The sequence below is a fragment of the Alosa pseudoharengus genome, unplaced genomic scaffold (assembly GCF_046254945.1).
Source record: "Alosa pseudoharengus isolate Yale_2024_CS ecotype anadromous, Long Island Sound unplaced genomic scaffold, YU_APseudo_1.1 YU_APseudo_1.1_scf_2, whole genome shotgun sequence".
Lineage (NCBI taxonomy): Eukaryota > Metazoa > Chordata > Actinopteri > Clupeiformes > Clupeidae > Alosa > Alosa pseudoharengus.
The window spans coordinates 21,559,735-21,703,913 of NW_027468663.1; the positions used below are offsets into that span (position 1 = coordinate 21,559,735).

Genomic DNA, 144,179 nt, shown 5'->3' on the forward strand with positions numbered 1-144,179 from the left:
AGTGTGTGGTTGGGCGCCCCTCCTCCGTCACCGTGACGACCAAGGACAAGGATGGGGAGTTGTGCCAGATGGGCAGCGCGTGCCTGGCGGCGGAGTTGGCGTCTCCGGACGGGGGGCTAGCTGACAGTGGCGAGGTGCTGGACCACAAGAACGGCACCTACGAGTTCCTGTACACGGCGCCGCGTGAAGGCCGCTACACGCTCTCGCTGCGCCTCTACGACCAGCACATCAAGGGCAGCCCCTTCACCATCCGGGCAACCAAGTCCACCGACCTCCTGCTCAACGCCAACGCGGTGGACGGCACTAAGAAGCGCCTGAAGTCGCCGGGCAGCGGGCATGTGAAGCAGCGTGCCATCAAACGGCCTGCCAGCATGTACAGCACGGGCAAGAGGAAAGAGAACCCCATCGAGGATGACCTCATGTTCCGCATCGGTGAGGCTAGCTTTCCCTGTCATGGTTACTTTTGCATTATGGTTTTCACTATAGTGTGTGGAGTCATTATTGTTGCCTGTATTTTGTGTGTGTGTGTGTGTGTGTGTGTGTGTGTGTGTGTGTGTGTGTGTGTGTGAGGCCAGCTTGTGTGTGCGTATGAGGCCAGTGTGTGTGTGCACACGTCCTATTTTGTCCTTGTTTGTTTTTGGGGCTTCAAACGCTTTTAGCATTGACTGAAAGAAGGGATTCAGTCAGTCACCACTGCATAATTGGAAAAGGCAGGAGAATTGTCTTAAGTTAATCATCTTAAGGATTTGGTTTAGAGAAATGCCACTTCTCAAGAATTTGTCAGGTTTCTTAAAGAGATTCAATACAGTCCTTCCCAATAATGATATATATATTTTTCAACAACCCCCTTGTGAGTCACAGATGTTAAGAACTCACTCTGTTAGTGTCAGTGAAATATTTCTCTGTGATTTGGAATTTATATGTGTGTTTTCCAGGTACAAAGGGAAGAAATAAAGGTGAATTTACCAACCTGCAGGGAGTTGCAGCATCCTCACTGGGCAAAGTCTTAATTGCAGACAGCAACAATCAGTGTGTTCAGGTACAAATATATAGTAATATTTGACAAATGTGACCTTAAATGTGAAGCCCTCGGAGATTGTGCGATTATAGTAATTGAATAGAGTAGGCCTTTGCCAATGGGCATTCACAGCTGATGCACCGTGACTCGGCACAAATAGTCTGATTTTCCAGCCCTCAGTAGGTTACCATGGGAACCAAATTTTACAGCAGGAATTCAATTTCCATGCAGAGGGCTGAGTAGATTAGGCTCAATTTGTGTCCTTGGTATGCTGTAACTATATTGTAAATGTCTTGTACTCCATAAGAGGCTATGTGATAATGCTTGTGGTTTTCTATCAGATATTTTCAAATGATGGACTGTTTAAAAGCCGTTTTGGAGTGCGAGGACGGTCACCAGGGCAACTACAGCGACCCACAGGTGTTGCAGTTCACCCAAATGGTGACATCATCATTGCTGACTATGACAACAAGTGGGTCAGCATCTTTTCAAGTGAGGGGAAATTCAAGGTAGGTTTGTCAAGCTCATTATACGTCCAAATAAAATACAGTGGGTTAACTCTTCCAACATGAAAAAACAGAGAAATGCCAACATCTTAAATACTTATCAAAGCCCTCATTTATGGGGTGTTCATGTCATTACGGTATACAAACCGTAGTAAATGTTGTGTGTCATAGTCAACGACAACCTAAGCAACAGTAATCCCCACATACCATAAAATATACTGCTCAATTATCCCCTGGTGTTTAGTGAGCCTTTGTATTGGTTTATAATGAAACATCAATGGTAGAAGTTATGTCATCTGCCTTAATTCTTCATCTGTTTCTTCAGGCAAAAATTGGCTCTGGGAAGCTGATGGGACCTAAGGGTGTGTCCGTAGACCGCAACGGCCACATCATCGTCGTGGACAACAAGGCCTGCTGTGTTTTCATCTTCCAGACCAACGGCAAACTGGTCACCAAGTTTGGAAGCCGTGGCAATGGAGACAAACAGTTTGCAGGTACAGTATAGTCTGAATACATGTTTGGCTGTCTCTTTCTGGTCAAGAATCCAATGACTTATGGAAAAGCATCTCATTTGAACTGAATACTGAAGCCCATTCTCTCCTCTAGGCCCACATTTTGCTGCAGTGAATCAGAACAATGAAATAATTGTGACTGACTTCCACAACCATTCTGTGAAGGTAAGCTATAGAAATACCAGCACACTTTACTCAGACCCACAATCATGCCGGTGTAACAGGGTGTCCCGAATTTCATCATTCCTTATATTTGCAGGTATTTAATCCAGAGGGAGAGTTTCTACTGAAGTTTGGGTCCAATGGTGAAGGAAATGGACAGTTTAATGCCCCTACAGGGGTGGCAGTAGACATCAATGGCAATATCATAGTGGCAGACTGGGGCAACAGCCGGATACAGGTGAGGGTCACTCATCTCAAATGAATTGATTTAGATGGCGAATGCACATGCGTAGCCACATTGGAGCCAGCGGGACCGTTGCCTTCGAGCATAGGAGAATGTAGTGGATATATATATGCCTGTAATATTCATATTTTGATAGACATTATTCACAATCCACTCGGTGCCCATTTTTTTTTTATCCGATTTCCTCTGTCTGGTACTAACGGGTCTCTCTGATGCAGGTGTTTGATGGCAGTGGCTCCTTCCTGTCCTACATCAACACATCGGCGGACCCTCTGTATGGCCCTCAGGGTCTGGCCCTCACCTCTGATGGCCATGTTGTGGTGGCGGACTCTGGGAACCATTGTTTCAAAGTGTACCGCTACCTGCAGTGACTCATGCCTTTCAGCCCTCCATCTCCCACCCACCACCACCACCTTTCCTGTCTATTTGCACTCTGCCAGTAGGACGCCTACGCCGATCCCTCTGCACTCATCCTCCCCCATTTCACCAGGACCCCTGAGGTACCATCTCAGTAGTGTAGGAAGTGCCCTGAGAGAGGTGCCTGGCCTGATGCAGACTGAATGGAAACGTGTGAATGAATTAGACCCTCAAAATATCTGCTACATGCACTAGTGTGGACTCTACAAGGAAAGAGCAGAGCGTTCAACACAGTCTGTCTCCATCTACTGAGCTTTGTAGGCACACTACTGTATGACATTCCCTAGTTATTTTTTGGAGAGAAAATCACTAATAACATCACTTGCTAAGTCTTTAGCCATTCTTGTGTTACAGACCTCCTTCCTTCGATCACCAATGATATCTTCAATCATTTCATTTCTTTACCCCAGACAACAAGGGTGATTGGAAAATTATTTCTCAATTTTGATGCTGCACAAAAGTGATAATAGATGAAAAATGACAAATAGATCATTCAGTAGTGCACACCTAAAATAGGCAGTGAATTTTCTTTTACAATGAGTTACTTCATATTATGTTAACTTGGAGGCTTCCATCTACAAAAATCACATGTAGTTCAGTTATTGTTGAATACTAGTAATGTTGAATTGACAGTGATAGTCACAAGTTAAATATTTTATGTAAGTAAATGTAAATATATTGTCTTTGGTGGCAGAAGAAATATCTGGAAAGTTCTGGAAACCAAAACAGAAGATCTAATGTGGGCCATTTGCAATCCTGTTTTTGTCCATTTCATTATGTTTCACTGCATGCCATTTGTATGGGTGGAGTCTTTCACCATCAAGTTTCTTTTTTTCCAATGCCTGGTTAAGACTGGAAGACACTGGCCCCACCTCAGATAGATAATTTCAGGGGAAGTACAGCATGTTTAAGATGCAAGTGTTGTATTTTGTGGAGAGACTGAACTAGCCACACACCGGTCACATAGGTTGGAGACGTTTGGTGGGTCTCTGTTGTTAAAATGTACAGTAGTGTGCACTTTGATTTAGTTCACATGAAAAAGGGATTGCTATAAGTTTAATATTTCTGTTGCAGGAGAAGGTTGATGTGTGACTGAGCATGTGTGATTGAGTGGTTGTGCACATAACACCATTTGAAATGCAACTGCACTATGCAGCCAGCAAGTGAAGCACTTAATGTAGCTCTTTGTAAGATGCAATGAGCACAAGCTTTCTTTGAGGGGAGCAAGGTTTTTGTGAAGAAGCTGTATAATATGTATAATGTTTGTGATAGAATTTGATTTAAACAAGCAATAGTGGTTTCTTTCATTACTTTATGTGACATAAACAATGAGCTATGACAAGTGTCATGGCTGACAGATTAAAACTGTATTCATTTATTCTTCTGTGGGACTGAAAAAAGGGACACGCTATCACTTCTACTTTTTAAACTGGTATCAGACATGCACTCACCAGCCACTTTATTAGGGTACACCTGTTAAACTGTCCATTAGCACAAATTGTCACGCAATGTATCTCCAGGGTTTACAGAGAATGGTTAGAAGGTCAGAGGAGAACAGCCAGACTGGTTCAAGCTAATACAAAGCCAACAGTAACTCGAATAACCACTTGTTACTACCAAGGTATGCAGAAGAGTATCTCTGAATGCACAACACAAAGAACCTTAAAACAGATGGGCTACAGCATCAGGACCACGTGCCACACCTGACACCTGCTCAGAACATGAAACTGAGGTTACAGCTTGTGCAGGCTCACCAAAATTGGATAATTGAAGATTTTAAAAATGTTGCCTGGTCTCATGAGTCTTGATTTCTGCTGCAACATTCGGATGGTAGGGTCAGAATTTGGCGTAAACTACATGAACACATGGATCCATCCTGCCTGGTATCAATGGTTCAGGCTGGTGGGGGTAGTGTAATGGTGTGGGGGATAGTGTCTTGGCACATTTTGGGCCCTTTACCAGTTGAGCATAGTTTAAATGCCATGGCCTACCTGAGTATTGTTGCCAACCATGTCCATCCCTTTATGACCACCGTGTATCTTCTGATGGATACTTCCAGCAGGATAATGCCCCATGTCAAAGCTCAAGTCATCTCACACTGTTCTTAATGAGCTCTCTAGAGTCGGGTGACTTCCACAGCACCGTTGAGATGTGGTGGAACGGGATTCTCATCAGCCGACAAACGTGCAATGTCAATATGGACCACAATCTCTGAGGAATGTTTCTAGCACCTTGCTGAATTTATGCTACCAATAATGAAGGCAGTTCTAAAGGCAAACGACCTGGTACTGGCAAGGTGTACATAATAAAGTGGTTAGTGAGTGTATTAAGATCATTTAACAGGGTGCAACTGTAGGAAAACATTTTATGTACATTCAGTCTGATTAATTAGGATAAATGAATGTTTCCTATCACAGGAAGTAATGTGAAAACATAGTGTGACAACATTTTGAATGCATACATTGCATGTGTATATTGGTTTTCTGCACAGTAGGATTTTATTTTCTTGTTAAATTATTTATCTCATATGTACATACAGTACAGTGACTATGATGCCAAATGAAAAAGTGCCCACAGAGATGTTGATTATTGCTTTCCCAGTGTTCAGGTCTCAAGTGTGTGTGTTTCATGGAGCTTTTTTTTATTAAGTCCGTGTGATTTGATGCTATTTGTATTTTATCCTATGTGTTTTATTTTTAAGACTTTTTCAAACAACTGTTTGTCACCTATGGTAGAATCGACTTGAACGTTGCACACCTATCCTCACACATGCTTTAAAACACAGCCTTAAAATAATAGGCCTATACATTTTTCACACATTCCAACTTGAGAGTAGTTCTTACTGACACACACGGCACCACTGGAAACACCAGTTGTGTTAAAGGTCCTCGCAGGTCACTCGTAGGCTGTAGGTCATAGTCCCTTCTGGCCATATTGTGCTTGCAGTGTATGTTCACAACTACCTTACAGTCTGACCCATAATTGCTTTGTCTCCTCAGCAATCTGCACACAAATAAATAATGCAGTCTTTAAAGGTTTGTCTTGCTTTATTTGCGGTTTGTTACTTGTTTTGATTGTTTGATTGATTTATTTGTAGTATTACTCCTATCACATTGTAACCCTTTCTCAATTACTCACACAGCTGAGATCACTCATTAGTAGAGTTATATCTTATCCATATACTCATAACATAACATTGGTCCTTTTTACAGTACCTCACTGTAGTAGAATAATGTCATTATTTAGAGATATGGGACAGTGCAGCCTGGTTGCCATCAAGTGTGTTATCCAGGCATGGAGGACCCCAGACATGAAGAGCCTCGGTTAGCCTTCTGATGTGAGCGAGAAGTCCCTCTGGGGTGAGAGCGGAGGGGCACTCAGGACACGTCACGTGTTGCAACAGCTCTGCCCACGGACATCTACTCTATTGCAAAGTAAAGCCAGAGAACACTATAGCACTTTTAGGCCTACTATAAAATATAATACTGAAATTTAATGCTGATGTACTGATAAACTGATAATATGATAGTGGCTGGTTGTCTTGGAATTGTTTCTAAAGGCTTGCTGAATGTATTCTGTAAAGGGAATGACTAGGCAGAATCTCAACTTGCTCCAATTTACAGTAAAGTTGGGTAAGAAGGTTGTCTTGATTGGAGTGGAACGCCAGCTCCAACAGAGAGGGCTGAAGCTGAGCCAGGCTTGGCTATCTAATGGTAAAATCACAGTTTGTTTCTAATAAAGTCACAGACATAGTTGTTTGACTTCTCTTGGCTCTGCTACCCTCTCTGGTTTAACCATAATCTACAATTTGCAATAATGTCTGTGTAAAAGCAGCTGTCTCTCGTACAATATAAACTGTGGCATGTTCCATCTTCTTCCTTTGTTGCCATACTTAATATATTGGGGATACGTAAATTGGTTGTATGGCCATGGGCGTCGGAGGCATTCTGAAAGTGGGTGGGACATTTCAGCGGGGGGTATGGGGGTCGTCCCCCAGAATTTTGTTTTTGGACTAGATGCAATTTCCTGAATTCTGCTACATTTTAACAGGTTATTTAGATACTTCTATATAACAAAATAAAGCTATTAATTCAATGAACCAGCTTTATTAACCTCATGGTATAGTTAACCATGCAGTTGCAATATCTGTTAAATTAAGTTATTTAATGCTTAGTATGGCAATACATTTGGGCCAGCACCATTCAACCATCTAAACCAGGGGTAGGCAACTTGTGGACCGAGGGACACATGCAGCCCTATAGTTCCTCTCTAGTGGCTGCCTGGCTTTCTATAAAAATGGAAGTTATAAAATATTCCTAGCAATTTCATATAGTTGTTAAGCTTCAAGCTGTCCCAACACATTAACAGTGAGTGAGTATTATACTGTACAATACAGCAGAGTATGTCATGCCTGAGGCTAATAAAGATAGAGATGTTTAAACTGATTTCTTTTAAATGGTTCTGACATCTTTGCGGCCCCATACAGTTTTATATTTCTGGTCAAAAATATATAGCCCTTTTAAGAGAAAAGGTTGCTGACCCCTGATCTAAACCATATATTTTTTTGAAAGCATATAGCTCAAGATGTAATATAGCCTAACATGTGTTTAGACATGTCCCATCCTTCAACCCTTTTGTTGCCCTGCCATGCATAAAACAAATGGGTAGCCTATGGGAAAATTCGAGTGTATGACTGATGAGTTTTGACCTGTGTAGGCTAAGGGAAAACTGATTCGACCCTCCAAACCATAGGCCTATATTTTTTGAGAACTTTTGACAAGATTTGGGAAAGATTCTTAAAAGACTGTAGTCTTTTAACTAATTAACGCTTCTGAACGGAAATATCCCGGGATTTTGTCGACATTTTTGTTGAAATCTGGTCACCTTCGATTGGAGGCCAAGTGTCAGCTGTTGGCTCTCGCACCATTTTATTTTGTCGTAATGTAGGCCTACCCCCACTCATTCTCTATTTTTAAGGAAAACAATTCATCGATAGAATGATTTTGCAGTTTGATGTTTACACCTGAGCGTCGACTCGAGAATAGTTGAACCAGACTGTTCTATATAGCCTACAGTCTATGAGTTGAACAGTTGCTAGTGCATAATCACTGGCAGCGATAGTACTGGACAGAGGAGGGCGCCAGAGATCAACAAACGCATGGAATGGCACATGTAGTTCTACACTTCGGAAAACTTGCTGGCACACCGCGGGAAAATTCGAGTATTTCAAGCTGACCTAAGGGAAGCAGTACGAGCCAAATCTTGAAGTTGAACGTTAAAATGGCAAGTAGCCCAGTCAATCTTAACATTACTTCATTATTATGGTTTGATTCTAAAGCGTGTCTATTTTCTGCAATAGACAGTCATTATTCATAATCGGCAAATGTGTCATTTGGAGTGGTGGAGACGAATTGCTATGACATTCTGAACACAGCTAACGTTAGCTTCTAACGTTATCGATGTTCGCTAGGAATACGCTGAGGGTTGCTGTAACTGAGGCTGCACATAGCTAACTAACGTTAGCTGCCAAAACGACTTGCTGTGCTGTCGTTAAAAAAGGCAGCTAGCCTAACGTTAGTTAACGTGGCCAATAAACTTAACGCTTGTCAAACAAGACGTGTCGTTACTCAAGTTAAAGTTAGAAAAATATGACATCAGATAGATATGTTACGTTTGTAATAAGAATGTGTAATGGTTTTGTATTCTTTGTTTTGTGCAGAGAACATTACACTAACGAAATACATTTAAAAAATGGCCGTTGTTTTCTGTATGATCAGTTCCCGTAGTGTAGTGGTTATCACGTTCGCCTAACACGCGAAAGGTCCTCGGTTCGAAACCGGGCGGGAACAAAATGTGTTTTCTTGCTGATCTGCTGCTTAGTTCAGGATTCTAGTTCTAACGTGTAGGTAAGGAAATGTGAAAAGAAGACACAATCGGAGATGAGAAATAACATCAAGGTAGGAATAGGAACGTGTACGTTTGGCGTTGTGTTGGAGGAATTTGAATGACAAATTAAGACAATCGACCTGTACAATCTTGTTAAGAGAGTAGGCCTACGTTATCAAACGGGAATTCCATTTACCTAGATTCTAATGACTCTTCTTTACGGTAACGACTGTATTTTTAGTCATTTGTTTTGTTTGTTTGTTTTAGTCAATGACACTGGAAAATCGAACAATTGCACCCCTTAGTGGAGAGAGTTGGTATAGGTCTGCCATGAATATGTTGCCTGTTACTTCTGTTTTTGTGAGTGTTGATCTTTATTCTTCAGTCAAAGAAAAAGGGCCTAAGTCTGGAGGAGAAGCGCAGTCGCATGATGGAGATCTTCTTTGAGACTGTGAGTTCTTGGCCTTTGCATGACTTAATTGGTGATTTATTGCATTGTCTTGTCTTGTTGTGTTGTGTAGTGGGTATAGTAGTATGTGCTGGGATGGGCGATAATGATTTAAAACTATATCACAATATATCGTGGTGTTTTTGGCGATAACAATATAAATCTCAATATACAAACCACAGGTTTACTCTCAGGCACAAGGCATGTCACCTTACAGTGTTGAGGGTTGTGCAAACACAAAACGTAGCCTTAAACCTGATCCTGACCATCATCAGCAATGAACTCCTCTTCCTCGTCTACAGTTTGAAACCTACATTCCAACCCTACTGTACCCCAGCTTCCCTACTTAGAGTTCTGGCAACGTTGCTAAATTTTTATTTTTAATGGTTAATACATTTATGTTGCACAGGAACATTTTACAGCAGAAAGGAAGGTCCTTGAACTGAGAACAGGCGGTTATAATCCCTCTTTCTCCTAACTAGTTACACTTCTTTAGCCATCCCTCTTATTACTTAAACCCACGTGTAAGCAGAAGTAGTTATAGCAGTATGAACTTAGGCAATTAAGTCACTTTAGTAGGCCTACTTAAGTACTCACTCTCACTTTAGTAAGTTGAGCTGAAAGAAAAGCTATTAATTAGACATTTTCAGCATGTGGGGTCACTGAGGTAAAGTAGCCAGCAGGTCTGCTGCTAGAAGTGCTCTGTTTTGGGGATACATTCCAACATGAAAAGACCATGCTGTGGCCTATTAAGCAGTCCACTAAACAGATTATGCAAAGATACAACACCTTCTTAAGAAAAAGATGTACAACACAGATCCTCATTTTTAAAGAATTAAATGTCGTAGGCTGGGACTGACATTTGTCACCACTGGATATTTTTTATTTCTGACTGAAAGATCATTACTGTCACTGATCTCTTTCCTACCCATTAATTTCCCTTCCCCTTCTCCATCCATTTGAGAGAGAGGGAGGGAGGGAGAGAGAGAGGGGGAGAGAGAGCGATTGATGCACCTTCCCCTTCTCCATCCGTTGGAGAGAGAGATACAGTATACAGTATATATACCATTGGCACTAGTGGAATTATCTTTGCATCTGCGCTTTGGTTAGTTGACAAAAATTGTCATCTTGTAATTTATGATGTGATCCTGCATATAAGGCAACACTCATTAACCTGAGAGTCAGGTTAAACACTCATGTCATGTGAGTCCCTTTTTCATTTTCGGAATCGTATTATGGAATTACTTACTATTTTACTTACCCTATTTTACTTGTTTTTTCTACCGGTGTGGCGTGTTCCTTTGTGTGTATGTTTGAGTGCTAGTATATTTATGTTATTGTTCAGCTATTGAAATTTGTCTGTTGCAGTACACCCTATGGACGGATATGTACTGTACGACATTTTGCATGCTTGCAAAGACTATGGCAGTGAGTCAGCTTCTCAAATTTTGTAAACTTTGAACCTTTACATCACAAAATATTGGCAGATCAGTGTTTCCCACAGAATTGGATTCAATCTGTGGCGGTAGCTGACTTTGACAACAGGGGGGGGGTTGTTTTGGTAGTGTATAGGTCTAATTAAGTGCCCGTCACTTTAAAATGTATGAGGAACCCTTGCAATTTTAACACAGTTAAAAGGCTGCTGATATGGATGCAATTCATAATGTTTTCTAAGTGGTTAGTTAAAATAAAGGTTCGTACTTCTCCTTAAGCCCTGCATGAGTGACCTAGTCGAAATTGACAAGCAGCAGTAACTAAGCATGCTAAGCTCGACATCCAAACAGTATTCTAACATTAGCTTTGCCTTTGAGAAACGGCCTGATTGCATAACTTAGTTTAGTCTGGCTTTGAGAACGGCTTGATTGCATAACTTAGTGCATTGATGAGACTAAACTATGTTGTGATAAGACCTTGGCAGAGTTAACTTGAACGCAACAGTTTTGAACAAATTTGCGCAACATGGTCACGATGCTAAGCGGATTTAATATTTGGCTGCTAAGTTTTGATTGACCGTTGGCAGCCATTTTGATGAGTGAGTAAAGGAAATGAGGAAATGTGAGCAATTTAGGCCAAGTGTGAACAAATCATACGCCCCCTATGGATGGAATTGTCGCATGTCCAGAGGTTGTCGTGGTGATCCTACACATCAAAGTTTAGGAGGGGTACTCTGACAACCCATATGACCACCACAGCACCACTCAAATGTATTTTTTTTTACATTTTGTAAATAAGCAAGAATTTAGAATATCACCCCTCATTGAGCAACCGAGGGGAGAGCATGTAAGTCTTCTGGTTTACAAGGAGAATTTAGAATATCACCCCTCATTGAGCGACCAAGGGGAGAGCATGTAAGTCTTCTGGTTTACAAGGAGTTGCTGGAGTAGAGTATGAAGAGAGGCTGATGTGTGCTTTATTTTCTTTGGAAATGGCATCACCATGTGGCCGTCATTTGCAGAATGTTCCGTATTTAGCTGTTGCTAATGGAATTCGGGAATGTACCTATCATGATGTCCACAAAACCTATTGCTTTTTTTTTTGTCTGTTCTTTGTCCTCTTACAGAAAGATGTTTTTCAGCTGAAGGACATTGAGAAGATCGCCCCCAAACAGAAAGGAATCAGTGAGTATCAGATCTGGCATTGGGCTCTCACTCCAGGGGTTCACTGGGTTGATGCAGTTTAAGCTGTGACCGACCGTATTTATTGGCCATGCCTAATGTATGTCCATGAGGAGGCACTGTTAAGGGTAAATCAGCTTCAGCAATGTGATGCCAATCATAAGAGTCTTTGTGAATGTATGTTTTCATCAGCAATACATTTGGGCCAGTTGTTAGAAGTTTTTATAGGGGAAACATATGAACTGGAATTATCTTTCATTTTGATTCAATTTCCCTGCGTAAATATGACTCAGTCTGGGCAGAACAGTTTGTTTTTTTTCCCCACTAAAGGAAATACACAAACTCAGCCTTTATTGGGAATGAAATGCCCCCTGACCCTTTAAAAGGCCTGTCTCACACGTGGATAATTTGCCTGTGTTTAGAAACAAGCATTCCAGGCATATTTAACATATTTGCACATCATTTTCTTCCCATGAACACCCGAGTCCACGCCATCCCATAGCAAACTCTGATTGGCTGAGAGCCCCAATGGCAAAGGCAGCATGGGTCAACAGTGCCATGGCAACCAAGTCCTCCAGGGTGCGATTACATCTTTATATAGCTTGTAGGGGGACAGTGAGCGCAGCCAATGATAATAACTCAAAGAACTTCAATTCACTTAAGCAAAATTAACCCCCCAGTTTGTGGCTTAGCAACACTTTAGCCTTGTAATCGTAAACACCACATGTTTACTGTGAAGAGAAACCTACCATATTTAAACACAGATGGATGGGTGAAACTGCATCAGTACACAGTCATGAGAGGAGCGCAGCTGAAAACAACAGCGGGCCTGTATGTGTTTGGAGCTAAACCTAGGCAGGGTCTATGCCTTGCACGTCATCTTAATTGTGAGAAATCTGACCCGGGTGCTTGTGGCAGGCGATTAAAAGCACATGTTCTAGGCCCTGGTTCCACTCTGTGGTGGTGATTTAGTGACGGGGGCAGACGTAGGGGTGTTTTTAGAGGTTGGAGGGGCATCAGTGGGTTTCTTGCTGAACTCCATAGAAAACACAGACCTGAAGCAATGTTTGGCATTTTGATTAAAAATAACCTAATTTATTAACACACACTGAATGACTGTTTATAGTATTCATGTCTGTGGGCTTCTCACACAACAACAAAAAAAACCTGCATATGATAGTAAATTGCAACTAACCGATAAAGTTGCATTTGTACAAGGAGAGAGATGCACTTGGGCAGCAACTCCATTCTGCTTCTGGCTGTCCGATGGCTTTCAGGTCTATATCCAAGACAAGCGCACCAGTGTCGTTTTCTCCACTAAGCACCAAACCTTATGACTGCAGCTCTGTAGCAGCCGCGGTGCATGACTCGCCATACTTCAGATGTTAGCTATGCACAATTAGCCAATGCAGTTAGATTGTTGTGTGAAATGTATCTCAGATGTGTAGGTGTAGGGAAATGACTTGGCACTGAACACATATCTTTTTTTATTGGTCTGTGTGTGTATGCACCCCCCCCCTCTCTCTCTCCCTCCCTCTCTTTCTCTCTCTCTCTCTCTCTCTCTCTCTCTCTCTCTCTCTGTGAGCAAGACTACTTATGTGGTCTGTGATGTTGAAATAGCACAACACGCGTTGTTAATAAAAATCGTCTTTTTACCCAAATTTGAACTTGAAATGGCCAATGACTTGAATGATTTTTTATTGTAGATTTGTATTCATGATTTTATAGCTGAACAGGAATTGGTTTGTAAAGAAATCAGTAGTATGAAGTGTGTAGACATTGACATTTTTATAGACAATGTTAAGTCTTACTTTAGTCATGTGAATCCCTGTAAAACTAGTGGGCCTGATGGTATTGTTTATTGTTTATTGTTAGAAGGATCCCCATTAGCTGCCTGTCACCAAAATGGGACAAGCTAGTAGTGCTGCCACTAACGACTAATTTTCTAACGACTAATCTTTCGACTAATTTTTCGATTAGTCGACTAATCTAAACGACTATTTTTTTTTAAATCAAGTGTTTGTTATTTTGTTGTGTACGTTTTATTTTGAACTCAACTAAAGGGAAAACGTAAAATATATATCACCCTACTTTTGTTAGAAGCTGTATTACTGTAAGTAAACTGTTCAAAAACATTATGTATTAAAAAAAAAAACACCCATTTAAAATGCTACCTTCAGATCTACAGTAATGTCAGACCTTTGATAGACTTTATTTGTATGCCAGTGTTGCCATCGACAGACAACTTATTTGACCTGAGACCCGGTCATGGCATACTTTGGGGTCATAGGGCCCACCTACATGAACCCACCCCCCCCCATCAAATTATCATTATATCACATCACAATTATTATTGTTATGCTATATTGTTATACATGCACTTCAAAGCAGCCAGTGTTTAAAGTGCTAACATTGTTCACAAAAAGTTTGAAAACATGCACATCAGAGGACTGCTTTACTAATGTAAAATATAATTAGAATAGTTCCATTGCTTTTGCATGGTTGCATGATAAATACTTCTCAAAACAACAGCAATTATATGGGTGTCATCGTTTTGGGATGTTTCCCTCATGCAAGCATCATATACTGGTAGGCAAATGGAAAGACATATTTAATTATGCCACAAGCTTTTGGCCACGTTATTCAAATTTGACTATACAATACTCTAGATAGTGTATTATAGTCTGTGCTCTGTTTTTATGGAAGTTGCATAAATCCACATTGTTCTATTAAATGTAGTTTCATAATTAAATAGCTTTCCAATAGGTTGAATTGGAGATTTGCTACCAACGTTATCGAGTGGTTTCAGTTTCTCTCGCGCATTGAATGAACGCTCATACCACCATTTAATTGTATGCCTCTATGTTTGATGACACCAAATTAGCAAGTAATTCATACTGATTGCAGAAAAGTTTGTTTTCTTTTTCTGTCGGTCCGCGGTTCCTTGATCAATTGCGCAGCAAATTATCAGACGAAGCCCCGGGAATAATTTCACTCCGCGGCTCCGGACCAGCAATGTCCACGTTACGGCCGGTGCTGGTCCGCGCGGCCCATAGTTTGAGAAACGCTGGACTTTGAAAGGCGACAGGAGTTGAGGACTTTGCAAATGAGCCTAACATCAGCATGTTCAAAACAAGTAGGCTACAGGCACTTTGCGCGTCTTACCACATAGGTTACTTCACTTTATCAGTTGGCTTGAACGCTAACAAAATATGCGTCGTGACTTATTGACCACGGGAAATGACGCGCACCTTGATTGTTGATATCACGGGCGGCGGCATGTTCGGTTTAACGTTTTTTTGTATGAATGAATTACAGTAATGACACGCCGTTGCGTTGTCAACGTGAGACACTTCATTTATTTCAATTTCCACAATAGGCTACTATATTAGTCAGAGTCTGGACTAGCGTAACTAGCTTAGCTCCCCCCACTTAGCTCTGCCTAATAATTAATTGCGCTGAAAGCAGGCAGGCACGCAGCTTTGCTGCTGGCTTTAACACTTGCGTGCATAGTGGGGTTTAAAACATGCCAACGTCTTAGTAGCCTGTTTAACATCCAAAGACAGTCATTGTACTTTTCAAGAGTTAATAACATAGAGTTAATATAACATTACAGCCGTGTGAGACCAAAAATAAATAGGCGGTCAATAGTAAAACGACTCTTCGACTAAAAAAATTGCCGTCGACTAATTTTCATGGTCGATTAGGTCGACTAAGTCGACTAATCGCGGCAGCACTACAAGCTAGTCTTCCTGGGGTCCACAACAAGAAAAGATCACTTACTGTAACAATGATAATTTAATAGCAGTAAAAAATTGTAGACATCCTTAAAAACATCAACAAAAATTATTCAAAATAAATTACAATATTCCATTCATTAATTCATTATTACATACAGTAAATATGTCTATTCCCTACTCACAAATTTAGATAATGTACCGGTATTCTCAGATGGTACTTAAAAGATACTTTGCAATTCATTTTACGTATATTCTATAGGTTCCCCAGAAAAGCTCATACTCACCTTTGGTGTGGTTGACAGTTTATGACTCGATCCCAAGATAATCGTCTAGCAGCAGGACATTAAGGGTGTATGCAGATCAGTTGGCACATCCCTTTCAAAGCCTGTTCCAGCTGTCAATAGACTTTCTAATGAGTCACAACATTCAAAAAATCCTCCCTAGTATGGCAGTTGTCTACACATATCCCGCCCCTTTCATGTGTTGTGATCTCACTGCTGGAGCAAGGTTGGTGTTGTGAAGTCTTGCGCACGCCGAAATAGATGCCCGATAAGTGCCCAAAAAGTGCTACAATATGGCTGCTGAGTGGAAGGACTTGCCTAAAAGGACTTTGGGTTTACTTACTGCACAGCTATGTAAATGACTACTGTTAGCCTAAACTGCCCTCTTTATATGATTTCTACAGGGTGTCTGTTCTACTGTTCTATTTATTTTTATTCTTTATTGCAGTAGTAGTCTATGCTCAGAGCCTAAACTCGTCATTCAAAAAGAGAATATTCATTTTTAAGTATTGAAGTATTTGGAGCCTGAAACGAAGGAATACTTCAGTTGGAAATTCAACTGCCATTTGAAGAAAGATTCATTGATTTGTTACTAAGCCCAACCAGTCTACCAGAAAATGTCAAACTTGCACCAAACTACATTTTGGAGATGTGGCTGCAAGAGTGAAAATCCTTGTAGCTTTAACAGATGCAGTTGCCAGGTTAATGGTTCCTTGCACAATATTCTCTGCATGTTTTAGGGTAGGATGAGCCAGAACTGGACAATTATCAGAACTAATACTAGGAAAAGTGTACATATTCAGAATTATTACAGGCAATATCTGAAATTATAAATTCATTACTTGACATAGACAAGGGTTACATTTTCCCAATTTGAATGCATGAAGTATTGTCTGAATAACTATCACACTACAAACTGTATTTTAGTACATTTTATTTGAGTTGATTATTTGCTTTTCCTATTTTTTTTCCCTTCATGATTTCGGCACATAGGGCTTTAATGGTTAATGTAGGACATTGCCCAAGGGATATCACTGGGCACCCTCCTAAATATTAAAGAGCCACCCCAAGTCAACAAGTCTAAGCAAAAATTAATAAATAAATAACCCACAAAACCAGGTCTGACCCCATGGCTCCCGGACTGGCATCTGAAATATAGAAATTCATTAATTCACTTAGTGAAGGGTTAAATTGACCAAATTTGAATGTACTGTCTGAAAAACTCACACAGAACACTGTATTTTAGTACATTTTAATTGAGTTGATTTGCATTTAATATGAGTATGCCTACTCATCTTGAAATTAGAGGTATATCCATTTCATGATTTTGGCACATTGGGCTTTTTCATATTTAAACATTAAATTACAGAAAACCTGTAATACAAATTTCCTGTGTAAAAGACTTTTCATCTAATATGTAAACACAATGAAAAATTAATTTTGAACCCGGCTTCATCTAATGTTCCGATTTAATTTTTTTTAGTTTATGCAAATCAGCACATATTTAATTAGATTATACATATTTATATATATATTAAATGAATTTGCATATTTAAACTTTATATTACAGATAACTTGTAATACATTTTTTTTCCATATTAATGTAAGTAATCAACTGGGGATGTTTCATAGTGATATCTGCTAGTTAATTTTTTTACCCTATTCACCTGTAGTGTCTCACCTTGTATTCAGTACATTGAACAAGAAAGGGTTAATATACAAAATTGCCCAAGGGATATCACTGGGCACCCTCCTAAATCTTAAAGAGATACCCCTGGTCTACAAGATTCTGCACAAAAAAAAAACTTTAACCGTAAAAAAACAGGTCTGACCCATGGCTGCCGGACTATTAATGACCTGCGCCCTGTTGCCCTAACATCTACAGCAATGACATGTTTTAAAAAAAAAGAATCCTGGAACAGCTTTTATGTGAGGTCACACCAATCTTAGACCCAAACCATTTTTCATATCGTGCAGAGAGAGGGGTTGAAGATGCACTGCTAAAGAAGAAACTGCAACGCATAGTCAAAACAGCCAGTGAGATCATTGATCAGTTGATTAGGTATCTGTAGCTCAATTGTACAACGACCTTAGTCTAAAAAAGACACAACAAATTCTAAATGATTCAACCCACCTTAATCAGAATTTCGGGTCAAGTGCCAGACTCCTGCAAAGGAAAATTAGGACCACAAGATATAGCAAGTCTTTTGTGCCTACAGCAATTAGACTGTACAACAATAGACTTAAAAACTCGTATAGGCATTTTAAACTATGAGCATACTGTATATCAGCACTTAACTATTTTATTTATTCATACATGCTTGTCATGTTTCTGTGATGTTCTTACTGCTTTGTCTGTCTTGTCCTTGTTATTATGACCACCGCACAGCGAAGCGGCGGTCATATAGGTTTAGTCAGATTTTTTTTTTTTTTTTTTTCTCCGCATGGCCAATTTTCCGTCAAGGATTCCGTGACACTGAAAGACCGGGGTACACGAAACTTGTTGGGCATGTAGCCCCACATGAATACCATGGAACCATCGTTTTTCGTTTTGATCTGTAGCCCCCCCGAAAGAAGGGTAGGGCAGACACAGTTTTCTGTGAATATCTCGAGAACCGTAGGGCCTAGGAGGACCACCTTTTTTTTGTATGTTGGTCTTAAGGGGCCATGTCAACCCATCCAATTATCACTTATTTCATGTATAGCGCCACCTAGTTAAAAATTAAAAAGCAAAAAATTAGGTAATCACAATATCTCTGGCTGACACGAAATTGAAAGTGTAGGATAATTATGACACCCTCCGAATGCATGCCAAGTTTCGTGGACTTTCGTTCATGGGGGGCCATACAATAAATTCATTTATGTGTACATCTAGTGACCGTAAACCAACAAGAGTTTTCTGTGAATATCTTAAGAATGGGGGTGGGGTTGTATAAAATGTATTTTACATGTGAAATCTATGAACTAATCATGTTTTGGTACTTGTTGCCTAGCAGATACCAGTGAGAATTGAGTGTGCATAATGCAATTCAGTGAGACAGTTAGAATCCTATATGCCTTTCACCTTTTGTTTTTAGCCAGCAGCCAGACCAGCAGATACCCTAACTTTGGTGAATTACTGAAGCTAAGCAGGCTTAGTTAGTACTTGGATAAGAAACCTCCTTGGAAGAGTAGGTTCCTGCTGGAAGCAGTGTTGGTGGCTGGCCAGTAGGTGGCACTCTTCCCTGTGGCCAAAAGCCACCAAACAAATATCAATCCCAATGTCCTTTTGCCGTGACAGGGACACTGTACTGCAGGAGATGTTTTCCTTTGCATGAATGTTAAATTGAGTTCCTGACACCATGGTTGTTAAAGATCCCATGGCACTTATCGCAAAGAGTAGGTGGTTCCTAGCCTAGAAATCTAGACGCGCCCCTAGCGGCAGCAAATTACATTTGCTGCCAGGGCTAGTCTAGCAACTCTCCGTTGACTTGTGAGCTCTAGAAATCGAAACTAAATCTGGCATTGAAATCGTGTATAGAGTCGTTTGTTGGGCTTAACATAATGATTGATGGCAGAGTTGCAACGGTTTGGCTTGAATTCCCTGCTACTTGAAAACAAATATCCTATTGCGTCCTATTGCGTGCAGAGGGAATTTGAAAGACAACTGATTATCCCGACCCTCGGACTGAGCACTGCGAACGGTGAGTGCCCAGACCCTACATTATAATGTGGGTCTGGCTCGCCAGGCTAGGTGGTTCCCTGATTTGCTTTATTTATGTACACATACATAAAGACACACACACATGCGCGCACACATACACACACACACACACACACACACACACACACACACACTACACATGCACACACACATACATGCACACACACGACACGCACAAACACAAACACATAAACACACATACACACACATACACATGCACCCACACATACAAACACACCTACATGCACACACACACACACACACTCAAACACAAAACACATATACACAAAAACAACCACACACTCTGCAGACACTCAATTACAAACACACAAAAAAGGAACAAAGTAGGAAATGAACACAATTTGACAAGCGTGACTTATTTTTCTGGGAAAAATGCGCTGGACTGGGCGGCGGTCATATTTTGTACCGCTCTGCGGTACATCTAGTTCTTTTAATGTTTTTGTATTTATGTTTTTTTTGTTATGCAGTAGGCTGTATAACAATGGAGCGTGTAATGGTGACCACATGAATGGATAATAAAGTTGACCTTGACCTTGGCATGTGTTTGAGGGCTTTGAGGTATGTTCACACTTACTGCAGGGATGTTTTACATTTGATAAGGTAGTCCTTTAAAACTGGATTAAGAATCCCTTTTTTCCACATCCTATAAGTATCTATGACATGAGCCAGAGTTGGTTAAGAATACCACAGCCATGGGTATATATCCTTTACCAGCACCACCATCACGAGAGTCATATTGGTTTTATGCAACAGTAATAACTAATGAAGTTTAAGTGTTTTCTATCCTTTATTTAGATTTTTGTTCGTTCATCCTCTGCCCAATCAATAGTCTTGGCGTCTAGAGTTGCCAAGCAACGGAAAATGTCACACTGCAGCCAAGTTGAGTGAAAGAGGCTACGTGCACAATAGTTTGTGGACTCACTTGTTAATCTACTCTATTCACTACATCTCACTCAATAACTGTCAAATGTGACATTATAAAATCACAGCTCTCTTGCTTTGAATGTTGAACGTTGGATGATTCAGTGTGAAATATGTGGTGATTACTTGCAGTGATTACTAATAGTCCCACTTGGGACATCCTGAGAGATCGCCACTCGTGGAGTGAATAAATGAATAAATAATCCACCAGACCAACCTGTTGTATGAAATCATGTGTATGTCGTCCTAAGCGCCCATGTCGGTGAAGGATGTACTGCAGAGCTTGGTGGATGACAACATGGTGGACTGTGAGCGAGTGGGCACCTCTAACTACTACTGGGCATTCCCCAGCAAAGCTGTGAATGTGCGCAAGCGGAGGATTGGAGAACTGGAGAAACAGGTGTTTGTCTCCCTGTCTGACACTGAATTCATTGGCAGGAATACAGTATGATGCATTTCCCCTCATAGTCCAGTTTGGTTTCACTCCTGTGATCTGTGCATATCTCTTACATAAGCTGAATTTGAAATTCATTCATAATGGTAAACCATCCCTCAGTCTTCATTATTCCCCTTGTAAAAGTGGGATGAAAACGGATATATACAAGCAGTTTTCATAAAGACCATATTCTTTAGGCACATTACATCTGAATGTAAGTTTATCCAATTCTCACCCAAGCTCAGAATGATTGTATATAAAAATCCTCCATCAAAGAGGGATGGAGAATGTTTTTTCAGGTTGGGTTGGCGAATTAAGGTGCAATTAGAATGACAGACAACAAGCTAGCGCTCTTCTTTCTGTTGCCATGACAACAGAACTTGTTGCATGGATTTGTGATCTATGGGATTTGCTAACTTTATTCCCATTGTGACATTCTCACATGATGACGGCTGTACTGTAATAGCACGGTATGCTAACTCATGTTTTCTCTGCCACAGCATGAAGAAGGGAAACTGAAGAAAACAGCCCTGCAGCATGCTGTGGACAAAGCTAAAGTGGGACGCCAGGACACAGTGAGTGCTTTTAAAGCCCCCTTCAAAGGAGATGCTCAGTGGGACTGGACTGGTTGGGGGTGGGCTGGCTCCTGTCAGTTTTCAGCAGCAGAAATGTTCACCTGTCTCAGTAGGATATTTTATGATTTGAAATTACTTTTTATCTTTAATTGAAGGTGTACTTGCACTGTTTTTTTCTGGCTATTTCTATGTGCAATTCTTGTATGTCTTCTAACGTGATCTATCTGCTAGACAAGTGTTATTCATGTCTCATGCTATTCATTTTTTTACCATCATTGATTGATTGTCCTTTTCAAATGATAAATTGCTGTTGATGTTTACTTAATGAAAATGCCATGGTCATGGGTAGTGCAGCAACCAACAGTATTTTCAGATTTGATTAATCTGTGGATTATTTTCTCGATTCTTTGATTAGTTTGATCGATAACATGTCAGAAAACAGAAGAAATGTTGATCGGTGTTGCCAGCGCCCTAATGTATGTCTTCCAATGCCCTGTTTTGCACACACATCAAAGACTTTGCTGTCTTAGAAGAGTAAGAATAGCTGAAGATGTGTTTGGCAAATGCAAAGGCTGCAATCAGAGAATTTTGAGGTATTTTCTTTAAAAACTGACAAACTGATTAACTGGTTACCATAAAAGTTGGCAATTTATTTAATACTTGAGAATTAATCAATTAATTGTTGCAGTCCTAGTCACTAGTGTTGTTTGAGTGAATGGTGTGATCTTCGGGCATATTAATCTGAAGAATATCTATTATCTTGGAGTTGGTCTGTGTACATGGACTAATTACTTGAGTTTTATCACATTTTAAATGCCCTCAATAATTCACTAGTGCAGAAGAGACCTTGGTTGCTCATTCCGCCTTTAATCTGTGATCTTAGACAGGTCCTTAAGGATCCTCCTTAAGGTTTTTTTTATTAAGTGATGGTTTGGCACATTGGCAAATTAATAACACCGTGTCTAAAGACATTTCCCCATTCCTCAAAATGTCAAGCAGCACGCCAAACCAGCTCATTGTTGCACTGCACTCCCTGATCACCACCTGGCAACTGCCACCGGTTGGGGGGGGGTTTGACGGTTTTGTGGTGGGTTTTGTGTGTGTGTGTTTAAAGGAGGAGAGGGCGGCCCTACATCAGGAGCTAAAGGACCTGAGGGAGCAAAAGGCCCAGCTGAAGGCCGAGCTGGAGAAGTACAGAGAGTGTGACCCGGAAGTCGTCGAGCAGATGCGTGAGTAGCTAACCTCTATAGAGTCACCTCCATATTCTCCCAGTCATTTCTCCATCTCATGCCGCCCTTATAAGTACTATGAGCACACGGGAGCAGTTCATGGTGTTCATTCAACACCACAGAAAGACATTAGATGTTGGGCCACCCATGGAAAGACACACAGGCACTTGGGTTTTAATGGACCAACTGCATGCCCTTGAGTTTTTAGTTGGCGGCATGTGTGTTGTGTAGGTGGCTCCAAAGCAGACTGTCTACTCCAGTTTCACTGCTCCCAGTCCGTATAAACTGTCTCTGCCGACCGTAAGTCCTCCAGCAGCCCATAACGCCCACCTCCCACTGACTTTAGAGCAGATGCCCCTCACAGGCCAGATTAACAGTTTGTCACAGCTCTGCCCCTGCCCCTTTCACAGCTGATATACTGGCCAGTATTTTTACTGCTGTCCTGACCAACACAGCCCGGGAGCTGTAAGCCAGGGAGAGCCCTTGTGTTTGTGTCTGTGTGGGTTTTCTTACTTGGTGCTGACGGGCGGCTAATCCCACACAGTAAATAGTTCATTCACAAGTTTTCTACTGTGAAGGTGGTTTATTCCAGCTGTGGCATGGCCTTATCGCAGAGGTCTATTTGTCTGTTGCTGTTCTGATACCAGGCCCATTCTGTGGAGATGAATCTAGGAAGTGTCTGTCTGTGTTGCTGCAGTGGCTATTAAATACTGCCACTTCACAGGATTTACACACAGGGATTGCCACAGGAGAAGTACTTGTGTTCATTTCTCCTTGTTGGCTTTAGTGTATAGCTATGAGTACAGTCAGAAAGTGCCCCCTGCAGCACAAGTAATAGAGAGTGAAATTGGGGGGAAACCTATTCCTCTGGTCCTAATGGAGTTGTTTACTCTGGCCATCCATGCAGTGTTATGGTTTGGTGAGTGTGAGGCTATGTATTTGTGACTGCTTGTAGGTCACATAAATGCAGTGTTATGGTTTGGTGAGTGTGAGGCTATGTATTTGTGACTGCTTGTAGGTCACATAAATGTTAAATTTAGCTGGCGGGACCCTCTTGAGTGTCATCCTCCCGTCGCAAAGGAAGATCTAATTTCTCACACACCTCTGGAAAACCTGCACCCTAAAGCTCACAGCAGACGTGTGTGTGTGTGAGTGTGTGTGTGTATGTGTGTGTGTGTGTGTACCTGCCTTGGCGTGATTTGTGGCACACACAACTGAATGCAGTGTCCTGCTGTGCGCACCGCCGCTGCTTGACTTGCCTGTTCAGCAATGTGACTGATTCAGAGGAGCAGCATGACCACAGCTATCAGCGCTGGTGGGATGTCCTCGTGTACACGTGTGGACAGGGCCAAGATCCACTTTTCATCACCTACAGTACTGTACGCTCCTACCCAGCAGCTGCTGCCATGAGGCTGCCTACACAGTCATGCCAACAGCTTCAGACATAATCTTCTCCGGTTCACAAACTTGACCAACTGCTAAGCACAGGTCAGGAAACACTCATTTAATCACAGGCAGAGTCACAAGTTGGCAGTGCGTGTTTTTTTTTTTATAGATTTCTGGTGAGGCATGACCCAACTTGTCTCTGGATAACACTCAGTCCTGGCTCAGCAATGCTATTGTCTTTAGGTTTGCCAGAGTTTTACACCAAGGTTGAGTTATTCAGTAACTCAAATTGTACGTAGTATTCTGGGGCTTGTAAATACTTGCTCCTAATGTTTGCCTGTAAATGCTTCTTCTGAGTCTGTCCTGAAGTCCTGTTCAGCAGCATATAAAATTACTTTTGATGTAGATACCGTATGTCGTTATGCTGGTGTTTTAGAAGCCCTCAGCATGTCAGCTCCTGTGCTACCTTCATAAAACATCAGTACCGGAAGAAGAACAGTCACTGATGCTTGGGTTGGATTTGTTTGTGAAGGTCTGAGACATTGCTCAGATCATAGTTATGTATCCTTGAAACTAGCCAAGTTCTCACGAGTTGTATTGTATTTTTTAATGCTAGGGTCAGGTGGAGTATGTGAAGGGTGTGGTCCAGTGGTATAGTCTACGTGATACGCAGGACTACGCAGTATACCCACTTAAAAAGCATCACTGTCTCAGTATACCCACGGGCAATTCCACGGAAAATTGACTTTTTGTCACATCCATAACGCCAGTGAAATGCCGGCCCTTGGCATTTGTATGATGTGAATGATAGCATTCATGTTTTGTGCATTTTTTTTCATTTACATTCTTCAGCCAAAAATAGAAAAAGCTCAAATTTCATGTAATCATTCACATCATACCATACCATCACATTTTATTGGTGTTATGGATGTTACCAAAAATTTAATTTTCCATGGAATTGCCCCCACTTAAATTAGGCAAGGATATGTATTAACATTTGGGGTTGATCACAGTATACCCACTACAGCTAACTACTACAGCACATTATACCCACTACAGCTAAATAGACTACACCACTGGTGTGGTCCATTATATTATTCTTGCCGAGGTTGTCCATGGATTGCCTATGGGTGTTCAGACCAATACTGAAGCATTGGGAACCATCTGGAACACTCAGGCACTAACGCAGCATTTGGGTGAGGTGTTGATGGCACTCTTGTCTAAATCACCCAGTCAACATTGCTTTGAATAAAGTTAGAGCAATGCCTTCCGCATCCACCCCAGAAACAAAGTGATGCCAAGTTAGGCGCCTGCTAAAAGCCCTGAATTAGGATAGCCTGCACTGCCCTTCGGCCAAGCAGGAGTCCTCTGGCGGGAGGCTGGGTGTTGAGTTTCACTGAGAGAGCAGATTGCTCTGACATCTTTCCACCGCGGGCTGTTCCAAGAGCTTAATGGACGAGGGGCTGTGATTAAGCCTGCTTTGCTGTGGAAGTGGCTGATAGCTCTGGTTTGATGAGCTGCTTGTTGCTCTTGAAAAGGAGATGCATTCAGGCACACCAACACTACCTGCCTGAAGTATTGAATTTGGTAGTTGCAGTCATCATCATCATACCGAAAGAATTCCGTTAAATGTGTGTTTTTTAACAGTAAAATGTATTTCTTTTATGTATGTGTATGTAAGTGTAATAATATGCATTCAGACCTCACTGTTTGTTAACTTGAATCCATAAACAGAAGTAAAAAAAAAAACGTTTAATGTGGAAATGTTATGATATACGTAAAGGTTGTATATGATGTGCAATGCATAGTGCATCCTATTAACCATTTATGATAGTGTAGATTATCTGTAGCTGTGGTTTTCAAGCTGGTCTTCAGGCAAAGCTTTGCTAATTTTCTCTGTTCTCCACAGGCAAAGAAAACATTACTGCTAAAGAGGCTGTGTCCAGGTGGACAGGTAAGCTTTACTTCCCATACTCTAACTAAGTCAGACATTAATCACCTTGCAGATGCCTCTCCCTCTGATTCATATGCCTGTACATGCTGTATGTTAAACGGCAGTTACTCAAAAGTGCCTTTGGGCTAAACGTTACAAAGTGCAGACATATTCTCTCTTCCACCGTCACCTTCCACTTGTGGCTGAGAACTTGGCCTACTTTCAGTCCTGACAAAGAAACACAAATCTCGCCAGTGACATGTATGCAAACAGAACATGCACTGATGGGATGTAACTTTTCATTTAGCGACATTTCTCCACGAAGCTGGGTGCACATTCTGCAGTCTTAAAGGAAGAAAAACCACTGCATTTGATCCACAGTTACAAACGTCAAACCACCTTGTTAGGAAGCTCGTTCTGTGAAAACAAGCGTAGAACTAGAAATTTGTCAGGAGGCTGGGGTGGCACACAATTTGACTGAGGTGGCAGCCTCATAATTCTCTATGCAGGAAAAGCGCTGCATAGTGAAATAGTTGATATGCCATTCATTTAAAGTCAGTTTCAATGTAGGTTATTAGCCTCTCCCCTTCTTTGCTTTTTTTTTTACTTGGGTGACTTTGTCAGTCTTTGACAAAGAAAATCTGCAGGATATATGAATATAAGGCATCCTTAGGCAGAAAGTAAGGTGGTGGCACTTCTTTTTTACCCATCTCTCTCTCTGCCCTGCACTCTGCTTTGATTAATCTGGCTATTTTCGTGTTCCTTTTGTTCTGTTTGTTTAACACTGATGTGTGAATGATTTGAGTAACTGTGTGCTCTGTGTTTTTATTGGTGTACCTTGAAATGCTACGCACATTGCAGGTTGCATGTTGCATGTGTCGCCTGTTGTGTACTAAACTCACGGATCCGGTTGTCAGCTCAATTCTTGTTATACATTGAAGGAAGCAAAGACTAAATGTTAGTGTGAGATAAAGCACGTGTGGCGTGAGGTCATGTGAGATCGGTCAATTGTGTGTCTCAAGTTCAGTCCGTGAGAGTTGAGAGCCCTGCTCTGCTTATGATTTGCTCTTGATTAAAATCACTTGCCCTAAATCCAAAATATTTCCTAACAACGGATGATACGTTCCGAGGGATAAGCTCTTTGCCTTTCTGCTGTGCCAGCCATTTGATTTTTGATTTCGACTACCTGTTATCTGATGTATATTACTCTTTTAGCGCAATGTTACTCGTCCAGTGCATCCAGGAAACTTCAGGCTGTGTGGTGACGGGAACAGCTGTGATTGACGCATGCAGGTCCATGGTTTAGGGAGCGCTTTATTTGTTTTGCAGCAGAGCACTCATTTTTAATATCGATCGGTCATGTTTAGCCAAAATCATGACCGAGATTAAAATTTGATTAATTGTGCAGCCCAAATTCATAGCTCCTAGCTTCACCAGCCACCTGCTCTGGAGTTCTGATTCAATGCTATGCGTCTTGATAGAAGGGCTGCGTAATGCATTGTTTTGGACTGCAGTGGCATTGCAATAGGTCTGCTAATGAGTGGGCGGGAATGAAACTGTGGGGGGAGCAGGTTGGCAGTATGTAAAAGATACGGGGGTGGAATGTTGGGTGATGGAAGTGGTAAAGAGAGAAGGCAATGGAGCAGTCTCTGTCATCTTTCCTGTAAGTCAGGCCAATAGTTGATGCGGTCACATAGCACTCTTATGCTTTATGTTTAATAATAATAATAATAATAATAATAATGATAGCAACAGTTTTTTATTATTATTATTATTATTATTATTATTATTATTATTATAGGACTTTCTGAGCAATGGAGGTTAATATGTTCTATGTTTTGTCCACATGATATAGGCCTATGTCTAATCATTGTTGCTTGAAGAAAACTGGAATGTTTAATTCGTCCTCCCTTTCAATCGTCCCGAGCGGTCATTCTCTCTAACTTTATTCTCAAAATGTTGAGTGTAATGTCGACACGTCGAGATTAAAGTCGACATGATATTTCAACTTTATTCTCGAAATGTCGAGTTTAATGTCGACACGTCGAGATTAAAGTCGACATTACATTTCAACTATATTCTCGAAATGTTGAGTTTAATGTTGACATGTCGAGTTTAATCTCGTCATGGCAAAAATATTTTTTTCTTCATGTGTGGCCCTAATACTCTGTCGTATGAAGGTGATGCATGGGCCAACTTTTAAAGCAATTTTATTGATTTCATGTGTTTTGAGTGGATGATTGTTAAAATTTGCCTACTGATGAAGTTCTATAGAAAAAGAAAAAAAACATTGGTAATGTGCCTGAACGAAATGTGTTCCAAATGTTATGACAGTGAGTGGTTCCAGGGTCACAGAAAGGACCAAAGCAGCATTTGAGTGTATGTTATCTGGTTTTGGCACAAAGCCTGACTATAAACACACACTCCCACTCACACAAGCCCTCTCTCTCTCTCTCTCTCTCTCTCTCTCTCTCGCCCTCATACTTACACACACATGGGTATACATTTATGAAGTTGAGTGGCATGGTAAGGTGATTAATGTGAAAGACCTGTAATGGTCATAAAATCAGGCCACTCACCTCAGGCCTCTCTCAAGGGAGGTGAAACGTAACAGCTCTGTCCTTATAGAACATTGTGTTTTTACACTTAACAGATGTTTTGTGTTGTTTGTTGTGCACTGCTATACAAAGTTGTTTTTTGTTATGATCTGATCAGATCAGTGTTTTTATAATGTTTGTGTTGTTCTCTAGATAATGTTTTCGCCATTAAATCGTGGGCCAAGAGAAAATTTGCGTTCGAAGACAGCCGAATTGACAAAGCATTCGGAATACCTGAGGACTTTGATTACATGGATTAACCACCATTCATCTTCTCTCCACAACTGTGAGCCATCCACCTGAGTCCTCAAAGGAAACTTACAGAGATTATCACTAATTAGGGACACATCTCTAACTCCACGATGCCTTAACTCAGCTGCCGGCCTTGTCCCTCTTTTTCCGAGTTGCCACATTAGATCGTGCCCTGCCATCTGATGTGTGCAGTGGAGGGTCACAGCTGGACATGCGATTAATGTGGAACTGGAGAAGGCGCTATACCAACTCCTGGCTGCTCCTTGCCTCTCTGATCCTCTCAGATGGAGCCTGACTTTTGGGACACCTGTTGGTGTGAAAAGTGAGCCTGTGCCCCGACCGGCGAAAATGGTTCATTGCTGGACATTCTGGAAGATGGGGACCTATTTGGATTTTGGTTAATTAAATATTCTTCAAAATGTATGGAGGAATGTCCAGATTTAAGATGGATTAAATTGGGTGGGCATTTTTGGAGGGAAAATAAAAACCAAAGCTATGGAGATGAAGCACTCAGACAAGTAAAGGTCTGCTGCTGTTGCTCAGTTTAAGAGTTTGAGAGTCAACAAGCCCCGCCCATTATTGATGGATCAAACTAGCAGAGGTCTAGCATAAATTAATGCAATTTGTATGCCCCATGACTGCAATTCCAATCTTCTTCATTCAGAACAAAAAAGCAATCATTTTCTGTATTCATTTTTTTTGGATCCCCTTAGTCTAATAAATTTAATGTGTCTAAAATTGACTGTATGTGTGAAGAATCATTTGGCGTGAAATGTGCTTTCTTTGCATTGTTAAGCATATCTGTGTGCGTGTGGGTGTGTATGTGCATGCATGCTTGTGTGTGTGCGTGTGCGTGTGCGTGTGCGTGCGTACGTATGCCTGCATGTCTACTGTGTGTGTGCATGTGAGCATATGACGGTGTATGAGTGCGTGCGTACGTATGCCTGCATGTCTACTGTGTGTGTGTGTGTGTGTGCATGCGTGCGTATGAGTGTGCATGAGTGTGCGTACCTGTGTTTGTGTGTGCCTGCATGTGTGTGCATGTATATTTATGTGTGTGTTTGCGTGTGTTCAAAGAGTGTGTGCATGCGTAGTGTACAGTCACTAAATGTACACATTAATTTATTGTATGGTCCCCCATGAACGGAATTCCACTAAACTTGGCATGCATTTAGAGCAGGGGTGGGCAACTAATTTCCCCAAGGGGCCACATGACAAACTGGGACTGTTGAGGAGGGCCGGACCCAAAATACCGAACTCAAGTCTGAACTCAATTCTGTTCAATTCTATTCTGTTCTTGTATAACATTAAGTAAATCATATGGTTTTGTTTACTAGTCGTAAGAACAGATGAAAATGTGAGGGAGACAAAGGAAAAACAGCAATATTATTTAGTCTATGTCCAGTATTTAATCCTCATTCTCGAAAATGATTTTTTGACATTGACATTTTTTTCAGTTTTCAAAGACTGATATAAAAAAGTACTACAATATCTATATAATTAGGCTAGGTCATGAAAATGTGAAGGAGTCAGTACAACCGATAGGCCTGTGCCACCATTTCATCAACACTCAGCAATATTTCATCATTAAATCATTACCATCATTAAATTAACTCTATGCAGAATTAGACTACGAAAATGTGGAGCAGACAATAGCTGTCATTAGTTAATCAACATGCACAAAGAAAACTATTTTAAAAATGTAGGCTATGTTTTTGCTTTAACTTTATGCACATAACTGTGATTGGTCAACTCGCTCTGTGTGTTGAGCCGGCTGCTTCAAGCAACCTGTGGGTATTAGCATCATACTAGTTCGCTAACATAAGCTTTGCAAATAAACTCACATATTTTGGTTACAATTACGGGGTTATCCGATTATAAACTGTCTATCTGCCAGTAGCCTAACGTTTTGAAATGAACACTTCGTATCGCCAACGAGCAGCAGTAGAAGTTCGGTGGTGAGCGACGCAGACATCAGAGACAAAAAACTTTGAAAGGTTTACGCCGACGTAAAGGCAACTGCATTGTGTCGAGGCAGAAGCATAAATTCTATTCACCAGCACATCAGTGAGGGTGTTTACGTCGTATGCATCCACGCACAAATGTATGGGCGTACAAATAGCAGTCGCTTTCAAAATAAAAACAACGATATTGATTTGCATGCATTATCTCTATGCTAGGCTCTTGATTATTGTTCTTTCACGGACCTTACGCGGGCCAGTCAGGGAAAGCCCACGGGCCGGATGTGGCCCGCGGGCCGTATGTTGCCCATGTATGATTTAGAGGGTGTCATAATGACCCTACACTTCAAATTCTGTGCAGTTTTGAACCTGTGTCAACCAAAGATACCTGCGATTACAATGCCTTGTTTTTGCTTTTTCATTTTTATCTAGGTGGCGCTATACATCAAATGAGTGGTTATGGGATGGATTGACATGGCCCTTTGAGACCAACATACAAAAAAATGTGGTCCTCCTAGGCCCTACCCTCCTTTTGGGGGTCCAGTCCGGGGGGGGGGGGCGGATCAAAACGAAAAACAATGGTTCTGTGTCATCCTTGTGGGGCTACACGCCCACCAAGTTTCGTGCACACCGGTCTTTCAGTGTCCCGGGAATCGTTGACATAAAATTACTGTGTGGCTGCGCAGCGGTCATAATAATGGATATATGTATATAACAATTTTTTATGGTTCCTTCATGTGTATAAAATGCTAAATGTTTATTCAATTTTATACCATCAAGAGGTCTAGAAACATGCTTCATGATAATATAATGTACATACATATTTAACATCTTTTCACCTTTCTTTGTGAAAGACAACAGCTAGATGCAGTCAAGACAATTCATTTTCTGATCATGCCATCCACAAATGTCTAATCAGTGCCTCTTCTAATAGATCTTCCCCCTATATCAAACAGATATTCAATGTTACATTTGGTGAAGTGCAGTGTAGGATTACTGAGGGAAGGTACATGAAGAGATTACTTTCCTCTCAAGACTGCCAAATAACTAGAACTTCAATCAAAGAGCAGGCCAATGCCCCATCTTGAAATGTTAAATGTCTTGGATCCGGATCTCTATAATTTCATGGGTTCCTTCTTTGACCCAAGCTCTACCTCCAGCAAGTTTCATGAGTAGTAAAAATTGTTAGTGTCTTGTGTAATCCTGCAGACAGACAAACAAACCAAATTGAAGGCATTGCTCTTTGGCAATAAATTACTGTAGGCCTATTCACTGTGCAACTGCTTACCTGATTCAAGGGCTAAATTATCCATATGCTTATTCTGGTTTAAGATTGTTTATCAATTCAGTCTTTAAGTTCACGAAAAAAGAAAGAATGCCCTAAGCATAGATACATAGATAGACAGATAGATAGATACTTTATTGATCCCCAGGGGAAATTCAAGAAACAGGTAGCCGTATGCAGCTTATATGCAAATGTTGCAGATGGGTCCTCCTGGCAATATAGCCTACTGTGTTCTATTTCAAATATTAAGTAGGCGGGGGAGAATAGGCTTTTTTGAACTGGCGAGAAACGCTGGGCCTAGACAAAAACATAAGTGGAACATCATAACTTGCCTTTTAGTGTATACTTCCCAAATGTTTATTTTGTAGTCCATCGTAGTACTATACAGGTAAATAATTTCATACTGAACACTTCTGGGGTCATTGTGTCAATCTATGCCAAATATATTTTCTATTGTTTCAGCGCCTGCGGCACACGTGCAGACATATCGCCTTGCCCTTATAGACGGCGCCCACTCTGCTGAGCTAGGAGGAGGGCGAGGTATAGCCTGCAAGGGTGTGTGAGGGGTAAATGAGAGAAAGAGAAAGCAGCTTGCTACTAGCGGACATACGGTAGGCTGCTAACTGAACATAGCAGCATGGCGGGGCAAAGGGACTTCCAACAAGGCAGCCACTGCCACAGAAAAACGTGGATTAATATACTACTTGGGATCTTACAGCTGTTATTATCCTGCCTTCAACATGGAGGTGCTCAACTGCCAGGTCTGAGTTGGAGCTATTCTGTTTTTCTGACAACGTTAAACTGATTGCGAAAATGTCGGAGAGAACTGAATGCTTGAAATCTGTCATGCACCAAGTCGAGCTGCGAAAACTGGAAGCTACTCTGATTCTGTAACAGTTACTAGTTTGAGTTCAAAGTTAAGGATTTAAAATAGTTATTACAACCCATTTTATCACACGTTTACTGGTGTAACTTACTTGGCACTCCATTAGCATCAGTTATACATTTAGCTTTCATTTCGACCTGGCCGTTTTTGTTGAGTTTCCTGTGTAACATGCACAGCCTATTTCAGGGCTCTGAACAGTCAATCTTAACTATTGTCGTAGAGAAATGTCATTGACATGCCCAACAGCATTATTACTTACATGGAAAGACGGATGGGATACTAAGTATGTCGTTAATTTAAGTTATAGGTGTACTTTTTGTGGGTATACTGACTAATTTTGCTAGCAAAACTAGCGTTCTCGGAATCAGTCTAGATAGGTGAAAGCCGCACGCCTTTGTCATCCTTGAGCAGCCAAAGCTACACGTAAACGTGCTCATCATATTTGCAGATCATGTGCATCGATAAACGCCTTCTTGACATAAACCACGTTAAAATGTTCCATTACCAAGGACTGATACTATGTTCAGGCTATATCGTGTTATACCCATGTGTTTACACTGTATTCTTTCTTCCTTGCTTGTTTGTATTAAGCCCTTACTCCAGTGCCCAGCGTGGTGGAGGTATTGCAGGCAGAAGATGTGGACTTTTTGGTCCCTACACAGGTATGTGGATAAAACAAAAAGTCCTAACTTACAGTGCTGTTCCAATTTAAAAGCTGCGAGTCAATAAAACATCACACGCATCCGATGCGCAGTGACATCACACAGTCTCATTGTTGACTACTGCCTTTCCCGTGGCACATGTAGAATGGAAGCGTAAAGGGCAACATTTTGTATCCATGTTGGCCGAAGCAAAGACTGTTCTGTCTGAAGTGTACAATTTAAAATATTTGCCTTTACAGTTGTTGAGAGGGGTGTTTTAAGCAAAAGGTCTTACATCTTATGGTTTCGACTGTGAAGAATAAATTAGTTCGAGGCGGGAATTCGGGGGTATGTGCATATGGACATTGCAGTCACCGGACTTGCATTAGTTACATTGACAGTCAGTGCGGGGAGTCATCGTTTTTTAATTAAATTTCGGACACTTCTTTCACACAAATCAGAAAAGGTAATTCAGTAGAATGTATTACATGCACTAGGCTACTGCGTATTTTTGTTGTTTTTACCCGGCTGTAAGTTTATTTTTCAGTGCCAGTCGATGTTGCACCTGGGAGTTGAAGAACCAGCTTTATGTTTTTTTTTAGCTGTGTTGCAATGAACTGTGAGGTAGATATGGTTCGCTCTGCGGTCATAGACACAGGTGTGCAGACAAGATAGTCTCATGTTTGTAGTGTTTCACCCACCCGACAAAGGTTTGCAGACTATCAAGATGCAGTCCCACAAGTTTGTCAAATGTGTTTAAGCCCAGTCGATAAAGGCTCATTAAGGATAATATTGGGTGACAGGGACCTGTGTTTAGGACGTGGTATAGGGTGCATCACTCTGACTGAGATGTCAAGCATAGCTGACTGAATAGATACCATCTTGATATTTGTTATTTGAGGCAGACGTGATCCTGAGCTATGAGGGTGTATCTACTGTCTGTGACTTGGATGAGGAAAGGAAGGGTATAAGTCCACCAGTAAAAAAAGAAGTCTAAAGAAGTACACATGTTTTCCCTCTTGTTTTACTTCAAAGAAGGAGGGGCAATCTGTAAAAAAGACTTGGTAGCTGTGGAAACATTATGTACTATTTGCTTGTCACAGCTTGGGAAAGATCCAATTGAAATTTGAGCTCAACAGCCAATCAAATCACACCTCCTTTCTGTGCTCTGGAAGCAATATGTTGATTGGCTGGAATTGTTTATGACTTGGTCAGCATTGTTAAAAATCCAGTAATGTGTATGCACACCAGATTTATTTAAAGCAAAGCTAGAGGACTGTGAGAATCAATTTCCTGAATTTGACAAACAGCCTATTAGATTAGAATCTGGGACTACACCTTGAAGTCACTTAACATAGCATCTTATGACATGACATTTACAATCCATAGTCTGTGATATTGCAAATACCCCATCTCCCCACCATGTCTAAACACACAAGGTTTGCATTTAGAAAGTACAAAAATATGTTTACAATTAACAGGTGTTGAATATTGGGGATGTCTTGACAGCACATATGAAAGGAATTTAGTGAAGCTTCTTGGCTTTAAGCCATCCCAACTGTAAGCCATCCCAAGATTGAATAAGTGTCCGGGTAGATTCCATTCAGAGTGACCTAGTGGCATGTTGTACCGCCATCCCCCCATATTGTTATTGATGTAGCCTATAGGGATAGCCTATATTCATAAGGAGTTATGTTGTTGGCATATAAAATACCAGCTGGAAATGTTCAGTTCTGCAGTTTACAGTCCTCTCAACACTGGACTCATTGCATCGTTTGTAAGTAATTTATTTAAATCCTAGTACTCCCACATGCCTGGCGCTATCAGCGCGCACAGAGATGCTCTACAGGCACCTCTGTGCAAAGGAGTAAAAGGGCTAAATGACTTACTGGGCAAATCTACCCTACAGTAGGCTAAATGTGTGGCTGAATCATCAGCTGTCATTATTTTGATAAAGATATTATTATGCATCTCGGCAAATGGTTTTGGAATAGAAATGAGGTTTTAAAGAGGTATTTTTTTTTTTGCCTATGTTCTCGACACAAATTATTATATAGTTGAATATGTAAAATACCCATGTACATTTCCAGCTCTATAAAGATGATCGTTCATGTACATAATCGCTGGCTCTGTTACTACATGATGAAAGGCTTTAAGGGAGGGTATGCAACTCTTGCAGCAGCTGTATATAAGCATTACTAGCGGTTTGTGCTTCCCTAACCTGTGCGTCATGGTATTGTTTTCCCCAGGTGGAGGAAGAGCGCAGCAAAGAGAGTCTCCCACAGGAAGAGAGGTAAGATCTCATTACCCCACCTAAACTCCCCACAGATGCTCCCTCTGCTCTGCCTGCGCTCCAGCTGTTAACAGCTGATCCTGAGCCAGCCTCAGGAGCCTCAGGCAGAAGCTGCTTAGGGCCAGCTCTGATCTGCAGTCAGCTGCTTAAGTGTGCACAGAAGGCTCCGTGCACCGTGTTGGTGTTGCATATGTGAAGTATCTTGCAGCGTTTTCACATGAAGTCTGTGGAGAGTCTTGTGTAGGTACTCCCTGTGTGAGGACTTAAGAGGAGCGATGAATGTTAGACAGGAGAAAACATGCAAGAGCACATAAACATAGCTGAGCCCAGCGGAAAAATACCACAGAGGCATACTGTGTTGTGATTGGTGGAAAACATGCAAGACAGGTGGACATATGTGTTTGTTTTTCCTCTGTGGAAAAAAACAGGTAGGAAGGGAGTGACCGATAAAGGTCAGAACAGTTTTAAGCTCTTAAGACTTCCTCACTCAGTGATGCATGTCACTAGGTTTTGCATGGATTCCATACATTGATAATGACATAATGTCAGTGCCACACTGGTTGAGGACTGTATGCATCTTTGGATAAGAGGCTGTAATATGCAGATCATTTTGTGGTGATGAAAGGAGTTATATATCACATGCCCAATCCATGGTAGTTGTACTCTTTAGCACAGCCATGTGCTGTGGGTTGGTGTGTGTTTATGAGAGGGGGAAATCTGTGAGTGAGAGAGAGGGGGACACGGAGAGGTTTACTGCACAGTTCTACATTCCAGACTAATGACTAATTTTAGAACTCCTTGAAAGAATATGGAGAGGAGGTCGGACAGGCTAGGGGAATGGTGCGCTCATAGGAAGCAGTTTTCCCATCAAACAAGGGGACTCATTCATACTTTTCTAAGTTGCTATTCATTAGCACTTACAGGTCCTCATTAAAAGGATGTTTGGTGACTTATAGTTGACATATGTCTATGAAGCTTTGAAAATGAGATGTTTAAAAGGTGTACAGTAGCATTCCAATACTGTTATATATCAGAATTGGAAAGGCCCATTCCTTGCCCTGTTTACTGTGTAAAGGTGCAGCTGAAATACCTTCATAGATGCTGACTGAACTGTGGATCGCATGCTCCTGAATGCCTAAAATATACTTAGTTCATGAATTCTTTGAAGGTAATAAATGTATCTTGCAAATACATACTTTTTAACACTGCAATTATACATTGTACCTACGTTCTCTGTATGTTCCCATGATCCATGCTGTTGTTATTCCTGTTGCTGTTATTTAATTAAGCATTCATGCCACATTAGATAATCAGTTTATGGACACCAGCCAGGGCTATAGCTGCCTGTTAGGAATGATATCACCAAAAGTGGTTAAGCCTGTTCTCTTGCAAGGGAAGATGAAATCTATTGTAGTATTGCAAACTCTTTTTTTTTTTTGTAGTTTTGCAATCAGGACTGTTGGTTTGCTTTGCTGTTTTGGGGAATGTGTATAGATTTTGTCTTTGAAGCTGTTCCTCATCTAAGGTTAGCCAGACCAGTGTCACTGCAGCCACTGGTTTGTGTCAACTTATTTAAAGTGCTCTGACAAAGGGATGTGGCGAGTGTGTTTGTCCTCGTGTGTGTGTGTGTGTGTGTGTGTGTGTCTGTGTGTGTGTGTGTCTTCTCTCCTGATGGGACACAGTGCACCTCTGTTTCGTTTGCGATGCCTTAAAAGGAATGTAGTCTCATGTTGTAAAATGTGCCTCATCACTGATCTGTATGCTGTTGTGTATTTGGTACTTTTGAAAGGTAGGAAACACTCCTGTACATCAGTCAATCACTGACCCATAATACCTTAGAGGTCACAAAAAGCGAGCATTTGACCAGTTGTCAGAGACTGATGATCCCAGCGGCGGCAGGGGCAGCAAGGCCTTTATCCCACAAGCTGGCTCATTTGGAAGTCCTCAGGGCTGGCTGTGAACTGCTTGAGTCTGTCTGAGCTGCTGTCAGGATTAGACCCTGGGCGACGTGCTGGTGTAGAGCTGGCGGGCTCCTAAGGTCCTGCCCGCACAGACCACGGTTATCAGCTCCTTCACTAACTGCCACCACTCCCCCTGCACTCTGAGGCTGTGCTCTGGGATGGGGGAGGGACTGAGTCCAGCTCCCTGCACTGTTCTCTGATAATGACTCCAGGTGAAGACAGAAGTGTACATGTATTTAGAATAGGTTTGCATTCATATGCACTAAAATTGAGCGTGACATCGAGGACCTTGTAGTATTTTTGATATAAGAGATCGAATGACAAATAAAGCATAGAAATGGTAGTTTGGGTGATAATTAAGAGCTCATTGTGGCAGTGTGGCATATGTACTTTGTCTATAACTACTTTTGATGTCATTTTAAATGTGCAGTACCTGACACATAGATAAAAACATATGTTGTTCCCATCCAGGCTATTATGCATGGTGTAGTGATGACACGCCTTGAAAAGTGTTCATAGCCTGAGATCACAAACAGGATGGATAAAAGATGCCATTTAGCTACCAAATCTCCATAATGCTTATGAAGTATTTTGTGTGCATGTCTTCACTGACCCTGCACATCCATGTATGGCAGTGTTTGAAGACACCACTGTGCTTTCACTCTTGAGAACAACAAAAAGTAGTCTAGCCAGTTCTTAACCACATATGTGCTGGGCTGAGCTTTTCTGTCTACCCGCCCCTGCTATCTTCTGCTAGCAGCTGTGTGGTGAGTGAACTAGCACAGGTCTCTGGTTTCTTATATGCTGGGCAAAAACAAGTGGCCAGTTGTGTGGTTAGTGAAGAGCTCTGCGAGTTGTGCATAGCCGGATTAAACGGCAAGCTCAGACCATGTGTGCTACTTTGGTACTTTTGGAAATAAAACCGCCAGAATTCTGAAAATAGAGAAGTGAAATGAAACTTGCTGCTTGATGGTGTAGGTTGTAGGAGTCTTAAATCCTGCTGGGTTTGCATTCAGCCTTTCCCTTTAAATGCTGTGACACTGGAAGGTTAAAAGCCTCAGCGAGTTCACACAGTGAGAACATACCATGCAGTTGAGTCTGGGCTTTGTGGCTGGTTTGGCCTGTAGCTTGCTTGCATGTATCCAGACGTTGGTGATGGTATCTGTTCACAACCACGAAGAGAGTTTTTTTTTTTCTATAGGGACACCTTAAGAGTTTTATTCAGACGCTGAGATTTGAAACCTGACACTTTTTGGAAATCCTTGAAAATAACAGCAAAGCCTGTCTGACCTCACACGTGCTGGAAACAGGACTTGTCGGGCAGTTTTCCTTCCTAGTGAGGATTGTGTAGGAAATGTTTTTGAAGAGTTCACCTTTAAGACACTGAATGCGACAGAACCTCACAGAGATGTCAACAGTGCTGCTGACTGGCGTTTTTGCAAGCCAGTTAAAAACAAACTCTCAGCTGGAGCTGGGGCACACCCTCTCACACACCCCCTACTCTCACTCACACACTAACACACCCCCTACTCTCACTCACACACTAACACACCTAGGTCTTGACCAAACAGATGAGGGCACTTGAGTGAGCTGCCACAGTTGGAGAACACTGCCTTACTGTGTTACCTCATTCTCCCACACACCTGAGATGCCACAGACCTCGAGCCATATGTTCTGAAACACTGCCCCCTCTCAGACGGCACATCCTGCTCTATAGGTTCACTTCACTGGAGATGGATTAACAGTAACCTCTTTCAAATAGCATTTAAACATTTTGGAAAAATACTTAAGGCAAGGGTTGTGGAAAAAACTGGTCAAAGTTATGTTTCTTAGTGTTTGAAATATAGTAGAATTCACATGGTAATGATTTATTTACATTTTAGTACAGGTGGTGGTCTGATGAACTCAAATGTCTCTTTTTGTTTATTGCTTTTATGTGTTACAGTTCACAAGTTCACAAACCCAGATGCTTGCTCATGCCACCAACCACTGGTTGACAGGATATTATTGACAAGAAAAGAGACCAATGAGACCAGCCCCCTTTTGACTCTAAACTGCAGCCTGTCAATAATCATGTTAATGGAGCGCCACCATTAACGCCTTAGAGAAGAGATATCGCCTCTGACCTCTGACCCTAGCGGTGGCACAGTGAGGGGTGCGTGGTGACATGATGCAGTCTGACAGCTTAAGAATCGACTGGCACTTCCAGCAGTGAAAGAGCATCCGTGCAGCACTGCTGTTATGTAAGGCCACACAATGGCTACGTTTCTATGCACACCATATTCTGGTTTTGGCAGTATTCAGAATAAGATGTTTTCATGTGAAGCAGAAACTGAATACTCCTGTTTACATGTAAATCAGTTTGCTGAATAAAGCAGCGACGTGCAGTAGAAGTAGTGTCTGCGTCATGACGTCTCACTCACTCATTCATGACCACAAAATAAGTTCAAGAAAAGTTTATAGGCCCAACAAATGACCAGAGTCCCTCTTCCAACACTGTTTATTTATTTATAACAAATGTAACCTAATTGTTTTTGGAGCTTACCATGGGCAATTCAATTCGTTTTTTTTTTTTTTTAAATAACTTTTTTGTTATTATTATTATTATTATTATTATTATTATTATTATTATTAATAATCTGCAATTACCAAACCCAGAGTAGAGACTAGATAAGCCTTCTGTTTGTCATATGAATTCTAGTTTGGTATGCATGCTTGAAATGCATTTTGTTGTAGGCAGCTTTGCAGAGATTTGTGTAGTTAATGTGTTTAGAATGTTGGTTTGTTTTTCCTGTGTATGTTTTGTTGTGGGACAGGTGATGAGTTATTGCATTTACTCTTGCTCCTCCTACTGTCACTTACAATAGATGGTCAGCTTCTCCATCTGGGGAAGTTGTAGTCTGAAAGGGGAAGTGAACAGTTAAGTTATCTATGGTTTGCCTCAGAGAAAGATCTAGAATATTGCTGGCAGTACTGGATTTGTCAACAGGCAACACATTGTTTCCAGAAATACTGTAAAGTACTGTAAATGTTGGTGAATGAGTTTCTAATTGCCTCTACTACCTTTTCTGCTTTCAGAATAGATGCATTTCTTGAAAATGTAACTTGAAACCTTTTTAAATTTCCTGTGGTTGTAAACATGAAGGGCGTCTGATATACTTACAGCAAGATGGCCTCCCTGTTGTCTGCTTTAGCTTTAAGCTAGTGGTTATTCGTTCATAAAGCTAGCCTGTGTTAAAGCAAACCCATACATACGCAACATGTACTTATGTTTCTAGCCGTCTCGCACCAAACCTTTCTCTGCTGTAAGACACTTATCTCCTTTCAGCACACTGCTGTTTAATCCCTTGCTCGTATAAAATGTGTTCTCCCCATCAGCTGTAGCGGGTGTACTGAGTTCTCCTCTTGCACCCGGCTTGGACCAGAGCCACCGCTGCTCTGTGTGTCCATCTCTGACCGGCTGTGGATCGGCCCGTCGCTGCAGCCATACCAAAGCCCCACTAGACTGCAGGGCTTGGAGTGAGGCTGGAGCGTCCAGTCCATAAGGGAACCTGTGTGATTGATTGGCTCGGGCGTTGTGCGGGCAGGCCTGTCCCTCCCATGGCTCGGTGGCTGCCAAGGCTGCTCTGTGCTGCCTATGAGCTCACTGCTGCGCTGACTCAGTCTCTACGTACGCCACAAAAAAAGAAGCCGTCTCAAACATGCCCCGTCACACTGTTAGCTGTGGTGGGTTTTCTTTTTTTCTCAATGCATAAAGCACACCCTGTACTTGATGGCCTGCTTGATGAGGTCAGTAATAAGGAGACGCGTCCGATATATGTGTGTTTGTGTTTGCATGTTCCTTTTGATGTGGTGTATGCTTACCAGCTCTTCATACTGTAATAAACGTACAAAGTTTGCATGTTGCTCTTGACATTGGGTTCTCTCTCACCCAAAAAAAAACATGTCCCTTCTCAATCTCTGCCTGTATGTCTGTCTATATCTGTCTATAGACCCCTCCTATAGCACTATAGTGCAGTGAAAAGCTGGGAGATGAACCCTCCGAGTGCTAATTTTCACACCTCCTGCTGTCCTACGCCCACACATCCCTCTCTCTCTCTCTCTCTCCCTACCCGCTGCCAAGGGAGGCTCTTACTCACCCAGCCGCAAATAGCAGCTCCAGCCTCTCTGCTCTCCTGGCCCTGGGGTGGGTCTGCTGGAGTGCACACTCCAACTCTAAACAAGTCGCTCCATGTTTCAGTGCGCTCTTCTGTGCTGTTTGAACACGCATGGCACAGGCTTCGTGTGAACCTGTCCGCCAAAATTGGACTCTTTGTTGTAGTTTTGAATGAAAGGTAGCAGATGACCACGATGATGAGCTATTTGTAAAGTAATTGTTTTGCGTGTGGATTGAGGCTTCAAACAGTCGAGTATGTGCTGTCTGCTTTGGGTGCTTTGGAATCCAGGGAACCAGCTTCCTTCTCACTAGACGAGCCTTCAGCGCTCCCCTTAAATGCCTGTACTGATACACCCCCATTCACCTGAGGCCTCCACAGGGTTGGACCACTCCACGTTATGTCACTGCCACATTATGTCAATGGCCTGTTCTGTTTGCTAATAAGACCGCGCTTACTCTCAAAAGTTCTCCTACGAAGTTGTGGGTATGGTGTGTGTGTGTGTGGTGTGTGCGGCGTGCTGCAGTAATCTGTGTTTGCACTACGGCAGATGAAAAAGAGCAAATCTTCGTAAGTGTATCAGCAGAGTTTAGATAATAGTGGCTATCAGTTCAAAAGATAACAAACACCAGTGTTACTGGCATCTCGTCTGCATTTTCATGACGAGCAGGCTGCCAGAGATCATTTACTCTTCTGAGGCGGCCGAGTAGGTGATGGGACTCCATTATGAGGAGTCAGCAGTGGACCATGTGAAGGGTACTGTTTGTCTCGCAGAACACACTTCAAACAGCACACTCATGCAGCTCCTCCTTGAGCAACAGTAAATTGGGATTCTAAAACAAAGAACGGGGGGGGGTGGGGGGTGAGAATTTGAACAGAATTAATGCAGATTGCCTGCACATAATAAGTCTCTCCTCCAATCTCTGTTCTCTGACACCTTACTGTCCTTTTGTTCTGTGGTAGCTTTTTGTCTCACGTAGAGTGTTCTCTGTCAGGGAGGGAGACTAATGAGCTCATTGGTGTTGGCAGTTGTTTGAAATTGCTATTTGTAATATACATCCTTGTTATGTAAGGCCTGTTAGAAGGCATCCTTGAATAATAAAGACCTGCTGATTAGTTTGGTCAACCAGTTACCAATCAGAAACCTTTAAAAACTGGAGCTCATGTTCTGTTCAGCATGAGATGATCACCAGGCTGAGTAGCTCTTTGCTTAGCTTTGGAAGTATAAACATCCAACTTCCTCTGGCATCTCTTAAAATGGCCATCTCTAGTATCCTATTGGATGTTTTACTATGGTGCAAATGACTGCTGGATTTGAGGCAGATAAAGCATGAGTCTGCTTTTACTTCTGCAAAGTATGTGGAGCATCTTGAACCACTTCACTGCCTCCCAGGACTATGGCTTTTGCCATTTTGGGTTCTATTCCATTCTTAACATTCAATGAGATCATTGTTGTTGACCCCGTGGATGGCTCACTTGCACAGCCTGGATCAGTTATTGCTTATTTCGCCCTCCCTGGCATATTTGCTGTGTGCACTGCGTCACGAACACTGTTTTTACGGCTGAGGTTTGCGAAAGCAGCTGGAGGACGAGAGGAAACAAAGGAGGGCTGTGAATTTGGGCACGCTGGTATGACCGAGGCCCCCCTGCCTCCCTGTGGGACTTGCGAGTTGTAGCTGCCTTCGTTGTTTTTCCAAGAAGAGCGCGTCGGGAGGGAGTGGAGGTTTAAAAGCAGCAGGCCCGGCCCACCCTGGGCACAGCGCTCGGCTCGTCTCTGTGTAGAGTGAGGTGGACGCCAGGTCCGCTGCCTGCCTTCAGAGCCGTGCGGCTGGGAGGACTTTGGCAGGTGATGAGGGGTTTAAGCGGCAGCGTGACATCCTCACCTCACTGCACACACACATTACAAAGACATCAGGCTTACATCTGGGAGAAGTGCACTCACTCCACAGATGATCTGATGTGAGATGTTTTCACTGGGACTGTTCAAACATGTTTTTAAATTAAGGCTGATTCAACCTTGGTGTTATTTGGTCTGAACCCCTATGAGCAAATCTACAATAGACAATCTTAACTCCAAATTATGATCCGGATTGTAAGACCTTTTTCAGTGTGTCTGGAGCCATAAGGCTAAGGCTCCATCTGGCCCATCTATAAACTCTGCTCCCCTCCGGTCAGGCGGCTGAAATGTGATCGACCCGATTAGCCGAGATCAGAGCACAGATTACCTCCCTCACGGAGAGCGCAGATGAGCTGCAGGATTGGCCACTCCCTGCAGTATTCAAATTGCCCTCTGCTTCCTGTTTTCTACCCATGCAGGAAATAAGCACCCCACGCCATTAGAGCCATCTCTGTTCTCTTTCTCATTTTTCTGTGATCTCTGAGCAGAATGGCTTGTAAGCTTTAGGCAAGCAGCCTGTAGGGCATATGAGAAGAGACATTCTTCAGGGTTTAAGAACTAATATAGAGTGGTAGTTGGGAACGGTAGATATTTATAGCTGGATTCACATGTAGCGTGTTGTTATTATCTAAGTCAGGGGTCTCAAACTCAAATACCTGTGCTAGCAACCTTAGCTTATAAATAAAATAATGATGAAATAAATATTAATACAAATTATAAAAACAAACAAAAAGCATAAAAACAGGTATGCTTGTGTTTCACACCAATAACTAATAACTAATTTAAACCTGCATGACAAACTTTAGGCGTCAGGGTTAAGAAAACACCATTGGATTTTGACATCAAAATTTCAAAAGGTTTGAAAGTGGTCAGAGATAAAGTCCTACTGTACATATAAAAATCTTTGAGTATAAACAAAAGTTTATGAAGGGGGTAAATTTACCCATCTAATTTGCCACTGGATGGCAAGCACCTCAAATTATGCACCTTTCAGTAAATACTGGATGTTGAACATATTTGAGCAGGTTTACTTTCTTTTTTGTCATATTACCCATATAACAAATTAACAAGAAAACAGTAGGCCTAATAACAATAGTAACAATAGTAAACTATTATTAGCCTATATAACCACAAACCGTTATTATAGGCCTACAATAAAGTAGCCTGGTCAAATCAGTTCCTATCGTGGGTGACTTTGTAGTTCTTCAGAGCCCTATTTTTACTACCCCTGCTGTCTGCCACGTCCATTACGGACACGATCTTCACGATTACCACTGCCACATCCAGCTATGTTGGGCAGAGGGTCGAAATAAGCATGGTATGCTTAGTGGACACCATCATATACACGCAAAGACGCACCTCCATTCACAGACGCACCGTGATGATCACTGTCATTAGTCGATCAAAATCTCCAAATGGCAGATATTCTCCTTCAGAATCAGAATAGCTGAATAACATAGCCTACCCAAGACTTCATCACACGTGAACGTTTTTTCAACATTTGGTGTCGGCCTATTTCTGTTTCAATTTGTGCAAAATTATGGCCTGCATCGCTTCCGTGTCATTAAAAACAAATGCACGTCTTTGTGTTTCTCGCGTGTAATACAAGTATTTCCTGAAAACTTTGTGCAGCGAATTTGGGCTTGAATCGAAGCTCTGGATGTCTAGCAACTAGTGGAGGAGAGTACAAATGGGATTTGTCACCGTACTTGGATATATTGTCTATTTTAACCAGTGTTGTTATTTCTCGCAATTAAAAATACCTTCAAGGGCCGATTTACATTATTATTTTTTGACATTAGGTCGCGGGCCGGAATTGGGCAGGGCGCGGGCTGGTAGTTTGAGACCCCTGATCTAAGTGATGGCTTGGCAGTAGTGGGATTGCATGTGAAACTAAGAACTTCTTGACTTGAGATGTTTAAAAATGCATAAATATGAGAAAGAAGCAATAAGCCAATGTAGCGCTGCAAATATTGTCCTGTACGGTGTGTAACTAATTCAATGAAAAGGTGCTTCCTCCGATGACTTTATTATTCAGTGTTTCCCATACATTGACTTATTTGTGGCGGCCCATCACAATATCAATATTGACCACCACACAATGATTTTTCCAGGTTTTACTAAATTGTACTTAAATCTGATTAGCATCGCTGCGCTAATTTGTTAAAAACTGTTGCATTCAAGTTAATTCTGCAAATATAATTTAATTCTGTGGGAAACACTGTATTACATTGCATGTTCAGCAGGTTGAAAAATCCCAGTTATTAGCCTGAGGAGGTGGAGAGTTGCTCTAACATGTCCTCTGTGTTTTTTGAGCTTGTGAAATTATGCAATGCTAACACTGCTCTGAGCAAGCAATTGTAACAGTAATACATAGCTTGCTAGTCACAGCATGAGAATTGACGTCCTCTGCCTAGTGAGAGTATAAACAAATTTTGGATGTGATTGAGATGCATGGTTGTGCAACATGGTTAGGTCAGTGATGGAAATTGCTATTGTTCAGTTCAAGCACTAAGTTGGAATTATGTAAAGGAAGTTACTTGTAGTGTTGTGTTTGTGCAGTGGCAAGCAGTCTCTAGAATCTAACATGGTGCCCGGTATGGTTTCTGTCTCTGATATGCAGTATCGGTTTCAAGAGACTGATTGAGCACAAAGCATCATTTCAGCGTTTACAGTCTAACCCCCTCCTCGAACATTAAGCTCACGGTTTTAAAGGATAGTCGACTTCTCAAACAGCTTTTTCCCAATGGGCTGTTGTAACTGAGAGGTTGTGACATTTGGTTGACACAGCATACCAGAGCTGTAATAATTCACCATGTTATTTCTGAAAGATGCCAGGGCTGACTGCATGCTTCAGTATGACCTTTCCCAAATAGATGTGCCTTCTGCAGATGAATTCATTGTTAACAAAAATCATCAGTTGAAGAAATAAATTAAAGTAAATGGGTTCAGCATGAATCAACAGTCGCTATTCACTGCGTGAATTTTCCTAGCCAGATTCACCTGGCTAATCAGACACTGACACATTAGAAAACTCTAGAGTAAGTGTGACCTTGCTGTGAAAACCATAGTGCGTGTGTGTGTGTGTGTGTGTGTGTGTGTGTGTGTGTGTGTGTGTGTGTGTGTGTGTGTGTGTGTGTGTGTGTGTGTGTGTGTGTGTGTGTGTGTGTGTGTGTGTGTGTGTGTGTGTGTGTGTGTGTGTGTGTGTGTGTGTGTGTGTGTGTGTGTGTGTGTGTGTGTGTGTGTGTTTGCGCACGCTCCAGCATTGGTGTTAATGAAAGGATGAAGGATTGGGCTTCCTACTGACCATCTCCGACTCCCTCACTGGGTGTGTGGCGCAGGGCTGTAGTGCTGGGCGGTATACCGTTTCACACCGTATACCGGTGTATATTTTCGATATGATATGAATTTTTAATATACCGCCATACCAGTGTATTTGATTACACAACGTTTGGAGACAGTGTTTCAGACAGGACTTTCTTCACACGCACGCATGGTGCCAATGCAAGGCATAGTGAGGGTAAACACAAAACACCTTAAGTTTTTCCCCTGAAGTATGACCCTTAAGGCTTAATTTCTTCTTAGGTAGGGGGTTTATTTAAGGGTGTTGCACAGAATACCTTAAATTGTTTCTTTAGTTAAGAAAAAACATTAAGGGATAGGCTACTGCATTGAAAGGGATTTACCGTCAGAAAATTCTATTGAGATTGTTTAACAGCTGTAACTAGCTGGCTAGTAGGTGATGTTAGTTAGCAACCCACCAAACACAGTGAAGTTTAATGTTCTTATCATTCATCTCACCTTAAGAATATTCGCTGAAATTATCCAGGTAGCAAGTAAAGCATGTTATAGACATGCACTGAGCAATACTAGCTGGCTAGTTAGAAATTATCCTGACTGTCATCAGTGAACCAAAACGAACTTTGTTAATGTTTTGCCTAGCGAACCGAACCGAAGCTCATGGCAGGCTAACAAGACATCCACATGAAGTTAACGTTAGCCTACCACTAACGTCATGTAAGCCACACAATAACAATAAGGCATGTTTCTGATAGGGCTATTTGACAGAGTAAGCATATTAGCAGAGAGGTTTTATTTTAAATTGTATATTTTTCAAAAAAGTATAATTATTGCAAGTTTCACTACTTTTTGTATTGGTTTTATACAAAATGTTTGTGAAATTTGCACAGTAAAAGTTCTGTATTTTGACTGCAATTGTCTTTGCATTCTGATTAGATTCTTCATTAGAATCATGAGTGGCTCTTTGTAAACAGCATTTTCTGGGGCCATTCAAAACTGCATTACCACTAGTCAGTGTGGAGTTATTCTACATCATGACAGTAAAATAGACCATCCTTACTCAATGTACTGCAGCAATTCCTCTCCCAACTTGTAGAAAATGCTGTGAACATCTGATTATGCATGGAAAAAAAATACAGTCATATACCGTGAAACCATAAGAATTTTGAAAAGTACCGTGATATACATTTTTGGTCATACCGCTCAGCACTACAGGGCTGCCCTTTCCTCTGTGTCCCAGCGGTGTGGAAGGTTCTGCGCTAATCCATCAGTGTCGGGGCATCCATAACCCACTGTTCTCGCTGCTGCTGATGATGACATGGTTGGGATGTGAACTTTTCCACTGCCGGGAAACTGATCCCCATCATTCTGTCTCTGCTATTGGCCAGGCGGCCCGTGCCTGTCCAGTCGCAACAGGCATTGAAAGGCCTACCTGACCCCATGCTCACTGTGGCCAACGGGCACTGAAAGGCCTACCTGACCCCATGCTCACTGAAAGGCCTACCTGACCCCATGCTCACTGAAAGGCCTACCTGACCCCATGCTCAGTGAAAGGCCTACCTGACCCCATGCTCAGTGAAAGGCCTACCTGACCCCATGCTCACTGAAAGGCCTACCTGACCCCATGCTCACTGAAAGGCCTACCTGACCCCATGCTCACTGAAAGGCCTACCTGACCCCATGCTCACTGTGGCCAACGGGCACTGAAAGGCCTACCTGACCCCATGCTCACTGTGGCCGATGGCAGGAATTCCTTCCACTGCAAAACTCTGTGCAACCAGGGCCCACGCACTTAGGTCTCAAAAAATTCTGAAAAAATTACCAGGTATACCTATGTTACCCAGGAGACACACTGTAAAATTACTCTTATGTAAGATCAATACTTTCCAAGATACAGCCAGTTTTACAGGGGGAGGGGGGTGTCGATTTTGTTCGGCCTCTTTTTTTTGTCAAAGTTCACAAGCCCACAGCGCAAGAACTAAACCATGTAGGAGGCTCAAATTTTGCATGCTGGTACATAAATAGGAATAGTATGTAGCAAAATCGTCACGTTTGGTCTGGATAATCCTGCATGGTCATAGCTGTCCCTCAAAGTTGATACAAATTTTATTGGAGTTTTTGGCTGGGCTCTGTTTAAGCCTTCAGAAGACATATTTGTACTCAACATAGGCTCTTGATTTATTTTCCTTACTGAGATAAGTAGAAACACTCTCACAAAAAGCAATGAACAGAAAACAAATCCCTTCAGGGTCTGAACAGCAGACCTCACAAGTCTGAAAAATCATTTTGGTTATCATTTTCAGAGCACCCAAACACCTTGGGAATATACAAATATTTTTTAAATATGTTTTTCTTTATTCTCCATGATCCCTTCTTTTTGAAAACATCAAATTGACTTGTCTTATGCAAATCTTTCTTTTTTTATTTTCCACCCTGAACATGGGCAAAATTCCCAATTGACATCAATATGTTTTATATAGAGTCACCACACTGCCACCTGTGGTTGTATAGAGTAACCTGTGGTAGCTCTATACAAAACATATTGATGTCAATGGTGCATTCAGAATTTTTGGAGACCTAAGTGCGTGGGCCCTGGTTGAATTGACGTGGAATGACCCTAAAGGTAGCCACCCCAACATGCTTTCCAGGTCATTCTGTTTTGCCCATTGACAACTGAGTGTCAGTGGGCATGTTCATGACCCTATGCTGCATGTGGTGTGGGCACAGAACAGCAACAGAACACTGTCTCTGAGTGACTGGGAACCTCTCGACACCAAAGCTTTCGATTCAGTTATTTTCTTTACCACTGGACTGGACTGACCAGTGCTGTGTCTGGTCTTGCCCCTCTCTGCTGGTGTAGTAACCATGGCTCCTAAGCTATGTGGGCTTGGCTGTCAAGGCTACCAGCTGTTGAAAGTTTGGACAAGTCTTTGACAGTCTGTGGTGGTTAAGGATAGCAGCACTATGCAGAGATCTCTCTCCACATTCAGTTCTCTCATGGTTCAGTTGAAATGATAACAGTGGCCAATAAAGACATCCATGCTAGCTCATAAGTACCAGAGCACATGATGTGGCTGTGGAACCAGTGTGGTGGTGATTTTCTGTAGTGACTGGAGAGTTGCACACACTGTCCAGTTGTTCCTCCCAGAGCAGCAGGTCACTTGCAAGAGCGCTTCTTTTTTTGCCTCCAAGGTGTTGACCAGTTTTATCTGCCACCCATTGACAGAACAGCTGCAGTAACCTTCTGTCAACAGAGCCTTGGAGAGAAGGACACACACACACACTCGGTTACTTAGGATGGGTATGCTTCTCTATCAATAAAAGCTGCAGCTGCTGCTCCCACATGACTACTGCTTTGGCAGTAACTAAAACACACACACAAACACCAACACACACACACACACACTTATTTGTTGTTATTGTTCTTCAACTTGAGAGTTTGGGATCTCAAGATCAAGTTAACTGAAAGCGGTGTTAATACAGCATCCTGTACAAGCCACAATTGTCATAAAACAGTCTTACAAACCAAGAAACAAATATTACATCAGTTATGTGGATTTATTTTGCTAAAGCAGTAAGATCAGTAAAGAAACTAAGGTAGCCGTTTTTGTTTTAAATGGAATATCCATGTTACCCATCTCTTTAGAAACCTGGGTCTGCCCTTGGGGGTGGAATGGATTGGGCAACCCAACTAATTTCAACTCTGTCGACATATAGGATATTTTCCCCATTGACCTGTGTCCTTCGGTGTTATTGAAGTGTCAGTCTGATCCTTGATATGCACGTTGCCTTGATATACACGTGCCTCAAGAAGGAAGGGCACACTAACTGGTAGCATATTGGCTTGGTGCTCCGCTGGCCTTTGCTCAAGACTATTATCCATGTACACAGCCTGTGTGCTGAGGTTATGATGTAACTACTGTAGCAACCGCCGCAGTCTTATCAGTGTGCTGGTGAAGCAGGTCATAGTCCAGCAGGTGAGGAGGGTCTCGATATTTTTTTTTATTTTGACGATAACGATAATTAGTCGATATCCCTTAAAAGAAATTTGTAAAAGTCTGAGTTACTTTACAGCTCATTATTTGTGAATAGCATCAATACAATAATAACAAATAACCTAACCTGTGACTTTTTAACCAAATCAACCAATGCATTTTCACATTTCCAATTCTGCCCCCACTTGTGTGTGTGGCAATGACATGGTCTAGCCAGCTACATTAGAGAAGATGAATAGGCCTAACAGTTTCCCAAGAGAAAGTATGAAGCTGAAGTTCCCTTCAAAAACCTTTACTTAGGATTCACTGTAAAACTAAGCAGACCAACAGAGTACATTTCAATCATTTCCTTCGAGGTTTTGTTTAAGAGAAATCATGTAGGCTAACATTCCAAGTTACTGAATAGAAACTAATGCGTTAGCTTATGGCTAATGTATATGAGATATCCCATAGAGATGCAAACGGTTAGCATAATCGATTTTAGAGCGAACTTCAGTCCATTTACAAAAGGGTTAGGCCTACATGAGAACAGTTCTTTGTTTACAACTGACTATTAAAATACTCAAAGGCTAATGTTTTCTCTCCATATAATACCATGTAGGAAAAAACGTGACTCATCAATGCTACTTGAACAGAAGTAGCCGCACAAAATCCCAAGTAGCCTAACTCTCGCTGCACAAAATAAACATTAGGCTTGTGCGTGTGACAATGTGGACCCACTAGTGATCATGTGACCAGGGGCTTCTCTCGCATAGGCTACACCTCCTGGATTTAGTGAATGTATGGGGTTTCAAAGCGTGATTTCGAGTGTTTTTTTCCCCATAAGTAATTTAAATACTGATAATGTAAATTTGCACATCCTTAAAACAACAATCACGATATTATCGCAGACGATATATATCGCCCAACCCTATCGCCGAGTCACTGCCTTCCACAGAAAGCCTGTGTTACACCCTGCAACCATCTGACTCATTCTTCCATTGATATTGTTCATTGCTGACAAATTCCCTCATCTAAAGCAACCCCATTTTAACCATGCACTGACATTAATATACCATTAGCATTATAGCAAGAAATGTACAGACGTTGATGGGTTTTGAGTTCCAGGATCAGGCCTGACCACCCTTTTTGCCCTAGAAGTTGATATGTGCACTCTGAAGTAGGAGTTGATGCATGACTACTGATCCGTTATGGAATATAGACAGAACTAACTGTCCACTAACTGACTGTGTGTTTCTCTCTCCCTTCCCTTTCTTTCTCTCCCTGTCTCGGTCAGCTCTTCGTTTTATGGGCGGGAGAGTGGAAGACCACTCCGATTCCAGCCTCCAGCTCTAGAGTTTGGAACACAGTAAGTGATGCTTGCAGTCTTGTTCTCATAAACCCTCCAAAATGGAAATGCTGTAATATTTAGCTAGTTAAAATATTGTATGTGTACTACCAGGATTGTTTGGGATTTCCTTCAAATGATGAGGCCCTTATTCTGTTCAGACATTTTAGACAAACCAACAAGTTTGTCTTGAATTTCCCCTTGGGGATCAATAAAGTATCTATCTATCTATCTATCTATCTAAGTTGTTTCCCGTTAATTATGACAAATGCATTTAACAAGTCTATGGCATTGTTTGCTTTGCATTATGACTGATGAGGTGTTAAAACAAGCGTCATGTATTTGTGGTGATAAGTGTGGAACACTGAGTCCGATTGGCTGCACAGAATAGGGCTCTTTAGAGCATGCTTGACAGCAGATGGAATTGCCAAATATGGCAGTCTGTCTTTTCTCATGGGCTGTGTGGAGAGGATCAGGGAGAGGTTACGAACTCTGCTGTTTTCCTGCGGGCTCCAAAAACAACCAGAATAGCAGGAGCTCTGTTGGACTTGGATGACAGTCTGTTACTACGCACTGCTTGTCTTCAGAAGCATTGACATGACGCGCACACAGTTGATGTTTTGTGAATTCTCCTCAATCGCATGCTTACTACATAAGGATGTGGTAGTGAACGTCACGTTTAATTAAAGATTCATTGAAAGGTGTGGCTTATTATGAAGGTCCCATTTGTCAATGAAGCAGTCACATTAACCTACAGTACAACAGTTGACAAAACATTTGTAATCTCCAGTCTTTAGTGCAAATATTCTCTTTTAGTCATGAGCTAGATAGTTTGCCGATGTTTAATCAATCATTGTGATGATTAATGCAATGTCCAACAAATCTACTGGCTACGCCGACCACTGATGGTCACAGAGCAGCAGCCATTTTCACTTCTGCTTGGCCTAAAATAGTACATTCTCAATAGTACCTCAATAGGACCTTAACAATTTGGGCTGTACTCTTTCAAATGATTGCCATGTGAGATTGTTCCAAGTGGTGGTAAAAGGAGGCTATTCTTAAAGGAGTGACCCAAACCAATGTTGGATTGGCTGAGCACTCAGAGCCATCAGAGTCCTGTGCAGAGGCCTGTGTTCTCTCCCCTTGCCCCAACTGAAGCTGTAAATCTGTTATCTTACAGACTACACAGCCCTGTGTGGAGCTCACCACTCTCACTCTCTCTCTCTTTCTCTCTCTCTCTCTCTCTCTCTCTCTCTCTCACTCTCACTCTCTGACTCACTCTCTCTCTCACACACACACACACACACATTCTCCCTCCCTCTCTCTCTCTTTGCATGCATTTCCACCCTGAGCCAGCACAGAGAACAAACAGGCCTTTATTTACCTTATCTTCTAATTACATCAGTTTGTTTGTCCTCACAGCCACATGCTCCTGCCTGTTTACCAACTGGGGGGGGGGGGGGGGCATCCTTCCTTCCCTCTGGTAAAAAAGAGATCACTTCCAAGGAAGCCCAGAGAAAGTCCTGCTCTTGCCAAAAAGTAAGTCTCGGGATTTTACCTGCCTTGTGTGAGGCTTGGCTGGATGGCCGTTGCAAATTCACACATGGAGGCTGACCCGCTGAGCCGCCAGTCGCGGGGCCATTCCAGCGTGCTCCTGAGCCGCACGGAGCACCCCTGTCAGAATCTGATACGGGCCTTGCGGCCACTTTTATAGTGAGTGCCTCTCATATTGACATTCATGCACCTCTTTGACATTGATGGCTCCCTTTGACCTCCATAACATCAAACGGTAAAGAGCCAAGCTGCTAATGGTCAATCCGCACCCAAATGTCATCGGCCTGCTTTTTTTAGCACCTTGTGCTTTGTTGTGCGGTGGCCTTAGTTTGCAGCATGACATTTGTTTCCTTTCATGTTGTGGAAGCTGGGTCTCTGGTCAGAGAGCACACCCACTGTCTTCCTGTGGGCTGCTGCATGCACAGCTATTTCGAGGGGGAAGTTGCTAAGAGCGAACAGGTTACGTGAAATGTGGTCACATCACTGAAGCCTCTTGCATACCTCTTCGAATAGGCTATGTGAGCCGGTCCTTGCAGTATGCAGTTGGTTAATGCCCTATTCTCTGCTACAAGCTGATGATTCCGCTCCAGGAGGTGTTACATTTACGTTGCGGTGCCAGTGTGATATCCACTCGTCACGTTCACTTGCTAGGAATCTGTTGCTAAGATGGGTAGACTTTAGAAGTGTGTAGATTTTCGGAGGTGTTTGCAGTTACTAAAACACAAGATAATGCCTCTCATTGAGACCTTTCTCTTCCATATGTATTCCTGCAGGCCGCTGGGGCTGCCAAGAGCTGAAACTGTATACATACACAACCCCAGCCCGGAGCAGCCTCTGACTCTGTTGTCAATATTTACATCTAGTAGACATTTTTACATGCCTTCCTTCCATCAAAGGGTAAGTATGTGCCTGGCCTGCCTCGCTGTGTCTTCCCCTCCCCCTCCTCCACTTCTCTTTTCGCTGCTCAGTAGCGTGTATCTGACTTTCACCAACTTCCTCCTTTCATTTTCACTCTCTGTCTTTTGTCCTCTTCCTCTCACAAAACAGCAGAACTAAACTGATCGTAACCTCTGACGCTTTTTTTTTTTTTTTTAAACTGCAACATGGCCTGCAGCATTGCAGGCCATTTTGAAAATAATGCACCGCTTAATATAGTCTTCCCACTGCTATTGGCTGCCTAGAACAGTACATTCTTTCCTTTTAAAGCATGCTACACTCTACACTACATTTTCATGTAATTGAATAGATCTATTTTCTATATTCTTTCTCATGGTGTTTGTAATGTGATTTCTCTCTCTCTCTCTCTCTCTCTCTCTCTCTCTCTCTCTCTCTCTCTCTCTCTCTCTCGGCAGGTGATTCCACCCCGAGGGAAGACTTCATTTAAACTAATTTTCCTTCCAACAGAGGAGGGAAATGTAGAGAATTCCTTATTTATTAATACATCTACCCACGGGGTCTTATCATACCAGGTGAATTGCCATCTCCCGTACTAGCCATAAAACAAACAGCATTTCTCCTCGTATTGTCCTTATTGGAGGCCTGGTAGTGAGGACTCTCTCTCTGATGTTCCATTTCAGGTTTTTGGTGTTGGTGTCCTGTGGGGCTCTCGACGAGAAGAACACCTAAAAAACAGTGTGCTAATATCCCCTCATATAAAGAGCATTAAACTGACACAAACTCAGGTAAGACTGAGGCCCCTCTCATCACAATGCCAGAGCTTTTAAATCCACCCATCACCCCACACACACACACACTCATATTCACACATTAACAGCCCTTAGGCAGTGACGCATACCACTGTCTCCAGTTCAAACACATGCGCATATCGCCACTGATACACACATGCACACACACGCACACACAAGCTCATTTACAGATTTGACATGAGAGAAAGAGGAAATGAGGCTCTCCTACATAAAACACCTACCTACACATCTTGTGCATACATAAACTCACATTCACACTCATACATGTCACACTTACACATACACGTTTTATACATGTGTACACACACACACACACACACACACACTAGTGAATGTGTAAATGGGGCTAGCTGGTGATGCACTTCCCTAACAGGAAGAGTGGAGGTTGCTAAATGTCAGGCGTTTGAGGCGAAGCTGCAGAGCTATATATCGTGTTGCCTCATCATCTCCAGAACAGATTGTACAGTACAGTACGCATGGCTGTGTTACTGTGCTGCTGCTACCGCTGCCTCCGATAGAGAACAAGCTACAAGGCTATCGCCACACCCACAGTCAGGACACATGAACTCACCTTCAGGGGCTGAGAGGATAATTTAGCATAATTTAAGTGAAAGGATCTAATGTTGCTATATTTAGAGCGATAATATCAACTGACGGCAGTGTTTGCACTTTTGTGCGTTGTGGTTAGGCTTCACTGATCTCGTGTGCGCTTAAACAGGTTTAAATATAGATGCCCCCCCAGGCCCATTTGAAATTGAACTTTTGCATTGTTTGAAAGAGATCAGTGCTATGACAACACCAGCTTTTGAGCTCCTGTGCTGCTTGAGCTGGGCTGACGCATGCACACAGATACCCATCTGGCCAGACGCTCTACAGCAACAGCACTGGTGGAAACTGTGTAAATATTTGCCACATATCTCTAATCCCATGTAGCCTACAGAGACTGAAGGGAAGGATTCCCTACCTGTGTCTGTGGCTTTATCCAGTCCCAACTCTAACCATAGTCATTTGGATAATGAGTGAAATTAAGTCCATATTAAGTCTTTGCTGACAGACATGGGGTTAAGTGTAATGCCAGAACTTAATTTCACATGGGGTTATGCCAGTGTAAATATGCCCCTTAATTTTACTGACAATGGTACATATTCAAGTAGTGAAAGCAGTTAAACTAATTTGTCTTAAAAAAATATGTAATTACTGTTACTGATTACAAGGGAAGTGGCTCACAGTCTCCCTCTAGTTCCGTATGCTGGGGGACATGTCCTCTATATGACGGCCCTGGTGGCCAAAGGCTTGACCAGGCCTGGAAATTACATTCTGAGAAGGCTTAGTGCGTCCCAGCTCCATGGTCTGTTCTGTTCTGTACTGGAACGATCAGAAAGAGCCAGTGATCTCATGGGAGAAGCTTGCTCTCTGTGTGAGCCAAAGAGAACCGCCACTTTTGTTCCAGTTCTACTTTTGGTTCCATGACTTCTCTTCAGAGAGTATTCAAATGAGGCGTCCACTAAGGCCTTTGTTCCATATTTGGAAGCTTGTATCTGTCAACAGTAGTAAGTAGTAGATTGACATGCATGACTGACTTGAACATTTTAGGTTTTTCTGGCTAAAAGGTTGACAAACAAGGAACAGAATGATATGCTACTTGGTTTGCCGTTAATGTTTTAATGGTGCCTCTACAGTCTGTGATTTTTAGCACAGCACACAAGGCTTTCCTTTGGTTAAATGATCCTTCACAGAGTAATGGTATCAGCTACCATTCACAATGCAACGCATATGCAACGCAACTCCCTTTGCATATCCCAAACCTTAACACTGCAGTGTACTGGTAAAGGAGACCCCTACCTGTGGGATAGCATCACTGATCTGATGAAACGGAATTAGTTCATGTGCTTTTGGTTTTCTCTCCCCTCCCAGGAAGAGGCCTCGAATATAACCATTCTGGGACTTCTGCTGCACTGCAGTTTGCCTAAATATGTGTACAGCCATCCTCAGGTACTGTATCTGATCAATGTCATCATGTATCTTGAATGCTTTTCAAAATGTCTCCCATTGGCATAGAATCAGTTCACAGTTCAGTTTTTACCCTTTATTATCAATTTCAGAATGAAGCTAGAAACTTGTAGGCAATTAAGCACGTTATGATGGGGACGCTAGGTAGTAGTCCCCAATCAATAGCCCCCACCAATTTAGCGAACTCCTTTGTGCTATTTGGACTGATTCCGACGGCCAGGACGGCAGTAAAAGAAACACCTGATCTGACACGCACAAAAGTGTCAAAGCATACTTCACTTCGTGGTGGCACTGGCGGACAAGCGAGCGGATGTGTCGGGTAGGCTAAGTTATCAGGGTTCTCTACCAATACATAACCCAACATAGGCCAGTGTAGAACATTTTAATATTCCCTTTGCCCTTCAGCATGTACATTTTTGCCCCTTTTTGTGCTTTGTAGATCAGCTATGCCACCAAAGACGAAAAGGGACATACAAAGCTTTTTCATTTTGCAGATTTTGCAAGTAGGCAAAATAACTAGCCACACAAACTGGCAACTACAACTGGTAGCCTAACATGTCCAGGCTTTCAAATGTGAATTCTACTGTGAAAAATAGCATTAACTCTTGATAGTAGGATGTTACCCAGGATATTGTCACAGCTAAACCTAGCTTCTGTAATCTCTCAACCAAGGTTAGAAGTCATGTTGATTAGGAGTGTGGAGCATGGACAGTCACATGTAGCACAGCAGACTGTCACTGGCTACCTAAAGTTAGAATCTTGCAGTCGCAATAAACAATGGATCCGAAACATTTTCCTGTTTCTATATTCTATAGTCTATTTATGTAGGCTGTATTTGTGAATGTAGTCTGCACAATGCAAAGAAATATAAGATAAACTATTGTGGATTTCCATACTTATAGAAAATTGCCAGACACTTATCTCTTCTATGATCCCAGAAAGATTTTCTTTGACTTGTTAGTTTTTTGAAAAAAATAATTTTTTTCAATTCAATGATTAATTGAATCCACATATCCTTGCACTATGCGCAACTATTTTCCACGAGCCTAAAACCGTGAGACTGAAAGCTAATTACGTTTATGTTCTTCTTAAAGTGACAGGCACTTAATTAGACATACACACTACAAATATGATGACATTAAAGTGTAGCCTAATAATTTAAACGTCAATATGATGTATTCAAATTACTAAATATGTTTAGCTATTAGTAATTATGTAGGTCATAAAATACTATACATTATTAACAAAATATATAAAGTTTCTATGAATTCCAAAATATGAAATAGAAACCTATGACATAAGCCATCACTTTCTGTGTGTGTCTGTGTGTGTGTGTGTGTGTGTGTGTGTGTGGAGGGTCAGTCAAAGTCTAGGATCACCACTGATGTGAATGATCACGCAATATTCAATATTACTGATGGCGTCAAGGTGGTGGGGGCCCCCAAATCAAATCAAATTCTTCACTTGGTATCGGTATTAAAACAATAATTTTGGTATTGTGACAATAGTACAACAATTGTCCCACCAAAGCTGAGACCAAACCTACGCCATTGATTGACGGCACAGTTGGCATATAAAATAGAAAATAGAAAGAGGAAATAGAAAGAGGAACACATACATTCAAAAGGAGGATTCATCTTTTTGTAGGCTAGCATAGCCTTTCTGGTTAATATGTCAACGTAACCTAAATAACACCATTAAAAAACGTGTTCTACACATTAGTTTGGTACTTGGTATGCCAGACTTAACTGATGCATAAAGCTTCAAACCTGAACATTTCCCAAAGGCACTGACCTTTGCAAGTACAAGGTAAAGGTAGGCTATATAGACGTCAGTCAGAGAAGCAGACTCGTTTTCTTTTAAAAAATGAAGGCTACTGAACACTAGACGGAACATTTGACGGTCACATTGGCAGCATATCAGTTTTTACATTGGAGCATTTCTCATGCTAATAAGTCATTCAGTGAGGGGGAATTTGTGATGTGTGTCAGATATCTTTCTTGCTTGCTACTCATTCCTGAAAACGATAATTTGTAGCATCTGCCAAGTGTCTCACTTTAAATGAAAAGAGAAGATCTATTTTTGTAGGCCTAAGACGCTGTTGTAGTGTGGGCATCTTTTTTTGTTGTGCCGCTCTTTTGAGTTGTGTGGAATTTTTTTTTGGCTCTTCATGCTGGAATGGTTAGCCACCCCTGAGCTAGAGGACTAGAGGGCAACTGTGGCCTACTGGTTAGCGCTTCGGACTTGTAACCGGAGGGTTGCCGGTTCGAACCCCGACCAGTAGGCACGGCTGAAGTGCCCTTGAGCAAGGCACCTACTGTAACCCCTCACTGCTCCCCGAGCGCCGCCGTTGTTGCAGGCAGCTCACTGCGCCGGGATTAGTGTGTGCTTCACCTCACTGTGTATTCACTGTGTGCTGAGTGTGTTTCACTAATTCACGGATTGGGATAAATGCAGAGACCAAATTTCCCTCACGGGATCAGAAGAGTATACTTACTTATACTTATAGAAGGGATGGTTTTTTGAAGTGTATTAGATTCAAATTTTTTTTTGAATCATGTGATAGAAATGGTTACACCAGAACAATGTGTCGTCCGCTTTTCCCCATGATCAGATCTCCAGCCTTTTAATGTGACACATGTCATCACTGTGCGTGAGACTGTCAGCTGTCGCCATAAGTGTCATAGACCTCATGGATGTGCTTCTAGATCATAGATTTCGCAAGAGCTGTGCGGAGGGAGTAAAGGAAAGGAAAGGAAAGGAAGTGCCCTGTGTAATGCTAATCCCGTAGAGTCATTCTGACTGTAATTGCACCGATGGATTCAGTGCTGCATTCACACGGAGGCTCTAAGTCACAGTTGAGTCTGCAGTTAGGCAAGACAGGTTAGCGGCAGGCTTTACGCTGCCGGGCTTGATCCGTCACTGCTGGTCAGGGTGTCAAGTCAGGGATAGACGGCGAAGACCGAGAGGGCAGCCAGTAGAGCTGGAATGACCTGACTGGCTAAGGTCACCCCGGCTTCCTCTGGGCGCTCCGACTTCTGTCAATCAATCAGGCACGTGGCCTGTCATTAGCCCGTGCACTCACACCCACACGTCTGTTTACACACAGTCATTTCACAGCGCATCCTGGAAACCCCTGACCGTGGCATTTCTAACATTGGCACCCACTATTTTTGGAGTGAACGTGGCACACACAAACAGGATGCCGAGCATCACAGCTTATTTTTGTACTAACGATCATGTGCGTAGCCTGATGACAAGGCTGACGATGACCTGGCCGGAAATGCGTGTTTTTCACCAGGGCTCTTGTTTTGTGGCGGAGGAGGAGGGGATGTTCTCGCTGCTGATCAGCCTGTCGGAGCGAGGGGAGCAGCAGGCCCACCTGGACAAGCTGAAGCCCTACGTCATCGAGAACCTCATGGTGCTCTTCCTCATCCCTCCGCCCAGCACCACCACCACAGGTACTCACTCACCCACGCCACCCACGGGGGAGGAGGCAAATGGAGCATGCGTACAGTGTGCTGGCAAAAAACAATAGGCGGCTTGAGTGCATTCACATTCATTTGCACCTTCACATTAAAGCTCTCCTTCAGACATTACAGTAAATCAAGATGCGATTATATTGTTTTTCAGGAGACAGTAGGTTAATTAATGAACAGCATGGGTGTTTGTGGGCTGGAGTGTCATTTTATCATAGTTGCTAATAAAATTGTTGCTAATTGCTATTATGCAACAGTGAGCACTGGTTTGGGACAATACTAATAGAACTACTGTATTTGTATTAGAATTTAACAGTGGTTAGTGGAAGTTAGTGAACTGGCGTTAGGTTAGTGGAAGTGAACTAGCTGCGTGAACTAGGCTCACAAGGTAGCTGTGTCCTGCCTCCCCTGAGCCTCTCCAGAAGACGGCGTAAAGGACCAGACAGGCGCTCGCTCACCTGCAGCCTGGCTGTGCTGCATTAGCTGACAGCTCAGCAGTTCTCCTGGCAGGACCACTGCAATGCTGCACTCCCCACTAGTCCAGTCCAGTCCAGTCCAGTCGCGCCGCGCGGAGCTGGAGCCCTGCGGCTGGGCCTCCCACGGACCGCCTCCTGCCTGGAGCCTCCGCCTCGCCTGTAGGCCCAACCAGCACTGGCCCTGCCCAGCCGGGATGATGTCATCCCACTTACTGTAGACTGTGAAACAGAAGGCCAATGACTCAGGGACATTTGCGTCGCAAATGTATGCGAGTGCATATCAGATAGAACAAAGAAATACACCACAGATGGCCACAGTCATCCATTTTCAGTTTTATGGTTCAACATAATCAACTTCATAGCTCTCTTTAACTTCTCTGATGCAATATGTGTTACTGTTCCATGAAGTATCCTTATGGCATTTCTCCACAACACTCATGTCTTTGTAGGGGCTGCAGGTCTATATTTGTTTTGCTGTATTACCGGAGTGTCTGAAATGGGGGGCATCCCCATGCATAACTTATTTGGAAAAGGCACATAAAAAATGTTGTGATGTCAAAAAGTGCTACGTGTTCCGACACGTTGATATGAGGAAAGTTGTTTTAGGTAGGGGGGTGTGCCATCTATGGACGACTGAAAGTACTGCATCTCCACTTTGGTTCTCCAATGTTGACCAGACTCTACTGAACTGTAATTAAAGCTGTAATTTAGTTTGTCATCTCTGTTCTTTACAGCTCCCAGAATAGATGTTTACATGCTGAATGCTGGAACAAAAAAGCTGTTTGTCAAGGTAGGTGACCATCTGTGTGAGATAATAAAATGGCCCAAGGATGAGAATTGGAATTACATAATGTGTATGGTTTATGTTTCCCTTGCTTAGTGAATTGTCTCTCTTTTTTCTATAGGATATCCAGCTCTTATCAAAAATAGGAAGCGCTCTTGAATTCAGCCAAGTTCTACTGAGGACCTCTGCAACCAACTTCACTCATGTATCCTCACTGTCCTGTAAAAGTGAGTGTTTTTGATACTCTTACTTGATGATTGCTTTACACTAGTTTCAGTGGCCTCTTAAGAAATCCTTTCAGAAATGGCCCCAGGTATGTTGGCCATGTTGGTCCTGATCTCCGTGCCCTTGTCCTTTGTTCTGTGTCAGGTTCCACTGTGACTCCAAGCAGAACGTGCTCCAGCCAGATCAACTTGCAGCTCCTGGGCAACGCCTCCATCAGGGGGCTGCCGCACACACACAGGTCAGTCTCCACTAACATCTCTCTCTGGACATCACCTCTTCACTTCAGTGCAGTTTGTAAGTGGATTTCACTGGAGTATAGTGGAAATAAATAATGAATACATTTCCAATATAATTCTCTCTCCCTCTCCCTCTCTCTCTCTCTCTCTCTTTCTCTCTCTCTCTCTCTTTCTCTCTCTCTCTCTCTCTCTGTAGGTCTGGTGTTCACCTGGCAGCCCTGTTTCAGCTGAGACAGCAGCATAGAGGCAGTGACCTCGTTGACCTCTGGTTCACCAACCTCCTGGGCTTCCCTCTCACCATCACAAATGTCTCTATCCCTCAAGAAGCACTTGACCTGCTCAAGGTAAGGGCCTCACTTCCCTACTTTCACAGAAGGTTTACTCAGCCACCTTACTCCCTTGACAACTTTAAGTGACCATGGGGGTCAGTGCATTGTGAGCCCCTCTATGCTGGTGACTGTGTGTGAGTGAGACAGTTTTGAGTAAGTAGTGGTGTTGTGGTTGTGCTCAGGTGGTGGACTTCAGCCGGCCGGTCACAGCGCCCTCTGGCTGCTGGAGGCTTGTGTCCCTGCAGCTCCTCAACAGAACCCTGCCTGTCAACCTCATTGCCACGGTAACACTGCAGTCCAGGGCAGGTCTCACTCTGGTGGTGCCACTGCACATCCGCTCCACTGCATCACGGGTAAAGATATCTCTCTCTCTCTCTCTCTCTCTCTCTCTCTCTCTCTCTCTCTCTCTCTCTCTCTCTCTCTCTCTCTCTCTCTCTCTCTCTCTCTCTCTCTTTCTCTTTCTCTTTCTCTCCCCGTCTTTCCATCCCTCTTTTTCACTCATGTATGTATCTCCCTACATTGTGGTGCAGTGCAAGCTTTTTGCTTTGTTAAGTACTGTGTTATCCAGAGGTGTTTCTGTGTGTGTCAACTGTCCTTCTCCTCTCGCTGCAGTTGGGTGAGGTTTTGTTTGAGACGGGTGCAGAGTGTGCTCGTCCCTGTTCCCTCACGCTGTCCAGAGCAGGTAAGGACATCACAGACATCACCGACCCGAGCATCTATCTGTGGTTCCCTTGCTGTGTTGTTGCACTGTGTATATTGGACTGTGCTGAGACTGCTGTTGATGTGTGATTGGGCAGGTCGAGTTGAGTGGCAACATGCACTCCTCCCGCAGTCCGCCTCTGCCCTGTGGAGTGCAGACAGCAGCCTGGCCTCCACCGTCCACTCCCGCTGGCAGAACCGCAAAGACCAGCTGCCCTGCAGGTAACCACACAACTCCACCTGCATTGGCACCCATATCTATACAGCCCTGAGTGGGTACTTCTGCCCCACACACTGGCACCCATATCTGCAAGTACAGCCCTGAGATGGTACTTCTGCCCCACACACAGCCCTGAGTGGGTACTTCTGCCCCACACACTGGCGGAGTGTGTATTTATGTTTTGTCTTGTCACTAGATGGCCCAGGCTCCCTGTGCAGAGCAGCTCCCCTCTGGACTTTGGGGCCACCCCTGTCAATGAGAGCAAGGTAAGCAATGTTCTCGCTACACACAGCCCTGCACTACTATATATATTCTGAAGCATATGCCCACCTAGATTCACAGGCGATCAGTAGATTATTTTCCTGCCAGGCTTGTCATCTCTTTGAAATGAGTATATCTGCAGGGGAGTGTTACTAATTCAAAGGCATCTGTCTCAGTTGAAGAGCCTGACCCTGAAGAATCCTTCAGGTTCTGTTGTTTCCGTGGAGATCAGAGCCCTGTCCTCCTACCCTGCTCCGCTGGAGGCTTTGGATCTGCTCACTAAATGGTATTGCAGCCTCCCACTACAGCCACCACAACATCATGCTCTATTGCATTGCTATGCTATGTGCTATGGTGAAGACAGTAATTATATTGTTTTTGTACCAGGTTTAACATCAGCCCCCTGTCTGTGAACATCTCCACCACAGAGTTCTGCATCCTGCCCGCTGACTCCAAGGTATGGGAAGAGGTGTGGGTGTGCGTGTTTATGAGAGGAGCAACAGTGTAATCCCATCATCTTGTTCTAGTGTCAAGTGCACAGAGCTCCACCCAGCGTGTGCATGTGCAGAGTGCGGTGTCTTAGTGTCGGTTTGCTCTGCAGGACGGCGAGGGTGTCCAGACGGGTCCAGACGGGAGTCTGCAGCTGCTGCTGCAGCCCTGGGAGATTCGTACGGTGGCGGTGGTCTACACACCTGCCGAGCACAAGCCCGTCACCTCCCTACTGCTCATCAGGTAGGGAACGCATGTGCGCGCACACACACACACACACACACACACACACACACACACACACACCTGGAGACCTCCCTACTGCTCATCAGGTAGGGAACGCATGTGCGCACACACACACACACACACACACACACGCACACACACCTGGAGACCTCCCTACTGCTCATCAGGTAGGGAACGCATGTGCACACACACACACACACACACACACACACACACACACACACCTGGAGACCTCCCTACTGCTCATCAGGTAGGGAACGCATGTGCGCACACACACACACACACACACACACACACACACCTGGAGACCTCCCTACTGCTCATCAGGTAGGGCACGCATGTGCACACGCACACACACCTGGAGACCTCCCTACTGCTCATCAGGTAGGGCACGCATGTGCACACGCACACACACCTGGAGACCTCCCTACTGCTCATCAGGTAGGGCACGCATGTGCACACGCACACACACCTGGAGACCTCCCTACTGCTCATCAGGTAGGGCACGTATGTGCGCACACACACACACACACACCTGGAGACCTCCCTACTGCTCATCAGGTAGGGCACGCATGCACACACACACACACACCTGGAGGCCTCACCAGGCACTCATGCACATCGAGAGACACTATCAGAGACCAGCCAGTGTCTTTGGGATCAGTTTAGTGAGGATGTGTTTTGTTTGATAGGAACAACTTGACCGTTTTCGACATGGTGACGGTGAAGGGCCTCGGGGCCAAAGAGCTGCTGCGTGTGGGGGGGAAGCTACCGGGCCCTGGGGCGTCGCTCCGCTTCAACGTGCCCCAGTCCACGCTCATGGAGTGCAGAGATGGTGAGGGGCCGCCAGCTGGCCACTGGCAACATTATGTTGTTTTTACTGTTTTCTTCAAGTGCACTTAGATATGTTGTTTTTCTTAAAGTTTTCTTAAAGTGCACTTAGATATTTGAATTGCACTTAGATATTTGAATTGCATTTAATGCAAGTGCATTAACACTGTTGACAAAAGTGCAACTCCTGTATAATATTACCTTCCAACAGTGAGGTTGTATTAAATCGTCTGATTCTCTGTTTGTCCTAGGCTTGCGCACAAACAAGCCCTTGTTTGCAATACGCAAGAGCTTCAAGGTGGAGAATGCGGGCGAGCTGCCTCTGACCGTGATGTCCATGAACATTAATGGCTACAAGTGCCAGGGCTTTGGCTTTGAAGTCCTGCAGTGTAGATCCTTCACTCTGGACTACAACACCTCCTCAGAGATCACTATAGCGTACGTATGCCCTGTCTACAGTATATACACCTGAGCTGAGAAGATGCATTAGGGCCATCTCACCCAAATAAACCAACACCCAACACATAGCTCCATACACATAGCTCCATACACATAGCTCCATACACATAGCTCCATACACATAGCTTGTCTTGTTGTATTGTTATTGTTTGTTATTGTTTGTCTCTCTGTTGTTATGGTTTCCTTCTACTATGTTAAGCGACCTTGGGTTTGAGAAAGGCGCTGTATAAAATAAGCTTATTATTATTATTATTTATTATAATCTTCTCTTCTCATTATCGTGTGTGTGTGCAGGTTTACTCCTGACTTCACGTCGTCGTGGGTGATCAGGGACCTGACTCTTGTTACGGCGCGCGGCTCCGCGTTTCCCTTCACGCTCAACGTGACGCTGCCGCATCACATGCTGCCCCTCTGTGCCCAGGTGGTGCCCGGGCCCAGCTGGGAGGAGTCCTTCTGGGTGGTCACTCTTGTCTTCACCTGGTCAGTACCTGCCCCTCTCTCATACAGCTGTCTGACTGTCATCTGTCCTTCCCATTCACCTTGTCAACACAGTAGCCTGACTCTGTGTCAGTGTTGTGTGTGTGTGTGTGTGTTGTGTATTTTTTTTTACTTTGCATGGAGCCGACTGTAACATTTCACTGTATTGTATGTATGTGACAAATAAAATCTGAATCTGAATCTCTGTTAAGACTGACTGAAATGTATTGTGTTTTAGTGATTTGTAATCAGTCTTCATAAACTCCCTTAATTTATTGTCGCCATTTTCTTGTTCCCGCCCAGTTTCTCCCTGGCTGGCGTGTGTTTGATGGCGTTCCACCAGGCGCAGTACATCTTGAGTGAGTTCACTTCCTCAAGCCACCGCAGCAACCACAACTCCCACTCACGAGAGAATGGGGTCGTCAGCAACGTCTCCTCCAATGGCATCTGGTAAGGAAGTCCAAAAGCACTCGAGACAAGACATGACAAAAGAGAGCAGTTACTCATGTTAATCCAAACATAGAAATAATACATTATAACATGTAGGCAGATGTAAATGTAATCACTGTTCTGTTTATTACATGAATCTTAACACACTGTGTACTTTTCACAGCAAAATGAAAGGAAGCTGCAAAACCTACACAGACCCGTGCCAGGCCTCTGACAAAGGGAAGGGCCGAGGCTCTCCAGCGGTGGCCAACGGGCCGACCAGGAGCCAGGCCTCTTCCAAGAAGGGTTCCGCCGGCCCCTCCCAGCCCCAGAGGAAACACAAAGTGTCCGTCCTCTACGGGAAGTACAAAGTAAACACGAGCACCAACTTGAACGCCGCTGCCCCTCTCTCCCCCACCCCCACCCCCTCCCCCTCCCCTCGCCCCGTGTCCCCCAGCCTCCCTGTGGACGAGGAGCGGCCAGCAGAGCAGGTGTCGGAGCAGAGCGTGATGGACACCCGCAACAACAACAGCATCCTCCTCAGCCACGACGTGCTGGACGAGAGGCCGGCCCCGGCCGAGAAGAGGCCGCCGCTCAAGGAGCCCAGGGAGAAGGAGACGCTTATGTTTCCCATGGAAACGCACCTGATCTTCCCAGAGAGCCCCTGCCCCGCCCCAGCCTTCAAAGCCAGCCCACTCCCGGAGGTGCCCCCAGAGAAAGAGAGCGCTGTGAAGAGGGACATGGCCAAAAGGGACAACATACAGTTGGAGGTAAATGCACATGAACATACAGGTGGAGGTAAATGCACATGAACATACAGGTGGAGGTAAATGCACATGAACATACAGGTGGAGGTAAATGCACATCAACATACAGGTGGAGATAAATGCACATCAACATACAGGTGGAGGTAAATGCACATCAACCAGTAAGGCCTTTGCACACCAAATTTTTTGTCCAAATTTTTCTGGGTGTTCTAAATATACATGGTAAGGAAAAGTTATTTTCTGCTGCACAGTTTTGTATTTTGAAGGCCACTTATTAAGAGTTTTAGAATGTTGTAATATTAATTTTATCTGAACCTGTCATTCCAAAGCTTCAAGTCTTGAATGACACTATGAAATTCTCCCTGTTGTTGTCTGCTTCAACAGCAGATATATATATATATATACCCCAACCCTAAACACTACCCCAACACTAAACACTACCCTAAACACTACCCCAACACTAAACACTACCCTAAACACTACCCCAACACTAAACACTACCCCAACCCTAAACACTACCCTAAACACTACCCCAACCCTAAACACTACCTAAACACTACCCCAACACTAAACACTACCCTAAACACTACTCCAACACTAAACACTACCCCAACACTAAACACTACACACTACCCTAAACACTACCCCAACACTAAACACTACCCCAACCCTACCCTAACCCTAAACACTACCCCAACCCTAAACACTACCCCAACTACCCGCTGGAATATGGAATACAAAAAAATAGACCTGCTGTGCAAAGCATTGTACTGTGTGAATGATTCAGCTCCTCTCATACTTAGGAAGTGGGAATAGACAATCAAGCAATCCACTCTAATACGTCAAGTTCTTATGAATCACCAACTCTCTCTCTCTCTCTCTCTCTCTCTCTCTCTCTCTCTCTCTCTCTCTCTCTCTCTCTCTCTCTCTCTCTCTCTCTCTCTCTCTCTCTCTCTCTCTCTCTCTCTCTCTCTCTCTCTCTCTCTCTCTCTCTCTCTCTCTCTCTCTCATCATAGCCAAGAGACGGCCCTGGCGGCCAGCGGAAGAGAGTGGAGAAGAGCGACGCAGGTGCCCCAGTAGCCAACAGCAAGAGTGGGAAGAGAGGCTCGGGGAAGGGGCGCAGGAAAGCCACGGATATCACCACTGGGTACGTGTGGGTGGGAGACATACAGCACATACACAGAAAATTGCCACAGACATGTGTTGAACCTTAAATCCTTGATCGCTATTGCCTCGTAATAATCCCAGGAAAAAGTGAGCTGGTGGGCATTAAGCTATAAAAAGCCCTGTTAACTGCCTATTTCCATATGTCATCTAGTCATCCTCTAAAGCTGCTTTTTTAGTATGCTATGCAGCTGTTTGTGTTGGCTTCATAAGGTTAATGTCCAGTCTTAATACCATGCTTTGGCTCATGCATAGGGTACCTGAGGCGAGTGCTGCAGTGCTGTCCGAGAGGGAGAGGGAACCGGAGCACCGAGACCTGCGCACTGCCCCCAGGCTGCGGAGCCACTGCTCCAGCGTGACTGCAGACATGCCAAAGGCAGGACCCAGCCTGGACAGCTCTCTCAAACAGAACGGTGCGTCAGTCAAGGCTGTGTCACACTCACTCTTAGTCATGCCCACTGGTTTATTTGGCCAACTCTCATTTCCTCTGTGAATATTTCTTGCTTCCCTTTGTTCTACCTTCGAGAAATGCAGATCTAAGCGAGCTAGCTGAGGATCACCAGCTAGTTGTTGTGTAATGTGTTCCTATTGAGGATGAAACCAGTGATTCATTACATACAACTGTCACTCCTCCCAGATAGCATTTACAAGTTGACTACTTATCATACTCAAAATCAACCTTCGCTCTGAATACTTTAACATTAATCATACAGCTTAGTTTGTATGTAGAGCCGAATAGCAGTTTGATTAGGTTCCCCACTTTTAGAGAATAGAATAGAAAATTGCAGGATATGTTGTATTTCTGGTGAATTCATTTATTTTCAATGTTATTATTTTAATATTATGTTTTAATACTGTGTGTGGCAGGCTTGAGCCTGGCTCGGCCCAGGAGGAAGTGCCCTGAGCGTCGGCCGCAGTGGGAGTCGGGCTCGGACAGCTCGTCGGGCAGTTCATCGGGCAGCGTGCGGGCCAGCAGGGGCAGCTGGGGCAGCTGGAGCAGCACCAGCAGCATGGAGGGCGACAGGGATGCCAACACACGGCAGCACTGTGCCAACCCGGCCCGCAAACGTTAGTAGACCCATCCTCCTCCCCTAACACACACACACACACACACACACACACACACACACACACACACACACAGAGACAGAGACACACACACACACACAGAGACACACACACACACACAGAGACACACACAGAGACACACACACACACACACACACAGAGACACACACATACACAAAGACACACACATACACAAAGACACACACATACACACACCAGTGATACTGAAATGGAGAAATAAAGTCTCCACAGTTGCACAACCATTGCATGGAAAAGAAAAGTGATTTGGTTTCAGATCAACAAACCTGGCAAACATAGAAGATAAACAGAGGAACAAAAAAAGCATACTTCGAGTCTTAGGCTATTTTTACACCGACAGTTAAATTCAGATTTTGCTCCTATGTGGCACAATTCTGATGTGCAGCATGGACATGTAAACAGGACAAAAGCACACGGATTCCAGATCAGTTTCAGGCCTCATTCAAATGTGAAAATAAATCAGATATGAATCAGATATGTGCCAATGCGACTGCAGTCTAAACAGGCAGATTGGATATTCTCTGTCATCGTTGAAAATGCCCACCTTTACGTTTCCTTTACGTTTTGGCATTTACATTAACATGCAAGTTGCTTTTGGTTTCACTTGAATGCACCACCGGACTTCTCAAGATACTTTGGAAAAGAAAGTAAACAACTAGCCACTGAAATACCCGAATGCAAGTTTATTTTGTGTATTGTCAGTGCCGTCTTTTTTTTTTGCTTTCATTTCGGTGACCAAAATTCCTCTGGTGCGCATGCCGATTGTCTCAAGTGTTCTACAAGTTAGTGAACCATCTAAACACAGATATCGGATATGGGCCGCTCTCAAACATAGATGCAAACAGGCAGTCCAAAAAATCTGATGTAGGCACTGGCAGAAAATCAGAACTGTGCATCAAGGCCTGCCGCTGTAAACGCAGCCTAATGGAGGTGCTCACTCTAGTTAAAAGGGCTTATCACCTAACAGTATAGGTTCCTCACATTAAACTGTAACCTGTCACATTGCTGTCTGAGCTAAACTGATTGCAATGTTTTTCTCTAGGAGACAACATGCAAAACAGCCTTCACCCAACAGATCAGATGATCAATCCCAGTTATAAAACTCAGAGGTAAGACCACAACATAAAGTCAGACAACTTGTACTTTCTTTTTAAATCACTTCTGATAGTCTTGCTCAAATATTCCAAATATTCCAATTTAATTCTGTGAACAAATGGCAACAAATATTCCTGTTTAATTTTGTAATAACAAACGGTAGCAAATAGATCATATTCTTGTGTCCTCTGATTATAAACATTCCCTGAGTACATTGAGATTATGAGATAGTCCATCAGCACTAGCTTCTTAGCAAACCCCTCCAAGGTCATGGCTGGATCCTGAGCTGTGGTCTTGGCGGTGGTACAGTGTACTGTATGGAACTGACCTCACCTGTGTGTGTGTCCCAGCATGAACTGTCTGTACCGGAAGGAAGTGTGCCAAATCCCAGAGCCCACTCCCCCTGTGCCTACTTTTGCGCCAAGCTTTGCTGCCGTGGCAGCCGGGGCTGACAGGAATATGGGTAAGTAAAGATATCATGGCTGCGCTTCAGTTTATCACCTCTGCTAAAGGTTGCTGTTAGAGGTTGGATTTAGTGTGGTGTGGTTTGTCTGTCTGTCTGTCTGTTTCTCTGACGGTGAGTAGGATTATGCAAAAGCTACCGGCCCAATTTTCATGACATTTGTTGGAAAGAGGACCAAGGAGGAGCCAGTTTAAATGAGTGGGCTCACACAGGGTGCCTTGATGAATTTGGTTTCATTTCCACTGGCCTTTGCAGAGGGCTGCTCTCTCTCTCCGGGTGCCCCTCAAAGTTGATTCGAACAGTACAGTGGATCACCTGGTCATCAATTGATTTGAACAGTGCAGTGGATCACGTCTGGTCACCAGTTGATTTGAACAGTACAGTGGATCACGTCTGGTCACCAGTTGATTTGAACAGTACAGTGGATCACCTGGTCGTGTCATTTTTTTTTTTTTCCAACTTTATTCAAGACACAAAGGTCCATAGAGACAACACAGTACAGATATATAAATATAAAACAATACAAAACATTTAAGAATGATGCAGATGAGGCATCATTTACAAAACATATACAGGCTTCGCGTCCAATGTTTCCAAAAGCAAGATGTGTACCTGGTGTCACTCTTAGAGACATCAGCTATGGACACAATAATCATATTCTTAGACCCTGTCAGTCTGCACATGAATCTATACATAAAATTTCTTAAAACAGCGTTAAAAGTGAGCACATTGTTAGACACAAACATTTCACTGGCACTACTCCACCTAGGGATTTTAAGCACAATTCTTAGTGCATCATTATAAGCCACTTGGAGTTTTTTCATTTTCGACTCACTAAAATTACACCACAGGTGGGCAGTATACAGTGGAGTGCAATAGGTTTTGAAGAGTGAGATTTTAACATCAAGAGTGCACATGTGGAATTTGCGTGCCAGCATGTTTGCCTGCCCATACAGTTTTCCACACTGACGCTGCACATCATCATCACCACAGAGGTCATCTCTTATCACATGTCCCAGATATTTAACTTTCTTTTCAACCTCTAGTGGTTCACCTGCCAACGAGAAAGAAGGTTAGACACACTTCATATCCTCCTTGGTTCTGGCGATCAGTATCACACTCTTCGTTGAGTTAAATTTTATATTAAACATAACTCCATATTGAGAGCATATTCTAAGAAGTTGCTACAGGCCATCACTGGAAGGAGACAGTACCACCAAATCATCAGCATAAAGCATATGATTAACGAGACTGTCCCCCACCAAGCAGCCAGTTCTACATCCCTTCAGTTCCGTCCAGGGCTCCAGAGTGCGACCTAATTTTTCAAAAGTGCGACTAAAAAAAATCGGAGGTCGCACCGGTGCAACCAGCTATTCGAGAGAGGAATAAGTGTCCGCATTGAAACTCTACCTTTGGTTCAATAACAGACACATATTTGGCCAATATCGTGATTTAAACAAATCACAGATAGTGAAGGGCGGGACCTCCCCTCTGATTGGCCATGGCCCAGTGCCTGTGTGTAAATTTGAAAATGCGTGTGCTGCAGAGAGAGAGAGAGAGGGAGGTCAGAGACCCGTCAGATAAACAGAGGATGTAGTTGCATTACAGTGTGGTCACATAGGCCGAGATAAATGTCCCCTCTCCCCACTGCCTTTCAGCAGCTGGCAGCAGCAAACCGATCAGACGAGCCCGAGATGATGATCAAGTTTATCGTTGCCTACGATAGGCCTAGTGAAACTTCCCTTCACCAAGTTCAGTCCGAAATAATTATTCACCAGAAATATAGTTTGAACGTAAACCCGACGTACATGAATGCCACTTGTGCCAAATTTATAGGAGTCGTTGCAGATGAAAAGACGTCTTAAAATTGCGAACAATGCATACAAGTCCTTCGCGAACGACAGAGATACAGATATCGCCGAAAAGGAGTGCGTCATTGACCGCAGTTACATGCAGGGAGTAACCCGGTTTTCAACAGCAATATTCGTTTTGCGCGAGAGTTGTGTAAACTCATTCTGATGGCATCAATCAATTTAATCCGGTATTTGGCGCAAACCGAACATCGCTGCTACATTTAAAGCCCGAATATTCCATGCATGTATACAGTGGTCATTGTGTACGGTGAATTGAATGGACACATTTAGATCGAGCATGACAAGTCATTGCAATAGCCTATAATAATAGGCCTACCATTTCGTTACTGCATTAACCATATTCTTATTGAAAATTTAAAAATACTAAAATTAAAAAGTAAATTGCATTGTGGGGCTGTCAAATGATTATTGCAATCATCATTGCAAAATCACATAAAAATCCCCCAGGCTACTTGGAACATCTCTTTAAATTGTGCTCAAATACATTTCTATGGAAGATGCTAGCATGGCGAGCTGGTTTAGCCAAGGCCTAAAGATTATGAAGGATAGTATGTAAAACATTGAGCCATGAGATGTGCAGTTTGAAGCCCTTAAAGACATGCACTGTTAATTTACTCACTGTTATTTTTATTTAATACATCTTGAGATGTTTTAAGTTTAAATTTTAGCTCAGTGAAGCACTTAAAGCACCAACACTTCATTAAGTTACTTTTCTTGTAGAATTGTAAATCATAAGTCATAGGACAACCTATATAGGACAGTAATTAAGGGAAAAAAGTGAACCTGCTGCGGTGTTAAATGCGATGTGGTTGAAAATTTGGGTGCACCTAACTTTTGTGCTGGTGCACCTAAGAAAAAAAGTTAGGCGCACCAGTGCAAAAAGTTAGTCTGGAGCCCTGTCCGTAGATAAATTATCCATGTATAGATTGAATAGCAGTGGAGACAGAATTCCACCCTGCCGCACTCCATTGGAGACATGGAAGGGTGTTGACAAACTCCTCCCCCACCTAACTTGCATAGTTTGGTGAGAGTACCAAAACTGCAGTATCCTGATTAGGTAAGAGGGGACACCACGCTCATGCAGTTTACCAAACAGTTTCCCATGATTTATACGATCAAAAGCCTTTGACACATCCAGGAAGCACATGAAGACTGTACTATTGCGTGATCTGAACCTATGGACAATTTCTTTAAGTGCATAAATACACAGATCAGTTCCATGCTTGTTCTTAAAGCCAAACTGATTATCTGGTGACGCTATGTATTCTGCAAGCCTATCCATAAGGATCCCCTCTAATACCTTGGATAGTATACTTGCAAGTGCAATAGGTCTATAGTTATCTACACTAGTTAATTTACCAGTCTTATTTTTAACTACAGGTACCAGCAAGACAGATAACATGGATCCAGGAAGTATGCCATGCTTCATTAACCCAGAAAAGCATAGAGCCAGTAAAACTGAAATACATTGACTAGCGTATTTCAGATGTTCTGCTGTTATTTTATCCTGCCCACAGGCTTGTTCGTTTTAAGTTTGTCAATAGCATAACATACTTCCTCCGGCCTGATGACTACACCATCGCTGTGAGATATCTGGCCTATGTTAAACACATCACTCTTCATACAGTTAAAAATGTTCTCATAGTGTCTCCTCCATAGCTCTGCAATGTTTTCAGGTTCAGTAATGCCATCAATACTAGAAGGCAGTGGCTGTTGTTAACCACTTTCACCTCCTTCCAGAACTCATAAACATTATTAGTTTGTAACTTTCTCGCCATAGAGTTCGCCCTCATAGTCTGCTCATTTATTTTTATAAAACGCACAGCATATTTGAACCTAGCATTAGACCGTACCTTGTGCTCACAGACTGGGCCATGCCTAGGTTTGCCTGCTAAAACCCATTTTCTAAATGCATCTCTTGCCTCCATATGAACATCATGGACACAGTCATTCCACCTTACAGTATGTTGTTTCACCACTTTACTTCTTAGTGGTTCACTTCCATCGACTAGACAGTTCACAATTCTATCATACATAGCACATAGGTCATTATTGTGACTTACATTCTTACAGTTGACATCCACACAGATAATTGCATCAACAGGTAACTCAATATTTCTCAAGTGCCCATCAGTCAGTAACTTGTAATATTGCAGGTCACCTTCTGTGAGCCTTGTCCAGTCCAGTGTCTCACCTGGTTTATGGCTGTCACTACTGACAAGCTCAGGTAGACCCTTAGTATTTATGAACATAGAGACAGGAATATGGTCTGCTGTGGCCAAACCATATAGAATCTCAGCCTCCTTTATACAGTTATGTGCATCAACTGTAGATATACAATGGTCCAACCAGGATGTAGTATGCCAAGCTTCACTCACATGTGTATAGCTATCAGCTGGCAGTAATTCCTTAGCGGACAGAATAACCTTGTTATCTTTGCAGAATTGTGTCAGGTGTTGACCAAAAAGTGAGTTAGTATCTGGTATATCAGCATTCAGATCCCCCAAGACAAATATGGATGTATATTCACTTTCCCTTATGTAAGACCCTATAAAAGCAAGCTTATTCAAATATTCATTTTCATTTTTGTGACATTCATATGGAGTGTATACATTTAAGATTATAAAAACATTCTTGCACCACCTTGATTCCTATGCACCAGTCCACATCTAACCTGATCACAGTGACCAGAGGGTCAAGTTTCATGTGCCAGAATATGGCCACACCACCTGGGATCCTGCCTCGCAGAATTCTGGTGTTTAGGTCTGTCGTAGATTCCCCTGCCCCATGGAAATCATTATGCACAGTGTTGAGTTTATCCAGATCTTGAATAGCTAAAAAAGTCTCTTGCAAACACATCACATCAGCATTCTCAAAGAGCTTGTCAATAACAATGCGTTAGGCTCTCACTCCAGCACCCTGTCCAAGTTGCAGACCACGGGAGTTATAAAACACAACTCATAGCAGTTTATCATTGTTTAACATGCATGTGACGCCCTTGACTCAGACGCACTCATCCCTGTTACAAGCAATGCTTTAACACCTTCCCCTACCGTAGCCCTAGGCTTGCGATTCTCATAGAAGCGCCTTACATAGGTCCCTTCTGGCCACAGCTGCGGCGCATACATCTCTGCTACTTCCTTGCATTCCGCTGTAACTTTGAAAGAGCTGTAGCGAGTATACTCAGTGCCAATCTTCTGACAAGTCACATTTCTGGAGAGTTGTTCTTTTAAATAACTAGCCAAAGTCTCTGGGTCTAGGTCAGGAGCAAGCTTTGTCACGAACACACTCACCAGCTTAGTTGTCACTGCATGTATGTTCTCCACTGCACCAGTTCCAACTATTCCATAGGTCTTCTTCTCTCTGAGAGGATTCATACTAGTCTTGTTCTGACCTGCATCAGTAGTTTGATTGTAACCTCTAGTACTCTTCTGAAGAAGATTAACTATATATTCTGTAGTACAGTGGTACTGTAGCTGCAAGTTATTCTCACATTTGACAGGTTGCAGATGTGGACAGAGTGTGAAAGTGTCTGTTGTCAAATTAGCCAGATCAAATCAGATTCTGCACAACGTTCTCTGCTCTGAAGGCTCCAGGAGCAAAAAAAAGAAAGCTCATGACAACCATGTTTTGACCAGTTTTTGGACAATACATTTTGGATTTATGCATTGATTATGCTTGATATAAACATCCACATTATGTGGTATTGCTACAATAGATTATCTACAAAGCTTTCTGGACCAAAGTGGACTGTAAGTGGTTCTTTTTTGTTGCGTCCCTAGACGTGCCCAGCTCATACGTGCCAGAAGAGACATGGTCTGCCCCCTCTGTTCCTTTGACCAATGAGTTCCGGTACAACATGACCGAGTCGCTGCCTTTCGTACCTCAAAGCCCAACCCCCTCTCCCTACAATGGGTAAGATCCCTTTTTATGTTATCGTTTTTTATAAACATATTTCTGTGGTTTTTTTGTTTTGTTTCTTGCTTTATTACCTTCTTGCAGTGTTAATGTAAATGACCTTTCTCTGCTTTACCAACCATTTTTCAAAAGTTTTCCATGGAATGGCATGAACAACCAATGCAACAGCACTTACCCATACAACAGCCAGAGCAACTACATGGCAGCGGGTAAGTGAGCCTCTGGAGTCGGGTCATTTTCTCCACACTGGTGGACCTTCACCCTCCAGACTGCATTTCTCATATTTACACTTATATCTATATGGCCACCTAGGGAATGCCCACTTCAAGAGTACTTTCACGTGTCGCGAGAGCCAATCAGTGCCCTTCAGCCATCAGCCAGCATGGGGGGAGGATGGTGGTCAGGAGGCGCCCTCCTCCTGGGACCTGGCCGGATGTGTGGGCAGCAAGGTGAGGCCTTCACAGTGTCACAACATGTGGTGGAGCGCTTGGTGTGAGCGGGTGTGAGCCTGTACATAAGTTGTAGGTGTGATGTAAATGCCTATGATCAACTAAATGGGGCTGTATCCTAAGCAGGTAAAATTATCTGATGTTTTCATGTCATTTCCTTGCGTTCTTAAATGCATTTGCTGCACGTCTATTCTACTTGTGTGAGTTGTGTTAAGTTATTATGCATGACGTTGGCGCCCAGTGCCTCACTAATCACCTCTATTTTAAGTGCATGTAATAAAAACAGGTGTTTCCTGTAACAGACAGTAGCCGTCTTGTTACTTCTCTTTTGTAAATCCCCCTTTTGCTCTTTTCGCCGCCCTCTCTCTTGCAGCCCTATTTCCCCGGCACGCGCAGCCTCTCCCCCATGTCCAGTCTCTTCGGCTCCATCTGGACCCCTCAGAGCGAACCCTACCAGAGCCACTTCCACCAGGAGCGCTCGGCGCCCGTCTCCCCCCACACCTCCTTCAGTCGGGAGCCCGGCAGCGGCTGCCCTCCCAAGCAGTACTCCAGCTTTAACCCCTTCGGCCCCCACATGAACCTGGACATCTGGAACTCTTCGTCCAGCCGCAGCTCCAACTCCCAGCTGTCAAACGACTCGGGTTACTGCGGTGACATCTGACAATTTGAGGAAAAAGAACAATGATGCAAAACTTACGATGACGGCAAAGACAACCGAAGAATGTGCTTTTATCAATAATGGGGAATAATGTGAATATTCTTTTTTTGTTCTTCTTCTGTTACCTTTTTTTTTCTCAAACATTCAATGTCGTGAGAAGTTAAACATATGTTGTATATTTTTCTAGATGTTTTGCAGTTTTGATCAAAAAATAAAAAAAAGGTTTTGTATTTGATTTTGCTGACTGACTTTCTCCCTTTGTTCACCACTGCCAGATAGCCTGAACATGCTCAAAGTCTTGTTGCATGCAATATTATTTAGTTTGTTTAATTTCCATGCTGCCTACATCTTGATAATCATATTTGCATAGCCAATAAATTGTTCTCATGAAAACAAAAGGGATTGGAGAAGTGGAGTTAGACCGATTTGAAAAATCATAAACACTAAGTGGACTTAAAGGAGCAAAGCTTAGGAAACTAAACATAGGCAGGGAGTAGGAGATACTACTCTGAGAATAACTACACTGAGAATACTAAGTTTCACATCAAAATAGTAAGATAAATATTTTACTTTTGCTGAATATAACCTATAACATGGAATCAGTTTTAGATTTTTTTTTTTTTTTTTTTTCCGCAAATTTCCGTCAAGGATTCCCGGGACACTGAAAGACCGGGGTACACAAAACTTGGTGGGCATGTAACCCCACATGGATAGCATGGAACCATCGATCTGTAGCCCCCCCGCTGGACTGGACCCCCCGAAAGGAGGGTAGGGCAGACACAGTTTTCTGTGAATATCTCGAGAACCGTAGGGTTTAGGAGGACCATTTTTTTTTTGTATGTTGATCTCAAGGGGCCATGTCAACCCATTCCATAACCACTCATTTCATGTATAGCGCCACCTAGTTAAACACAAAAAAGTAAAAATGAGGTGTTGTAATCGCAGGTATCTGTGACCTAACATAGTCAAAACTGCACAAAATTGGAAGTGTAGGATCATTATGACACCCTCTGAATGCACGCCAAGTTTCGTGGAATTCCGTTCATGGGGGGCCACACAATAAATTAATTTATGTTACTATACACCAACTGGCCTGTAGGTGGCCGGAGACAGTTTTCTGTGAATATCTCGAGAACCGTAGGGCCTAGGAGGTCCACCTTTTTTTTGTATGTTGGTCTTAAGGGGGCATGTCAACCCATCCCATTACCACTTATTTCATGTATAGCGCCACCTAGTTAAAAATGAAAAAGCAAAAAATTAGGTGTTTTCATCACAATACCTCTGGCTGACATGGTCAAAACTGCACGAAATTGAAAGTGTAGGATCATTATGACACCTTCCGAATGCATGGCAAGTTTTGTGAACTTTCGTTCATGGGGGGCCTTACAATAAAATGATTTATGTGTACATTTAATGACCGTGTACATTTAATGACCGTACACCAACAAGGATTTCTGGGACACTGAAAGACCGGGGTACACGAAACTTGGTGTAACATGGATAGCATGGAACCATCATTTTTCGTTTTGATCTGTAGCCCCCCCCCCTCATTTTGGGTGGCCCCCCCAAAACATGTCCGTGGTATATAGCATCTGGCCCGCATGGGAGTACGACATCGTCAAACTATAACCTCCGTAATTTCCCCCATTCATTCTCTATGGCGAGTCTTAACAGTACACATGTAATACTCTTTTTGTCCACTGGTGGTTGTTTTGGCGCTGTTTCGCGTTTGCCATCGAAAACGGAATGAAATGTAGGCCTACCTACCTGCAAACAATGTAAGAGGCCTATGCTGACTGCATCAGTGCTCAAAGTATTCTACAAGTTTATCAATTAATTGTTAATAACTAACTAACTTCTATTCAAGTCATATTTCTGGGTCTTTCTGGGATAATTATTTCTATTTTTTATTCACTCATTCAAATGTTCATACAAATTCACAAAGTTCTCATCAGGTGAGTGAAAGTGGTAATTTCAGATGTTTTTGCCAGCACTTTATAAAGTTCTCATAGAACTTCAAATTATTTGTAGGATATTGCTTGTTCACAACTTGAGCTGTGTATGCAAAGTTCAGAGTTCACACATTTTGAATAAAATACACTTTTGGGACTCCCTGCTAATACTTTTGGGAATGCTATTTTTTTATTAGTATTATTTCATTTGAGCTACATTTTACACTGATATGGCATGATTGCAATATAAACACAGCTAACAATGGTATTAAATTGCAGCCTATGATTAAATGGAATGGAATATTCAACTAAGGTAGACTGCTGTTGTTCACAGCACTAAGCTATTTATGGTTACTAATATACTCCGAGTCTCTGGCCCTCTCTTAGAGCCAGGCATAGTGATCTGGCCCTCGGAAGAAAAAGTTTGGGGACCACTGTGTTAACCCATTCCATGTGCACACATGTGCATAAACAGATACACACGCACACACATACATTCACAGTAATCATACGTATGACACATACTCACACAGTAGACATATGTACGCATGCACGTCTATTCTACTTGTGTGAGTTGTGTTAAGTTATTATGCATGACGTTGGCGCCCAGTGCCTCACTAATCACCTCTATTTTAAGTGCATGTAATAAAAACAGATGTTTCCTGTAACAGACAGTAGCCGTCTTGTTACTTCTCTTGTAAATCCCCTTTTGGTTTTTTTCGCCGCCCTCTCTCTTGCAGCCCTATTTCCCCGGCACGCGCAGCCTCTCCCCCATGTCCAGTCTCTTCGTAGCCAGCTATGAATCATTTGTGGGTAGACAATGCCAACTGACTGTCACAAGTCCACTCCCCAAGAGAAGCCCTATGAAGTTCTCCTATACAGTAGGCTACAAAACAACTAAATTGAAAGCTGCTGATTTTTGTTGGAAATATTCTCAAGGTAAGCTACTTGATGAATTTAGATTTGAAAACATTTTACATTTTCTATTGCACAAGACATTCATCACTTTAGAATTGTATGGTTCTATCTATTGTATGGTTCTATCTATTTTTGTCAGAATTGAGTTAATGACATTCTTATTTTGTGATAACTTAATAAGGTGAGGTGTTTTTTGAAGTTGTGAGCATTTTTGGACATATCTAAGATGTTTGTTCCACTTATCAGTTTACTATGGAATTCTAAAACTTTGATGCTCAATATTTTAGAAGTACACAGAATGCAGATATAACCTTATAATGCCAAGGGGACGCATTGTAGGCCATTTCATATTTTTAGATAAATACTAGCAGAAGTGAAAGTATTCATTACAGATTACTTCCAACCATGTCTATCAGCTGCTCACTGGCAAGCGTAAACCATTCCTTCCTGGTTTCATCTTTTTAAAGGCACATTGGCTCTTTAAAATGTGACATCCTCAGTCCATATTCATAAGAGGGGAATTTGTCATTATTTTTTGTTGTAACAGTTATGTACCAACGATAAATTGAAAGCATGAGTCTGCCTTGTTGACAATGTTTGGCCACATTGGCATTCTTGCACTTGGATACAGAATTAAGTGTAGGCTACATACATTCTCTTAATAAGCATATCAGATTTATACATTTTTCTAAGAAGGCCTTCAACATACTATACACAATCTCCCTATTCTGATTCATTGGTTAAATAGTGTATCGAGCAAAGACCATCAGGACGGGACATTGTTCTTTCCTAATTAGGTCCCTAATACACTGTAAGTTCATGTATTTGCCTGATTTAAGTTTAAGTTCCAACAATTGATTTGTTTTAATGCGCAAATCCATGTTGCTGTTTAACACTGGCTGCATTCTGATAACTGTGTTGTCATAGAAATGATTATGAGATTAATACTCCAGATGCCCTCAAGTCCTCTTGTGTATGTTCATCGAATTCAGTTAAATTGTTTAACTACACAGTGCATTAATGATTTAATTCATAGAAATTGCATATAACTAATTTGTATTTTCAGATCTGTCAGGGAGAACAAGATGTTTGTTTTACTCACTCTACTGACACTCAGCTGGGGTTGGTGTGTGTCCCCTCACCCAAGACCAAAGTGTGATCGATGTAATGAAAACTTTGTTTGTGACTGCACTTCTTTAAATCTACAGGAAGTCCCTGCTATCTCCACAACATCAGTCATAAGCCTGGACCTCTCCTTTAATGAAATCAAGACTATAGGGCAGGATGACTTCTTTGAGTACAGTAATCTACATGTACTGATTCTGAGGGGAAATATGATATCCTCAATTGCAGAACAAGGTTTCTCAACTCTCAGAAAGTTGGAGGTTTTGGACTTGTCAGATAATCAATTAAATGGTTTGTCTGAGATGTGGTTTAAGAGTCTCTCCTCCCTTCATAATCTAAATCTTTTGGGAAATGAGTATAAAACATTTGGGGGAAAGTCTCTGTTTCGCTCAATGACACAGCTTAGTACTCTAATGGTTGGGAATCAATTTCTTGCCTCAGTTTCCAAAGATAGCTTTATCGGACCCAACCATCTTCAGAGCTTTGTGTTTCATGGCAGCAATTTGCAGAACTACCAACCAGGTAGCTTCAGCCAAATCAACTCCATTGATGAAGTCACTGTTAGCATCAACGGTCCATTTCAGATAAACACAAGTCTTACAACAGACATCTTGAGAGATCTTTCACGTCCTGAGACCAAAATCATTTTGTCAGATTTAAGAATCAGCTGGCAACAACTGAAGCCTTTTCAAGTGATCTTTCAGAAGGGTGTCAAAAACTTTCTCTTGAGAAATCTAAGCTGCAACATGGACACTATCGGTGAACTATTTGCTATGACACACATGTCAGAACTGACCTCTATTGGCTTGGAGGATTCAGAGTTTAATGGAGAGCCAACCCTCTCTATGGAATTTCCAGAACTTCCCCATATTCGTGAAACATATATAAAAAATGTTAAAATTGAAAAGTTTTATATCTTTCCAGCACTCATCTGTGGTAACTTTTTGTGCCTTCCCGTGCTGAGATTTGCATCTCAGCTCAAGCGGCTGATAATAATTGATAGCAATTACTTTGCAATGCCATGCTCTCAATCACTCCTTTTTATCAGTCTTGAATACCTTGATATTAGTAGAAACCAATTTAGTGATCTAACAGTGGCAGAGGCATTTTGCCATGGTCAATGGACTTTGCTAAATCTTGTTACATTTAATGTTAGCAGTAATTACTTGAAGTCCTTCGACACCCTGAGCCACCTCTTCAGAGGAATGAAGAAGCTGGCTGCTCTTGATGTGAGCCTGAATGTTTTCCGCACTATGCCCCAGGTCTGTGACTGGCCCCAGTCTCTCCGCTACCTGAATCTCTCCTCATGTCAGTTAAGAGGAGTGACCTCATGTCTCCCGCAGACTCTACATATCCTGGATTTGAGCTATAATGACCTGATGGTATTTCATCAAAACATGCCAAACTTGACTGAGCTCCATCTATCTGGAAACAGATTCAAGACCTTACCAGAGGGGAAACTCTTTGACCGCTTGGTGGTGCTCTACATCAAGAGCAACCCTTTCATATCCTTCAGTCAAAACCAGATGAGGAACTTTGGTGGGCTCAGGATCTTGGAGGCTGGTACAGACACGTATGTGTGCTCTTGTGAATTTGTGAACTTCTTCAACCATGAACTCGGTCATTTAGTTAGTTTAAAGGACAGTAGGCAGGCATACATCTGCAGTTCACCATTTGCACTGAGAGGGACAAAAGTTAGCGATGCCCAACTCTCTGTTTTCGAGTGCCATGCAGCGTTGGCCTTCTCTGCCCTGTGTGTGTTTGTGCTTGTGGTCGTCATTGGTGCCATGGTGATGTGTCACAAGCTTCACATGATTTGGTACGTCCGAATGACATGGGCATGGCTGCAGGCCAAACGGAGGCCTGTGGCCCGCAAGGATCAGGTGTGCTATGACGCCTTTGTGTCCTACAGTGAGAGCGATGCGGAGTGGGTGGAGGAGCTGCTGGTGCCGGAGCTGGAGGGCGCCCAGCCGCCATTCCGCCTCTGCCTGCACAAACGTGACTTCCTGCCAGGGGGCTGGATTGCGGACAGTATCATGGCGGCCATGGAGAAGAGCCACAGGATTCTTTTTATAGTGACCCAGCACTTTGTCCAGAGCGACTGGTGCCGTTTAGAGTTGGAGTACTCACACTTCCGACTGTTTGATGCAGGCATACTCATCCTCCTTGAGCCTATCCCCGACTCAACAATTCCCAAAAGGTTCTGCAAGCTGCGCAAGGTCATGAACTCAAGGACCTATCTGGAATGGCCCGAGGAAGACAATGAAAGATCCAGATTCTGGCAGTCTCTTAAAGACACTTTACATATGGCTGAATAATGTCTGGTACTATCAGCTCAGTATCAATGGATGTAGTTTGCTAAGTATCTATTGTGCTTTATCTCATAGAGAAGCATTTCCTAACATCAATAACTGGGTTTAGAGACTAATTAAATTGGATTGCTTTGTTTCCTTTTTGTATTTTTATTTAGTTCACTTCATGATGCTTTATCTTGAGTATTGCCTACTGTTTAATAAAACTAAAGCTACTTCCCTTTACATTGGACCAATCCAATCACAGCAGCAGTCTTTGTCATGACTTGGGTTTCTGTGGTTAGCTGGTAACGGTAATACAAGGGAACCAAAAACAAAAAAGGAGAACAGCACCAAAACATAAATGGCAAGGACAAAAGAATATCTGCAACTGAATCACAAAACAGCAAATGGCTAATCTTGTCTCTAAAAAACAAATGGTAACACTTTACTTGACAGTATCGACATAAGAGTGACATGACACTGTCATGACACATGAAACCTGACCCTAATCTCTAACCCTAATCCTAACCCCAACTCTAAACCTAACCCTAACCTTAAACCTAACCCTAATCTTAACCCTAATTTCTTATGACAAAAAACGAATGTCACTTAATAAAAGAAGTGTTAGTTATAAACGTTTATGACTTGTTTATGACTTGTTTATGACACATTCATGACAGTGTCGTGTCACTCCTATGTCAACACTGTCACCCCACATCACTCTCACCCTATGCTACAGACCTTATTTCATCACACGTTATTTATTTTCTTATTTCATCACACGTCAAAACACACACACACACACACACACACATATCTGACTTTCTCCAACTTTTGCACATCTCCATAGAACTTTTTATTTATTATTTTTGATTTCTCCTCCATCTACCCATGTCCTTGATTGCCTAGCCTTTCTGCCCCCCCCCCCCCCCCACCCCCCACCCCCAACACACACACAAAAAACACACACACTTATATCATCACTGTCATCACCTCACATACATACAGCACACTGCTTGCTACAATAAGCCTCCTCTACTTGCTGCACACTGCCCCCCCCCTCCCTACATACACAGCACATTGTCTTCAGGATCTTCTTCAACACACATCCTCTACATACTTACAGCACACTGCCCCCACCTACCCACACACACACTACACACACACACACACAGTCACTGCTACACTCCCCTCCCGCCCACACACACATTTTCATCACTCACATACACCATACATACAGTACTCTGCTTGCAATAGTAAGTCCCTTCACCATACTTGCAGTAACATTTGTAAGCATTAGAAGACGATCACTGACTGGCCAACGTCATTTACTTTTAAACTTCCCCTTTTACACAACATAATCCTAATACTCCCTGGTGCATTTTACTGGTGGTTATTTTGCATATGTTTGCATATGCTGAATGAATTCATTAACGTGGCTTGGCATGTGACCGGGACTTTGCAGACCTACTGTAAGGAGGAGGAGTAGCCATCTGACACATTTGTGGGTAGACTATGCCAACTGACTGACAACTTCCCAAGAGAAGCCCTAGCCTACATGAAGTTCTCCTTTAGGCTACAAAAAGACTAAATTGAAAGCTGCTGATTTTTGTTGGAAATATTCTCAAGGTAAGCTACTTGATGAATTTAGCTGTGAAAACATTTTACATTTTCTATTGCACAAGACATTCATCATTTTAGAATTGTATGCTTCTATCTGACATTTTTGTCAGAATTGAGTTATTGACATTCTTATTATGTGATAACTGGAAATATGTGATAAGTTGGAAATATTCTCAAGGTAAGCTACTTGATGTATTGTGAAAACATTTTACATTTTCAATTGCACAAAATATTGGAGGCTACTTTATATTTTTAGATAAACACTGACCACTGAAAGTCTGTTCATTACAGATTACTTCCAACCATGACTATCAGCTGCACTGGCAAGCTTAAACAATTATTTTATGTTTTCATAAAGGGCGCACTAGCTCTTTAAAATGTGACATCCTCGGTCCATGCTCATAAGAGGGGGCATGAACGATAAATTGAAAACATGTAAACTTAAAGTCTGCCTCAGCATTTGGCCACATTTAAACATTTTTGCACTTGGACACAGAATTAAGTTTGTGTTTTCTTAAAGCAAAAGAGTTTTTTGTACCTTAAAATAATGTGTCCAAATTCGTTTCAGTGGTTCATCAACTCTTAAGGTGAACGGCACTTCTGACAGGTCATCTGCTGGAAACATTAGGCCTATTTTTTGGTCAAAGTTTTTTTCCATGGATTCCTGGTCAGAACCCCTATTGGAACAGATTAAAACTTGGGGCATGTTGAATTTTGTCCAAAAATCCAATATGGCCACCGTATTCCAAAATGGCACATTTTTACACACTTTTTGCTATGCTATGGGGACATTACCGGTAAAAACAGTGTTATTTTAGCAAAAAACTGTCCTTTTCTATCAAATACATATTTACATGTTAACTGATGATTTAAAAACCCTAAGTATTTTTCTAACAATTTTAAATAATTAAAAAATTATAATTTTGTCAGATATTTGTCAAATATCAGAAATCATCAAATTTCCTTCAAACGTAAACCTCTTACAGGTTAAATACAGTTCAAATAAATTGGGTACCTTAACTTAAACAGATTAAAACATATGGCATTTAGACATTTTCCCAAAAACTCAATATAAATTCAATAATATCCCCAAAATGGTGAATTTTTGGGCCTACACTTTTGGCTAAGCTAGAGGTTTTTTCCCTATTAAAAACATTTTGACAAATGTTAATTGATATAAGAAACAAGATAGTTCCATAAAGGCGATGGAATTATAAAAAATACTATTTTATCACTCGGCTAGATATATTGTTACTATTATTCTATTATTAAGCTTATATTATTATTAATAATAATAATAATAATAATAATAATAATAATAATAATAATAATAATAGTAATACTTAGAGCTGCTGAGAGAAAATGATCTTAGTAACGACCAGTCTTGTCTCTAAACTGGACTACAGTATTGTATTTCACTGTTAGCTAGTTAGTAAGATCGTTCAATCAGCCAAAGAGGACACATGTAACTCCTCTCCTAGTTACTCTACACTGGCTCCCTATAATAGACCTTGGCCTATAGGACACTTACTGGATCTGCTTACTGAATTTATATTGAGTTTTTGGGAAAATGTCTAAATGCCATATGTTTTACTTTACTTGTCTTTACCACCTGAGGACTGTTTCCCATCAGATTTCTCCATGCCTGATATTTCAGTCTGGATGACGACCAGAGGCGGACAGAGTACACAGCTTCATTACTTGAGTAAAAGTACAGATACCCCTTGCTAAATTTTACTCATGTACAAGTAAAAGTACAACAGTCAGATGTATACTTAAGTAAAAGTACTGAAGTACTTGTTTTTAAAAGTACTTGAGTATCAAGAGTACATTTTCTAAATATTGCATTGCTTACATTTACAGAAACGTCCTACATGGAGTTTAGAAATGTTTTAATGTTAATACCTTGGAGAATGTAAAAGTAAAATCAAGTCATTTCCATCTTTTTACCATGTTTCCAGGGATGGGCAGTATTTCTAATAAATGTATTTAAAATACGTATTTCAAATACAAAATACTATTTTGTGATTAAAACACTTGAAGCGAAAACTATCATTGTAACTTGTTACCTGCTGTGTCTTCAGCCATTGTTTCGTCCATGGTTTCGTCTCTTATCTAAGACCCCGTTTACACGAGCATGTGTATTTTTATAAACGAAGACATTTCCCTACGTTTGAGCCTTTCATTTAGACGCAAACGGAGAATTCGCCCCGTAAAACGGTTATCCAAAAAAACTCCGGCCAAAGTGATTTTTTTGGAAAACTTCGTTTATGCGTTTGGTTGTAAACTGTTGTACTGTTAACTGTTGTAAACGGAGTTTTGGGCAGCCAACGTCACAGTATGCGACAGAAGTACACCAAATGTGCGACCAATGTTTACATTTATATGTTCTCACGTGCGACTTTTCAGGGTTCTGATTGGTTAATGTGAGCTTGAGCTTATCGTTGACTGCCACTGTGGTTTGGCGTGCTCATGACAGCATGTATGTACACGGGTTCGTGTAAACACATTTAAAAAAAAAAACGGTCTCGTGTAAATGCAGTTTTATTTGCAAACGTAGATGGCCAGATATTCGTTTAGGAAAATAACCTGCTTCGTGTAAACGTAGTCTAAGTCTGACCATGGAGTTGACTTTGGCGGAAAACTGAAGGTGATTGCTGATAGGCTGCCCCAATCAGTGGCACCTGCACAATCCAATCACGTTTGAGAGGGAAACAACAAATTGAGGGTTTCCTATATTTCTTTTTTTTTTTTTTTTAAGTAACGGGTACTCACGGTTAAGGATAGAAATGTAGTGGAGTAAAGAGTACAATATTTGCCTCTCAAATGTACTTGAGTAAAGTCATGAGTACTCCCCAAAAAATGATACTCGAGTAAAGTACAGATCCCTCAAAATTGTACTCAAGTACTGTACTCAAGTAAATGTACTCCGTTACTGTCCGGCTCTGATGACGACCGACACCTTCAAGAGTGTGTCCATGAGAGGACCAGGCGGGGGTGACACATGCTACGTCACCGATTTTGATGAAACTTGGACAGTTTGAAGGGTCCACCTAAAAACTCAAAAAGCCAAAATAGTACAAAATTTGAAACAACCCAGGGGGAGTTAGGACCGCCTCCTTGTTTTAGGGCAAAAAAACTCAAAAAAAGGCCCAAAATTGCATAAAATGTTGACATCCCTCCTGCTGTCAGATTTAAACACAGCAAAGTAACAATCCATGCCATCAAAGGTCCATCCAAGGTTAGTTTAAAACTGGAGTTACAAGGCGTAAGGTGTGACTGGTGTCAGTCCAGGACTGCACATGTCCACTATGTCACATGCTTTTTGGCGAATAACCAAAAAATAGCAATATTCAGACCTGAATATCTCCGATGAGCAACCTCCTTTTTTCAAAATTCTTTCTGCACATGAAAGGGCCATCTGTGGACTTCATAAATCAAAAGAAAAATGCTCTGCCTTTTTATTATTTTTGTCGCTGTAACCGCCTAAATAGTGTGATCCAGCCAGTGATTTCAAATACATATCTATTTCAATGATTGGTTGAAACATAATGTTTAGGTCATTTATGGTGGACAAATGGAGATATATTATCATCAATCATGTCTACTGATCAAATCCAAGCTACATTTAATGTCCTGAGTGTAATATATTCCTTAAGGTAGCTCAAAATGACATCATCGGGTGACATACACCAGTATACCCGTAGGTCTAATTTTTGCAAATGTGATATCTCCAACATATCTCAGGGCTAGAAACAGTCACTTGGACTCAAATAATAACTTGTAAGATTTTGATAGTCAAAGGTCAAGGTCACTGTGACCTTATGTACATCCCATTGTGGTGAATAAACCTCTAAAAATCCCTGACATAATTGCAAATGTGATACAAACATTCACACTGGCCCTTTCTGAAACCAATCCCTACCCACTCCCCTAAGTTACGGTGTGCACTCAGGTGGGAATCACCCTTACAGCTAAATCGAGTTCTCCATGTAAATGGGAAAATGTTGGAGTTCTTTTATCACTTTTGGGTGCTATAGGCTAGTTGGAACTGCTCACCTCAATGAACTATGATAAGCTATGCTAACAGTGGGTGCTTCAGACTGAGGTACTGCACACACACAGATGAGAAGGGTATGTATCATCTTATCTAACTCTGGCAGAGACAATAAGATAATTTCCCAAAATGTTGGCGTGTTCCTTTAACACTTGGTTAGGAGTGCAAGTGGCTAGGGAGAGAGTGTAGCTAGTTTCGGAAAGGGCCTTTCACTCACAGATAACAAATTCATTTGAATTTGATGGTCAAAGGTCATAGGTCAAGGTTATTGTTACTTCACATTCTTGTGAGGAATGCCTATAGGAAGTTTTTTTTTCTTTCAAATTCGGCACACACAGTCACTTACACTCAAAGATGAACTGATTAGATGTGAGTGGTCAATGTTACTGTGACCTCTCAAAAAAACAACATGGGCCTACTGTATTTTTACACCTTGAACAGAATATCCTGGAAACACCTTGAGGGAGTTATTTCAAATTTAGCACAACTTAGGCCCTGTACACACATAACCAGATATTTTATGTTTGGGTCTTTCATCCACACATAAACAGTGTTTTAGCCCACACAGATATTTTTTAAAAACCTTCTAAAGAGAATGCTGGTTTACTTGGATCTGTGGACATCCAAAATGGAGATTTTTACGAACAAGTATATACGTACTGTATATACTCTTTTGATCCCGTGAGGGAAATTTGGTCTCTGCATTTATCCCAATCCGTGAATTAGTGAAACACACACACAGCACACAGTGAACACACATAACAGTGAGGTGAAGCACACACTAATCCCGACGCAGTGAGCTGCCTGCTACAGCGGCGCTCGGGGAGCAGTGAGGGGTTAGGTGTCTTGCTCAAGGGCACTTCGGCCGCTCCTACTGGTCGGGGTTCAAACCGACAACCCTTCGGTTACAAGGCCGAAGCACTAACCAGTAGGCCACGGCTGCCCCCGTGTACAAGGACATGATGGTTACTTTGGGTATTGGGTGGGCTTTACTTGTTTCGTAGCCTACTGTACCTCGATGTCCATCCATCGTAAAAACATGTCTGTAGACCCTGCTTATTAGTACAAGTTGTTTTAAAGCAGAGACTCTGATATGGTATAACCACCTAGCTTCATGTTAGGGTCCCACAAGGAAATCTGTCTGAAACATTGAAAACATGATAATGTACATTACTTGTGAATCTGTTTCCATTGCATGCCACATGACCAGTGGATAAAGTGGGATTTGGCAGGTGGGGGAACCCTAAAATCCAGTGTCAGTGCAACGGGGAAGAATGACTCACTGTTGGACAAAATATTGAGTATTGTGGTGTAGCAATACTTTTTGGACAAGAATTGATAGCTTCTTGGTCACCTCTGTACACATGAAAATTAACTCCCCAATTATTTTAACAATATAATCGTGCTGTATCGTTGGTATGAAAGAATATATTTATTATTAAATTATCCGAGGTGGCGGAACTGCGTTCCTCCCACTTTAATTCCTGCATATGACCGCTGTCTGCTGTGTTGGGCTAATGGGACAGTGCTAATTGAGTAATGCCAAGCTAGATTAAAACCATTTATCACATGAAAAATAACAATGTTATTATCATGTGATAATAACAATAATAACAATACTCTGTGTTTCCAGGATATCATGTTCAAGTTGTAAAAATATTTTTTAGTGAATAGTGAAATAGTTTTTTTTGTGAGGTCAGAGTAATATTGACCTTTCACCACCCAAATATAACCAGCCACAAAACTTCTGTTAGACTTTTTTTGAGGAAGGTCACTGAAAGGAGCTGTAACAAATATCGGAGGCTGCTGAAAAGGCAAGCCAATGGCTATGGCACTCACATACTATTTGGGGTCATGTTGTAACCTGAATTGACTCTGAGACGCTGCTGCTGTGTTTTTGGAGTGGTAGTTGTTGGTGCCTACATCAAGGGCTTGCATGTCGGCTGTGTATGTTGTTGATCAGATCATAAGTGTCCACAGTAATGAAGAGGAATGAGTGGAGAATTTATGATATTGCTTGGTATGTTGGTATGTTGCTGATCGGATCATAAATGGCCATAGCAACAAACAGGAATGACTGAAGAATTTGTGACAATGGTTGGTAGTTGGTATCTAAATATTTGTTGGTATTTGTTGGTGTCTGCATCAAAGGCTTGCGGTTTGACTGGGTATGTTAATGATCAGATAATAAACCACCAAAGCAATGAAGAGGATTGACTGAAGAATGTGTAGGTATTTGTGGGTGCCCACATCAAGGGCTTACAGTTGGTCTGGTTATGTTGCTGATTGGATCAGAAACTGTGGGAGAAAAAGAACAGGAATGACTAAAGACTTTGGTGGTACTTCTTGGTGCCCTCATTAAGGGTTAGTGTTTTGTTTGTTGTATAGTTGCTGATGGGATCATAAATGGCCACAGCAAAAAAGATGATTAACTGAAGAATTTGTTGGTATTTGTGGGTGCCCACATCAAGGGACTGCAGTTTGCTTGGCTGTGTTGCTGATCGGATCATAAACGGCCACAGCAAAGAAGACAAATTACCAAAAAATGTGTCGGTATTGGTTGGTAGACAACCTATCATGAGTGTGGAGGGAGCTGGGTCTGAGATGCCAGATACCACTGTTGAGCCTTCTGAAGGTCACCGATGAATGACGAAGACAAAAGTGCAAGTGAATATTTGTACCAAATTTGAAAAAACATCCCTACAGGCATTTATGATATATAATTTTCTCAAGAATGCAAGGTCCTTGACCTCGACCTTTGACCACCAGATTCAAATATTTGTTATCTGTGAGTCAAAGTGAATATTTGTATCACATATGAAATTATGTCAGGGATTTTTTGAGATTTATCCACCACAAAGGGATATACATAAGGTCACAGTGACCTTGACCTTTGACCTTTGGCTGCCAAAATGTTACAAGTTATTATTTGAATCCAAGTGACTGTTTCTAGCCCTGAGATATGTTGGAGATATCACATTTGCAAATATTGGACCTACGGGTATACTGGTGTATGTCACCCAATGATGTCATTTTGAGCTACCTTAAAGAATATATTGCACCTAGGACATTAAATCTAGAAATCTAGCTTGGATTTGATCAGTAGACATGATTGATGATAATATATCTCCATTTGTCCACCATAAATGACCTAAACATTATGTTTCAACCAATCATTGAAATAGATATGTATTTGAAATCACTGGGTGGATCACACTATTTAGGCGGTTACAGCGACAAAAATAATAAAAAGGCCGAGCATTTTTCTTTTGATTTATGAAGTCCACAGATGGCCCTTTCATGTGCAGAAAGAATTTTGAAAAAAGGAGGTTGCTCATCGGAGATATTCAGGTCTGAATATTGCTATTTTTTGGGTATTCGCCAAAAAGCATGTGACATAGTGGACATGTGCAGTCCTGGACTGACACCAGTCACACCTTACGCCTTGTAACTCCAGTTTTAAACTAACCTTGGATGGACCTTTGATGGCATGGATTGTTACTTTGCTGTGTTTAAATCTGACAGCAGGAGGGATGTCAACATTTTATGCAATTTTGGGCCTTTTTTTGAGTTTTTTTGGCCTAAAACAAGGACGGGGGCCTAACTCCCCCTGGGTTGTTTCAAATTTTGTACTATTTTGGCTTTTTGAGTTTTTAGGTGGACCCTTCAAACTGTCCAAGTTTCATCAAAATCGGTGACGTAGCATGTGTCACCCCCGCCTGGTCCTCTCATGGACACACTCTTAATCTCTCAAAAACTGAGCTTTTGGTGTTTCCAGCTAAAACAGCTATTCCCCAACATATTACCATCCCGCTTGACTCCTCTTCACTGACCCCAACTAGATTGGCACGTAACTTTGGCGTCATAATTGATGACCAACTTAATTTCTTTGAGCATGTAGCCTGAATTGCAAAATCATGGTTTGTCCTTTACAACATTAGGAAGATCAGATCTTATCTGATACAAGATTCCACACAACTTCTTGTGCAGGCCATGGTTAATATCTCCAAACTGGACTACAGTATTGTATTTCACTGTTAGCTAGTTAGTAAGATCATTCAATCAGCCAAAGAGGACACATGTAACTCCTCTCCTAGTTACTCTACATTGGCTCCCTATAATAGACCTTTATGGCAAGCCGATTGAGCATTTATTCTGATATCTTGATATCAGGCATAATTGTCATGTACATGTAAGCCATTTTTGTCAACTAGTTAACTAGTGAGCCATGTTTGTGTGAACTAGTTAACTAGTGAGGGCAAAAATATGCACACTAGTTAACTAGTGGGAGCCAAAAGGCTCACTAGTTAACTAGTGAGAGCCAGAAATGTCTACTAGTTAACTAGTAAAGGCCAAAATGCATACCAGTCAGCTGGTTGAAGGCTTTTGGGTCTCACTAGTTAACTAGTGACAGCCAAAAATGTGCACATGTTTACTAGTGAAGGCAAAACACCTCACTAGTTAACTAGTTGCAGTAGGTCAATGTCACTAGTTAACTAGTGAACCATAAATGGCTTACTAGCTAGCTAGGTGGTGGCAGTAGGCTCACTAGTTAACTAGTTGATGCATCATTTGTCCAAACTAGTTAACTAGTGAGGTCATAAATGTATACTAGTAAACTAGTTCAAGACAAAATTCACACTAGTCAACTAGTGGCGCAGAATTCAAATTAGGAGGCAAAGAATTCTGGAAATTTAGGCTTTCTATTGGCTCCCTATGTCCAAATAGAACATAATAACCAATCACAGTGCAGAATTTCACAAAATCCCACCCACAACATTTGCATGTGGCACACAAGTTAACATGCTGGCCAAAGGTACGAAGGTTCGAATCCGGCTGTGTGCAGGGCCAAGCCGTGCAATTCAACCCAACGCACAAAGACCAGACTCAGCACACAGCCGGATTCGAACCTGCGAACAGCTGCACCTCGGAGCGGAAGTCGAGCGTGTTGACAATTGAGCTAAAATCCCCCCGGGTTGCTAGTAAAAAAAAAAAAACCCACCAAGATGTGGCAGCTAACTCATAGACGGCACTTCAGAGTTTGTGCCCTTATATTTTGTTAAACGTAGCGAGATATAGGCACTATTAATCCGAAACTTTGGTTTGCTAACCAAAGAATACAGCTGAGCTTGTGTAAGCTACAATTTAGTTTGACCAGACCTAACTGTAGTAAACAACGTCTAAACGTCTCTCTTTAGCACCCCCGCTGGGTTGCTGGCTAGTTTGCACCTCAGAAACGTGTCTGGTGGAACGTTTGGCTGGGTTTGCCAAAACGTTCCCAGGGGAACGTTTCCCTAATGAGACCAGGTTCCAACGGCTTGGGGTCATGGTGCAAAGGACCCTAGGGTGAAATTACTCCGAACCATCGCTTTAACTAATTTAATTCAGTATATCAAGCAAAGACCATTAGGATGGGGATTTTTCCTTCCCAAGTAGGTTCTATTGCACATTTGTATGTAGGTGCCTAATCCACTGTAAGTTAATGTATGAGCCTGAGTTCTGAGAACTGATTTGGTTTAATGTGCAAATCCATGTTTCAGTTTGACGCTGGCTGCATTCTGATGATCTGGTGTTGTCCTAGAACTGATTACAAGATTAATACTCCAGATGCTCTCAAGTCCTCTTGTGTATGTCCATTGAATTCAGTTATATTGTTTAACTACACAGTGCATTAATGATATAATTCATAGAAATTGCATATAACTAATCTATATTTGTATTTTCAGATCTGTCAGGGAGGAGAACAAGATGTTTGTTTTACTCACTCTACTGACACTCAGCTGGGGTTGGTGTGTGTCCCCTCACCCAAGACCAAAGTGTGATCGATGCAATGAAAACTTTGTTTGTGACTGCACTTCTTTAAATCTACAGGAAGTCCCTGCTATCTCCACAACATCAGTCATAAGCCTGGACCTCTCCTTTAATGAAATCAAGACTATAGGTCAGGATGACTTCTTTGAGTACAGTAATCTACATGTACTGATTCTGAGGGAAAATATGATATCCTCAATTGCAGAACAAGGTTTCTCAACTCTCAGAAAGTTGGAGGTTTTGGACTTGTCAGATAATCAATTAAATGGTTTGTCTGAGATGTGGTTTAAGAGTCTCTCCTCCCTTCATCATCTAAATCTTTTGGGAAATGAGTATAAAACATTTGGGGGAAAGTCTCTGTTTCGCTCAATGACACAGCTTAGTACTCTAATGGTTGGGAATCAATTTCTTGCCTCAGTTTCCAAAGATAGCTTTATCGGACCCAACCATCTTCAGAGCTTTGTGTTTCATGGCAGCAATTTGCAGAACTACCAACCAGGTAGCTTCAGCCAAATCAACTCCATTGATGAAGTCACTGTTAGCATCAACGGTCCATTTCAGATAAACACAAGTCTTACAACAGACATCTTGAGAGACCTTTCACGTCCTGAGACCAAAATCATCTTGTCAGATTTGAGAATCAGCTGGCAACAACTGAAGCCTTTTCAAGTGATCTTTCAGAATGGTGTCAAAAAAATCCTCTTGAGAAATCTAAGCTGCAGTCTTGATACCATAATTCCCCTGTATGGAATGACCCAGCACTCACTGCTGACCTCTATTGGACTGGAGGATTGTGAGTTCTCTGGAGAGCCAAATAATATTACAGTTCACTTCCCTGTACTTGACTTTGTTGATGAGTTTTACTTCAGAAATATAAAACTGGATCAGTTCTATAACTTCCCTGCATTCCACAGCATAGACCCACTAATACAAGTCCTCATGCGCCTGAAAAGAGTGAGTATAATTGAAAGCAATGTCTTTGCAATGCCTCATATAACAACATTCTTACTGAAAAATCTTGAATACATGGATATGAGCAGAAATCAATTCACTGATTTAACCTTGCGAGAAGCTCTCTGTGATGGACAGATATATCCGTGCTTACTCTCTATTAAGGTTTTCAATATTAGCAGCAATTATATTCGTTCCTTCGACACCCTGAGCCACCTCTTCAGAGGAATGAAGAAGCTGGCTGCTCTTGATGTGAGCCTGAATGTTTTCCGCACTATGCCCCAGGTCTGTGACTGGCCCCAGTCTCTCCGCTACCTGAATCTCTCCTCATGTCAGTTAAGAGGAGTGACCTCATGTCTCCCGCAGACTCTACATATCCTGGATTTGAGCTATAATGACCTGATGGTATTTCATCAAAACATGCCAAACTTGACTGAGCTCCATCTATCTGGAAACAGATTCAAGACCTTACCAGAGGGGAAACTCTTTGACCGCTTGGTGGTGCTCTACATCAAGAGCAACCCTTTCATATCCTTCAGTCAAAACCAGATGAGGAACTTTGGTGGGCTCAGGATCTTGGAGGCTGGTACAGACACGTATGTGTGCTCTTGTGAATTTGTGAACTTCTTCAACCATGAACTCGGTCATTTAGTTAGTTTAAAGGACAGTAGGCAGGCATACATCTGCAGTTCACCATTTGCACTGAGAGGGACAAAAGTTAGCGATGCCCAACTCTCTGTTTTCGAGTGCCATGCAGCGTTGGCCTTCTCTGCCCTGTGTGTGTTTGTGCTTGTGGTCGTCATTGGTGCCATGGTGATGTGTCACAAGCTTCACATGATTTGGTACGTCCGAATGACATGGGCATGGCTGCAGGCCAAACGGAGGCCTGTGGCCCGCAAGGATCAGGTGTGCTATGACGCCTTTGTGTCCTACAGTGAGAGCGATGCGGAGTGGGTGGAGGAGCTGCTGGTGCCGGAGCTGGAGGGCGCCCAGCCGCCATTCCGCCTCTGCCTGCACAAACGTGACTTCCTGCCAGGGGGCTGGATTGCGGACAGTATCATGGCGGCCATGGAGAAGAGCCACAGGATTCTTTTTATAGTGACCCAGCACTTTGTCCAGAGCGACTGGTGCCGTTTAGAGTTGGAGTACTCACACTTCCGACTGTTTGATGCAGGCATACTCATCCTCCTTGAGCCTATCCCCGACTCAACAATTCCCAAAAGGTTCTGCAAGCTGCGCAAGGTCATGAACTCAAGGACCTATCTGGAATGGCCGGAGGAAGACAATGAAAGACCCAGATTCTGGCAGTCTCTTAAAGACACTTTACAAATGGCTGAATAATGTCTGGTACTATCAGTATAAAGGGACAAAGTTTGCTAAGTATCCATTGTGCTTTATCTCATAGTGAAGCATTGACTAACATCGGTAACACTTTATTTGAAGGGGTCTACACAAGGGTGACATGTAACCGTCATAAGAATGTCATGACACATGTCATGCACACTAATGACATAGCATTGATGTTTATGACTGTTGTCATTAAGTGTCATTCGGTTTTTGGAATGTCAAGTTGACATTGTTTGGGTGTCATCATTATAACAACTTGACATTAGGCAAGATGACATTATTTGAGGGTGTCTCTGTCATGACAACTTGACATTAGCCAAGAAAATGTAAACCGTTGTCATGACAACTTGACATTAGCCAAGAAAGAAATGCAAAATTGACATATAACTGTATTTGGCCTGACTCATCTTCTAGGTTCGTGAAGTGAATAATTGATTGACATGACACCATTATAATTGTGTCATGAATACTTTCCTTGGCATGATATTGTCATGACAATTTGACATATAACTGTGTTTGGCCTGACTTATCTTCTAGGTTTATGAAGTGATGAGCCTGAACAATTAGCTGTCATGACACCATTATAAATTAGATATACTCAACATATTGAAGGTGCATTGCAGATAACCCACTCGAAAATAGCCTACTAATAGGATTACATTATTCTAGTTTAATATCTAATTTCTTGATTACTTTTAGTTATGTTTTCCCTGCACACCGTATTTGTCCAGTAGGTGGCAGTGGTGGCACTGCATAGAGGGGATACTGCTACACTGATTCTTAGAGAAGAAGACAGAAATCACAAACAGCCAAGGGGGCAGGCGAATTCCCGGAAGTAGAAGAATCGACGTAGGCTGGAGGGACCACCTCTCTGCTAACTCCCATAGAAGCCCATTCATTCTAGGATTTTTTTGAAATACCATAACTTCATATAACATATATCCTGTGCCGATATTGTAGCTTCTGTGTAATCCACATAAACACTACAAAGGCAAAACAGACTCCACTACCTCCTCCGTAGCGTTGGTTACCCGTAAGAAGAATGGTTAGCTTGTTTGGTTGGAGGGAAGCTAGCTTTGACGTAATCTCTCTTTCGCGCCGTAGGGAGATAATCGTATTGTTTGGATAAGAAGCTCAGTCCACCTTACTGTCTATGACGGTAACTCATAAGCAAAACCTAGCATACACGACCGTATGTGAAGGTAAAGCATTACACATAGGCAACCTAATAATAATAAAAAAGTAAACCTAATTAAAAAAAACGGCACTAATTATTTCAGAGGTTTTCGATGGATTGACCAAAGGTCGGAAAAGTGGAAAGAAGATTAGCTTCAAGGCTATAACTTTTTTGTTTTGTTTTAGCATGACTGTTTTTGAAGATGATCATGGTAGCTTCAACATTAACACGACTTGGTGAGGATGATATTAATAATAATACATAAATAAATGTTTAACTTTGATGACTTTGAAGGCGAAGGAAGTGTGAGAAGAATTTCTGTGTATCTATCATATGAGTTACAAGATTCAGTTCGATGGCTAATGTCACGAAGTTAAGTGTGAGTCTGCGCAGTACTGGGGGGACCAACTAAAAAATCGTTCTATTTGACTCAGTGCCCTCCCATTGAAAACGACGAGTCTGTTCGTCCATTTCTTTTACTGTCTATGCAAACAGCAGAAGGACAGCAGAACAATAGTGAGCTGAAGCCATATTTAGATTTTCCACACTGAGAAGAGAAGTTAAAAATAACATTGAAGAGCTAGTTAAAAGGGGTTTTCCCACCAAACCTACTTCTAAGGAAGGAATAACAGCAAAGGGTCGAAATTACGAGTTTAAGATCGTCTTGGTAGTGTATAGGTCTAATTGAGTGCCTGTCACTTTAAGACTTTAAGACGAGTAACAGTTAAAAGGCTGCTGATGTGTGGATGCAAATCATAACGTTTTCTACATAGTTAAAATAAAGGTTCGTTCTTCTCCTTGGGACAAGCACTTTTGAATTTTGGAAAACACTTTTCCATTTACATCGGGATTTTGTAAACTTTCAGTGTTAAGAGTCAATAAAATGAGCCCTTCAACGAAATTGACAAGCAGCTGTAAGAAGGCTAAGCATGCTAAATTCGACATCCAAACAGTATTCTAACGTTAGCTTTGAGATACTGCTTGATTGCATAACTCGGCACACTAACATCCTATGTGAAGAAAAAATAAACATACCATAGCCTAAAATTTCAAATAATACACAGATATGGCCTTATTATGGCTTCTATGCAAGACATGCTCAATAAAACAAGCGCCCTCTGTTTCATAGGTGACTATATCTAATTTAATTGTTGTTATGAACTAGATATGTGATGATTCTGTGAATACTGGATATGGGGCCCCCGTTGTACAATGCCTGCATACCACAAATAGTGCAATCATACAATCAATGAGAGCATGTGGTTATAAATTCTTTGATGCAACAGTTGCTTTTCTGGACCCAGTGAGTGACATTTGGGTAATTTTCTGCGGCACACCTGATGATCTCTCACGGCACACTAGTGTGCCCCGGCACAGTGGTTGAAAAACACTGGCATAACTTAACTTAGTTTAGTCTCTTCAATGTAGCCTACTATGTTGTGATAAGACCTTATATTAGCAGAGTTAACTTCAATGCAGCAGTTTTGAACAAATTTGCGCAGCATGGTCACGATGCTAAGCGTATTTAATAGCAATTTAGCTAGACGTCTTCTATGCAATGCTTCTATGTGGCAACAACAATCCTTCAACAATCGTGAATATTTTGTTAAATGCACATGCAGAGGAGGGGCTTCAGGCTACGAGAGAGAGCGGGGCGGGGTAAGGAAAGGCTGCGTGCATAAAAAGCGCAGCTCAATGGCAACGCAAGGATTTGATCTTATATTTAATTTAAATTAAATTAAACATAGAATATTAATCAGTGGCGGTCGATTTTGATTTCATGGCGCCCCGCCACAGATTAGTCAATGTATGGGAAACACTGCATGATTTGAGAGTGTTCCATTGGACAAATTCGCCATTGGACACGGGAGGCAGAAGAGCAGAGGGCGCGAATGATAATCTTGCCTGCGACATGAACTGACATGAACTCAATATTTCTTCATTTCATCGTAGCCTACAGATAAGCGCGAGATCTCACCACTTAAAAAAAAAAACATAGCCTACTACCCAGGTAGATGGACTTATTATTATTTTGGGGTTATTTTATCAGAGCTCTGAGGTCATTTTACTTTATATTTTTCTCAACATGTGTTTAAAAGGTAGAAAACTAAGAGAAATACTGATTTTCACAACTAAAAGGACAGAAAAGAGAAACAAGGTCATACTGTTTGATATTTGATGTTTAATAAATGACGGCTATATGTTCTGGGTAAACTATTTTGGTACTTTCATTTGTCTACTCCTCTTGTGAAAAGTTCCTTAGAAAGGCAGCACTTCACTCTACAATAAAATAAGTGCCCCTTACACAGACAAATATGGCGTCTCAGGGGGAATCGAACCCCTCAGTCCCTCAAAACACACCTTAAAATGATTGAATGGTACTACTGGAATCCTTCATCGTAATGATGTGTTGGGTAGACTCGTGCATGATTTGAAAAAGCTGCAGAAATGATGGCAATTAAATGGTGCTTAAAGACTAGTATGTGAATAGTTGAATGCATGTTCCACATGCACAGTTAGGTTAGCTGGCATGGTAACATGTCCATGTATTATGGTTTTGCAAAATGCATTGCTGAAATAAACTCTTAAGTCATGACTGACTATGGTATTTGTTGTCATTATAGTTGAAATTAGACTCAATGTTCCAGAAATGTAAAATGTACAGAAATAGGACCTACATGATAGTGTAATGACACTTAATGACATGTTCAGGAAACATCTCAGATGGTTCACTGTACTTTAGGTCAAAGGTAAGTATTCATGACACTGTCAGGAAACTATTTTGGTGTGTAATAGTTCTTTGTGACAGCTTAATGACAAGTCAAAACTGTACCACTGTAGTTGAGGTCAAGAAAAGTATTCATGACCAATTTATAATGGCGTCATGACAGCCAATTGTTCAGGCCCATCACTTCACAAACCTAGAAGATAAGTCAGGCCAAACACAGTTACATGAACTTGTTCATGTAATAATTAAACAATTATGTCAAATTGTCATGACAATTCATGACACTCAGTAAACTATTTTGGTGTGTAATAGTTCTTTGTGACAGCTTAATGACAAGTCAAAACTGTACCACTGTAGTTGAGAGGTCAAGGAAAGTATTCATGACACAATTATAATGGTGTCATGACAGTCAATTTTTCAGGCCCTTCACTTTACAAACTTGGAAGATAAGTCAGGCCAAACACAGTTATATGTCAAGTTGTCATGACAATATCATGCCAAACACCTTGCATTTCTTTCTTGGCTATGTCAAGTCGTCATGACAATATTGTAAATGGGTTACATTTTCTTGGCTAATGTCAAGTTGTCATGACAAAGACCCGTCAAATAATGTCATCTTGGCTAATGTCAAGTTATCATAATGATGACACCCAAACAGTGTCAACTTGACATTCCAAAAACCGAATGACACATTATGACAACAGTCATAAACATCAATAATGTGTCATTAATGTACATGACATGTCATTCTTATGACGGTTACATGTCACCCTTATGTAGACCCCTTCAAATAAAGTGTTACCCTAACATCAATAACTGGGTTTAGAGACAAGTGAAATTGGATTGCTTTGTTTCCTTTTTTCATTTTTATTTAGTTCACTTCATGATGCTTTATCTTGAGTATTGCCTACTGTTTAATAAACATGATTTCACATTATACTTTATTCAGGAATTAAATGCTGACATTTAGTGTGATAGTCATGTATCTCCATCAGAGGCGATTGCTCTGACTACAGGGGAAGCTCAGCCTCCTCTAAAATATCACGGAAAATCGCATCAAATAACACTATTACATTAGCTTCTAGCCTACTATTCCAACTAGAACATGCTGAAAAAATTTTCAACTTCATGGCTAGTTTGTTCAGCAATAAGGTTTTGCCGGTCATTTATCGTGATTTCGCACCCGTAATACATTGCTGTAACAACACGATCTATCAAAAAACCATGCAAAAAACCCATAGACGCTCGGCTTCACTGGCTTTCAATGGCACTACAGAGTGGGCTGATCTCAGTGCAGAAAAGCTACACGTTTATTGGACAAGCGCCACAAAATCGTCATTTCCAGGGAAGCCCGGCGTCTCTGGGAGTGAATGGGACAGTGGGATGGCCCGGACGCCGAGCTTCTGTATGATGATTGGAGGAACCGTTATAGAGGCTGGACTCTTTTTGATTGACAGCATATGTCGCGATCTGACAGGAAGTGGTTCAAGTTCAAGGCAGGGATGCGTTTAACGTTAGTGTTGGCAGGTGAAGCCGAGAGACAAGGCAAGTTACAGCTCAAATTCTCATAATTTGGGAGCAATACAGTCGGTTTCTATTTGTCTTAAATAGCATACTGTAAATAAAACCGTAATGTGGAGTTACAGAGTTTGTGACTTGCTTTTGTTCCAGTTGTGTATTTAGGCTAAATTAGGTAGCGTGTGTAGGCTACATGCCATGTCTGCCATGCCAACTCTATAGCCTACTGTTTGGGATACTTTTTGCCCTCAAAGAACAATATAGCACCTTAATAATATTAATTTAATAATTTACCATTTTTTATCAGAGCTTCCCCTGTTCCAAAGAGCAGCAATCGCCACTGATCTCCATATGAGCTTAATATTGTTCACCATTTATATTAATGTCATTACTGACATTGGCTATGTGATACTGTTAATAAAGTTCTATAATTGCAGTTCATACCAAAATGTGTGACCTTGAATGTAGTTTTTGATTAAGCGTAACAGTGCACAATCTCATGAAATGTGGCCTTGCAACTGGGGGGAAATGCAACAACAAACATAAAAGAAAGCATAAAAGCCTATAGCATACATTATTTATATTGTAGCCTACACATTACCTTTGGACATCATGAATAACATTTTAATCAGTTAGAATCATGTCTATTCTGATAAAAACCATTATACTATATTACAAATAATCTGAGCCACACCATTTTCATTTTCTGGTGTGAATTCTGAAACCCCTTAGAGCAATTCACCCCAGAACTACGTCCCTCTACATCAGACCAATCCAATCACAGCAGCAGTCTGTCCCATGACTTGGGTTTCTGTGGTAACATCAGAGGTGGAAATGTCCAGCTTCGGAAAGTAAAAGTCTTACCACATACCTGTGCCAACCATTCACTTAAACCAGCTGATTCTGTAAAGTAGTAGTTTGTATCATTCCAAGTCACAATGTCTTGAAATGCACATGCACTTACACAAAATATTAATAGGCCTGTCAGCGTCATGCTATCCAACAATGTTTTGCTTGGTCACCGTTAGTCTTTCATTTACGATGTTCCACTGAGTCTTCCACTCAGTCCTGCAAATGTGAACTCCTGTAGTGCCTATAAAACGCATTCATCCCCCTTAGATATATCCCCTTTTACTGCTTTTATAAATGCAATTTTGATCAATTCTATTTGGCCTTTTTTACAATAATTTGGTGCTAGTAGTCTCACAATTAATGAAATGGAGATGACCAGAGTGCAATGAATGTGTAGTATAGTAATATTAAGACACCTGTGTCTGGAAGGTCCAGTCACTGGTCAATTAGTATTCCTGCCTATAATTCTACCCAGAAGACAAAAGAACACCCCAAACAACTCAGAGAAAAGGTTATTGAAGAGCAGAAGTGAGGGAATGGATACAAAAAATAATTCAAGTGACTGAACATCCCCTGGAGGTCAGTGAAAACCAGAATAAGGAATGTAAGGAATATGGCAAATGTGCAAATCTGCCTAGTGCAGGCTGTCACCACAAACTGAGAGACCATGGGGGAGGCCTCCAAGGCACCTTTGATAACTCTAAAGAAGTTAAAAGCTTCAGCAGCTGAGATGGGAGAAACTATGCATACAACAACTTTGTAATCAACAACAAAGTTGGTCTTGACAGCTTTGTGAATAGGTTAAGAATAAGTGTCTAGGCTGACCACTTGTGATCGGATCACCCAAGACACATTCTAAAAATGTAAAAAGATTGTTTGTGAAAACAGGCCCTTGTCATTATCTGTGTTTAGTTTTGCAGAGATGAGAGTGAAGATTTTAGTATTGCCAGGCTTCCTGCCTGTGAAATGATGGAATTGATAATGTTGACTAAAAGACACTCATGTTTATAATTCGAACCCAATGTTTTATCACTACCATGTTTGTACTACTCACCCTCCTAATGCTCAGCTGGGCTTGGTAGTGTCCCTCACCCATGATCAAAGTGTGATCGATGCAGTGAAAACTTTGCTTGTGACTGCTTTTCTTCAAATCTACAGGAAGTCCTTGCTATTTCCACAACATCAGTCACAGGCCTGGATCTGCATTTCAGCTCAAGTGGCTGATTATAATTGATAACAATTTCTTTGCAATGCAATGCGTTCAATCAGGCCTTTTTATCAGTCTTGAGTAGCCTACCTTGATATTAGTAGAAACCAGGGTAACACTTTACTTGACAGTATCGACAGAAGAGTGACATGACACTGTCATGAACATAATGTATGGTAAAAAGGTCAAAAAAATCACCGCTCATCTGTTGAGGTGCTGGATTAACAAGTAACTCAATAAAAAGTAAAGAAAAATCCGCACACAAGTCTTTGCAAACAAGTTTTTTTATATGTGCAAGCTTTCGGTCAGATGACCTTCTTCAGGCAGAGTAAAAACAGAGGTGTACCCTAACCCTAATCCTAACTTGTTATGACAAAAAGCAAATGTCACTTAATAACAGAAGCGTTGTGTCATGACTTGTTAATGACACATTCATGACAGTGTCCAGTAAAGTGTAACCGAAATCAGTTTAGTGATCTAACAGTGCCAGAGGCATTTTGCTGTGGTCAATGGACTTTGCTAAATCTTGTTGCATTTCATGTTAGCAGTAATTACTTGAAGTAATTACTTGACTTCGACACCCTGAGCCACCTCTTCAGGGGAATGAAGAAGCAGTCTCTCCGCTACCTGAATATCTCCTTATGTCAGTTAAAGCTGCAGTTGGCAAGTCTGACAGGTTGAGGGGACTTAGCCAACATTTTGAATGTTTACAACTCTCATACCCCTCCCCCACTACCACGAGCACCCTCTCATCGAGTTTGTGCTTGTCAGTGCGCACCAGACTGCGATTGACATTCTGCTCTGATTGGACCAGAATAAACGGGAGCTGTGGATCTTTGCAAAACAAATAACAGGATAGGTGGAGGTAGAAGTGCAGGTTTTTTTCTAAAACCGGCTGATTCATGTTCGTCTGTCGGAGCATAGTGTGGGTTTCAGTGAATATGATCAAACAAATCTTGCCAACTGCAGCTTTAAGAGAAGTGACCTAATGTCTCCCTCAGACTCTACATATCCTGTGGGGTATTTCACAAAGGCAGAATTAAGACATCCAAGATAAGTGATAAAGCGAGGTTTGACATAGCGTTGTCTGGTCATCCTAGCTCAACTCGTTTCACTAATGCCAATCCAGGATGAGTAGGAGCGACTATGTCAAGCCAGGTGTAAGTAATTCAGGATGTGTGCGCGTTCTCGTTTCTGCTCCAAAGTGCCCACGGTTGGAATAAAAAAGATGCAGAAAATAGCGCCATTCACACAAAGTGAACCACCGCTTTTGATATAGACTAACAATGAAGTAAAGTTGTCCTTTTTGGAATGGGGAATCATGGCTACTTCTGTAAAACAGCAGGAGTAGGCGTGGTAGACCAACTGAATGCAAATTTACGTATACACCCACGAGTGCTTCCTTGTCTCGGCATGCAACGTCATTAAGAAAGCGCTTGCCACTGCAAAGATGCACATAGTATGATATACCTTAATCAAAGATAATGAATGCTTAGCAAGATGGGTCGTCCTAGTTCATGTCTATGAGGGCAAAGTGGAGTTCAGTCAGAGACGGGCTCTGGTTCAGTTCCCGCCTGCACAGGGGCGTGTCACTGACGTATGACTTACGTTTGAACGCCTCGGTTCCACGCCAGACAAGCCGGAGTACAAAATAAACTTGGTGTACACCTTCATTAATGTTGATTTTCTCCCGACTGGAGGGTCATACTATCACGACATTCTACTGAAATAGGGAGGAGGGTTTGGAGATCATGATACCGTGTCCGAAATGTGCATCCATTGCTCAGAAAAATAAGGCTTTGACAAATTCTGGGAAATTCTTGGATTCTGCCATAGACCTCAATGTTAAAAAGAGAGCCCGATCACTGCATAAATGTGCGGGGGCGTGTACTGCTACCCTATTTGCATAAATTTCCAGGGACAGGAAATGGCCTCTCATGAAGTATCTTCGTAATCAACCATCTTTGCCTTAATATTATAGTTGAAAATACCTTCGAGAACTTGCCCCTCCACTTCCAATCAACTACAGTAGGCTATTCATCAAACGTCTATCAAAATAAGCAAACAATAAGTACCTAGGCCTATGTTAATAATTATAAGGTTATCACAATTAAAATAGTAACTATATGATAGTAGGCAGACAATCTGTTTTGTTTTGCGAGCAAATACATTTAGCAAATAGTTTATAAATGGAATAAAGCTCCTTAAAAATGAGCACGGAGGTCTGATGTGAATGACAGCTAGCTGAACCAATAAGACAACATAATTACCATTAGAATTAACTTAGCTTGGCCGTTAGCCTGGTCGGGACCAGGCTAGGTGCAGAGAATAAATCCCCATGGTAACTTATGTGCCATCTCTTTTGTGAAACCAAGTCAAGGCTAAATTCATCCAGGATAACCTAAAAATCCCAGCTTAATCCCTTTTTATTTTTTTATAAATATTTATTTTTAATAGTTTTGTGAAATACCCCTCTGGAATGAGCTACAATAACCTGATGCGCTATATAAATAAATGTGACTTAACTTGACTTGACATTACTACCAAAGTGTTAGATCCAACTTTTCTCTTTTATGATCCCCTCTGGGAATGTCTGAAGTTGGCAAAAATGAAAAGAAAAGTCAACTGAGGGAACCAAAATGGTCAACTTCCTTCTACAAGGACAGGGTTGTAAACCCAATTGTTTTGTTTGTGCCAATTATGTCACCCTGTAGACAACTTAAAAGCATTAGATTTGTCTTTTCTATTTTATTATCCCCTTACATGTCTGAAAGTTGAACACAATTTTAAAAGTAACTAACTTCAGAAGCTTGAATTGTCAGGTGTGTCAAGTGCTATAAGACTAAAATCTGAAACTGATAGTGCATACAGAAAGTATTCACAGCACTTCACTTTTTCCACATTTTGTTATGTTACAGCCTTATTTTAAATGTATTTTTTCCTCAAAATTCTACACATAATACCCCATAATGACAACTTAAAAATAGTTTGTTTGAGATTTTCTGCAAATTTATTAAAAATAAAAAAAACAAAGAAATCCCTTGTAAGTGTTCACAGCCTTTGCGATCAAGCTCAAAATTGAGCTCAGGTGCATTCTGTTTTCACTGATCATCCTTGAGATGTTTCTACAGCTTATTTGGAGTCCATCTGTGGTAAATTCAGTTGATTGGACATGATTTGGAAAAGCACACACCTCTGTCTATATAAGGTCCCACAGTTAACAGTGCGTCAGACCACAAAACAAGCATGAAGTCGAAGGAATTGTCTGTAGACCTCCGAGACAGGATTGTCTCGAGGCACAGATCTGGGGAAGGGTACAGAAACCTTCCAGAAGGACGACCTTCGCTGCAGCACTCCACCAATCAGGCCTGTATGGTAGAGTGGTCAGACAGAAGCCACTCCTTAGTAAAAGGCACATGCATGGCAGCCCGTCTGGAGTTTGCCAAAGGGCACCTGAAAGACTCTCAGACCATGAGAAACTAAATTTTCTCATCTGATGAGACAAAGATTGAACTCTTTGGCGTGACTGCGTTATGTTTGGAGGACACCAGCCACCGCTCATCACCTGGCCATACCATCCCTACAGTGAAGCATGGTTGCCGGTGGCAGCATCATGCTGTGGGGATGTTTTTCAGCGGCAGGAACTGGGAGACTAGTCAGGATTGAGGGAAAGATGAATGCAGCAATGTACAGAGACATCCTGGAAGCTTAGGCAGCCAGTAGGTTGTAGATCAAGTGTATTAGGTGTGATAATGACATTTATCTGTGGTGGTTTTAATTTTCTACAAAAGTTGCTGTTAGATTCCAGCATGAACTAATCAATACAAAGGTTGCATGCTGTCTTCTCTGTAAAATGTATAGTGATGTGACGTGCCATTAAAATATCTTTCGAAGTCATTACTAACTTCAGTGTCCAGAAAGTTCCATTTAGTCAGTATATAATATTTAGTTATTGTCACATTATAAGTTTCAGAAAGGTAACATTGAATATGACTACATTTGTAGTATTTTAAATTTTTAATCAAAGACCTTTTTAACTATATCTTACATTATTCAGTGGGGATTCAGTATGGATTAGTGTAACATATATGATCTGTGTGTCGGCACATAGTCAAAGGAATTTAAATCTAGCCATTTCTCAATCATAAGCTACTCTTTGCTTTTTGTTTGTAAAGAAAGATACGTGATACTAGTTATCACTGCTAATAGTGCCAATTTAGATTTCTGTTAAATGTGTGCCAAATACCATCACTCATTTTCTGTATGTATGTATTATTATTTGTGGAGGTATTCATGTGGCGCCACTGAGCAATGAAGTTTCATTTCACTCTTCAATGTGTTTAACAAATATTGTATATCCAACTTTCATGCTTTTGAATAATACTGAATAATACCTATAGTAATACATTGTTCTCTTATTTATATTAGCTTACTTTCTAATATCCTACTCCAATAACCCTTCAGAGACTCTGTGAAAGACTGTGTGCATACCTTTCAAGAGGAATTTGTTGTCACAGCTAGTTGGAGAATGGTTAGACTTGTGGCTACAAGCTCTCTGCTGATTGCATCACACCTGAGACAGAGTGAGAGTGTGAGAGAGCACAGCAGGGAGGGGAGTTTGTTCATCCCCTCCCAAGAGCTCTGTAGGTGAGTCAAAGCTGAACCAGGAAGCAGGATGTCACGAGAAAGAAAGAAAGAAGCTGTGTGGCGATGGCAGTTCATGTCTACAGCAGCTGTGGGTAACTAGCAACAGCTCCAAGGCCACTGGGAAATGGCTCCAGCACAGATCTTGCTGTTCCTGGCACTGACAGCCAGCTTGACTGAGAGAGGTGGGTGCTAGCAGAGACTGACCCTTTTAAAAGCTTTCTCCATGAGCCAAAACAGTCTTCCTTTTCTGTCTTCTTTCACTTCCTTTTCTTTGCTGACGATCAAACAGGTGAAGTGAAAGTCAGTTGTAGAGTCTGATGTTATTAATTTTGTTGATGGACTGTTCTTGATAAACCGTAAAAAGTGAGAGGGCCTGTTATTCGTTCTAACTCGTAGCTAACACATTGGATGACACATGGAAAGTAATTGCATGAGGAAAGGTTACACAATTATGCATCAGATGAGCTGTCTTGTAATGTTCTGTGGAAAAACTCCCTTGTCAAAAGTAGCTTCCTTAACGCTGAGACTTCCTAGGGAATATGGTTGGTATCCAAATATTGTAACAATATGTTTTTTCAGAGCACACTGCTATATCATTAGAATTCACATGGACTGTTGACTTTTGAAAGTTTGCCTGTTTGCCTGCCTGTGTTGTTACTCTTCAACGGCTCACGGCATTGCGTTGTTATACTTCCTGTGAAAACAATTCTGTTAAATAACTTTTTATCTTTAAGTCTTCCATCTCTTGTCAAAAAGAGACATTCAGACAAAAAAACATTCATGAAGTATTAGGGGGCCACATCAGAACTACAAATATAGGCATTTGAAGTATTTGAAAGCACAGTGCATTTAGACGTGTTTTTAAAACGTTCCATTAGACAGTAACTCTCGGACTGATAACATCTTAACATTGTAAGATAACATCTTTCAGCAGAGCTGTCACAGGCCTAGGCACAATGGTAGAACGAGTCAGCAAACCAGCATGTATGAGCTATGCTACTTCCCCTATCTAACTGCAGAGCCCTCAGCTTACTCTGAGAGATTATTTCAAACTGCTGATGTGCAAATTTGATTACAGTGCATTGTGAGGAGGAAGACCATGAGAATGCTGAGGATCCAACTGGTAAGGCTCTACCTCATCTCTAAATATTTGCCACACTGGTCCTACATAAAAACTATTGAATGTTGATCAGATTTCGTCTTTGCACAATGCAATAAGATTATTTGGTTCATTTGTACACATGTCTATCTCACATGTCTCTGTCTGTCAAAATAACTGGCAAAGATATTTTGTTGAGTAGGCCTAAGCCTCTTTTGATAAATACAGCACCCTAATAAAGACATATAGACACTTATATTACACTGTATGAGGAATGGTAAGCCGTCTAGATTTCATACCATCTTGAAACTCTTTTGTCATCTTGTACTCATCCAGAGGCTTCTGCAATAGAGACGTCAGCGCAAACTGAACCAAGCCCGTCAGGTAGGAAAGAAATTAGATCAGTCTGCAGATTAACATATTCAAGCACTGAGCCCAGCAGCCTACACTTAAAACAACTCTAGATGAAAATGACCACCAGATCAATAATTATCATGATCTCATGGTGCAAAATTCTTGAGGTCATTGTCTTTGTATACTGTAAACAATCCATTGTTTTAATACAGTTGATAATGTATTTTATACAGTCCATTGTCTTAATACAGTTGATAATGCTTTTTCAGTTGAAACACTTGAAGACTACGAGACCCCAGAATCATCAGGATCATCACCAGGTATATCAATTGGGCAAAAATAAGCTTTTACATAAGCTTTCATAGAAGCTATTTGACAAAAAGGCCTCTCAAGTTTACATTATATTTCCTTAGTCCCAGATGGCCATATGACAGTAGCTGATCATGTTTGTCCATTATTTCACACTCATCAAGCAAAAAAAATGATAAAGAGTCAGTAAAACTAGTTGTTGTAGAATAGGCTATGCAGTTATCAATGAATGCCGTAGATATACAGACTGATTAAAACAAGACCGCTTCTCAAATCTCAATTGAGATTGAGAGCGGGTCTGGAAAGGCTTAATTGACTTACACCTTCCAGGGACGTAACAAGCAGTGAAATTAAATATCAATTGGTGCATTAAGCTCTTACTAAATCATCTCAGAAGTGCAGCAAACACATCTTTCAACAAATGTTTTAAATGCAGTTGTTTATTCGATTCCAAAGAAAATACATGTCCAATCTGACCCTGTTGTCATCAGTGTAGCCACTGCATGTGTTAAACGCATTGCTCTATCGGTCATCATATAAAGCCCACCCCATGCTGGTTAAGAGATTTTTGAAGAGAAGAGTTTTTGGTGATTTGAAAACCGGCGTCAACAGGTTCCTTTCCAGACGGACCTGCAGAGCAAATTCAAATTTGCTAACAGGTTTGTCTGGGTTCACCCAGGCTAGTAGATATAGTGTTGTGACCATTCCCTGAAAAGTGATGTCATTTCTGTGCTAAACTAGTATATATATACACTGTATTGCCAAAAGTATTGGGTCACCTGCCTTGACTCGCACTTATGTGACCTCATTCTTAATCCTAGGGTTTAAAGCAAAACCAATGAGTTTTTTGTACCTTAAAATGTTTCCAAAATTGTTTCAGTGGTTCATCAACTGGTAACAGGGTGAACGGCACTTCTGCATTCGCTTCGCGACCCTCTATTGCTATAACCGCACTATGCAAGTTTGCTGGATCGGGTAGCGGATCTGTAGTTCGATGGAATGAGACATAAGAAACTACAAATTTCACTTGCTTCTGATGTCACAATACATCATACTTTCATAAAATCATACTCTACCTTGTTTGTAGACATTGTTATTTCCAAAGCTGGTGTTGGATAAACAAATAGCGTGGAGGAAAAGTGCGTTGGTGTTGCTTTAATATGACGTCAGTCCACCCTTTGCAGCTATAGCAGTTTTAACTCTTCTGGGAAGGCTTTCCACAAGGTTTAGGAGTGTGTTAATGATCATTTTTGACCATTCTTCCAGAAGTGTATTTGTGAGGTCACACACTGATGTTGGACGAGAAGGCCTGGCTCTCCACTCTAATTCATCCCAAAAGTGTTCTATAGGGTTGTGGTCAGGAGGCAGGCAGGCCAGTCAAGTTCATCCACACTAAACTCTACCATCCATGTCTTTATGGACCTTGCTTTGTGCACTGGTGCAGTCATGTTGGAACAGGAAGGGGCCAAGATCTCTTGGTGTGCTGAAGCATTCAGAGTTCCTTTCACTGGAATTAAGGGGCCAAGCCCAGCTCCTGAAAAACAACCCCACACCGTAATCCCCCCTTCACCAAACTTTACATTTGGCACAATGCAGGCAGACAAGTATGACAGAGTTTGGTGTGGATGAACTTGACAGCCCGCAGAGTCCTAACCTCAACCGACTGACATCATATTAAACTATGGATTAAGAATGGGATGTCACATAAGTTCATATGCGAGTCAAGGCAGGTGACCCAATACTTTTGGCAATATATTGTATTAAATGCTAAAAGAAATGTATTTATATTTGAAAAAAGAACTTGTGGCATGTAAGGGATTTTATTCCCCATGTCAATTTGATGTTATTGGGATGAAAAACCAGTAAAAGGTTGATGTCAAAAACGACTCCTGTAGGCTACCACATGAGACCCAGAAGTCTCCATGCTGCACAGCTGTTTGCATATTAAATGTTAGATGAATGAACGTTGACACAACTTTACCACTCTCATGTAGACTGCTCTGCGCTCACAATGTTGTGCAAGTGGCATAACATTGCTTGTTACATTCCTAAGAATCACACCTTTGCTCAGTTAATGCACTCTTCCATGGTAGCCTTTCCTTATTCTCCAAACATACTGGAGCCTGTCCATAGGGGTACCTCACCTGACACAGCAAGACATAGACTTGTTTGGTGGTGTCATCTGACATGACTAATCCTCATAAAAGAGCCAAGAGGAGCTGTGGCTCTGGTTCTTCTCCTTAAGCTACCACAGATCAGCAGAATTGCAGCAGGCTCTCTGGCCCCTATTATGAATGTGCACTTCCCAGTCACAGAGATGCACTTGGAGTCACAAAGCCACAGGACAGCCAAAGCTGATTTTTTTACTCCTGTATTTTATATTTCTGTCATACCTATTGAATAGAAATCTGTTACCTGTGATCACTGAAGTGATTGAAATGTAACAGATGTCTAAGGGAGGGGGAGGCAGAAAACAGTTACTGTAGGTCACTTTACTTCCCCAGTTTCAGTTTCAATGAAAGTTCCACAGTCAAATCTTTAATGCCATTAAGACATGCAGTCTTACTCACCATGCTTGCCATTACATCTTTCTGGTTGTCTCTTCAAGTAACTGCCTAAAGCTTGCTTGTTAAAGATAAGCTGACAGACTGGTTTCAACAGACATTCTATGTGTGTGTGACTGTGACAGCTCCAGAATGTGGTACCTATGTGTTATAGAGTGAGGTTCTGATTACTTTTATGTTAGACCACTTGGTGGCTACTGCTCGTGAGAAAATAAGACAATGGGAAACTAAAGACATGCAGTATATATTTTATAGGAAAAAAATCACCAAAGATCACTGAGAAAATGGTACACTACTAACCGTTCCTACTTCCAGAATATGGGTTATCTGAAGATAGACTGAATGAACCTCCCACAGAGATGCCATCGACTGACGATCTGAGCCCAACCATCATCATCATCCCTTTGGTGGCAGTTCTGGTCATCATCAGCATGGTGGTGGCAGCAGTGATGATTAGTCGCCGGTTGAGAAGAAAATCTGCTGGCTCCGGTAAGACACTGATAACAAAGCATTGTGTTCCCTTTAAAATTCCAGGGTCCAACTTTGAGCGGCAGTCACAATCACTTAAAGGGATGTGTAGAATTCTGTAGGATTTCAGATATCATGAACATACCATTAAAGGAACACGGCAACGTTTTGGGAAATAAGCTCATATTTATTATATAAAGCCCACCCCATGGATAAGTGATTGGTTCCTGTTTTTTTGTTGTTATTTTGGAAAACACTATTAATTGAAAGATTGGCAGGGCCATGTTTTGCTCCATTTTGCTACAAGTTGATCGTGGCATGTTTGATCGAAACGCATGCAATGATGTGCAATAGGCTTTTAGAAAGAAAGTTCAGAAAGTTTTATCTTGTTTGGTGGGTGTGTCAAAGGGTATGCTCCTCTGTGCACATTTGCATGTGTCGAAGACGTACGTCATTAAATGCCACATGCCGCGTTGATGACTCAATTCTCGCCACGCACCGCACGTGTGGGACACAGACACAAGACTACCCGTTATGCCTCGCAATATTTGAACTCAGCCCACACTCCTACAACGAATGTGTTGTCCCTATCTGGACACAGAGATGTGTTAAAAAACAACGCAAGTTGTGTTATTTTCAACACGTATTGTGTAACAATTAAAAAAGGAAACAACAAAAATTGTGTTGTCCCTATCTGGACACAGAGATGTGTTAATGTGTTAAAAAAAACAACACAAGTTGTGTTATTTTCCTTTAATGTGGACAGTGGAGAATGACTGGAAGCGAGTGGGAGAGAGAGTCAGGGTGGGACCTGGAAAGGACCACGGGGTGGGAATCGAACCCGGGCTGCCCCAGCCAGTTCCGCCACGGCTGGGGCCAAGTTGTGTTATTTTCAATATTGTGTAACAAATATAAAAGGAAGCAACACAAACTGTGTTGTCCCTATCTGGACAGAGATGTGTTAAAAACAATGCAAGTTGTGTTGTTTTCAACACATTCGTTTTTAGTGCAGATGGACCTGCAGAGCAAATTCAAATGTCTTCGCAGTCTCAGATTCATCTAACTTCACCTGGCTAGCTTTGCTTCAGATAACTCCACTGGATTCACGTGTACAATAATCACAGAAAGGGTCCAGTTGTGCTCACAGGGATAAACCATGTGACATTTTTGATACTGTGTCATTAATGTCTATAGGCCACAACGTAAGATAGATATATGCACTAGGCCTACATTGCTGGAAATATTCTTGTATGGAAAATATACATAGCCTACATTGTATATTACACTTTGACTAGTACTTATCAGGGCCAGTTCTGGCCTACTACATTTAGATGGACAGGTAGAATAGAAATAGCAAAGCAGTCAAATTGGATCAAAATTGACAAACACAAACACAAAAAATCATTACTATCTAGCTCGAGTTGCTACAGCCAACAGCCAGGGATATGTACATGTAGTATTTCTGATACATGTATTTAGAATAAGTATTTAAAATACAAAATAGTATATTGTCATTTGTATTTTATTTTGTTGAAATATTTTGCGAAATTTTGGTAAATATTGGAACATTTGGCTACTTTTGGTAATGTGAGGACATCATAAAAGTGCAAAACAATGAATGCAGCCTCTGACTGGTTCTGACTTGTAATTTGCCCGAGTTGTGATCAGAATATTGAGATTTAGGAAGACGAATCAGTGCAAGCTTAGTAATGTGTAGGTTGCTCACACACACACCATTGAGAACTCTAATCATCAGTTTCTTGAGAACTTTAATCATCCAATTGGAATACATGGAACAATTTATGTGGTTGCCCTGCAACAACCTACAAGTTACTCATCTGGCACTAAATCAAGTTCCTGAATCTCAATATTATGATCACAATAAGCATGGGCAAATTATTCATTAAATAAAAATGGGGCCCCATTTATCGCCTAAAGCAACACAACATTTTTATTTAATGAATAATTTGCTCATGCTTATTGTGATCATAATATTGAGATTCAGGAACATGATTCAGTGCCAGATGAGTAACTTGTAGGTTGCTCACACACATACATTGACGATGTCAGAGACTTGTCATTGTCAGTTAATAGTGAAAGTAATTAACTGTGTATAACTGTTTTGTCGTTGACAATTACACCACGGTGAAGTTAGTTTCACTTTGCCAGTGAGTTCAAATAATAGATGAGTGCAGATGCGTGTAGCTATACTCTGCTAGGATTTAGTAAGGCATGTTTTAGTGGAATACCTGTTCCATACAGTATTTTCATTTCATTTTCATTGGCTTGAAGGATGTTGCGCCCAAAACACACCCATGACTGATTAAGAAACATAAGAACCGCCTTTTTGCCCGACGTTTGATAACGTTAGATAACAAAGCCACCCCCCGGTGTGGACTGGGCAAACCCCTAAGCTATTCGCCAATGACCATGCGTTTTAGATCGCTAAGATAGGGCCCTGAAGGTGTCAAGTTCCCTTTATTTGTTGTGATTAAGGGGGTAATTTAAGTAGCCTATATCTTAATTGTATTTTAAGGTGTTAATTCAGAAATCAGAGACAATAATGAGAAATCGAAAAAGTAAGGGGTAAATTCAGTAGGCTTTTCTCCTTAAGCGATCTATGCACATTTCTACTTAAAAACTACTCAAGGTCAATAGTAAGGTACTTTTAAGGGGTGAAATTAAGGGGGTTTGTTTCGTAGTAAACATTGTAGGCATTTGGTGCTAGAGTAGGCTATTTGTTATTCCCATGTGGACCTCTGAATGTTATCTCAGAAACAGAGTTGTAACACATTCATTTTATGTTCCAGAACCTGTGCAACAGGATGAATACTTGGATGCCTGTGAGGGTGAAAAAGTTCCAATGTAAGTATCAAACTGTAAAGGAAAGTTCAGCTAATGACCTAAAGCTTAACATTTATTAGCCAGCCTTATTTCTTATAAAGACATATTTAAAGCAACAGAATGTAGAGAGAAGGGAAAGAAAAGACTAGGCCTATGTAGTTGCCAAATTTAACACTACAGTCATTTAGACTAAGTTCAACACTACACTCTTAAAATGTGTTGAAATTAACACAACTTGCATTGTTTTTTAAAACATCTTTGTGTCCAGATAGAAAAACACATTTGTTTAAAGAGTGTAGCTAGCGTAAACAATATCAGTCCCCGCAGACTGTTGTTATAATCAGCAATATTGCGAGAGTGAAAACAAAGGGCAACGTGTCCCTGTTAATTAGGGGTGTGAATCTCTCATGTAAAAGACGATACGATTCACATCTAGATACATGGGCACGATTCGATACAAAGATACATGTTCATAAAAAAACGATTCAGTACGATTCGATGCGATGCGATTCGATGCAATTCAAGAATGGAAAGCATTCTGAAAGATTTTTTATCATTTGATCAAGGTGCACATTAATTTTATATTATCAATTATCATGGTCACGGTTGTCAATTAGGCAAAAAAATGTGTGAATAAGTGTTAATACTGTACCGGTATATCCTTAAATTAATTTTTTTAACAAAAAATCGGCATCACCATTAACCCTGGTCCCCCTTGTCTTTCAAAGACATCCCTCCTCTCACATCTAATATCTGATATTACGAATATAATATATAATTCCTTTAAGGAGCAGAAAGACACCTCCATCTGAAAGAAGTAATTGAACATTGGCATGACATGAGGGAGATATGTATTTCTTCACAAAAGAAATATTGAATAGTATGGATTGAAAAGAGGTCATAGAACAGACAAGATAGAATAGAGATCAATAAAGAACATTGACAACAAATCCACAGCAGTCCCTATCAACACAAGTGTTTTTCATAGATCAGGATTTGGCTCTAAGACAGATTGGGAAAATATTGAGCTACTGAAAAAGATTCAGTTTGCATTTTCAGGAACACATTGGGTCGAATTTAGATAGATATCTGATATTAAAGATGGGTCGGCTATTCAAAATGTAGCCTAGGCCTCTCTTGCATGTTTGGCTATGAGTCCACTTTAGACTGCATGCATGACAAATGGGTTAAATTTGTATGAAGTGAGTGATTTGTATGTGTATGATATATTTCATACACAATCTGGCAACTTGTGTATGAAACTCTGGAAAATGTCAGACAAACATAAAAGTAATGGCCGAGGCCTATTCATAATAAAGTTTAATGGTCATGCAAATTATGCAAGTTTACCTGGACTTGGAGAAATAACAAAACGGGAGAGCAGGAGTGGCAGTGCTAAATAACTTGGTACCCAGGTCGTGAATTGAGAATTGACGGAAAAGGTCATTCCTACATTGTGTTACTTCATGCTTAGAAAGCCAGGCTCCTGTTCCCAGAGGAGAACCTTGTCTTATTAGTGACTTTAAACCTGTGGCCTTAAAATCAGTCAGATTGTATGACTCTATCACTTAGACTAGTAAATAAAAGTCTCCATAATTTTAAATGTCTTAATGTCCAGTTTACAAGCTCTCTTTGCATGTCTCTTAACCCATTTACTCCTAATATGCCTGCTAAAAACGTCTATAGAATCCTATGGCATTCTAGACTAAATAACCTTATTTCCTGAGGGTTTTCTGAAAAAATACTAAGAATTGTCAACGTCTACCAAAACCTTAACCACTGAGTTTGACAGTGGGAGTGGCCTGCGGAGCTTGAGCATTGCAATGCACTATGGGGATTGTTGTCTGCAATCCACAAGCACTAAAAAGTAATTTTCTGCCTTTTCTCGGTCAAGAAGGCACCAAATTAGAAATGTATGCTACTATTCTACTACATATATGACCCACTTTCAATACATATTCATGTCTCCACTGGTGGAATGTCCCTTTAATATCTAAGCCTCTGTACACCTAGAAATATGAAATAAAAAGCATGCTGCGCTACGCAGCAACCAGCGGGAGAGTCAATGCTGTGCTATGCAGCAACAGGGGGGAGATGGAACGTCGTGCAGCATCCAGCACAAATGGGTTAAATAGAGACTCCGTATAAAAACATAAAAATAGCTTTAGAATCACATGAACAATGAAGTACAATACATTGCTCTATTTAGCACATTATCTTACAAAGCATGAGCAGGACTGCAGTATACCCACTTAAAAATCATCATCACCATCAGTATACCCACTTAAAATAGGCAAGGATAGGTATTACCATTTGTACCATTTGAGATTGATCATAGTATACCCACTACAGCTAACTAGACTACACCACTGTCTGGGAGTGTAGGCCTACAGCACAGGAAACCTATGGTAGAGCAACTCATGATTTTGTGATTTCACATGCCGACAGGAAGTGTTGCTTAGCTTTATCTTGTGTCTGTACACACTCACATGTTACAAAACGTTTTAACCCCCCCCCCCCCCCAAAAAAAGTGGATAACCTCAAGTTTTAGAGAAGTGGTAAGTCTTTCATGTTGTTTCTCATGCAATAAGTCTAAACGTGCATGTGCATCAGTAGTCAGATGCGCTCAGAGCCTATTATTTTTATTCCAATTTTGTATTCTAGATAACAGAATAAGAGCAATAGTATGGAAGCACAAATATGTTCTTCTTTCCATACTTATCCAGAAATAGAAGTTACTAAAATGTTCATATGTGAAACCCTGGATTGACCATTTTCAGAATTGCATGATTATATTAATCCAGCTCATGCAGATTAGTGAAATTAGTTGGACTAGGTTTAATCATGTACATCTCAACTCAATATTCAAAATATTCAACAATACTACAGTGAACTAGTGTTTGTTAAAAGGCCAATTTGTTTCTACCCAGGCCCATGTTTGAAGATGATGTTCCTTCTGTGCTGGAGCTGGAGATGGAAGACTTGGAGAAATGGATGGTGAAAGATGGTATGTTTATGTTATTTACAATGACTATGTCCGAACTGCCCTTTAAATGATAGTTGCCTGGATGATGAGCACATAGAAAGGTCTTTTAAATTCCTCTCCAGCCTCTCTTATTTCCAAAGATTTCAACCAGAATGTAGAGGAATTCAAACTTATTACATAATACTATGAAAACATCTTCCAAAATTATGAAGCTTGTTTCGGGATTTGTGGAAAGGACTGAGACGGTCTAGACATCTGTTTCAGATGCAGAACAGACAAGTTTGCAAATAACCCATAGATGGCACCATTGTGCTTTATACTAATTGTGCCTGTCTTACACTGGGAAAATGGGCACGGTGCATGCGTTACTTTGTACAACTAAGTACATGCGTACATTTCTTTTCTGTTTATCTACATATTTCTTTGTTTATCTACATATTTCTTTGTTTATCTACATATATTTGTTTCATCAGGTGGTGGCAGCAATTTGAACTCAGGTCCAGTATAGCTGGCGAGAATGGTGAGAATTTGTGTAATAAGCACATCTTAGACAACTGCATGTTTTATCCTTTTCTCTAATCAGTTATCCATTGTTGACATTATTGAATTTATTTAATGATTTACCCAAATTACAAAATCTAAAATATTTCACTTAGAGACTCTGCAAAGGCCTTTGTGTTTCATAAACTTTCACTTTCCTCTAAACATCTCAGTAATACAGAGTGTGGCATCACAATTAAGGTTAATGAATGGTTTTGGCCTTTAAGAAACATTATAATATATGTGACTTGACTGTCACACGCCAAATATAAATTTTCACATTTTATGACCAAATTTGTGCTCTCTGATGCGGAAATTGATCAAATGTCAATTTAACAAAAACATGCTGCATGTTTTGGACATCTTGGCCTAGGCTTTCCATAAATGTTTAGGGGTTTGGACAACAGCAACAGGAAAACAGAGAGTGTTGAAATGTTCACATATCAGTTTTTGCTCTTCTGTTTTCTCACAACTTCTTCACAAAGAACACCGAATAGCGGCTAGTGACTTGCTCCTTCCAACCTTGAATGCATAGCAGAAGGCCCAACATCTGTTAGCTATTATGTGAGGCATGCGTGGCAGAGTTGCCCAGTTCAGGCTAGAGTGGTCTGCAAACTAAGTAGAAGTTGAGGAAGAGGGTGTGCAGTGAACAGTGTAAGCGTTACACCGAGAAAGTTTCCCAACGTTTTCTGCCCGTTTAGCTCCAACTCTATGGGCCACTAATCAAATTTGAGATGAAAGAAACAACATAAAAAGCAGAAATAATATTTTGTCATTTTTGTATATCAAGGTCTAAGGTTAGAATATTGAAAACACAGGTCCCTTTACTGTATTTCTATGTTGTATTTTGTTTTGATGATCTTGCTCATATATCTTTTTTTTTTCTCCACATGAAGTAGGGATGGAGCTTGTGACTACTGCCTTTTCCTTGTCTACCAACCTTGTTAAACATCTCTGTGGACCAGCACAGGCAGACACTGGGACCACAGGAACCACAGTCCACAGGCACCGGACACTGCTCACATGAGGCCTTTATCACTCGTGTAAGATGGGTGGACGAGCGCATCGTGACAATAACGCTTCTTTTAGCAATGCTGTTTTGTCCTCACATTTCCTCAGAACATTTTTGTTTTGTCTTTGTGGCATGCTATTTCATTCCAATTCAATTGGTTGTGCTTACCTGCGCACAACCATTGGTAATGGTAATAATTATATAAAGAAAAGTTTCATAGACCAGGAGTGGGCCCAAGGACCAGAAGTGGGCCTTACTGAAGCAAATATAGCAGTGATTGAAACAAACATCAGTCTGTTACCGTGTTCCACTCCTGCACACATGTACACCTAACCACTACATCACTGCCGCAAACCAGTTTGGAATGTATATGTCTTTGTTGTTCCATGTATGTGCATGGATGTGATTACAAAGAATACTAATGTGAAGTCTGGTCTGCAGATTGTTGGCTAAGAAGCAGTGAATGCATCACAACCAAGCTGCCTTTGTGGTCAACATATGTCCCAAGCAAATGGGACACCTCTGCAGTTTTTACCATTTCAATGTGTTGAGTTCTGTTTGTTAGCATCACCTGTTTCCAAACTGCAACAATGTATTAACTATTATTTAAATAGATGAAAAGACGTGGCTGATGGAGTACAAACATGAACATATTATATGGCTTTGCCGTAGCCAGTTGATGTAAATACTGAGAAAATATAAACTATTCTATAGGGTGTTTTTTTTTCTTGTTTTGGATGCACTTTTGTACTTTGATACATGTCACATCAGAGGCTTGCTTTTGAAATTGAAATCAAATAAAAATAATATTGTATTTAAGCCTTTTTCTCTGAATATGATATACTTTCAGAGAAAGTATGAACATACATTGACCTAAAGGACACAGAGCCACTGTCTAGTCTCAGAAGCTCAGAATTTGGTCAGAATTCCTTCAAGTTTGATGAAGCCTGCCATTTCACCCAACTGCTCATGTGAATTCCTCGTATTACCATTGTTGTTTGAAGTTGCTGTGATAGAAACTGGTCTGCTAATATAGTGTGACCTGCACAAACACTCTCTGTCAAGTCACAGATAAACTCAATATTACCGCTGGCCATTGCGGGGAACTAATGTAACACTTCAACCCATGCGGCCGTACATATATTTGATATTGTTTTCTCTGATTTATGAGGATGACATACCATCACACTAAAATAATAACGTACAGACTATTAAGAAATGTGCTACAAGACATCCAAATACCAGTATTTTGTCAAACCATGCATCTACAACTCACCTAGTGGTCACTCCACTTAAACAGATCACCAGGCTTGTTGTGGCCAATCCCATAACTTCCAAGCTTGTAGGCTAGAGATGCTACACTAATACAGCAAAAAAGGGGGAAAGGCAAAAACAATGTAAATTCATGCCTGTGGAGCAGAGTATGCAATTATTATTTTTAGCAAACACTTCATGTCTGCCCAAGGACATTCTTTGCATATGAGCACACTCTGCAAGGTGTCTGTTATGAACACATCAGTTGTGTTGATAATCCTGTCTCAGGGGCTGCACAGCCCCTTTGGTAGGGTAATCATGGCCTCAGCATCATGCACTGAGACAACAGTGGCTATGTAACTGTGTATGATTTGCTTCCTTCATGCTTTCCATTGTCAGCATATTTTGTCAGAATACCATCAATAGCTCAAGGTAATGGTAACAAGCAAGAATTTGGTTTGGGCATCTAAACCAGGAAAGAGAACGTCATAGGCTATTCAGCTTCTATGTGACTGTTGTCTTTTGATTCAGACAGATATGCTTCAAAATACATTCTTCACTCCTTGTTTAAGCTTAATTTAAGACTTCCTTAGCATATAAGATCTCCTGAATACCTATGGCTACATTGTTGACAGCATAAAACAGCTGAAAATATGCACATCTTTTTAAAATGAAGAATTAGCAATTAAACCAAGCTTGAAATGCTAACATATCATATGCAAAATGATGGTCATTGAGAAGTTCTGAAAAGCTCTCACTTTCAGTCAGTCATGTTTGGCTTAGTTTTGCCTTCTTGTAGGCCTATAAGCTACTGCCATTTTCATTCTTATCACTTTGTTCTCAGTGATAAGATTAAACTAGTCTCTGCATCTGCAATAGCCTACAGGTAGGCCTAGGCTCCGCCTTAACAATCTTTGCCTAGACAACATGCAGTAGCCAAAAGGGAAGTAGCATGATCAATATGATCCAATATCAAGTTCACCTCTGGATCAAGACAGCTGAGACAGCTGGTCTCTGATTGAAATTCATCATAGGCCCATGACTGGAATCGTTATGAATATGATCTCATTTAGTCTAGTAGGCCAAGCTTGCTACACTATGTGTCCATTAAAACAATCCCCGACCTTGTTCCACTCAAACCAAGCTAATATGTTGTCACAGTGTGGCGACGACAGGGATGAAAGGGGAAGCACTTACACATCATCATCTTCCTGCGACACTGAGTCCTCTATGTGTGGAGAACCCTGTGGAACAGTAGAAGGGCTATCTGTGGCAAAGAAACGAGCGTCGCGGATTGAGACAGAGCCGAGGTTATGCTATCAACTGTATCTGTTGTGAGGGAAGATCGTGAGGCTTTCTTTGTGGACGACTTGACGCAAGCAGCGTTCCTAAGCTGTTGGTGTAGTCACATACACCACGGGACCCAGTAGGAAGGTAGCAAGTTAGATAATTGGAAACCATCCCTAGAGATAGCTCTTTGAAAGATTAGCTAGCCTGTTGGCTAACGTAGTAGGGTTACCCAGCTAACGTTGGGCTACTGCTGGGGAAATACGACTCTCAAAGAGAGAGAGAGCCCGGCATCCACAGCCTCGAGTTCTGCTTCATTTGGGCTTAACGACGTTCTACCTGAGAGGAGGAAATACAAACCGATGATAGAGGGACCTTGTCATTAGACGTCACATTACAATTTCTGAGGTAAACATCTGTAATGTTTTGTGATTTGGTATTATGTTGGTATTGTTGTAAAAGCTAACTAGATGGCTAATAAGGTTTTTATGTCTCGGGGTCTGAAGCTGCTCTTGAATGTGGAGCAATGCTTAGGGTGGCGAATGAGTGCAAGCTAGTTAGCTAGCTGCTAGCTAGCTAGCTGACAATTTTGTGTTGCATTCACACCTTGATTGTAAGGTTCGTCAGTCAACACAGTGTGCAATATCAGACGGCCCTTTACCATTCAAAACAATGTACACCACTGGGGGAGACTGACAGGTTTGCTCGAGACTGATGTAAGTTAACGTTACAGTTAAAGCTGCTAAGCTAGTAGCTACCTAGCTAACAAACAGTCACATTGAGCCCAAGCCAGCACATCGTAACCAGCCATAATATTGGCTAGCAAAGTTAAGTTGGCTAACCGTTACAAACACTACCACCATTAAAAGTTAGTCAACATTAGTTAACGCTAGTTACACATGTGTATCCGCCAGAGATACAAGATTTGTCTTTAAGCGGAGAAACACTCATGGATAAAAAAAATCGATTAATTCATCAGCCATATCTAGCTTGCAGGCATAACTTATAATAGCTATCATAGGGTGTCAGGTTTGAAATATAACCCAACGTTGACCCTAATTTTACTCCGTTTTATGATTCCATGGTCTCATGCAACCTCGAGAGACGCCAAGATTTGGAATGGGACCTGAAAAGTCGATTTAGCATCAAGGAACACAAGCTCAAAACTTCGAGCCCATTGCCCATACATTGTTGTTGACATAATGCTTATATTTTTAAGAGTTATGCCTTGGTAAGGTTTGGGAAATAATTGCAAATGTTGTACTTTTCTTGCGCAGTTTTGTTATGATAGGAAGTTGGGCATTATGCAACGAGACTGACCCTGTTTTGAACATGTTAAAAGGTTATATAGCTAGTGAAAGAACTATCCTCCTATTGGCTACTATATGTCTGCATACAATAAAGACCATAATGGCATCATTTTAGCACACGTATAGTGCCTCGAATTTTGAGCACAAGCTTATATGCTGCTAAACGGTTGTTTTGCGCCACGGGTTTCATCCCTGCGTACTTGAATGCTCACAGGAATACAGTGCACCTCACTTGCCACTTAGGCTAGACATGTTCCAGTTAGACACACATGAAAAATTCTTTCATAGATGAACACTACTCAGCCATTGTGCAGTCCGTCATTGATGCATTAAAGTATGTATTGTGCTGGTGTATTGTGTAACGCAGTGTTTTCAACCACTGTGCCGGGGCACACGTGAGAGATCATCAGGTGTGCAGCAGAAAATTACCAAATGTCACTCACTGGTCCAGAAAAGCAACTGTTGCATCAAAGAATTTATAACCACATGCTCTCATTGATTGTATGATTGCACTATTTGTGGTATGCAGGCATTGTACAACAGGTGCCCCATATCCAGTCTTCACAGAATCATCACATATCCAGTTCATAACAACAATTAAATTCGATATAGTCACCTACAAATGAAACAGAGGGCGCTTGTTTTATTGAGCAGGTCTTGCATAGAAGCCATAATAAGGCCATATCTGTGTATTATTTGAAATTTTAGGCTATGGTATGTTTATTTTTTCTTCACACAGGATGTTAGTGTGCTGTGGGACATTTTAAGTGTCAAAAGTGTGCTGTGGCACAAAAAAGGTTGAAAAACACTGGTGTAACGCAAATGTTAGTCTTTGGGGGCTTTCTTGCTATTTCAAACTTACTTAAAAGTTTGAGATTTACTTTCTGTCTTGTCTAGTCATCTCTATTAAAGTGACAATTGTGGAGGAAGTGGAAATGTTATGAAATCTGCTGCACTAAGATGACTCTATGACTTGTCTTGTGTAAATGACATGATTACTCAAAATTTGTGCTTCACATGCTCCTACATACTGTTATCAATTGTCACTGTAAGGTTCATTGTAACATCCCTTAAAATATGAATTAGTATTTTGAATGCAGCCCACATTTGTGTTATGTGAGAATTACACTCATCACAGTTTACAATGTGAGCAGAACAGTGTGATCACTTGACTAAATAGGAAGACTTATGGGAGGAAATTGGTCAACTCGGGTTTGTTTTGTTTGTGTAAATGTAAAAGTATGGCTTCAGAAAGTAAAAGTGCTGCCATGAATTGGTTCTGCCTGAGCTTAACACAGGTGATTTCACTAATAGACTACGTGCATGAAAGGCTCTTCCTGTATGCTTATTTATTTTTCTGGTGGAGCGTTAACTGTGTTGTAACACCATCTTCTGACATATTCTGCTCCTTACAGCTTCACTCCGACACTGAATATCTTGTTTGTCCAATAATAATAATTTTAACACACACATAAATTCTTCTTTATTGTAACATGCTGATTCCGTAGTGCAACACCCAACCTGGTCCGTGTAGACACTAATTACATTAACAATAGCGTCAGGTTCAAACACACCTGGCTCCACCGGAAACAAACAAGCGCACAGAGAGTCTTTCCTGCCTCTTAGCTGATCTTCCTGGCGTAGGAGTTGTGCTAATTAGAATTTTAGTTGATTAACTGAATGGTTTGAACAAAAATGTGGCAGGACTTTTACTTTCTGAAGCCGGACTTTTACACCTTGGTTTGTTTGCTATGAGATGGGTAGTCCCACCCTCTCACCCAGTCACACAAATGGGATTGATGAACCGATATGGCAGTTCCCTCTTAGCTTGGCCTCCGCCTGCCTACGTACTTCCGCTCGATTTCTTTTCCCTGTAGTCAGAGTATCCAGGCTAGTTCCCTCTGCCTGCGATCAAATATAAAGGCAGAGCCCTGTTCTCCAACAGTTGAGAGTCTGTGTTGTTAAATGAATGTGTCTGCTAAACACCAGTCACCTACCTTCATCTACAAAGAGCATGTTTTCTATGTACTGGTGCCTTGATCAGGGTGTCCCACTAAGGGGCTGAATGTGTATCTTATGGGGAGAGGTAGCTGTCACATAAAACTCTCATCTGATTGTGAGTGTTATTTTACAAAAGGACCGGCTTTCATGTGGTCAAACATCTATCTATCATTTCATGTGGTCAACCATCTATCATAGGCTTGTTCCCCAACCTGTGCTGTGGCTGCTACGACCCCTTCAGTTGTGCAGGCTGTAGCCCTGAGTGGTGTCACTGAGATGTTTGCAGCCGAGATATGATTAGCCAGAATAGCACAGTACTTGACCTACCCCTATGCCAGCGTAGTAGAGACTATAGGTCTCCTTTGTGGTTGATGTAGCCTAGCCCAGGTAGTCCTGAACTAGTGAAATACAGTGAATCAGCAACTGTAGTTAGGCTAGTCATTCAAGGTTTCAAGGTTAAAGGCATAGATCTACTAAGGCTTTTTAAAATGACTGTCAGTTTAAGTGGTATAACTCCTGGCTGTATGCATTGCCATTGCCAGTGATTTACTCTGTTGTGTCAAGGATCCCGGTTTTATTGTAAGGCAAGCCCATGGTCTTCTAAGCTTGGTTTCTTGCCCTCATTTCATGTCTCAGTTCTAATCAACTGGTCAAAGAGGCAGCTAGAGGGGCGGCTTGTTTTTGCCTGGCAGCTTAGATCTCCGCTCCAGCCTCAGCACTCCTGTGTTGTGCAAGATCTGGTGTGTGTTTCTTCGAGGCATTTTCAGAGCTATTGGGAAACGGCTACAACTGCAGTGCCCTTGTCATCTCTGTACGGTTTGTTGTGACACAGAAACACTTGAACTGAAGCATAGATGATATGTCCTAACTTCAGGTGATTTCACCTGTTAGTGTGGGGCTGTTCGGTGTCGGTGTTTGGACTTGGTTTGACATCTACTTTTTTCAAAACTATTACTTCAAGCTATGTTGTTCACTTTAGACACTAGATGCTTAGTGGCTTGATATTTTTGATGGTGTGTTTTTACCTGTAGTGAAGGGTTGTGTATTTTCTCGCCAGAGATGCATGGCTGAATTCCATTTGAAGAAGGATAATGCTAGGGAAATGTTATTGGAAAAAACTATTTAACTGCCAGGGGCACCTAACTGTGAACCATTTCCAGGTGTGTTTTACTTTCTAAACCAGTTATTACAGTGTCAGGTCCTTTTGTGATGTGATGTGATCCAAGCATGCAGATTCACCCCCCACCACCACCACCACCTTCATTCTTCCTTGTTCCTCTGAAAACCGCTGAGAGGCCGGAGTGAATCTCCTGTCTGCTGGACTGTTTGAATAATTCAGTGATCTGCGACTCGGCTGCTGCTGCTGCTGCTGCTGCTGTGGTGTGGGGCTCTTGGTGTAACATACATACACACACTGAATGTATCTTTATTGCATGCCAAAGGCCAGCCGAAGGAAGCTGGGTTTTACACTGATTTTGCATTCATGAGAAGTATGTGAGACATAGCATCTGTGCATTTTAGATTGGCAGATTTGTGTCTTTTGTTCATGTAGTAAGACAAGAGGTTATTAAGTCATTAATATTTTCCCACGACTTTTGGGCTGCCATTTTGGTGTTTTACGTCATGAAGACTTAATATGATCCCGACATGCCTCCCTCCAGGGAGAGCCGTGTATGCCAGCAGCTACATTCAACCCTGCTGCTGAAAAGAGAAAGGATCTGAATCCAACAGCAGGGTGCCATAGACATCGTTTCAATTCTCTGTTTGGGAATATCTTTCCATGTCTCTGACAGACACATGTTGGGCCCTCCCCCCCCGACAATATTTCAGTCTAGGTTCTACTTTTTTTCTACTAGGTTCTAAGGTTCTGAGACCCAGCTGTGGAGAGACACCTGTGTTGTTATGCCCACCTAAAGATACCTATAGGGATTACTTACTCAAAAGCTTTAGTGATTGGAGGAAGACAGTTAAGTACTTCAAGAGGAGAGCCCCTGCACTGCACTGTCCTCTGGCTTTTAGAGTGCACAGTATTTCCTGTCCAGTTTCGTCTCTCCTTTCAGCGTCTCCTCTGTTACGGTCCAGGGGAGCGTCCGCCTGTGAACCGGCCGTGTGTGAGTGTGGGAAGCCTCTCCTGTCTGTTCTCCGGCAGGGCTTGCCCCTATGCCCTCTGCTTGCTTTCCTCTGGGAGCCAGAAGGGATGTGCGCTCAGTTCCTGACAAGCAGACAGGCGGCCACGGCCACAGCAACAGCCCAGATCTGTGGCGGAGGGAACGCTGAAAGGATTCCGCTTCCCTCCCCTCCCCCATCTTTACGCTCCTCACTGCAGCCTGTCTTGCTCTTCTGCTCTTTCACACCCCTTGCTCAAACACAATCGGACTCTCTCTTTCTCTTTCTCTCACACACACACACACACACACACGCACGCACACACAGGCACGCACACACACACAGAGCGCTGCAGGATGCTAAAAGAACCCCCCACCCCCTTCCCAGCAGAGTTCTGTTCCCGTGGAAACATTGTTTTCTGAATGGAGGCCATGTAGGTTGGTCAGTGTTGGTGCAGCCACTATAGTGGTGCCATAGTGGCCTAGGTAAAGGGTGATCATATAAAGAGAGCAAGGCAAATTCATCCATGTCAACCAATTATGGTTGGGGGTTTTTAATGGTAAAGTGATGCACAGTGCTAGCATCTTGAATTCATCTGGTTAACTTCACCATCACCATGTTTAATTTTGCACTTGTGATTGTACCCCAGCCTTGCATCCTTTTTCTGAAAAGGAAAGCTGTTTCTGTGTAAATCTCAGTGCTCAGTGCTGGCCCATATTTCTCTCACCCAGTGAATTATTTAATGCTTCTCAAAACTCAAGCGATAAAAGATTGTGTGTGTGTGCGTGTTTGTGTGCGTGCCACGTTCCTTAGTGACCATACATTCTAGGTAAGGCCTCTTAAGGAGAAGCACCTGTCTGTCAGGTAAGGGCTGCCAACCCCAGCAGATCAGTCTTAGATGCAGTCATAGAGGGCTTGTGCCATACTCTTAATTCTCCTCTTCCCAGTGTCAAGCTTCTACTGACGTTTTGCTCACTGGCTTTGATTACGTTTCGCAGCAGTTCATTGACTCTGTGTATTGTAATGCATTCAATGAGAGATGTTGAAATATCAGCTAGTTGCAAAAAGGATTAACTAAGAGTAAACACAAATATTTGCACTGCATCTCATGTGAAAAATGAGTCAGGGGTTATCCAACACTCATCAGCTTACATTGCTAAATTGCAGAGACTGACATTTCTTCATTTCCTTGGCAGGTGTTGTAGAGAGCCTTTCCCAGGCCTATTTGCATCACAAGGTTGAGTGAAGGTTTCAAAATGCAGGGTTCCCACGGCCACAGAATTCCTGGAAAAGTCATGGATGTTTGCAATCCCACTTTCCAGGCCTTGAAATTCAACAAGATATTTGATATTTTCTTGTGTGAATATCTGTAGTGTGATTGTATGAAATTGTGAAAATTCGTAGTAATTCCATCAGGAGTCCATGAACGGTTGAACACAAAGAGTATTGAAAGTGGTTGTATGTCTCTGGTTCTGGTTGACCTGTAAAGACTCCTGTTGAAGGCATCATGTGCCTTTGTGAGCCCCTAAATGTTTGAGAACTGTCTCTGGCTGGGTAGATAGTTTCACAAATAACAGGCAGGTTGATTTCCCTGGGGCATGCGTGCACTTGAACAAGTTTTCTTGATCAAAGAAAATTACACAAAACAGGACGCACATGGCTCTCCAGTGCGTAGACCGTTTTCTTTTTATGAAGAAGTGATGACATTTCTTTCATACAGATGACCGTACTTATATATTCTCCACAGGCAGTAGGCCTACGTTTTAAGTCAGAGGGAACAGGTTAGGGAGACTATAAGCTCCTACTCAAGTGGTAACTTACTCAGGAAGTTAAATGCCTGTTTATCACTTGCAGATATGACTGGTATTGTCATATTTCTAACACCCATTGTATTTTGCACTCAAGATGTTATGAAGAGGAGCCCTGGAGCTGATCTAGAGTTGTTGCGTAGCATGATGTAAATCTTTTAAGACTTGCTCAAGCCATGCTGTTGCCTGCCTGGCGTGTGTGTATGTGCAGGTGCACCCCCATGAGATAGCTACTCAAGTGGCCCTCCAAAGGAGAACGGGGCCTTTGGGTGGCAGCAGAGCTGGGTCCCGTTGTGTTTGGGTGGCAGCAGAGCTGGGTCCCGTTGTGTTCTGGGGGGGATGAGGCTGCAGTGTTGCGACTGGCTCGGCAGCTGGCAGCTCAGTCCAAATGCCTTAAGTTCTATTAGCGAGGATAATCCCCAGGGAGAGTCCAGCAGCGGCCATAGAGACAACAGCAGATCTCGTCCCTCAGACATGGACACACGCACGCACTCGCGCAAACTCGGGCACACTGTCTCACGGTGCGTCACACTTTTCTCACACACACAAACACAAGCATGCGCTCTTTCACATTCTGTCTTCTGTTTCCCCTCCCTGCCAGCTCCATATTTCCACCCACTCTGTGTTCACATTGTTTTTGTTCTCTCCACTATCTCTGTCTCTCTCCCTATTAGTCTCTAGCGTCTGTGTATCCTCCTTGTAAAGCTGCCTGACTTTCTCCTCAACACATGGCAGCCACCTGCTTTCCAGATTATACACTGAAGGAAAGGTAGCTTGGCCAGGCTTTCGTTACATTCTTAAGCTCTTCCTCTAACAGTGCATAATAAAGCCCCCCTCTCTGATACTTGTTTTCTCTCTGGGGTGAGACGGGAAAACAATCCTAAATGACGTTTGTACTCCGCAGCAAGCAGACGTCCAAAAATACGCTGCACATTTACACACCGGGAACACTGCCAGATGCATCATCACTGGCTTTGTGAAGAGATGTAAGTGATGGTTAGCATTTATGTGCTGAAATAGGGGGAGTAGTGAAAATTGTAGGAGCATAGTGAGAATGTGGGGGTCTCAGTCTCCCCCAGCCTGTGTGTGTGTGTGTGTGTGTGTGTGTGTGCCGCTACTCTACACCCATGTCTTTTCCCCTCAAAGGCTCATGACCTCAAAGGGGAGCAGCTCTGCAGTGTGGGAGATAACATGCTGCACTACTGAGCTGCAGTTAGCTCCCCCAGATCCCATCCCTCCAGGCCTTGACCTGCTCCCCCAGATCCCATGCCTCCAGGCCTTGACTTGCTCCCCCAGATCCCATCCCTCCAGGCCTTGACCTGCTCCCCCAGATCCCATCCCTCCAGGCCTTGACCTGCTCCCCCAGATCCCGTGCCTCCAGGCCTTGACCTGCTCCCCCAGATCCCATCCCTCCAGGCCTTGACCTGCTCCCCCAGATCCCATCCCTCCAGGCCTTGACCTGCTCCCCCAGATCCCGTGCCTCCAGGCCTTGACCTGCTCCCCCAGATCCCATGCCTCCAGGCCTTGACCTGCTCCTTAACCAAGGACCCTGGCTCTGGGTTCTGCGTCCATCCGGTCCAGGTCCTTGCTTCATGGCCCAGGTAGCCGGAGGAATGGCTTCCAGATGTTCTCTCTCTCTTCTCTTCTCTCTCTCTCCCTCTCCCCCCATGCTGCTGTGGTTCCCTCTTCCTGCCTGTGTGTATGTCTTGCCTCAGTGCTCTGCCAACTTGGCCTGCTAAGGATGTCCCTGTCTTGCTGGAAGGCACTGATTTGTATGTCTTCCCCCTGGTGTTTGGGTCGTTTCCCAGTGGCCTTATCTCAGCTGAGCAACCAAACCTGCTCCCTGCTGGGCCATAAAGATGGCTCCGTTTTAAGGAGCCTTCTTCCATCGACTCCAACAGCACATGCTGGGTGCTGGCACTAATGAGAGATTTTCTCTCCTCACCTGGCCCCATCTCCCTTATCTTCCATTTGGTCCTCTACATAGAGATCGAAAACTCAACATTGTCCATTTCTAGCACTAGGCAATGCAAATTTAACTAAAGAGACTTTATGTTTTGATCATAACTGACTTCCAAGCCCCTAGTTTCAGAAGCAGAGAACAGACAAAAGCATTGTTTCTGTGTTCAGAGCCTCCTATGTGCAGTACTTGATTATACGCATCACAATCAGTTAATGCTTTTTATTTGCGCACCAATGTATATTTTGCCATATTTTTGTTTAACTGGCGTTATTTAAAACTAGATACAATTCTGATTTTCCTCCCTGTAGAGTACCGAAGCCATGACCTAGCGTTCTCAAGGCAGCAATTTCACTGGATCTAAACAAACCAATCTAACCATAGAGGTGACCATAGTGGTGGCTTTCTCAATCTATTTAAATATTTTTACTAGTGCTGTCAAACGATTAAAAATGTTAAATCGCGATTAATCGCTGAATTCCTATAGTTAATCACGATTAATCACATATTTTATCATATGATTAAAATTCTATATTTTACATTTCTGAACTTTCCAGGAGTCCATATAAAGCAATTATTGTCTATCTTGATTGGGATTCAAATGAAAGCAAAGCAAGTTACTTTATTAACTAAATTTTGTACATTTGTTTATTGACTTTTGTATTTTATTTCAAATCAAATTTCAAAAGATGTGCAGCAGACCTAAAGCAACACAAAGCCTTTTATCTTACCACTAGGAGTACTCCTAAATCACACTAAAAGATTTTAGCTAGGAGTTTTCTCTTAAAAGTTATTCACAAAGCCTTTCAGACCTACTTTTAGTAAGGAAAAATGACAACTCCTAAACTAAGAGTGAGCCTTCGTTGCTATGGATGACATCATTACTCATGCACGAGCTTGACTGAAGTGACCACCTTGATTGGCTGATGATTGTAACACAGGAATGATTCCAAACACCTCCCTTACGATGATGAGTGACAGGTGACAGGTTTGAGAATGTGTGCGCTACACAGGTAGGTAAGGACGGAAGATGATGAATAAACTGAACTGAATAAAAAGGCCTAGCCTAAATGAATAGAGTAAGGCAAAACAAATAGCCTAGTAGCCTAATGAAACATGCGGATTGATGCAGTATCTTTGCAACATTATTAAATGATCCTGTCACCATAACCTATGCCCACGTTTGCAAAGAGGAGAACATTTTAATTTGATTCACAATGAAACGTTACATTTAATTTACATGTTGACAATGAGTAGTTTTGGTTGTTGTTGGTGGCGTTATTGCGTCCCTTTTTTGCCTACAATGCCAAATTGTTCCCTCGCGATTGGAAGCTCCTGTAGCCGCATACGCAGTTCAAAACATTGCGACGTGAAATGCCACAAAAAGGGTTTGTGAATAGGTCTTAGTGAGTTAGGAGTCCTCTCGACTTCTTTTAAGCTGTCCCAGACTTAGGTGCTACTTTTAGGTCTAAAATGCTTTGTGAATTACTTTTAGTGAAAAAAAATTAGGAGTCCTAAAGTTAGGAGTGACACGCCCATTATTTTTAGGAGTTGCTCATAAATTCGTCAGTTAGGAGCTACTTTTAGCCTTAAAATTCTTTGTGAATACTGCCCCAGAAATATAGCTGATATAAACTGAAATAAATGCTACCGCAGAAGTGCATGCACAAAATATAGGCCTACACACATTATTAAGGGCATAACAAACAGAAAATACTATATTCATACTATATTCATTATCTTTGAGTTCAGTTGAAAATAAGGAACTTTTCGACATGTGTGCACTGCTATTGTATAGGCCTTTGTATATTTGCTAGGAAGTGTCTGGCAGTTGGAGGACAAGAAACAGTACATCAAAGCCACATAAAGTCAAAGAGTCAAAATAGTAGCAGCCAAAGAGGATTGTTGATAACAGAACAAGTAACAGTGAAAAAATCTACTCTTTGGCCGGCTCGTAAGCCCAAACAAGTGTGTGCAGCATGCATTTACGTAGCCTACTAACGGCGAATCATCATAAAGATACATTTAATCTGCATCATGCCCCATTTTAGCGGAAAACAAATTTACATTAGATCATTGATTCCAATGGAAAAAACAGCTAGTAATCACACGTTGACGTTACATCTAGTTATTAATTAACAGGACATTAAATCATTTTACTAACACGGCAGTTATGAAGAATTATGTGTATGTAACTTACTCATGTCGAAACTATGTACATTACCAACCTAATTTGTTTGCAATACCCCAATGTTGATGTAACGGATGCCACCGTTACATTGAGAACAAATTTAGCACATAGCTCTATTCTGTGTTTGACCATGCTACTGGAAAGTGAAATGCCCAGGCTGCTGTTGTCTATGACACCTGTAAGCAGTTACCATGGTTACCAGACCAGTATATCCCCCATTCTCCTTATGGGTAGGTGCTTTTTATTTCCCTCTTTTCATTGCCTCTCTGTGGATATCCAAACACGCTCATCATCAGACCCTCAGTCTTTTCTTTCCCCTGGTGGTCTTTGTTGGCTCTTGGGTTGTCATTGGGTTGTCATTTGAGTTTCTTTATTTGCTACAATAACTGTTTCCATATCTTGAAGGTTGATTATTCACTGTTCGAAGGAGTGTGTTTAGAATGAGCAACAATAGCCAAGACTAATGTGTCGAGCAATAGGCAGGGCAGCAATGCCTGACGCACCAGGGTGAACCTGGCCATGGTCTGTGGTGAACCCCGCTCCCCTCCTCCTGTCTTTTCCTGTTTCCATTCCTGTTGCTGGTAATGGGGTCAGAGAAGGAGGAAGCCACTGGTGAGTAGGGAGAACAACTCGCATAATTTCTGACCACTGCTCCAATTCCCACACCGGCCTTCATGGTGACATCACAAGCATCTTTGTTGTTCCAGAGGATGTCCTGAGCTGAGGGCCATCTCAGTGGCTTCAGTAATTTCATAAAGATTATTCCTATGTGTATTACATTTTACATTGATTCATGTTCATGGTCTTTGGTTTGATGTATTAATGGACGTTAAACAAATCTGCTGTGTCTCAAATGGGGCTTCACTGCAGGCCTGTGTGGCTTGTCCCAGTGTGTTCTCGTTCTGTGTGAACCATATTGAGTGCAGCCACTCGGAGTAAAGCCTGCGTCAGTGAGATTAGTCTCCCGTCATTGGTCCCCAGCCACTGGTGAAAGTTGGAGAATGTAGAAACCCTCTGTGTCTCTGCTTTCCCATCCCCGTGTGTTCTGTAGATGCACATGAAAGCCTGGGTGCCCTGCTGAGGACAAGTTACAGACTGCAGACAGTATGCACACACACACACACACACACACACACACACACACACACACACACACACACAAAGGTTAACTTTATCATGGACACAAAAGTCCCCTTTTTCCTGTAGATTAAATGAATAAATAGGATCGTTGGCGTTGACATACTGGGTGCTTTGTTGTACCCGATGGGACTTATTTTCCTTCTCAATCCCCCCTTGTCTCCCCTGCAGGAAGGATCCATAGCCATTGACTTGCTATCAGCACAATAAAGCGTGGTATCATGTGGTGGCCAGGGAGTGTCCATCTCTATCTGTCTGCTTGTGTGTGCACACTCGGGCTCCGTCTGGGCTACCTTTCAAAGTCCCACCTTATCTTCTAAATGAAGCCATTATCCTTCTCGAGAGAGGTGATACGTGCCAGCAGAGCCAGCCCTCAATACCTCCCATTCACTGCCTTCTCTCCCCCCCCCTACATGAGGAGGCATGCGCTGCTGCACATCCAGTTATAACTCATCGATTTTTGTGAGTGAGAACCAAGAGCTGGGCCTTTATTGTTTGGCATAGACGGCCCCTTGTGTTTCCTGTGATGACCATCCAGAGTTCAAGGGCTAATTAGGCGGTCAGGGCCCGTTCCCAGGCAGTCCACGAGGGCTAAGCGGCCTCCTACTGCTCTGCTGTGGAGCGTTTGTCTTGTGACACCGTTTGCATGGACTAGGACTAGACACTGTATTTATCTTGTAGAGGCCATCGCAAGGAGGGTAGGAAATGTATAGCTTTGTGTGTGGACTGTCGAGAACAGAAGAATGGGTGGGGGTGGAAATGTTACACTTGACCTCATTGGAGAAGGTCATGTAGTTGTGTAGATAGATAGATAGATAGATAGATAGATAGATACTTTATTGATCCCCAGGGGAAATTCAAGGTCTCTGTAGCATACAGACAACACAATCACTAGCAGCAGAAAAAGTATATAATATAAAAACACAACTAAGCAATAAGGACAGTAGAAGACAAAGAATATACTAAAATACAAATTATACTAACTAACACTTAATCTAAATCAATTCTAAAATGTTTATAGGATGATTGATAACAACTTCAGATGCTCACTGTGGTCTACTATAGGCTTTGCTCAGCAGATTAATTCAGTCGGTGTACTCAGAGCACCCAGCACGCTGAAGGCAAACATACTGAAAAATTGCTCTTGGGAGCATCCATGGGTCACATAGAAAGCCAGCAGGTTATGGTGGTTATGTATTGCAAGATGACTTGTCAGCAATTCTCACTGCTGGCTGGTTCCAGACTGCACATAGCAAATCTGCTCTCACTTGTCATATTCTCTGACACTGCAGAACTCCCTCCTGTTCAATAGCTGACTTGCTGCTGCTAATTAGACCGATTGAGGTGGTGGTTGGCTTTATTGAAGCTGAAAGGAGCTTCCGTGTGCCCCGTCCTCTTGGCGAGGAGGCTGACGGTGCAAGTCTCTTCCTTTGGGCTGTTTTATCGGTCCTGCGGCGGGTTGTGGCAGCTGTCAGCAGTGCCCGGGGCGGGTGGCGCTGCCCCAGACTAGGCTATTAACCCGCCCAGCAGGACCAGTCCTCCTGAGTCAGCAGGCCTCTGGTGCGGAGACCAGACTCGGCCTCGCAAAAAGCCCAAGGACGGGAGGGGAAGGCGGGGACCTGGATCACATCCATTGTCAAACCTGCACTGCACTTATCTCTCTTTTTTTCAAATGTCAGACACATGTTTATTCAACAATGTGTTTTTGCCAGTAGCCTAGATCTTGGTCAAATAAAACTGTATATTTAATGAGGCAAACTACACCATTAGCACTTTTTATTGTTACTTATTTATTGTGTGAAATCAGCTATTTGCATAAACTATACGTGGATATGAGGCTTTGTGTGTTTAGCAATATGGTCAGCACTTTCAGGTTTCACACAGGGATCCACAGAACTTCATAGTCACACACCTTCAATGGCTAGTACTAGGAATGATTGTTATGTCTGTGATAGTTGTGTCAGATCAACATACAACATCAAAATAAATTTGACATGACACTAGGGCTGCAACTAAGGAATAATTCATAATCGATAATGCGTTCTTTATTGTCTTGATTAATTGATTTGTAGTTTGGCCTATAAAATGTCTATCAGCGTTTCCCAAAGCCCAAGATTACATCCTACATTTTTTTTGTCCACACGCAAAATATATTCAGTCTATGGTCAGGAATAAGTAATCCAGAAAACATTATGCATACGCCCTATTTTGCCTGACATGGCACATCATCTACTTAGGAAATCATTGCTCCTACATACTTTGGCCTATAATCAAATGCCTGACCTCTATGGAAAGCTGAGATACTGTAGTTTCTTGGAAAACAATCAGAAAAACTGTGTGATTTACTGGCACAGAGTTACAGAGGCTAGAATATTGTTTTTTCATTCTGCCGGATAACAAGCATCTCTGAACTGACCACAACTGAGCCCTAGCATCAGGTCTTTTGAAGCTGTGTGCAAAAGGTAGATCAATATAGAACTTACTTTATACTTACTTTAGACTATTATTTGCCAAGGTATGCTCATGTGTTTTGTAAAATGCCCTATGGAAACTCCCCATAGGACTTTTGGTTTTCCAAAATGAATACTGACAATGAAATTCTTACTGCATATGAACCCCTTTGTGTAGATGCATAATCTGTCTCAAATGAAAGGTAACCTATTGAAGTTTCATGCTTGTATTTGGATTAGGGGTTATCTACTTCAGGGGTTCTGATATGGAATAATAATTTTTGAGTATATCTAGCATATTGCTAAAAGTTTAAGTGAAAAACGTAAAGTTAAGTTAAAGTTTTTCCTCTTAAATTACTCACATTTATATACTCATGTATATTACACAAATAGTTGACACTTCATTTAATAGTTGACAGCTAATTGATTAATTGCTGCAGCAGTACATTAAACCAAACATTGTTGCCTATGAGTTGCGTAAAGACAAATTAATACATTGTGTTGCATTAACAGAACAGTAGGCCATTGAGTGCAAAGAAATACTCTTAACCAAATTTAGCTAAAAATAGGTTGTGGTCAGAGGTTTTAAAAACTGACATGAATCTGACATCTGGTTAAGTAACCTATAACTAAGCCTCAGGTGCATCATACAAGTTGCTTTTGTAGTTGTAGATGCTTCTCTCCAAACTGAAGCACAGTGCGCTGGGATGTTGTTCAGCAGAGTGTTGAAAAACAGGGTGGAGGGTGACATGGTGTGTGATCTGTTGCTGGCATCACCTGTTTCCTGTGTCGCAGCGCTCCACCCAGCACTTTTCTTCTGAGTTTCCAATGTGCAGCCACAGTCATACTTTGGATGTCTTGTATGAAAATGAGATTTGTGTTGACTGTTTGCTATCTTGTCACAGTGCAGAGTGTGCAATAAATCATGGTGCTTATATAGATTAAACATAGCCGTTTTACCGTCAGCTGTAATTCTAAGTCACTGGGAGCTGAGCTGAGTAGTTATTGAGCAGTGTCTTTGATAACTTGACACGGACCCTCTGATGCAGGTTCAGAGATCGGATCGAAGACGAATTTCCTTCCTTACTCCGCTAGCTTTATCGTGGGGATGCTACTAATCTCCTGTGGCTGTGGTCTGGTGAATCTGCCAGTGTGTGCAGCGCTTCCTGAATCCCTCACAGCCTCAATGCTGTTCAGACCTGATGCTTCTGCCCTCGTACACCCATCAGTCCTTTAACTGGCTGGGCTAGAATGGGTTGACTTGGGTTCTGTGGACTTGACCGGCTGGGGTTTCTGGACTCAACAGTGTGTGCAGTCGTGGGACAGTGGGGCCATGGAGATATCGACCCCGCTCATTCCCACACTTCTCTCTTCCCCTCTCGGACGAGTCCTGACAATGAAGCCCAGTGTGTCTGTACGGTTTGGGAGCTCGCTCTCCATCTCTCTCTCTCCCTGCCTCTTTTTTAAGCCTCCTTGATGGGCTGTGTAGCTACCTTCCCTGGCGCGGTGAAAGGAGCCCCCTGTTCTGCTGTGGGCCACAGGGTGCTGCTACTGTGGAGGCTCTGTGAGATTGCACACAGGGTGGCAGACACACACCTCTGTCTGTGTGCATAGTGTTTGCGTTATGTCTGGAGGTTTGATGAGCATACTCTTGCTTGTTTAAAGTGATCTCGGGGGCTCATTTTCTGTGACCCATCATTAGAGTCTTTAGAGATTTTACCCAGCTAGAAGAGTAGAGTGTGTGTGTATGTGGTGTGTGATGTGTGTGTGGTCTGTGTGTGTGTGTGTGTGTGTGTGTGTGCAGCTGTATGTTTGCCTCCGGTGTTGTCTGTAATCAGACGGCTGCTACTGCCTACACCTCCTGCTGTGGCTTTAGGCTCTTGCTGGAGTGGCCTGCACAGGAGGCTGCTGGTGACGCCTGTATGCTCTGTGCACTTGACACAAAATGATTAGATAGATACTTTATTGATCCCCAAGGGGAAATTCAAGGTCCCAGTAGCTTATGACACCACACACAACAACATAAACAGGATGATAAAAAACAAATCCACATGACTAAAATGAACAGTAAAAGATACTAAAGATACTAAAACAAGGATCCACATGAATGTACTAAGGATGTATAAGCATGAGTTGCCAGACATAATGGTGAAGAACCAGGTATTTTGTGCCTCCTTTGTCTTTTTATCCAATATTTGAGTTTTCTGGTTGCCTGGAAATGTCTATCCTTTTTTGACTTCCCAGGCAACAGTCTGCTGTTTAGTCTGTGTACCTTGCATGAAATGTCTTTGTAAGGGGAGTGATTTCAGGGTTTGAGTGTGTTGCCCTTCTATTGTTCTTGTGTGTGTTTAAGGCAGAGTGTCTGTGTGTGCAGCAGACAACTCTCTGGAGGAGGCTACCCTGATCTTAGTGTCTGCTGCAGGGTAGGTGAAAAGACTAGACTTTTGAACTTCTGATGTCTATTTATTTGGTTTGTCTGTTTTGGAAATGTTTACAGAATACTGTGTTTCTGCATGAATGAAAAAGTGTGTGTGTGTGTGTATAGGCATAGAAAAAAAGTAGGGTAGAATAAAAGCGTACAAGTTTTGCCTGTCTCATTCCGAGTCTTTTTATGGTTTAAACTCACTAGACGCACAGTGTTGGGTTTCAGCATAGTCTGAATAGTCTCCCCTCACCAGTGGAAATGCAATCTGCATGTTTTCTCTTTGGCTCCCTCCCTCACTCCCTCCCTCCTTGCATCCCTCTCTCTCTCTCTCTCCCTCTTTGCATCCCTCTCTCTCTCCCCCTCTAGTCTCGGGAATGGGTTTGGGGAGTAGATGAATAGAGGCTGATGGATTTAAAGACAATGCAGCTCTGCCCGGTTTGGGCCCGGCTGTTCTCTCATGCCTCGCCTCTGCCTAGTCCAGGGCGCCACTCCCCGCCTGGCGTCACTCCCCTCCTCTCCAACGCAACACAGCGGCAGAGTAGACTAGAGCAGGCTTTTGGGCTCCAAAGTGAGTTATGAAATGAGTTGGATGTGTAAGTGGGTGTGTGCATAACTGGGTCTCTCCATAATAATGATGGTGATGGGTGGCCAAAGGAACTTTCATACCAATTTGTGCTTTTGCTCTTGTGTCCTGGTGTGGTCATGGAAAAACCTGTCGGTGTGAAACAGTCGATAGAGTTATGGAGATCTAAGTGCATTCTAAATGTGTGTCTGTGTTTGTGTCTGTCTGTCTGTGAACCAGAGCAAGAGAGAACTGGGGGGGAAGGGGGGCTTGGAGCTTTTGGCAGTGCACATTGGGGTCTGTTTGTTCATTGTGTCT

General features: G+C 42.0%; 7 protein-coding genes and 1 non-coding gene across 19 annotated transcripts in view; all 8 read left to right on the plus strand.

Annotated features, from left to right (window-relative positions):
• trim2a (tripartite motif containing 2a) overlaps nucleotides 1–3,810 on the plus strand; it is a 20,408-nt gene extending 16,598 nt beyond the window's left edge. For all 3 annotated transcript variants that reach the window (XM_076294174.1, XM_076294175.1, XM_076294177.1), the window contains exons 6-12: nucleotides 1–432; nucleotides 936–1,039; nucleotides 1,360–1,527; nucleotides 1,850–2,018; nucleotides 2,131–2,201; nucleotides 2,296–2,436; nucleotides 2,661–3,810. The exon at nucleotides 1–432 is cut by the window's left edge and continues 304 nt beyond it. In XM_076294174.1, coding sequence (XP_076150289.1) covers nucleotides 1–432; nucleotides 936–1,039; nucleotides 1,360–1,527; nucleotides 1,850–2,018; nucleotides 2,131–2,201; nucleotides 2,296–2,436; nucleotides 2,661–2,813 — 1,238 coding nt within the window. In that variant the 3' untranslated portion in view covers nucleotides 2,814–3,810. The remainder of the gene's footprint in view (nucleotides 433–935; nucleotides 1,040–1,359; nucleotides 1,528–1,849; nucleotides 2,019–2,130; nucleotides 2,202–2,295; nucleotides 2,437–2,660) is intronic.
• Nucleotides 3,811–8,051: 4,241 nt separating this feature from the next.
• Nucleotides 8,052–29,624, plus strand: mnd1 (meiotic nuclear divisions 1 homolog (S. cerevisiae)). Of its 3 annotated transcripts, XM_076295847.1 has the most exons (9): nucleotides 8,052–8,142; nucleotides 9,131–9,196; nucleotides 10,562–10,621; nucleotides 11,754–11,811; nucleotides 20,726–20,874; nucleotides 21,411–21,485; nucleotides 22,600–22,714; nucleotides 26,010–26,054; nucleotides 28,784–29,624. In XM_076295847.1, exons 1-9 carry the CDS (start codon nucleotides 8,140–8,142, stop codon nucleotides 28,888–28,890), a joined length of 678 nt encoding a protein of 225 aa, XP_076151962.1. In that variant the 5' UTR covers nucleotides 8,052–8,139; the 3' UTR covers nucleotides 28,891–29,624. The 3 variants fall into 3 exon arrangements, with proteins under 3 accessions (XP_076151962.1, XP_076151964.1, XP_076151963.1); XM_076295849.1 differs by lacking the exon at nucleotides 10,562–10,621; XM_076295848.1 differs by lacking the exons at nucleotides 8,052–8,142; nucleotides 10,562–10,621 and adding an exon at nucleotides 8,790–8,816.
• Nucleotides 8,636–8,708, plus strand: trnav-aac (transfer RNA valine (anticodon AAC)). Its single transcript has one exon. It is a non-coding gene; the product is annotated as a tRNA-Val (tRNA).
• Nucleotides 29,625–32,700: 3,076 nt separating the features above from the next.
• On the plus strand, nucleotides 32,701–79,222 carry tmem131l (transmembrane 131 like). Its single transcript, XM_076294178.1, has 34 exons — nucleotides 32,701–32,889; nucleotides 33,606–33,676; nucleotides 35,905–35,948; nucleotides 52,532–52,603; nucleotides 54,910–55,033; nucleotides 55,489–55,605; nucleotides 55,714–55,818; nucleotides 57,757–57,834; nucleotides 61,154–61,313; nucleotides 62,542–62,597; nucleotides 62,713–62,818; nucleotides 62,961–63,054; nucleotides 63,249–63,396; nucleotides 63,564–63,734; nucleotides 63,994–64,063; nucleotides 64,179–64,302; nucleotides 64,497–64,566; nucleotides 64,738–64,847; nucleotides 64,949–65,018; nucleotides 65,163–65,293; nucleotides 65,989–66,131; nucleotides 66,379–66,565; nucleotides 66,881–67,066; nucleotides 67,367–67,513; nucleotides 67,677–68,262; nucleotides 69,276–69,406; nucleotides 69,679–69,836; nucleotides 70,291–70,491; nucleotides 71,573–71,639; nucleotides 71,976–72,088; nucleotides 77,745–77,877; nucleotides 78,013–78,089; nucleotides 78,193–78,329; nucleotides 78,703–79,222. The coding sequence occupies exons 1-34, from the start codon at nucleotides 32,766–32,768 to the stop codon at nucleotides 78,988–78,990; spliced, it is 4,599 nt and encodes a 1,532-aa protein (XP_076150293.1). The 5' UTR covers nucleotides 32,701–32,765; the 3' UTR covers nucleotides 78,991–79,222.
• Nucleotides 79,223–81,498: 2,276 nt separating this feature from the next.
• LOC143134088 (toll-like receptor 2 type-2) lies at nucleotides 81,499–85,519 on the plus strand. 2 transcript variants are annotated; one of them, XM_076294183.1, is made up of 2 exons: nucleotides 81,499–81,878; nucleotides 82,924–85,519. In XM_076294183.1, exon 2 carries the CDS (start codon nucleotides 82,943–82,945, stop codon nucleotides 85,298–85,300), a length of 2,358 nt encoding a protein of 785 aa, XP_076150298.1. In that variant the 5' UTR covers nucleotides 81,499–81,878; nucleotides 82,924–82,942; the 3' UTR covers nucleotides 85,301–85,519. The 2 variants fall into 2 exon arrangements, with proteins under 2 accessions (XP_076150298.1, XP_076150299.1); XM_076294184.1 differs by having other exon boundaries at nucleotides 83,066–85,519.
• An 897-nt stretch (nucleotides 85,520–86,416) lies between these two features.
• LOC143134087 (toll-like receptor 2) lies at nucleotides 86,417–100,525 on the plus strand. Of its 4 annotated transcripts, none has more exons than XM_076294179.1 (3): nucleotides 86,417–86,905; nucleotides 96,497–96,583; nucleotides 96,683–100,525. In XM_076294179.1, the coding sequence occupies exons 2-3, from the start codon at nucleotides 96,564–96,566 to the stop codon at nucleotides 99,057–99,059; spliced, it is 2,397 nt and encodes a 798-aa protein (XP_076150294.1). In that variant the 5' UTR covers nucleotides 86,417–86,905; nucleotides 96,497–96,563; the 3' UTR covers nucleotides 99,060–100,525. The 4 variants fall into 4 exon arrangements, with proteins under 4 accessions (XP_076150294.1, XP_076150296.1, XP_076150297.1 ...); XM_076294180.1 differs by lacking the exon at nucleotides 86,417–86,905 and adding an exon at nucleotides 88,306–88,610; XM_076294181.1 differs by lacking the exon at nucleotides 96,497–96,583 and having other exon boundaries at nucleotides 86,418–86,905.
• Nucleotides 100,526–111,192: 10,667 nt separating this feature from the next.
• Nucleotides 111,193–124,189, plus strand: tmem154 (transmembrane protein 154). 3 transcript variants are annotated; one of them, XM_076294188.1, is made up of 9 exons: nucleotides 111,193–111,376; nucleotides 112,273–112,317; nucleotides 112,630–112,677; nucleotides 112,917–112,967; nucleotides 115,878–116,009; nucleotides 118,799–118,853; nucleotides 121,763–121,839; nucleotides 122,292–122,338; nucleotides 123,255–124,189. In XM_076294188.1, the coding sequence occupies exons 1-8, from the start codon at nucleotides 111,319–111,321 to the stop codon at nucleotides 122,324–122,326; spliced, it is 501 nt and encodes a 166-aa protein (XP_076150303.1). In that variant the 5' UTR covers nucleotides 111,193–111,318; the 3' UTR covers nucleotides 122,327–122,338; nucleotides 123,255–124,189. The 3 variants fall into 3 exon arrangements, with proteins under 3 accessions (XP_076150303.1, XP_076150301.1, XP_076150302.1); XM_076294186.1 differs by having other exon boundaries at nucleotides 111,197–111,376; nucleotides 115,836–116,009; XM_076294187.1 differs by having other exon boundaries at nucleotides 111,197–111,376; nucleotides 115,836–116,009; nucleotides 123,258–124,189.
• Nucleotides 124,190–125,857: 1,668 nt separating this feature from the next.
• The window catches only part of fbxw7 (F-box and WD repeat domain containing 7), a 127,549-nt gene continuing 109,227 nt past the window's right edge, over nucleotides 125,858–144,179 (plus strand). For both annotated transcript variants that reach the window (XM_076294189.1, XM_076294190.1), the window contains exon 1: nucleotides 125,858–126,319. The gene's annotated coding sequence lies outside the window, so the exon portion shown is untranslated. The remainder of the gene's footprint in view (nucleotides 126,320–144,179) is intronic.

Coding starts and splice junctions, on each gene's coding strand:
- tmem131l (XM_076294178.1), top strand. CDS start 32,766: ATGGCGGGGCAAAGGGACTTCCAACAAGGCAGCCACTGCCACAGAAAA. Junction 63,735..63,993: donor TCCGCTCCACTGCATCACGG/GTAAAGATATCT, acceptor CTCTCGCTGCAG/TTGGGTGAGGTTTTGTTTGA. Junction 69,407..69,678: donor GCCACGGATATCACCACTGG/GTACGTGTGGGT, acceptor GCTCATGCATAG/GGTACCTGAGGCGAGTGCTG.
- LOC143134087 (XM_076294179.1), top strand. CDS start 96,564: ATGCTCTCAAGTCCTCTTGT. Junction 96,584..96,682: donor ATGCTCTCAAGTCCTCTTGT/GTATGTCCATTG, acceptor TTGTATTTTCAG/ATCTGTCAGGGAGGAGAACA.
- tmem154 (XM_076294186.1), top strand. CDS start 111,319: ATGGCTCCAGCACAGATCTTGCTGTTCCTGGCACTGACAGCCAGCTTG. Junction 112,318..112,629: donor GAATGCTGAGGATCCAACTG/GTAAGGCTCTAC, acceptor GTACTCATCCAG/AGGCTTCTGCAATAGAGACG. Junction 112,678..112,916: donor AACTGAACCAAGCCCGTCAG/GTAGGAAAGAAA, acceptor ATGCTTTTTCAG/TTGAAACACTTGAAGACTAC.
- mnd1 (XM_076295847.1), top strand. Junction 10,622..11,753: donor TGCTTGCAAAGACTATGGCA/GTGAGTCAGCTT, acceptor GTCCTCTTACAG/AAAGATGTTTTTCAGCTGAA. Junction 22,715..26,009: donor GGAAGTCGTCGAGCAGATGC/GTGAGTAGCTAA, acceptor TGTTCTCCACAG/GCAAAGAAAACATTACTGCT.
- LOC143134088 (XM_076294183.1), top strand. CDS start 82,943: ATGTTTGTTTTACTCACTCTACTGACACTCAGCTGGGGTTGGTGTGTG.